At 38.5% G+C, this 142,664-nt stretch overlaps 10 protein-coding genes and 1 long non-coding RNA gene across 25 annotated transcripts; 1 reads left to right on the top strand and 10 right to left on the bottom strand.

Annotated features, from left to right (window-relative positions):
• Positions 1-3,147: 3,147 nt before the first annotated feature.
• On the bottom strand, positions 3,148-9,137 carry oprd1b (opioid receptor, delta 1b). Its single transcript, XM_027001589.3, has 3 exons — positions 8,759-9,137; positions 5,041-5,396; positions 3,148-4,749 (listed from the first exon to the last, which is right to left on the bottom strand). The coding sequence occupies exons 1-3, from the start codon at positions 8,980-8,982 to the stop codon at positions 4,220-4,222; spliced, it is 1,110 nt and encodes a 369-aa protein (XP_026857390.3). The 5' UTR covers positions 8,983-9,137; the 3' UTR covers positions 3,148-4,219.
• Positions 9,138-16,321: 7,184 nt separating this feature from the next.
• On the bottom strand, positions 16,322-28,258 carry tcea3 (transcription elongation factor A (SII), 3). 5 transcript variants are annotated; one of them, XM_081696549.1, is made up of 20 exons: positions 28,018-28,258; positions 27,297-27,359; positions 27,075-27,180; positions 26,845-26,953; positions 25,821-25,910; positions 25,487-25,591; positions 25,238-25,342; positions 22,782-22,889; positions 22,612-22,677; positions 22,270-22,326; positions 22,066-22,131; positions 21,871-21,933; positions 21,700-21,765; positions 21,376-21,453; positions 19,840-20,000; positions 19,661-19,728; positions 19,055-19,198; positions 18,409-18,555; positions 18,166-18,237; positions 16,322-17,812 (listed from the first exon to the last, which is right to left on the bottom strand). In XM_081696549.1, the coding sequence occupies exons 1-20, from the start codon at positions 28,084-28,086 to the stop codon at positions 17,804-17,806; spliced, it is 1,752 nt and encodes a 583-aa protein (XP_081552675.1). In that variant the 5' UTR covers positions 28,087-28,258; the 3' UTR covers positions 16,322-17,803. The 5 variants fall into 5 exon arrangements, with proteins under 5 accessions (XP_081552675.1, XP_035386710.1, XP_081552671.1 ...); XM_035530817.2 differs by lacking the exons at positions 16,322-17,812; positions 18,166-18,237; positions 18,409-18,555 and adding exons at positions 26,344-26,430; positions 26,517-26,660 and having other exon boundaries at positions 19,183-19,728; XM_081696545.1 differs by lacking the exons at positions 16,322-17,812; positions 18,166-18,237; positions 18,409-18,555; positions 22,270-22,326 and adding exons at positions 26,344-26,430; positions 26,517-26,660 and having other exon boundaries at positions 19,183-19,728.
• A 10,892-nt stretch (positions 28,259-39,150) lies between these two features.
• Positions 39,151-41,527, bottom strand: LOC145651208 (uncharacterized). The gene is made up of 3 exons (XR_014117011.1): positions 41,440-41,527; positions 40,855-40,943; positions 39,151-40,603 (listed from the first exon to the last, which is right to left on the bottom strand). It is a non-coding gene; the product is annotated as an uncharacterized LOC145651208 (long non-coding RNA).
• Positions 41,528-47,290: 5,763 nt separating this feature from the next.
• Positions 47,291-53,188, bottom strand: tent5ba (terminal nucleotidyltransferase 5ba). The gene is made up of 2 exons (XM_027001527.3): positions 52,780-53,188; positions 47,291-49,082 (listed from the first exon to the last, which is right to left on the bottom strand). The coding sequence occupies exons 1-2, from the start codon at positions 52,933-52,935 to the stop codon at positions 48,057-48,059; spliced, it is 1,182 nt and encodes a 393-aa protein (XP_026857328.1). The 5' UTR covers positions 52,936-53,188; the 3' UTR covers positions 47,291-48,056.
• Positions 53,189-66,449: 13,261 nt separating this feature from the next.
• Positions 66,450-74,403, bottom strand: zdhhc18a (zDHHC palmitoyltransferase 18a). Of its 3 annotated transcripts, none has more exons than XM_027001571.3 (10): positions 73,247-74,403; positions 72,814-72,974; positions 72,525-72,674; positions 72,180-72,317; positions 71,747-71,798; positions 70,979-71,081; positions 70,689-70,798; positions 70,291-70,393; positions 68,776-68,844; positions 67,825-67,963 (listed from the first exon to the last, which is right to left on the bottom strand). In XM_027001571.3, exons 1-9 carry the CDS (start codon positions 73,483-73,485, stop codon positions 68,803-68,805), a joined length of 1,098 nt encoding a protein of 365 aa, XP_026857372.2. In that variant the 5' UTR covers positions 73,486-74,403; the 3' UTR covers positions 67,825-67,963; positions 68,776-68,802. The 3 variants fall into 3 exon arrangements, with proteins under 3 accessions (XP_026857371.2, XP_026857372.2, XP_081552684.1); XM_081696558.1 differs by lacking the exon at positions 67,825-67,963 and adding an exon at positions 67,973-68,362; XM_027001570.3 differs by lacking the exon at positions 68,776-68,844 and having other exon boundaries at positions 66,450-67,963.
• Positions 74,404-75,715: 1,312 nt separating this feature from the next.
• Positions 75,716-79,005, bottom strand: pigv (phosphatidylinositol glycan anchor biosynthesis, class V). 4 transcript variants are annotated; one of them, XM_027001635.3, is made up of 4 exons: positions 78,672-79,005; positions 77,506-78,425; positions 77,259-77,378; positions 76,808-76,974 (listed from the first exon to the last, which is right to left on the bottom strand). In XM_027001635.3, exons 1-4 carry the CDS (start codon positions 78,759-78,761, stop codon positions 76,956-76,958), a joined length of 1,149 nt encoding a protein of 382 aa, XP_026857436.2. In that variant the 5' UTR covers positions 78,762-79,005; the 3' UTR covers positions 76,808-76,955. The 4 variants fall into 4 exon arrangements, with proteins under 4 accessions (XP_026857434.2, XP_026857435.2, XP_026857436.2 ...); XM_027001636.3 differs by having other exon boundaries at positions 77,325-77,378; XM_027001633.2 differs by having other exon boundaries at positions 75,716-76,974; positions 77,259-78,425.
• Positions 79,006-79,753: 748 nt separating this feature from the next.
• Positions 79,754-103,345, bottom strand: arid1aa (AT-rich interaction domain 1Aa). 3 transcript variants are annotated; one of them, XM_027001530.3, is made up of 20 exons: positions 102,135-103,345; positions 94,541-94,735; positions 93,513-94,091; positions 93,257-93,370; positions 91,901-92,141; positions 91,626-91,715; positions 91,358-91,528; positions 89,659-89,998; positions 88,868-89,010; positions 88,610-88,713; positions 86,984-87,193; positions 86,597-86,801; positions 86,351-86,483; positions 86,104-86,276; positions 85,562-85,709; positions 85,229-85,351; positions 84,983-85,079; positions 83,817-84,654; positions 83,113-83,243; positions 79,754-83,017 (listed from the first exon to the last, which is right to left on the bottom strand). In XM_027001530.3, exons 1-20 carry the CDS (start codon positions 103,038-103,040, stop codon positions 81,107-81,109), a joined length of 6,852 nt encoding a protein of 2,283 aa, XP_026857331.3. In that variant the 5' UTR covers positions 103,041-103,345; the 3' UTR covers positions 79,754-81,106. The 3 variants fall into 3 exon arrangements, with proteins under 3 accessions (XP_026857331.3, XP_026857333.3, XP_026857332.3); XM_027001532.3 differs by having other exon boundaries at positions 86,104-86,270; XM_027001531.3 differs by having other exon boundaries at positions 86,984-87,190.
• A 5,545-nt stretch (positions 103,346-108,890) lies between these two features.
• On the bottom strand, positions 108,891-111,096 carry gpn2 (GPN-loop GTPase 2). 3 transcript variants are annotated; one of them, XR_014116904.1, is made up of 5 exons: positions 110,374-111,095; positions 110,106-110,262; positions 109,477-109,637; positions 109,141-109,378; positions 108,891-109,037 (listed from the first exon to the last, which is right to left on the bottom strand). XR_014116904.1 is itself a non-coding variant. In XM_027001547.3 (5 exons), exons 1-5 carry the CDS (start codon positions 110,788-110,790, stop codon positions 108,965-108,967), a joined length of 939 nt encoding a protein of 312 aa, XP_026857348.1. In that variant the 5' UTR covers positions 110,791-111,094; the 3' UTR covers positions 108,891-108,964. The 3 variants fall into 3 exon arrangements, 2 of the variants coding, with proteins under 2 accessions (XP_026857348.1, XP_081552380.1); XM_027001547.3 differs by having other exon boundaries at positions 109,248-109,378; positions 110,374-111,094; XM_081696254.1 differs by lacking the exon at positions 108,891-109,037 and having other exon boundaries at positions 109,248-109,378; positions 109,473-109,637; positions 110,374-111,096.
• A 704-nt stretch (positions 111,097-111,800) lies between these two features.
• Positions 111,801-115,837, bottom strand: snip1 (Smad nuclear interacting protein). Its single transcript, XM_027001546.3, has 4 exons — positions 115,535-115,837; positions 115,164-115,293; positions 114,388-114,926; positions 111,801-112,771 (listed from the first exon to the last, which is right to left on the bottom strand). Exons 1-4 carry the CDS (start codon positions 115,690-115,692, stop codon positions 112,513-112,515), a joined length of 1,086 nt encoding a protein of 361 aa, XP_026857347.2. The 5' UTR covers positions 115,693-115,837; the 3' UTR covers positions 111,801-112,512.
• Positions 115,838-116,147: 310 nt separating this feature from the next.
• Positions 116,148-118,285, top strand: dnali1 (dynein, axonemal, light intermediate chain 1). Its single transcript, XM_027001549.3, has 6 exons — positions 116,148-116,554; positions 116,828-116,964; positions 117,051-117,220; positions 117,579-117,757; positions 117,890-118,054; positions 118,147-118,285. The coding sequence occupies exons 1-6, from the start codon at positions 116,474-116,476 to the stop codon at positions 118,180-118,182; spliced, it is 768 nt and encodes a 255-aa protein (XP_026857350.1). The 5' UTR covers positions 116,148-116,473; the 3' UTR covers positions 118,183-118,285.
• gnl2 (G protein nucleolar 2) lies at positions 118,255-128,950 on the bottom strand. Of its 2 annotated transcripts, XM_027001545.3 has the most exons (16): positions 128,794-128,950; positions 127,501-127,585; positions 127,228-127,322; positions 126,777-126,916; positions 124,121-124,305; positions 123,910-123,976; positions 123,614-123,772; positions 123,099-123,212; positions 122,149-122,277; positions 121,204-121,308; positions 120,948-121,106; positions 120,368-120,475; positions 119,688-120,160; positions 119,313-119,398; positions 118,865-118,944; positions 118,255-118,686 (listed from the first exon to the last, which is right to left on the bottom strand). In XM_027001545.3, the coding sequence occupies exons 1-16, from the start codon at positions 128,855-128,857 to the stop codon at positions 118,552-118,554; spliced, it is 2,184 nt and encodes a 727-aa protein (XP_026857346.2). In that variant the 5' UTR covers positions 128,858-128,950; the 3' UTR covers positions 118,255-118,551. The 2 variants fall into 2 exon arrangements, with proteins under 2 accessions (XP_026857346.2, XP_026857345.2); XM_027001544.3 differs by having other exon boundaries at positions 118,544-118,944.
• Between the last annotated feature and the right edge of the window lie 13,714 nt (positions 128,951-142,664).

Genomic DNA, 142,664 nt, shown 5'->3' with positions numbered 1-142,664 from the left:
GATCACTTTGTCATTTAATTCTTGACAAGGCAGTAATTTCTCACCAAAATGGACATGACTATATCCAAAGATATTTGACCACACAGAATACAAGTGCATGCTGTAATAGAATACAAGCTGACTTGCATCCATACTTTTCTCTCATTTTAATTCACATTAATTGCTTTGCAGACCTCATATAGTACATGGCCATATGAAAGGTCATAGAACAAAATTAATGAAGTGACCCATAAACAGGTCTTAATATGTAAAGTCATGTAAAAGTCCACCCTCTTTGAATTCCATGACTTGAGATATCGGGACATAAAACAATCCTTAACAAGTCTTAAAATTAGGCAAATACCACCTTGCATTAACACCACTACACAGCTTCCACTGTGTTATTTAACAAAAAACTAAGTGTGAGTGTGAAAAACTAAGGACATTCCATGAATCAATATATTGTAGATCTTTAGCAGCACTAACGTGAAGTAATCATTGTCTGTATGACTTTCTCAGTCTCTCACATTGTTCTGGAGGAATTTTGGCCCACCCATTAACACAGCTCTCTTAAGGTCCCACTACAGCATTTCAAATGGATCGAAGTCTGGATGTTGCATGGGCCACTGCAAAACCTTGATTCAGTTCTTTTTCAGCCATTCTGTTGTAGATTTGCTGGTGTGCTTGGGACCATTTTCCTGTTGCATGACCCAATATCAGACAGCTTTAGCTGTTGAAGAGATTGCCTCACATTTGACTCTAGAATACTTTGGTATACAGAGAAGTTCATGGTCAATTAAATGACTGCAATGTGCCCAAGTCCTGTAGCTACAAAACAAGTGCAAATCACCACTCTCCACCACTGTGCTTCACAGTTGGTATCTGAATCTGTGAATTATGGCCAAACAACTCCACTTTGGTTTCATCAGGACATTGTTACACTAGTCTTGTGGTTTTTTCAGATGCAACTTGGCAAACTTAAACCATACCACGTTTTAGAACAAAATAGGCTTTCTCCTGCCAAACCTCCAAACACGCGATACTTGTTCAGTCTTTTTCTAATTGTACTGTCATAAACTTGAACATTTATCATGCTAACTGAGGCCTGCAGAGTCCAAGATGTGGCTCTTGGATTTTTTGCAATTTCTCTGAGCATTGCATGGTCTGACCTTGGGATAAATTTGCTGGAACGTTAGCTCCTGGGAAGATTGGCAACTGTCTTGAATTTTTTTAATAGTGATAATCTTTATCACAGTAGAATGATGGACTACAAATTGTTTGCAAATGGCCTTATAACCCTTCCCAGATTGATGGGCAGTAACAATTGCTTCTCTAAAATCACTCTTGATGGCTTTCCTCCTTGGCATCATGTTAACACACACCTGAATGCTCCAGACCAACAAACCTCTGCTTTAATAGAGGTGATTACACTCGCTGATGATCAATTAATCGAGGATATTTGATTAGCAGCAGCTGGCTGCTAATTACCCTCTTAATCCCTATAGAAGTAGTAATGATGTACCTATTTTTTTATGCACTGCTTCTGCATTTTGGCCTAGTTTTGGTTAAATAAATAATGACATGGTGCAATCTGTTGTGTTGTTCATCTGAGGTTCTATTTACCTAATTTTAAGGTATATCTGCTAAGGACCAGATGATTTTTTTCTGTGATGTCCTAATATGTAAAACCTATGTAAAATTCAAAGAGGGTGTACTTTGGTTTTCACAAGCCTATAAGTTGAACTGTCAGTAGAGCTCAATATAGATATAGATATATGTTGTTTTGAATGGGTGCAGTCTATCAGTGCAGCAACTGCTTTTACAATGAAACCTGTTGCTGTACACTTCAGTCCTGAGTCTCAGTGTAATGAGTCTCAGTGTAATGAGTCTCAGTGTAATGAGTCTCAGTGTAATGCTGATGTAAGTATACAAGTATTCAGATGTCTTTCACGTCCTTGTACTCCTTGTTACTCTTCCTCTGGTAAGGCACTCACAGCATCACTGCCAGAATGAGCAACCTGCAAACTCTGGTGATCTAGCATACTAGCACATACATAACATTTAATGCCTTTATAAATACAGAGAATTGACTGTGTGATGAGAACACTATAAATAAAACATCTATAAAACATCTATTCTACCTTATTTAAAAAACAAATTTCAGCTTTCAAAAAATTAAACAGTGGGTCTAGGGAGCATCTCACTGCATGAACTAATGAAGCAATGAGAAAGTTAGTAATGCAATGCAAAATGGAAAAATTGAAAGCTAATTTTTTTTCTTATATTGTTATAATAATATGTCATAGTATATAGGTCTGTATATATATATTGTGTATATGTATACATTGTATGGCATATATATGTACTCAAAAAATTAAGGGAACATTAATCATCACTATATAACACAAAGTCAATTAATCTCCAGAAATATGAATCTGTCCAGTTAGCACCTGCTTTGGTGCAAATGAAAGGGACAACAGGTGCACAGGAGAGGCAACAACAAGACAGCCGCCAAAAAGGGAATGGTTTTACAGGTTGCCACAGACAATTACTCTCTTTTTATCGTTCCTAACTGGTTCTTCTCTACAGTACTATAGTTTTGTGTTTCGGTAGTGTCCTTGTCACTTCTGGTACCATGAGGTGCTACCTGCAGCCTATTCAGGTTACACAGGCAGTCTAGCTCCTCTTGTGCCTGCAGGAATGGGCTGCAGGATGGCACATCCGTGCATGCTGTTGCAATATGGTTTGCTGTGTCTCCCAGCACAGTCTCAAGAGCAAGATAGCAGGAGATACCAAGATATGGGCTATTACATGAAGAGAGCTAGAGAGGGCCATAGAAGCAGTAGGACCTGTCTCTGTTCCTTTATATGAGAAGGAACAGGGAGAGAATCGCCAGAGCCCTACAAAATGGCCTGCAGTATGCTTCTAGTGTACATTTTCTCAAATAAACTGTCAGATACTCCGTGAGGGTGGCATGAGGGTGCAACATCCTCTAGTGGGACCTGTGCACACAGCCCCTCCATTGGCATCTGTCAGAGAACAACAAAATTGGCAGGTCCACTATTGGTGCCCCATTCCCTTCACAGATGACAGCAGGTTCACACTGAGCACGTGTGACAGACATGAAGCAGTCTAAAGACACCATGGTGAATGTTATGCTGCCTGCAACATCAACCAGCATGACTAGTTTGGCGGTGGGTCAATGATGGTCTGTGGAGGGCATATTCTTGGAGGCTCACACAAACCTTCCCGTGATAGTCAACGGTACCCTGACTGCTGTTAGGTACTGGAATTAAATCCTCAGAGTCACTGTCAGACCTTACACTGGTACAGTGAGCCCTCGGTTCATCCTGGTACACTTCCTGGATGACAATGGCATTGGTGCCATTGACTGCCCCTCACATTCCCCAGACCTGAATCCAATTAAGAACCCCTGGGACATTATGTTTCATTGTTTTGACACCACCAAGCAGTGCCACAGACTGTTCAGGAGCTCTTTGATGCCCTAATCCCAGTCTGGAAGGAGGTCCCCCAGGATACCATTCACCGTCTCATCAGGAGCAGGCCCAGATGTCGTTAGGAGTACATACAGGCACATGGAGGCCATGCACACTACTGAGTCACATTATGAGTTGGCATGATGAAATGCATGTAATTTGGATCAGCCTGTGTTTTAAATTTTTTACATTGATTTTCCATGTGATTTTGAATTCAGCCCTCAGTGGGTTGATGCTTCTGGTTTCCACTAACCCTTGTCATGTAATTTTAGTCTCAATGAAGTACAAGATTTATATCAATAAATATTTTCATCTTGAATCTTTCGTTCACTGAGATCTGATGTGTGATTTGTGTTCTCAACTATTTTGAGCAGCATATATATTTTATGGCAGACCCATGTTTAAAGTCACTAAGCTCTTCAATACAACCCATTCTATTTTCTAATTTATGGAGTTTGTATGATTATGTGCTTGATTTGGTACACCTGTTAACAATGGCTGAAACATCTGAACCCAATAATAGTGAGAGGTGAGAGGTCAGAGAGTTGTCCACATACCTTTGGCCATGTAGTGTGTGTGTGTGTGTGTGTGTGTGTGTGTGTGTGTGTGTGAACTTTTTGTGTTCTAACACCCATAGGTCTGTATTTCTTCATGAGTAATCAGAACTCTATGGTGGAGATTTGTGTATCCTCAGACTGCAGGGTTCCCCTTGGTCCTCCTGGGGACACTCGGTCCATGTCTAGTCATGTGGGCTTCTTTACAGACTCTGTTGGGCCACACACTGAGGTGGGTCCTCGGGTGGCGTTACGGGCACGGGAAAAGTCTTTTTGTTCCACTTGAGAGCGGAAGTGCAGGCAGACTTCTCGGAAACACCTTTTGAAGTTCTCGTCAAGGAACGCATAGAGCACTGGGTTTAGGCTGCTGTTCATATACCCCAGAGCAATGCAGAAGTGCCAGCTGACAATCACAAGTGGTTTCTTCTGGTCTATATCCACCAAGGTCTTGATGATAATAAAAATATGGATGGGTGTCCAGCAGACTATAAAGGCTGCCGCCACCACCAGCACCATGCGGGTAATGCGCCGCAGGTTCTTGTCCTTCTGTTTGGAGCCTGAGAGCAGACGCACACTTTTCAGACGCACAATCATTAGCCCATAACAGATTGTGATGACCAGAACAGGAACCACAAAGGCAAAGATAAACACACAAATCTTTGTCACTGTGTCATAATACCAGTCTGGATCTGGAAATTTCAACATGCAGATGGTTTTACCTAAGGAAAAAGATGGAAATGTCACAACATTAAGCAGTAAAGTTGTCACAGCTCTAATAAGAAAATAAAGTGGCCTTTGCTGATAATTGGATTATTTTCAGGAGCAAGTGAACTGAATTCAAGTAAACCACATTTTCTAACACTGGAATCATATTGCAACATATTTTCTGGCCAAAGGTTTATGACAAATATTTTTTGCTGATTAATACTGCTAATACTGCAAATGTTTTTTGCCGATCAATACTGCTACTTGTAAATTGCTTTACCAGAATAAATTCTGAAATAACTTACCCTTGTCTGTTACAGTGGTTACTGCCATAACCGTGATAGGAATGCCAATGGCAGATGACATAATCCAGATGCAGACATTGATGATCTTTGCTTTGACAGGCGTTCGGAAATCAAGTGCCCTCACTGGATGGCACACGGCAACATAACGGTCTACACTCATCATTGTCAGAGTGAATATGCTGGTGAACATGTTGTAGTAATCAATAGCTATAACTATTTTACACAGTAGCTCTCCAAAAGGCCAGTTACTCATCAGATACTTGGCACTCTGGAATGGCAATGTGCTGGTAGCCAAAGCATCGGCCAAAGCCAAATTAAAGATGTAAATGTTGGTTGCAGTCTTCATCTTTGTATACCTGTTGAAGTACCATGAAATGTTTGCTGTGAGTAAAACTTATTGCTAACTATAGTTTAATAATATTATTATTTTGATGGCTGCAGAAACAATAAACATTAATATAAACATTACAATTAGATATTTATGAAGGGAAGACTGTGACTCAGTGCCTCTGAATCTGAAGGAACAATTCCAATAAAATGGTTCCTTGTTCCATTTCAGCTCTTAATTTACAAATCACTTCATTAGAAACACCTGCCTGTATCTACATTCACTGGTCCCTGTTTGAGGTACACCAATCTCAGTTTTATATATTTTAGTTATACGTTGACACTAGTAATTTGTAGCCATGTTCTACCACCAGTTTTTGATCAGTGAACCATTGCTGTCTGAATAATTCTGTGGCAAACCATTCTCAATACAATGCTAACACTGACAAAAGTCATTGGCAGGTTGAGCGTGATCTGCCATCTGAAAATGTCCAGTTAGCAGTAGTCCAGTGGTCAGAAACTCCATACTGATGAAAGGCTAGAAGATGGCAATGGCAACAGATAGGCTGTATAGGTGTCACATACATGGCTATGGCTCTTTCTAATAAAGTGGCTGGTGATGTTTTGTAATGTGGAACATTCATAGATTATTTCATTACTTTGTATGTAGTTTAATCTTGTTGTATAAGGAGTACAACTTTGAATGCATTTTACTCACACTGCTTGAGAAAGGCAGTTTAATTTCATATGGAATGCATTCTCATCATATTTAATTAAAGAACACATGTTAATGATAAGCTTGATACATTCTAATGGGCAGACATTTTTGCCATTTTAAAGTGACTGTACTTGCAGTACATCTAGGAGTATCAGGCTTGTGAACAACAGGGCAGTTAGGCAGCACTCCTAATGACAAGCTTTTATCTGATTACTTAAGCAGTCATTCTCTGCTCTGTCATTGTGTAATGAGCACTTCTTAATTAGCTGGCAGGAATCCTTGTGCCTTGACCTGGCAACTGGAGACAGCCATCACGGTGTGCCAGGCACCCAGCCTGAGGGACACGCCCACTGTCACACAGATACACACACACACACACACACACACGCACACCTGCCCTACTTCCAATCACCTGATTACTGACAACTTTCACCTATGCCTATTTTCCTCTTTTGTTTCTCTCTCTGATTTAAGCCCACTGGAACAATCACCAATGCTCCGTATTAATTCCTGCGCCGCCAAATGTGTGTAATACCTGCTGTACTGTCTACCTCTGTTAAATGTGCATGCCCCTCCATGCCGCCATCATAGTAATGTAAAAAAGGAAAGTGGCTTGAGGATATAAGAACTAGAACACTATCATGATCACTATATTAAAGAAAAGAAAACACATAAGCTAAACCTTTTATGAGATTTGTATTTTTCAGTTTGTCTCAATTATCTTATCATAGCACGAATTAAATAAATGTTTGTCTCCACCGAGACTCATCTGGAATGGTATGTAAACTAGTAATGTGTACTAGTGATGTTGGCATATGGTTGTGGATCAGGCAGTTTGAAACGTAGGATATTTATTACAAATTGCCAGCTTTTATTTGAAGAATATTTTTAGACATAGGCCTACATATTTTTTCAATAACCCTAGTTTAAATAACACTAGAATTTAGATTATATATGCTTGCTTTTTTTTTTTTTACATTGTTTTCATTTTGCTGAAAGCATGTCCCATTTGCACTATTTTACTTCTCCTTACCTATCTTGTTATGTAAATTTTTAGTGCCATCTAAATTCCACCTGTGAAATGCTAATGATTTCCCTTTGAAAGTTCTTTACATTTGAAAAAAGACAAAGCTTCAATGATTTTAGTGTCTATCTCTTTTGAGAATTAACTTGGAATTAGTACATTTTAGACTCTTTAGAATAGAATGTCAGTCAGATTAAAATTATACAGTACCATGATTCATAATGGTGACTGCAATGTGAATAGTTTTGAATACAGTGGAAGGAAGTAATTCTCTCTCTCTCTCTCTCTCTCTCTCTCTCTCTCTCTCTCTCTCTCTCTCTCTCTCTGTGTGTGTGTGTGTGTGTGTGTGTGTATGTGTGTATGTATGTATGTGTATGTGTGTGTGTGTGTGTGTGTGTGTGTGTGTGTGTGTGTGTGTATGTATGTGTGTGTGTGTGTGTGTGTGTGTGTGTGTGTGTGTGTGTCTGTCCTTCTCTTAATGTCTCTCTCATAACACTCCCGGTCTTTTTATCTGAACTCCTCAAAAATCTTGCCTATTTTTATAATTAGTTCCCTTACCAAGAACCATCTCCGAAAAGACATCAGGGAATGAGGCATATCCACTCATTTTTCTCTTTTGGAACACTTTGAAATAAATGTTTTGGGTGTCAAGTGCCCTTTCAGATGCAAATGTGGTCATCATGTCAGCAGAAGTAAAGTGGGTCAAGGTGATAATATAGCCTACATTATACATGACGACATGACAGTATAGCCCCCCACTACACATAAAGCTGTATTTAATAAACATTTACATTTTTTTCCAATATAAAAAAAAAAACAGACAATGGATATTGATAGATGGTTAGTATTATTCAGTATTTAATATTACACAATGAAAGGAAGTAAATAATTCTAATGATGGAAATCATTTTTGGTTCCTACATCACAGCATTATTGCATCCAGTGTTTTTTTATACTGGGCATGTTTTGCTTTTTTTCATCCAAAATTTATCACTTGTCTTTTAATGCTTTGATGATTCTCACACTGGTAGAGAATGAAGCCAAAGATTGCAATAAATCTCTCTCTCTCTCTCTCTCTCTCTCTCTCTCTCTCTCTCTCTCTCTCTCTCTCTCTCTCTCTCTCTCTCTCTCTCTCTCTCACTCACACACACACACATAGTTTCATTCCACCTATCACTCTCTCACCCTGTCATTCTTATGAGATCGCATTTCACATTTGTTTTTTTCCACTGTGAAGTCATCACTGAGTTAATCTGCTGTAGCCTAACATTAGAGAACGAATTAAAGCTTTAGTAAATTATTGTGTGTGTGTGTGTGTGTGTGTGTGAGAGAGAGAGAGAGAGAGAGAGAGAGAGAGAGAGAGAGAGAGAGAGAGAGAGAGAGAGAGAGAGAGAAGCGTTGATAATGAACGTTTCTGTATCAATCTTTAGCATCTTAGGACCTTGTTATAATTTAATATACACTAACGATTATATTCGTATAGCTCACACTCAACGTCTTTTGGTTAAACGCACTAGCACTGATATCACAGTTGGGCAAGTGATATATCGTTCTGAAACTTTTGAAACGCCAGTTTTACCGTGTAAAATAATTTATAAACGATTTTAATGAAGTATAGGTGCAGTGACATTCCTGTCCACTATTCTTACCTGACAACACCATACATAACAAGTACATTTCCAAGCAGTCCCACCACGCAGATCACGGAATAAAGCACGGTTATGGAGATGGCGATAACGACAGTACCCTGCTCGCTGTCTTGGCTCTTGTTGAGCTGAAGTCCGGGTGGCTCTTGCAAAAAGTTATTGTTATAGGGCATCACTGAATAGAGGTCATCAGAACCGTTTTCAGTCACCGTTGGCGAAAGATCCATTGCGTAACGTTACCGTGTTCTCCTTCAAGATTTTTAAACTTTTTTTTATTGAAACTTTATAGTTCCAGTGTTGTGATGAATGCTTTCGTTATACTGCCTCCGCTGAGAAGACAGACGACAAGGGCGTGGAGAAAATGATAGCAGGCAGTTGATTCATCCGCTGTCAGCAGATGCTTCTCTACATAAAAAAGCTCTGTAGACTATGGTGGGTGTGCAGTTTATATACGTTCGGTCCTTGGCCTGAGCGAGGAAACTCAACGCCTTCTCCGTTGTCTCCTCCTATTGCTGCTCAGTAAAAGGCTACGATGGTGGCCACCGTCAAAACCACCTTAGAGCAGTAACGTGTGACTATCTGAAAAAAATCTATCAACATGTTTCTGTTAAATGTTATGCATTAGATTCCACATATTATTGTATGAAAACAAATCGATATACGTAACATTATATTTCAACAAAAAAGCAACAGGCCAGCACCAACTCAAGTATAAGCCGGCCTCGACCCACAGTTTGTCTCACAGCGTTCTAGGCTTGTCACACCAGATATGACGATATGGCGTTTCACATCAAGCGTTCAATATGAGACCAGACGTTCTGTGCTTTTTCCCCCCACAGTTCCTCTCCCACGAAAAGTTCTGTCCTTGAAAATTAATAGCGGTTGGATGGCAAAGATTTGGGCTGAAATTCTCAAATGACCTTGACCAAGGTGCTGAATTGACTGCATAGGTGGTTCTCCATAATAACGTTCCTCATTAGGGGTCAAACAACACACACACAAGACATCACTGATAATTAATTTAAAGCAGAATTTCTCTGCAGTTCTCAGAAGAAAAAAACGTGTAATTTGAAGTACCCTCAAGCTTCTGCAAAATCTTAAAAGACAAAATCGGTTGAAGTAACTATTTAAGGTCAACCAGCTAAACCAATCATACGCCTTCAAATTTGTCATTACTTATGGAATATCTAATGCCACAACAGCACAACAAACACCTCATTAACCTATAGCATTTTATATTTTGAAAGGTGCATTCACTGTACCTGCTAAAGGGAAATATGTTTGGTTCATTTCAGTTTAATTCAGTTAATTTCAACTCATATTTTATTTGTACATTGTCTTAAATACTAGACCTTGTGTAAAAAGGTTTACTATAAAGTATTAATGTAAACTATATAATTGAGGCAACATATTTAGTGTTATCAAAGCTGATATTGACCCTGGATCCAGACATCTAGGGTTCGGTCTATGCATTTCCAATTACATATAGCAGCTAATCAGTTTTAAACTACAGGCTTGGAAAACATTGAAGTAATAAAACTGTCATCTTATAATATGAGAGTGTTTAAAATCACCCCCCACTGGTATCACAGTAATATAACTGTGTGGAAAAGCCTGGGGAAACTGAGCTCTAATGAATTATTAAATGAGAATATGTGTGGATAAGTGTTAAATCTTTAATCTTTTAAGCACTTGTTCTCCACCCAACACACTGCTGATACAGAGAATTTTTTTTTTCAAGGTAAAGAAAATATCCATCATTCATTCCTAGCAGCCATATTAATGCTTTCAGTTTACTCTCAATTGGTTAGATTTTATGGCTGCACATCCTCCTCTCTGTGTGACTAATGCTGTATTAATTGTTTCAAATGAATGGGTTTTCCCGCAGTGATATCTTTCTCAGCAGTCTTCTGTTACTTGCTCTTTAGTTTACCCTGTATGTCTGATCTTTGACAGTAATTGCAAATTATATGGAAATAAATGAGGAATTGTGGATGGGAAAGTGGTAGGCAATCTCTATTTGATGGCCTTAAGTAGAAATTTCACAATTGAGGATAACTGTTTAAAGTGCAGTTTTAAGTCAAACATTTTAAATTTAATTTATGTCTCTAAGGCCATAGGGCACCCAAATTCAATACCATTATGCTCAACACTCAGAGAGATGCACAGAGCAGTTTAGGCAAGTCTTGCTTCCTTTAGACTTCCATTATGCACTACCTGGAATTATATATTAATTACAAGCCTTACATTCAATTATCGGCCTTATAGGATTACATAACATTTCATTTTGCTAGTGATGTGTCAGACCTCAGAGGATTAAAAGTCCTATGTCACAGGCGCAAAGTAGGTTTGCAGGTGTTTAAAGGTAAAGTATGTGATAAAGATGCACTGGCTTGTCTGAAGACCCATGCATGATAAGACTTTATTATCATTAATGTAAGGAACACAACAGACCATTAGCATCTAATCATTTCCCTCTGCTCTTCTCAATAATAGAAGTAATGAATTCAGGCTTTTTTTTAGCTCTACAGAAGAGAGACACTCAAGTTCTTTATTTCCAAAGCCTTTTGAGTCATTGCATGGCATTTTGCTCTGATAGACACAATCTGCTATTATGTATATGAGGTTTATATGAGGACAGGAAAAGATTCAAAGGTCACACTGAATCCTCTTTCATTTTCAAAAATAAGCACTCTGCAAATAGCTGCAGCCCAATATTTTAAAAAAAAGTAATGACTAATAAATCAGTTCTAATGTACTGAGAGCAGTGTTGCAGTTGGCTACATTGTCCATTATAATATTTCCATGTTTCATAGAGATACAGTGAATAATGCATTATAGTACCCATCCTCTAAATCCTCTAAATGGGTTTCAGCCCCAAGTAAATACAATGGTGAAGGTCATCAGTTCTTGTCACCATGTTTATTTCAGCAAAACTGCAGATCCTAAAGCTAACTTTTCTGAGAAGGAAACATTATGGAGGTCAAACTGCCTCCTTAAGGTCAGAATTCACTCATCTTACTTATGCTTTCATGTTTTTATATACCGTATTTTATCTATATGTATTATTCACAGCTAAGTATGCCTAGTTTTTATTTTAATCTGTCCTGAATGTTTTTTTTTTCCATTAATTGGAATGTTTCCATTAATTGAATTCCCATGGAGAAATTCTTTCTGTACAGGCAGCTCTGATGTGTCTGCATGTGACTTCCCCCAGGGTTCAGCCGTGGTTGTATTATCCCAGGAGGGAACACAGCATTAGATCCAGAGATGAAGGAGACCTGCCTGTGGGTAGTGATTAGCTCCCTGTTCTTTTATTAGAACAGTGCTCTCAGCATCATGCAGCACACAGAGCACTCCAGTCACTTCCTGACACAAGCGTGTCCATGGTGACACTTCACTCTCATTGGTTTCTGTGGATGCAGCTGCATATGTGGACTCATTCTAACCAGAAATCTTAGGTTCTTTTCGAATTCTTGAAGTGAGAACAGAATTGAGGACATTTAATTTATATAGATTACTTATATTACAATCTCTAGTTGTTGCACCTGATATGTAAACAGATGTTGCTGTTAGAAGACTGGTAAAAGCTACAATGACAAAGACCTGACCAAGCCTAACAGAATATCAGAACAGGAAGGAAACATGATAATTTTCAGTGGTCAGACAGCAAAATCATTAAAGCTCAAGCAGCAGCCTATTCAAATTAATAGTACTCTCTCCACTCTGATAATGCACTCTGCGTGAGAGCTACAGGCAAAATGTGGGAGTCATCATGGGTTTTTATTAGGCTCTACTGTGTCCTTGTTTCACTTAGTACAAACTGCCTCTAATCTGCCTCTCATTCTGTTAGATTTCAAGAGTGGTATTTTTATTTCCACAAGTTATTATTTTTAATGGGATGGTGGTTGATTAGTTTAGGTTATCAGCAACGGTGCTGCATGGTTTCCATTTGTTATCACAAACAGTATACTGAAGCAAATGTCTTCGTAACAGGGGTGAAGAAAGGAGCATACTCACTTACATATGTCCTGACTGAATGGAATGGTTTGATGACAAAACGGCCCACATATAGTTTAATGGATACAAAGGCAATAAACCAAAGGCTTTCACATGATACCACAAACATACATAGTATTTCACATTCTCAGACAGCAGGCTACAACAACATGTTCATTTTACAAGTTTCATTTTATTAATATCACAGAAGTCAAGTTCATGGTACAGAAGCCTTAAAAAGGCTGGGAACATATGCCAGAGCAGCATGCGGCTCTGCAGTTGTCAAGCCACCGGGGGCAGCAGTAACAAAGCAGAGAAGGGACTCGCTCAGCATATGAGTAAAGAAATGCCCATCAGACTAATCACCATACATCTGATGCCGTATGTTTGTTTAATCTGGAATATTTTCTTGAGGTGGGTAGGGTTTTTCCTTTTTCCATTGTATTTATGAATTATGATTTTTAATTTTTGCATTGTACTGGCTGCAGTGGTATGCAAAGCATGGTATGTGTATCATAAAAAAAACATGGAGGCATACTGTTACTCCTATATCTGTACCATATCTGTAATTTCACAAGGTTTGTCCTTCTGGGGTGCCAGTGCTTCCAGAGAAACTGCTGTCTGAGAGAACACAACAACAAAGAAATACACTGCAATTTCACATCAACTTGTGCTTAGTCAAGCATGAGTGTGTTGTGCTGTCACAGCAGGTCACCCCAACTATCCCACTATTCTCTAATATTAAACATGGAACGACACAGAATATCCTCATCCAGCATCAAGTATGTAAAGCATTTTTCAACACAATGTTGTATGCATCCCTCTCATACTCAAACAATTACAGGCTTTGATCACTTTGCTTCACCCTCCACCCCCCACCCCAATTTCATCTCCTTCAAGTACTGTTAACTTACTTTATAATTGCTCTCGGCATTCATCCACTCTGAATGGTAATTGCTTCGTCTGAGACAACCTCAGTGAGGTCAGTGCAGTGTCGCTGAAAATGCATGTCAACACTGTTATAATGGATTTAGTGTCAGTGAGCTTTGGAGATAAGACAAAATCCACAGGGTGAGCAAAATGTGAACTTTCTGCAATGTTTACTTGTTTCACCTACTCACATCTACACAGGCTTTTTTAGTCCAGGCTTTGCCTCAATACAAATCATCTTGAACTCATCAAGGACATTTGGGAGCAGATTAGTATTACTGTGAAATTGAGAAAAGTGATCTTAATTGGGTTTCCACACTATGAATCCCATGTAAATACTTAAATAGCTGCAGTCAGTCTTGATTTGCCACACCTCTGCGGTTATTCAATTTCCAATGAAGGAAAAGAAACTCAGATACTGAAGAGATGTAAACCAAAATAAAGTCTATAAGGGATTTTCTTTGTGTACAACTTTAATTACAGTTTAATACAGTGGAGTAAAAGTATTGCAAACAGCATGGTTGTTCCCTTGGCACATACATCACATATTGAAAAAGTTACAGATTGGAAAAGCTCACATTCTGTGATTTGTTAAACATTTTATATATAATTATTTTATGTCATGCTGGTGTTCATGAAACTATTCATGCATGTATCCTATTGCAAAATGAGTAAATTATGAGGGACCCTGGCTGCACCTGGTCCTCTATAAAATGGTTCCATATTCATTATATGGTCATGCAGAACAGCCTTTGGATGTAATGACTCTCACCTTTACAAAAGCAGTACTGTAAATACAAAACCTCTAGGGTACATTAATGTCTGCCCAGCTAAATTTGACACTGCACACAAATATTCTTCATACATGTACAGATCATTTACTTTATCTTGCACTGCATTTCTACTTTTAAATAATTAGAGATGGGTGCAGATTTAGTCCCACAACTATGTGATATATTACAATATGGTTCTAGAGAATCTGTAATAGTAAAATCTTTTTTGATGGGTGAGATGACGCTTAGTTAGATCTTCCATTGGACAAATTGATAGAATACAGATGCTCAAACAGATTGTTTACAGTTTCAAATTGTTAGTTAGCTCATAAGAATATAAATCATACCACTTAAACTGAATCAGACGACCATGAATACACCAAATGCATGTGGCAGTTAATGTTTTTACTTACTGCATTACATGTGGGTGTTTTACCAAATAATATAACATTTTAAAAGTTAAAATTAGTATAGTACACTTTAAAGAAAATGAGTGTATGTCTTTCAGTAGATATCTAAGAAAAGCAATCCCAAAGGAGGCTGCAATACTTTCCTTTATTAGAAACTATCCCTGCTATTGCCCAAATGAACATATATTATTCTTCTATACTTAACAAGATGTCTTGGTAATGTACTCATTGGGCTCTGGCTGAAGACCACCCTTGCATTTATTGATGTGACTACTGCCGGATGACTACCATATATCAGGGCAGAACTGAGGTGAATTCTATCAGGTTCAGAAGCATCACTGATCAGGTCTATGATCCAGAACCCAATGGATGGTACTCAACTTTGCAGCAGGACAATGGCTGTAATCATAATGCTATGTTTGTAAACCCTTTGGAATTAAGACTTTTCTCCTCCTTTTCAAAGGTCCTTCGAAATAATTTTGAATGGACCATAATGCAGTGGAACAGAACCTCACACATCCATACTAGATCAACTAGCTGCAATTCCTTTCATTTTATGACACTGTTATCCTATAGGTTATCATACGTTTCTATCAATGACCATTTGTTCATTCCACTGTAAATAAGACAAGTGCTGTTTTTTATAGATGACTCTTCTTATTATTGTGAGCTAGACAAAGATCAGATCACATTATAAGAGCTATTAATGCAGATAATTTAAATGAATTACAAAACTTTTCTCCCAACTATTAGTTTTTAGCGATGATTTACAGACTGCAACTAGAATCTCTGAACCAATTCAGCAAAACCACAAATTCATTTTCAATCTTTCACTCATTTATAAACCACATTTTTTCAGAACACTACATAGTTCTTTATTTTATGTTCAACATTAAAAATAAAATCTCTTGCATTCATTTGGAAAGCAGACATTCAAAATACTACACTTACAGTATATATCAGTTGGCCACACCCAGTCCTCCTGAGTGAACACCAATAGTTTAATTGTTTGCTTGAAAATCAGCATTTGAGCCTAATGTGTTGGCCATAGACGGGCTCTACTATGAAGTAAATAAAATAAGATAATGAGGACCAGAGATAGCAAGAGGAGCTCTAATTCACTGTGAAACTCATGATCAACCATGATCTAAGCATGAAGGCAGCTGAGCAGGGTCACTTTACTGTTGCTTCAAGACACTGTAATGTAGAACAATCAAGTAATCTATTCTCTACATTGTGCTAACATACTTTCTCTCTCTCTCTCTCTCTCTCTCTCTCTCTCTCTCTCTCTCTCTCTCTATATATATATATATATATATATATATATAAAATACCATTTTAAGAAAACATAAGACACATGAGTATAGTATTCATTTTGTAAGAGATTTGACAGTTTGTAGCTTGTGTTTGTGTTTTGTGTTTAGAGTTTTGAGAAAATGATGACAGGATAACCGTTAAGATAACTGTTTTATACTTTTATTTCAAGTTCTTTTACTAAAGATTCTACACTTTAACCTCACGATCAGTTTTATTTCAGATCCAGTGAGTACATGGCCAAGAGTGAATGTCACTTAACTTTATGACCATTTGTAGAACACCAAATGACTGGAAGATAATAATGGTTGTCCATTTCAGTATGCATCTGAAGCTTCAGAAACATGTCATCACCAACATGTAAGGATTGATAAATTGCAAGCATTTTTACAAGGTACCTAGTGAAATATAACCTTAAAGAAATGTTGAAAGGTTTGTCCAGGGGAAAACTCCTGCTGAAGTACAGTAAATGCAGTATTTACAGTAAACACAGTATTTACTAGCTGTTCCTTTACCCCACAGAGTATAGAAATAACTTTTGAGCTGTGAGGATAACTGTACCTGTGACTAAATCTAGGCTGACACAGTCATCTAGCTATGTCATTAAGTGCTACAAGAGTATCCTCTTAAAAATGCAATAAAATGTAGAGGGAGGAAGGCCATCATTTAGCGATCCTCCATTTCATTTCACTATCTACTGGGTGTTATGGCAATGGTAAGATTAATAATAAAACGTAAGGCTTCAAAGCCTAAAGGGCATAATTTCACACTGAATCAATTGTTTTAAGGATTGCAAGAGGGCAAAGACTAGAGGATGAGCTAGAGAGCATGGTGCTTATTAAGGCTCAAATACAGAGGCAAGGGCATCATTAGCTCTGATCTGCATCATTAAGAAACCATGAGCGCAAATGGGAAAAGATCACATGTGCTACTGGCTTTAGTGAAAAAGGAATAGAAAGAAAATGGCACTACTGTCTTCTGTTTATTACTAAAATAATGCAAAATGGGTTTATCATAAGCATGGCATTAAAGGTAATAATAAGGTGTAATTATTACTATGAATGGAATTTCAGAGGTAGCAAAATTATTGTACAGTCTTTAGGGACAAATATTTAAAAATCTCTGAAATTTTTCATCACAATTTTTAATCACAAGTCAAACCTACATATTAACTGTAATGGCGCGCAACTAATCTGGTTCTTTGTTTTAATTAGTACCATAGAAATGCTATAGTATGAGAGTTTTTGGGTGTAATTAACATTCAAAGAAAAACATGAGTCTAATTTACATCTTACACATAGATTTCTTCCAAGCTAGTAATTGTAGTTTTCATTTTAGACCATGCAGTTTACTAGTGTTGTAGAAAACAAAACAAAAATCTAATTAAACAATTACAATGAAGACAAAATTAATTTAAATTATTATTTAAAATGATATAAAAATTGAATGTTTTGAACATATTTAATTATTTATCAAAGATTTTGAATTTCTGTATTCAGTGCAGAATTCAATAGAAAAAAAAAAGGCAAAATATTGGGGACAAATTGTGACATCACATGGGTCATGTGGATTTTCCATCATCCAGAATGAAAAGATGGGAGGGTGAGACTTCACACCGGAAATTAGCAAAACTGGAAAAATGAAAAACTGTGTAAATGATTATTACATATAAATAGTGGCAGCTAAGATACTATATAGATGCAATCCATGGGCAAATGGCAAATAGATCTCAGCATTTGTGTATCATTATATTAATCAGCCTATATCTGATCAAAGTGCACTGTTTAAAAACAAATTTTTGGAAAGGCATCACAGAAAACTGACACAGATAAACATAAAAAAACGAAAGCTTATTGTAAAGCAATTTTGTATTTAGGGAATTAAAAGGAGATAAAAAGTATGATACCTAATAATGCTTAAGAATGATGGTGTGTTTAAAAATATAAAATTAATTAGTAGAGTTTTGGAGAGAAGTGCTTGTTACCTTCCAGCGGTTTCCACACTCGTTGCACAGCACAAATGTGGTCATGGGCTCATCAGCACTGCGAGTTTGCACCTGCACAAGAACACAGCATGCATAAAAACAGCTTCTGATTTATAATGCCAGGAGCAATATCTGACAGATAAAACCAATACACCAACTATAATGACCTGTTATGTTATACATGTTTGATTTGTTTGTCTGTAAAAGTATTTGGGTTACAACTTTTGTCTTTGAGGAATGTACCTGGTTGTAAGTGCAGTTCTTCTTCTTGCACTTGCTACACTGCAGCAGGTCAGTAGTGGTGCCGCCAGTCTTTGCCATCTGGTGCTCACGGATGGCTTCTTGGGTCAGAACACTCCGCAGCTGTTTCAGCTCATCACTGGCCATTTCCTACATTGCAAACAATGTAGCTGCTGCTGGCACTAATTTTGATTACAGCTTTTCACTGTGCTAGGACCTGTCATTATGCTAGGACCTGGGAGTATGCTAAGACCACTTAGTGTTTGTATTTTGATGACTGAGACATAAAACCTAAGATGTAGACTACCAAGCTCGTAGCTGGAAACCCCAAGCCTATCTGCATTTTTGCTCCATTCCAGTTCCCGACACACTTGGTTGAGCTAATTAAGGGTTATAAAAACAAAACATTTGATTCAAGTGTGTGGAAGGGTGGAACAGAAAAAAATGGCTCATGTGAGATTTGTTGACTGTCTTAAAAATCTCTGGCCTAAGAAATAAATGATCACAACTTAAATTCATCTGTTTATGTCACTTGTGTTTGAATACATACACATTTAATGTGTTTATATCTAAAGCTAAATGACTTTTGGAAGTATTTTCCACTGTTTATATAAGGCCTTAATCTACACTGCTATGCTGTGCACTCTACCTCAGCAGTCATGGTGGCTATGCGGCTCAGCTCAATAGCTCCACCCAGGACGTTCTTGCGCAGGTTGGGATTCTTGGGGTCCTTCAGGTTGCTAATACGACTACGCACCCTGTTTTTATATTTCATATCTGTGGCTTTAATCTCCTGGTAAATATTTAAGCCAAAGAGTGCAGTTAAGGAGGTATACTAGGTAAATTTCCATATTACACAGTATACCACAGGCATGATGTAATACCCACACTTACTAGAACTTTAAAAAACTTATTATTGATTTGGATGAAAGATCTGCCAGTACCAAAGAGAAGTAACAAAACCGTTAAATTCACTAGATTATGGTCAAATGTGAGTCCTAATTAAGATTAAGAGATTTCTTAGGAATTTACATAGTAAAAATTAGCACTAATAAAATTAATAATCAACTCCTACAAACATGAGATTTTAATAAACGAATCTACTGTGCATATTTTTGACTGTATTTGAAAGCCAATAAAAGTCTTCACACACATACACATAAATGCACACTTACTTAAAATAGAATATGAAGGTTTATACGAATATTTACTTTTTTTTGTGCAAATGAAACCAATTCAAATCACCAGACAGGACATAAAGGATATGATCTTCAATTTCAGATGCCATAGCATCACAGTTTGCACCATAATCCTTATAATCATCTGGGAAGGAGTACAAGATTTTGTCATTTAAGTGCTGTTATTAGTGAAAATAATCTTCACAAAACAGGTTCATCACATCTGTGTGGATAACTGGTGTTTGTGCCCATTTACCATCTGTACGCAGTGCAGCAGACAGCATATCAATGCACTTGTCCCTAATGGAGTCCCCTGTGAGTAGTCGAGGGGATAGAGGCCCCCCACCACAGCTGAAGGTAGGAGACAAAGGGCTGCTGGGTGTGCTGGGCGTCTTTGGAGTCTCAGCTTTACTTTTCCTATTCAACAGACATAAAAAGGCAGGATGGTATGCCAACAGACAATGGCCTTAAGATACAGGTAACCTCATTTCTAGATGCCACAATGTGCATCTAATACAAAATGACTAAACCTTTGTGGAGATGTACATGATTGTTCTGAAAGATGGCTGACAGTACCAGTCAGGTGTAAGTTTCATTCCTGAACTGCTAATAATTCACCATTCATTAGAAGGAAATAAACCTCCATTAGATATAATCTCTTGCCTCTCTAAAATTCTACTGTGGTGGCAGACAAAATGCAGACTGGAAATTATGTTGATATTATCCAAAATAGTACAGTTTTGGGGTAATAGTCATTACATTAATTAATTTGATTTCCACTGTTTACATGTAAAGGAGTGAAAATCTTTTGTTGAAGGATCATAGCATCCTGCAGTTTTGAGTTTTCCCTGCTCAACTGGGAATATGTGTCAATTATGAGTGAAAAATCAGATATTACTTAACACCTACACACGGGGTCTTGGCTCCTATTTGACACAAAAATTGTTTAAAGGTATTAAAATGGAATTATTTTCTCCAACAGAGAATACAAGATGCAACTGAGCAAAAATCATTCCCAACAAATTGCACACTTACTCACACCCACTTTACTAGAAACATCTTTTAGGTGTACATTTAGAGTGTACAGCCCATATGTTGCCATGTGCAATTTTGGGGCTGCCAACAACTCTGAAACTACCAGTGAAATAAAAGTGAGGCCCAAGTAACATTACTATTTTTTATAAACTTTTGTCAGTTTAATACCTGGAATTATATCACCACTGTGTCAGTGAGAATGCTATGTTATGCAAAGTCCATCTCCAAAACGTCCAGTCAGCAATGGTCCTGTACTCAGAAACTGACCAGAAACAGTATTAAGGGTGGCTGACAAATTGTGTATGCTGACAAATGCACTCAAGTCTGTAACTGTAAAATACAAAATGTAAATCTAGAAAATATAGTAGCTGGTTAATGTATCCATACAAAGTGAGTCCAAATTCCAGTCCTGTCAATTCCAATTGCAATTATCTGCAATTATCATGTTTTTCCCAATATTACACAACTGATCCCAATCATCAGCTAATTACACACAATAATTTGTATTCAGTCAGTTAAAATGAGAATGGGGACTGGGAATAATTGGGGTTTTGAATTTCCACAAGCACTGTCCACCTCATATTTGCCTTAACAAGGTTTTTAAAAAATGCTTGAAACTGACTGGCTTTGGGCTGTAACCTCCAAGTATCTCCACCTACTGCAATAAAACTCCACTGGGAAGCTGTGAGAACTTAAAAGAGCCTGGCAGTGTGAAAGGAAGGAAGCCTGGAACAGACTGAATAGATAAGAACAGTACCATCCATCATTGCTGTCTGTGGACAGTTTTCTCGGCTGTGCTCCAGGGTGAGATGACTTTGAGCCATGAGACTCTCTCCTGAAAACACAAGTATAACAGAAACAAAGATCAGCAAAGACTGATCAATCATATTTTTATTCATTAGTGCATATTATTATACAGTTTTAGCCTTTTGCACTCCAAGGGCCTGCTGATGGGTCCAGACTCTCATTCCTCACCTTTCATATTGGTTATGCTCTAAATCTGTGAGGTCAGAAGTCTCTGTACTCAGAAACCTGTAAATTAGTGACTAAAAGCACTATAGAAGGGTGTGTAATGCCTTGCCTTTCACATGAGAGCTTCTTAGCTGGTGGTGGTGAGCTGCCAGACTTTGAGTTAACAGAATCTCTTCTAAAGCAAAAAAGAAATGTTTTGTATTAAAATGGGTGTCTGCTCTAAAAGGTACAATGAGATGACCAGTAGCCAAGAACCATTACTTAGAAACTAATATTATACCTCTGAGGCTTGCTGTCACTCGATTGTCGCCTCTGGCCAGACTTAGAATCAGTGGAGTCTTTCCTGGATTTAAACAGTAAAGCCAACAGTATAAAATGTCTGACCAATACTGTTTTAAATCTGTTGATGTTTCTCCTCTGATTACAAACTAATATGAGCCCCAAATCAAACTTTATTTCAGCTTTCTGAGCAGACCTTTCTTTTTTGCCATCCTGGCTCAGCTTTTTAGAAGGCTGTTGTCTGAGATCTGGGGAATCTTTTCTGGGAAAAAGAAAAATGAAGCAAACCATCTACACATTGTAAATCCAATCTAATACAATCTAACAACAAGCAAGAGCTGATCCATGCACTGATGCTGCCCTCTGCCTTTCACCCACAGTGACACACATCCATTCCAACCTTTCTCTCTTTGCTTCCACAGGTGATGTTTTGGGTGGTTTACTGCCCCCCACATCTCTGATGAGAGATGAGCATTATCTCAGTACTCAGAAGAAGAACCAGCCTTCATCTTTAGCACCACATGCTGATCAATATATTCTCTTTCTTGAAAAAGGGGAAACCACACCTTTTAATATCAGTTAGTTTATTTTAGTGGATATGTCTATTTCAACCCACTTGACCCATGCAGAAAGACAACTTTGTCTCTAAACAGCATTAAATACATTAAACACTGGACAACTATTGCTGGTCAGCAGTGCTCCAATTAATAGAAAAGACAAACTAATGAATCATGCAATGAACCTGTCTTTCTTGTGTTCAGATGTCCTTTGCTGAACAGCTTGTTTGGGGGTTGCTGATGTGTCTTTTCTGAAAGTATTATAAAGAGGAATAAATCTACAATCAGATACAACAACAAAAAAAGCATGAATATTTAAAAATCTATCAAATGCAACATCAACTCAGGTCCTGACCTTTCTTTCTCTTTGTCTTTCTTCATTTCTAAGGAGAGACGTTTTGTAGGAATGGGGGGATGAAGGTGGAGAGGAAGAGGAGCAGCATCAGGATGCACAGCTTCTTTTCTAAAGATTACCAAAAATGAACTATTCATAACAGTGCACTCAAATAAACCCACACATCCTGCATGCACTATGTTCTCAGATATGTAAATCGAGTGACTAGTGTGACATAAAAAATACATAACTATCACAGTGTACCACTCACTGAGTTTACAGTCCTATACCACTTATCAATTGTAGCAAAGCATCATTAGACATCACTGCAAGGAGCAAACTTGCAAGCCAAATTTAGTATTGCAGCATCAAAGGATTGTGAACCCTAGCTAAAATGGACAATGAGCATAATTACCTTATTGTGTTACCAGTTTTAGAGCTAATACATAACTGCATAATTACATAACTTGGGTGTTCTATGCCAATATCCAATTTTATTCAGTTGTACAATAATCCAGGCCTAACTGTGTTTACAACCTGCTTACCAATGATAAAGTATGGGATTTTTAAAGAATTTTACTGTGCTATTAATGTTACACAAATGTGAATGTGAATGTGAATATAGTAATTAGTGTCTGTGTTAGGAAATTGTTGGGGGGGGGGGGGTAAAACAGTACATTTGGGTGTTTAATGTAATATGACACACTAAACATAGCAATCTTTTTAGTATTTTGGTAGAAAAAAACAGGCAAACAATAACTGCCTCATGGGTGTGGTAAATAGTTTTGACTAAAGATGAATTGTAGGAAATTCATCAGCATTAACAATAACTGAGGAGGAAAGAAGAGAAAACAGACAGTATGGAAATGGCTACGTCAACAACTCACTGAGCATTTGCAATGTTTCTCAAGGGCACAAAAACAGAAACAGTTTGCTGTCGGTCAGAACCAAATCCTTGACCCCTTAGAGGATAGTCAAGTTCTCTAACCAGTGTGTGGAATTGGCTATTGAATAAGTGTTAACACTTCATCTTTTATTGGACATTGTGCTTTGAAAATGACCCCACTATCAAAACAATTAAGACAATGAAGATGTCTAATAAATATATAATATATTAACCACTACAAATACCTTATCCAGTACAGTCTCTCTAAAGTTCTGTCTGGTCAGAGACAGCGTAGCAAGGGGGTCGACCACAACTTTGATGGAGCTGTAAGCTTTTATGGCTGTTGTTGTGCAGCACCCCTAGCTTAAACTGGACAACAGCACCCCTAGCTTATACAGGAAAGTGGCTAGAATGTGGTTTTTAATCAAAAAAATTAAGTAAGAACTGGTGTATTTACAAAGTGCTTTGAAGCATGGCCATGGCCACATTATGCTAGGTTCCTCATTAGAAATAACCTAGATGGATACTGAACAGTATTTGCCAAAGCCATCCCTAGAGAATTACACTATATGCAATAATGATCCTTCCAGTACTACTACACCATAAAGATTTGGTAATATCTGAAATTAGTCATTTGAAATTTGGTGAGGTACATGATGACAAACTTGCTCCTGCAGAGGATAACACAACAAAAACTACACCGCAATAGGGAAAAATAGATTAAATATGGGTCAATAGAATCTTAACTGAAACTTAAAGTATTTTATCAACAATACTGCTGCACCCCCCCCCCCCCCCCCAAAAAAAAAGAAACAAAACTAATTACTGATTACACAGAAACTACTACAAAGCAGAGCTGGCAAACTAGTGGAAGCATATTGCTGTAATTGGTATAATGAACAACCTTGAACAAAGAAATATTACAGTTAATGCTGACAATGGGAATTTGCAGCAATTCCCATTGTAGTAATTGTAGCAAAGCAGCTTGAGCCTTAGGCATGCAGGCATGCATCAAAAGTCCACATGCTGTGGTTAGAATTACAGTATGGAGAGTGATACTGTGAGCGCAAATAAAGGAACTTAACAGTAGGTGATTGCCAGATGGTTACTGTGAATTCTACTAACATGTCTTTATAATATGCAATTTTGCATAATTGTGCAACGTTGGCTAAATAAGTGATAAGATGCTAACAAATAATGCAGCATTCCAGACAAGCCTTGACCTCTCTTTCTTTATGTCTAAAGCAGATGGTTTCTGAGAAGAAGGATGCAGGTGAAGAGGCAAAGGACGAACTGGGGAATTTGGATCTAGAGCCTTTTTCCTATGTGGGAAATAAACTGTATGATTCTCTTGACCAATAAGGGAAAAGTGCTGTAAGTGAATGGCAATGACAACAGACATCAACAGTCATTAGTTCTATTTCCTAAATCCGAATGAAGCATACTTGAGCTGTTGTTCAGCATCATTTGGTTTCTTAAGAACAACATGTTATTAAGATTCTCTTACAGAGCCCTCATCCCTGTCCAAAACATTTTTTTTCAAACAAAGATGGACATTCATTTCCAAGAACATGCAGAAGCCAATTCTGACCTCTCTTTAGGAACCTCTAGACATGGCCTTTTATGTGGAGGAGAGGAACGTGGGGCGTGAGAATGTTGAGAGGGGGTAGCAGTCAAGGTTTCTGCTGAATCTCTCCTGAAAATGAGTAAAATTTGAAACACGCCTCTGAAAAAAGCCCCATATCAACCTTCAGCTGTTCAAAAATAGGTTTCTTTAAATAATTCTGATCAGCTTTTAGAAAGGTACTTCATCAAATATGGACTTATCACCTATGCTGACCTGTCTTTTTTCACTTCAGGTTGACGTTTAGAAATACGAATATGAGGAGGAATAGGATGATGAAGGTGGAGAAGATAAGGATTTTGAAGATCAGAAGCCTCTCTCCTGTGTACATAATGTTAAAAAACACACTAATGGTAGCAAAATGAAGCAATTCTTGAAGCAATTTTTTATACCACTGTAATACAAACTCTCTTAAATTGCTAAGTTAGAAGAGACTCTTTATGTTACTTTTACTATCTTTATGCTACCAGCTGTACTTTTTAAGTGTTTATCTGACTTTGAGTCAGCTATGTTAACCCAGTCTTGCATAGGAATTTAGAAATTGTCTAACCTCTCTTTCTTTACTTCTGTGGATGGACGCCTTGGATGAGCTGGAGGGTGGAGTGGAGGAGCCGGGAAAAAATCAACGGGAGCATCCCTCCTAAACAAAAGTGTAACCACCCAGTTTAAATCCACTCACACGGCTATGGGAGTGTGTCATCATGTTACATGCTGGAAGGTCAATGACCAGTGAATCAGAGCTGTATATTACCCTAGTTTGTTCCACATATGAGAAGCCACATATGAGAAACTCCAAATGGCACAAACCTTGAAATTAGATATGAAAAGGGCTATGGCATATTTAAGATTACATTTTTATCAGGGCATAATTATTTACAAACAAACATTGCATACACTGAGCAAAACTCCACTGCCTTAAAACTGCTATATGTGATTGAAGGTCAGCTGCTCGACCAATATCAGACTATTTGAATGTGATTAAGAATCTCATTCAAATGAAAATGCTTTGTATTAGCAGAACTGGAGGAACTGAAACTTCATTTCATGCACATGCTCTTAACACCAGCCCTAACCTCTCTTTCTTCACTTCTGCAGGACACTTGAGAGAAGAAGGATGAGAAGGTAGAGGAGGAAAAACAGTGGAGTCCAAAGCATCAATCCTAAAGAGACCATAAGAGCGCTTAAGACTGTGACTGTGTTTCACTGTTCATGAACCAAAAACTACATAAACCAGTAGCCCTTTCACCTCCCCTTATCCTTTGTATGATTACTGAGATGTTTCTCCTTTCTGTGGTCACTTTCTTGTTTTTCTTTCTGTAGTTGCTCCCCTCTTTTCTCTTTTGTGTGTTTGTCAGTAAGCTTCTTATGAGGATCTAGAAAGGATTTTGGGCTGACACAAAAAACGGGTTAGATACTGCAGCATGCTCATCAAAGTCTTCCCTCCGTTTACTATTCATACAAGTTGGTCTAAAATATACATCCGTATTTTATCTACAGAGTGCTAAAGTTTTATTTTCACTTAAAATCTGCATGACAGTGATATGCACATGCTTTCTGTGCTGCTCTAGGTTTACCTTGACTCTCTGTCAGGAGAAAGCCCACTGGGTAATTCCATTTGCTTACTGGCTTCATTTTCATTCTTCAAATCATTTGGTCTTTCAGCTTTTTGAGAATGGGTAGATTCTGTCAGAGATATAATGTAGACATTTTACCAGCTACTTTATTTTACTTATATATCTTGATAAATCCTTTATGCAATATAGATTTTTTAACACAGTATAACTAGTAGGCTACTAAATCCCACCCAATAGCCTCTTCCAGTTTTTGATAAGTATCTTTGCAAGGGAGACGACATCCTCATCTGTGCAATGCTTTCTTACACCATTGACAGACATGCCAATTCTTGTTTCCTGGGATAAGTAAGAACATACAGAAATATAAAGCCAGTTACAAATCATAACTATCATAACTATTGACTATTTTCCACTTTTTTTTTTTTTGCCCAAGATAGCTTGACTAAACTTACCTGAAGTAACTTAAGAGTCATATTGAAGTTTTTCAATTCCCTCAACAAATCAAGAGCACCTTCCTGCGTATATAAAAAAAAATTACAAATGGAAAGTCAAAAGTATTCATTATCCTGAATATCTCAGTAAGTTTTATATATATATATATATATATATATATATATATATATATATATATATATATATATATATATATATATATATATAAAAAACATGCATTCTTTTCCCTTGTTTACTTTTTGACACTCAGTGGCGGGCATGACTGAGTAAATATTTCGGGACACCCAAAAAGCTCGTGAACATGTTGGCAGCCAGTCGACATGTTACCGCCTCCGCGACCTTGTGTGGCGTGTACCTTCAGGAATCATGCGCAAATCTTTCAGCAGACAATGCGCAACATGTACACAAACATTTCAGCTGCATTTCAAATGAAATCAGTCTAGTTATACAATACCGTTTGTTAGCGTGCACCCAACCCCCAAAAGGAAATAATAAAATCTCTAGTCTGGTCAGACACCTGTTCAGCATTTGCGTTTCCCAAATAGCGTCGAGGGCCCATGTAAGCATACTTCTTTTACAGCACGAACAGAGAAAATGTGTTCACCCATTTAGACTGACCAGTGTGCACGACGATCTCGCACCAAATAGTCAGTAGAACAATAAATTTGTGGAAACCCTCAAGGGAAAAAAGTGAAGCTATCGTCAAAATAAATTTCTTACCGTGTTATTTCTAGACACCATCTTGTCTAGCTTTTTAGCGATCCGTACTAGGTCTTCCTCTCGTGTCATTATTTACGCATGAGTTATGCTTAAATACAAGACTGAGTGAAATTTGAGGACTTATGGCATATAAAAAAATTACAAATACACGAAATGTAAGAAGTTTTGTTCCCAACTTGAACTTGTTTCTGCACTGTCCGTTCGACCAGGGGGCGGGACTTAGCGGCAAGAGCCAGAAAGACTGTCGGAGCCGTCAAACCATCTGGTCAAAATACTCCGGACTCATGACAACTGCTAAGAATAGACAGCAACAGGGTGGATGCGGATTTTAAACGAATACTGAAAGGAGAAAAGAGAAAATCATTGTTTGCGAAAACAGTTTATAGTATAAAACATCTTGCCCATCTAAGGTGTCTTTGATAAGTCACCACTGAAAGCTACACTGTGATATGTTTGACTTTCTCACTATCTTCAATGAGTGCAGGTGAAGATATTTTATTTATCGTCTTGGGGAAGAATTTGGTTTTCTTAAACATTGAACCATTTCCGGCCAGGCCAGTGAAACTATAATCCCGCCTTCAGTGACTGACCCACAAACATACAGTTTCCGCTTCTGGCAAACATTCGTATCAGGAAAGTCGTAGTATGTTATTTAAAGTTGGAGGACAGTTCCACCATAGTTCAACAGGTGTTCCGTAAAGTGGCCAGCAGACGGCGGCGTGGTGTCGAATATCAACGTAGTCTTCAAGGGTTTGAAGCCACAGTGCAGGCCCACTCGATCCACTATAACGATTCGCTAACAAGGTTTGAGTATTCGCGCATGTATCTTAAACAATTTTGAGGACTTGTAACTTTTATTCCAGAAATATATTCTGCTTTGACTATCCCACTAGATAGTACGACACTTTGTTCATTGTTAATCTTTACATTTGAGGGAACTATGAAAAATCCTGCCATGAATAATATTATTTAAATGTATTTACATATAAGAATCCAAGAATTAGATACTGTAGTTTGCGCTGAATATACCACTGATCTTTTGGACTACATATACCTTAATTTCAGTCATGACTGAAACATATTACATATTAATTAATTGTGTATGTGCATTTGTTATAGTGTGCAGTACAATACTCAGTAAACTCACCAATGCCTTTTGGAAATTCTAAATAAGGGTTGAAATATACATCAGAATTATTACATACTGTGTTCAGTACACATCTGAAAGGCTAACATAGGACTGCTGGGATGACTATACCGAGCCATGGTTGTATTTAACACCAAACATAATTGTGCATTTCTTATTTCTAAGTGAACCCAGTTAGCCAACATGTTAAAGCTCTTTTATACTATGGATGGGACAATCTTGGGACTATCTATGTTCATTTACTACAGCTTGTTTCTGTTCTGCAGATTATTATACCCTACTTTCCACTGCTTCCTTAACCATGATTATGCTCACTTCAAAAGTTCTTGGCTTGCATAACTCCTGTTATATAAATGCATCAGGACACATTGAAAAAGTGCTGAATTACAGCAAGATTTAGGTTTTGGGAAACAGATCTCTCATTACACACTAGGAGCAGCCCACATCAGTCAGCTGCTTCAATGAGCTCTTGACAGCAGCAGACAGTCAACAAGTAAAATTTGCCTTGAAGGTCTGGTTTTCTAAGCCACAGAATACAGAGAAAGCTTGGTTCTTGTTACCTCCCACTAGAGTTTTTATGGGAAGATAATGCATCTACCATTTGCAAGCACCAACCTACAACTTCTCAGGAGCCTGTGGTGTTTCTACAATTACAGATCAAAGCTGGCATGCTCAGGCAGTTATGAAAGCTTTGAGATGACATCAGACCAGAAAATGAATGATTTCACTGTAATGCTGTTTTTTTAAAGGCACTGTGCATCTCTCTAATAAAACACTGCAAAATGGCTGGGGTTAGATTGCCATGGAATGCACATTAACTATTGGTTTATGCAGTATTTACAGGATCTGTGGTAAGAATCATTTTAGTTAGTTTGTCATCGCACATGTTTGGATAACAAATGTCTGTAGGAAGTGATATTTGTTGAGGACATAGACCACCCATGGATCAAAACATACCTCCACATGGCACCTATTCTACCATTATGCTCAAAGAGCCTTCACTCAGAAACCAACTCCTAACAATAGCTATATCTGTACAGACATCTTGATACTGGATTCTCAAATAAATTTCTAGTTGGCAGAGGAAAGTAAAGCAAATGAAAAAAATAATGAATATCCTAACCCCACAGAGCTGAAAAAAAAAACTAGAGATTTGCATGTATATTGTATATATAGCGGATTCAGAAAGTATTCATGCTGTTTACTTACTTTACTTTTACATACTTTACAGTGTTGTGGATTTGACTTTCAATGGCCATTCATAATCTTTGCTTTGTTTCTGTCGGTGATTAAGTGATAAATTGAAAGGTAAACATCAGTCTACACTTAATCACACACAGTAACAAAGCAAAAACATATATATATATATATATATATATATATATATATATATATATATATATATATATATATATATATATATATATATATATATATACAGAGTTTAGAAAACAAAACAATAAATAAATACATTTCCATTTTAGTCCCCAAGAAATTAAATCCCATATTTTAAAACAGTATTCAGACCCTTTTTTCAGTAGTTCAGAGAAGTCCCTTTGCAGCAATTATAGTTGCAAATCTTCTTGGATACGGCTACTAGAAGGGTGGAACTATGCAATCACGGCTCAGTTCAAACCAAGCTTTGGACATCAAGGTTTGTTATGAGTTTGGTACAGTGGAAAAAAGCAACAAAAACTAAGTTCATAATGTTTATTTTTATTTATTTTTGAACAGACAGAATGTAAGTTGCAGTTTGTCCAACCTTGTGTGCAGTAAAATGTAAACAGTGAACATACACTCGCATATGTCATACTTACATGTAGGGCTGATAAAAAAAAAGAAAAGCAAAAGGCAATAGGTCACAGTCATGAAAAGCATCTCTTATTCTGTAAATGTTGTAATAAATAGAATAATAAAAATGTATATATTTTTTTCCAATTAACCTATATTTAAACATTTAAATCTTAAATGGGAATTCCAGCAATTTTGCAAAAGTTCAATGGTCAATGGTTTAGATTGAAACAAAGCCATTGATTGTTTTGGTGTGAAAAATTGGCATTAAAGTTAGGCATTACAATTGTACCTTGTGCAGAATGGCAGTGAACTGCAATGTACTAGGTCGCAAAAATAAATGTCGAAAAGTAAGGTACGTATAGTACAGTACGACATTTGGGAAATAGACTTTCTCAATGTTGTTCGCATAGTCTACCATCTTCCAAAATAGGTAAAGATAATAGGTTTTAAAAAACTAAACCAAAGTGGCTCGCGTTAGCTCGGTTGAAATGTTGTAGCTACAGGCTAGTGTCACGATCAGTCCCTCCCAGGTTCCGTGTTTTTAAGTTCCATTCCCTAGTTTCGTTTTCTCCGACCTTCGTTTAATTTTACACACCTGTCCGTCGTTTCTAGTCTTGTTCACGTATTTAAACCCTGTCTTGAGCCCAGTGTTTTGCTGTTCATTGGTGGTTGAATGTATTTATGTGGCTGTGCTTTTTTTCTTGACTCCGTGTATGTATATTTGAATCATTGTGTAAGTTTGTTCTCCTAGCCTTAGCCCCTGGTCTTTTATTATAGCCTGATTCCCCTGTTTGCTTTCGTGTACTCTTGTGTTTGTTTAGTCACGTATCCCCGTACTCTTCGTGTCGGCTCTATGACCCTGGACTGTTCTAACGACTCCTGATTCTGGATTTGCCCTGAATAAATCTCACATGCGTCCGCCTCCTTACCGCTCACCGTTACAGCTAGTAACAACAAAGGTTGCACACATCAGTTGAAAATGCAGTTTTGAGAAGAAACACGGAAGTAATCCGTGAGTAATAGCTTACAATAAAACTAAATTTTAAATCAAAACCTTATAACAAAACTATCATAAAACAATGTCTCGGGCATCAAGCAACATATAACCATTTTATGTAATGATAGAATGTATCTTTTAGAGCTTTAAATGCTTTTGTCTTTTAAATGCTGACATCTGGTTCTAAAATGCTGACACCTAGTAGTACAGTGTGAAGGAGTGGAGAGCGTGCTTGTGAAATATGAATTTCATTACGTTCATTAATATTCGCAAGAAGGATACGGCATATTTTCCTTATGACTGCAAACACCGAATTGTAATATCTGTACCCTGACGGTTCTGGACCAATACGCCTATCGTTATACCCCTAGGTTACAAGCTTTGCAATTTATTCTTCATGGCAGATCCACGCAAACCCCACCAGATTGGATGGTGAGCATCTGTGAACTGCCATCTTTAGATCTCTCCACAGATAATCAATGAGCTTTGGCTAGGCCTCTTAAGGACCTCCAAAGCCACTCCAATGTTGTTTTGATTGTATACTTTGGGTCAGCAGTATGAGTTTGCACATGCTCAGGAGGAGGTTTTCTTCAAAGATGAATCTATATGCATCCACCCTTTCCTGAATTGTTACCAGTCTCCTGTCCCAGATGAGAAGCACCCCCATAAGATGATGATGCCACCACCATGTTTCACTGTAGGGATAGTATTAGCCATGTGTTTTTCCATGCTTGGTATTCACCAGACATAGTGCTTGCTGTTCTGTCCAAAGAGTTTAATTTTCATCTCTTCAAGCCAGAGAATCTTTTTCCGTATATTGCCTTTACATGCCTTTTACACAACAGTGGATTCTGTCCTGTCACTTTGCTATAAAGGCCTGATTTATAGAGTGCTGCAAAGATGCACTATGTTCTGTCATCTCTGTCCATGACTTTTCCTGCTCTTTTAGAGTGAACATTGGGTTCTTTCTTACCACCATGACCAAGGCCCTTCTCGCCCAGATGCCCAATTTGGCTGGATGGCCAATTCTGGGAAGATTCAAGGTTGTGCCAAGCTTATTCCATTTGAGAATTATCGAGGCCACTATGGTCATGGGAACCTGTGGCGCTGGCAAGATTATATTTCATAGTATGAACAAGAACGACTCCCACTCCCCACCCCCACCCCATGATCAGCTGTTGTCATTTTTTTCAAAGATAAAATGTTAAAAGATTAACAAAACCATAAAGAAATATGAGCACTGTGCATACAGGATTATGGCTGCTTGAGCCAGTAATGGGAATACTCAAAACCTTAGAAATTGTTTTATATCCTTGCCCTGATCTATTTTTTGACACAATTTGATCAGGAAGAGCCACAAACAGTTCCTTGGACTTCATGGTTATTATACATGACACTTTTTCTACAATCAGTTTCAAATTGCTTACCTACATACAAACCCAGTTCTTCTCATTCCCTAATTAGACTGCAAGAAACAATATTAATTAAAACATTTAGGCTGACAATAAAAGAAACTACCAGATTCCCAAATAACATAATACATTTAGAGCCTTGTATAATCTCTAATCTCACATTATAGGTACTTCCAGAGTCATTGTTTGTAACCAGTAATCTTAATTTTTTAACTAAGTGTGTTGTGGTGCTGAACAATTTTGATATTCTTTGTATCAGTAAAGATACAAAGTATAAAACAAGAATGTCAATGAACTGGAACATCAGTCAACGAGCTGTCTGCCGTAGGAGCAGCTCTACAGACACACATTTCCCTCTAATCACAAAGTCATATCTCCACTCCAATGGGATAATCACACCACTGGATACCATCAACTCCATTCTTATCATACCATCAGGCATGTGTTGTGGACATGTGACTTTTCTCGTGAGAGCGTCTTCCCTTACTCATCCAAACCTGAGTATCTTCAAACAGACTTGTGACAATATTGTAATCAGATTGACACTATTGTATTTAGATTACCTAATCCCAACCGTCTCTCTTCCCAGTGTTTATGGTCCTATAAATAAACTCCTTTTTCAATAAAAGTCACAATCATACCATGTCCACAGAGCATTTTTATATTGTGAAGAGAATTCCTTTGTTTGTGTTGTGCAATATAGAGGCTTATAAGAGTTACATTTATCAACATGGTGATTGGAAAAGGCTTGACTTATGATAACTGAAACAAGTGTAGAAGTTTATATAGCTGTGGCAAGGTTTATGCTCAAAAATTCCAACTTTTGTCAGGCTGTAATGGCCATAATATACTTTACCCTGAAGACTCAGTTAACAGATGGAATAAAGTAAGTGCTCTAATCATTATTGCATAATTCAGTGAAATACAGGTATACTTGCATTTCTTTCCATTTGTGAGACCTTACTGAGAAAATGTGAAACAAGAAAATCTTACCTAACAAATGGAAAATAGAAGGTTCCAAGGTCATTGAAAGGTCAGGAGGAAATGGCCAGTAAAGTGAGGGTATAGAGCTGATGTCATCAGAGAGAGGCTCACAGAAGGTGATGTCATGAAAAGCAGTGAGCCTGTTGGCAGGATCATTAATAAACCTAGACGTGCTCAGCCCCCAAGAGGAGAGTCAGTCCATAGGGGCCTTGAAGTAATCCTGGGGTTTCCTCCATTCATGAAAGATCTTTTTGTCCACCCTGCCTCCTCTTTCTCAGAAGCCAAAAGGAGATGAGGTTTGGGAGAAGAGGACATGTGACTTGCATTCATGGTCAATTTGCTGAGGCTGTTTGCCAAATTAGACAAACTGCCCCTGGATGAAGCAACTAGCAAAGAGCACTATTCGTTTATGTTTGGAGATTTGTAATGCAATGATTTATTACTTTTTTGGATGGTATTAACATAGTGTACCTAATGGAATTGTTCACATTATAGGTTCATACTTTTTTTTAATAACATTATAGGTTTAAATAACCAAATAAGCAATAAACACAAATGGAAATACTTGGCTGACTTTAATGGCACTTGCTAGGAATTTAGACTAGTTTTTCTCCTTAGGTTATGTATAAAGAAAATAAAATCTTGCATAAAATACAGAGGATGCTATTTCCACCTTGATTCTTTTTAACTTAGTTACTTTAAAAATAAAATTGGTGGTTATATCTTTTTTCCCTCTCATTCAAGCCTTCTACATGAGGAATTTAGGGATGCACTGCAGTATTCCTCTTTTCATAAGATTGCACTCTTCTTGACTGAGACTGCTGTTGCCTTTGCTGGGATGTTTGTGCCACTCCTGCAGCTTAGAGGTCACAGAACCAAATGCCCCTATCACCATAGGAACAACCTGCTAAAAATTCAGCAATAAAGAATCAGTATACTGAATTGATGTTCATATTCTCAATGTTTATTTCTTTATGTTCAGATCAGTTTTTATCATAGACATGAGGGTGCTAGTCTAACATCATGCGGTCAGGCTAACACAGGAGTAAGATCAGACTTGAGGGAAGAAGAGGAGAGAAGGGAGGGACGAGGCCTTGAAAGCCTCAACTCAGAGTGTGTTAACACATCCTGACCTTAGTGTCTGCTCCCACAGAGGCACAAGGCACAGAAAATAGCCACAAAGACATTCAAAAAAATAATAAAAGTACTTAAACCTTAGGTGTATATTAGCTGTAAGTTTATCAAATGTAATATAAAGCAGAATCATAAAAAATCACAAAGAGAATGCCAAAACAACTTTCATACCGGAGTACCAGCCAGTCAAACTTGCCCTTCAACATTAACAACAACAACAAAAATTATAAACAGAAATGTAGATGATCAAACCTTCATTCAGTGTACTAGGGTGCTAGGATAGACTACAATCACGGCCAAAAGTTTTGAGACTGACATAAACTTTGGTTTTCACAAAGTTTACTGCCTCAGATCCATTTGTCAAATGTTTACATGTCATAGTGAAGTACAATTATAAGCATTTCATATGTTTTTAAACAATTTATTGACAAATACATCCAGTTAAAGCAAAGACTTCATATTTACAGTGTTGACCCTTCTTTTTTAAGACTTCTGCAATTCACCTTGGCATGCTGGATATCAGCTTCTAGGCAAAATCTTGACTGATGGCAATCCATTCTTGCCTAATCAGTGATGGAGTTGATCACAATTTTTATTGTTTTTGTTTGTCCATCCACTTTTTGAGGATTGACCACAGGTTCTCAGTGGGATGGAGTTCTGGGAGGTTTCCTGGTCATGGACTCAAAATTTCAATGTTTTGTTTACTGAGCCATTCAGTTATCACTTTTGCCTTGTGAAATGATGCTCCGTCATGCTCTAAGAAGCATTGTTCATCACCAAATTGCTTCTGGATCATTGGGAGAAGTTGCACTTGGAAGATGTTTTGATACCATTCCTTATTCATGGCAGTGTTCTTAAGCAAAATTTTGAGCAAACCCACTTCCTTGGATGGGAAGCAACCCTATGCATGAATGGTCTCTGGATGCCTCACTGTTGGTATGACACAGGACTCACGGTAGCGCTCACATTTTCTTCTTCAGACAATAATTTGTCCAGATGTTCCAAACAGACTGAAGGGAGCTTCATCAGAGAAAATAACTTCACCCCAGTCCTCTGCAGTCCATTCCCTATACTTCCTGCAAAATGTCAGTCTGTCCTTGATGTTTTTCTTGGAGAGAAGTGGCTTCTTTGCTGCCTTTCTTGACACCAAGCCATCCTCCAAAAGCCTTCGCCTCACTGTGCCTGCAGATGCACTCACACCTGCCATCTGCCATTCCTGAGCAATGGCATCCCGTAGCTGCATCCTCTTTAGGAGACAGTCCTGGTGCTTCCTTGACTCTCTTGGGTGCCTGAAGCCCTCTTCACTGCAATAGAACCTCCTTGAAGTTCTTGATGATTTGATAAGTGGTTTAATTAAATCAGATGCCTTGTCCTTTTTAACACTTTCCCCTGCTCTAACAAGAAGATCACTAAAATGATGTTAGCAGACCATTTTGTGGCAGGGCTGAAATGCAGTGGCTGGAATGCAGTCATTTTTGTGATTAAATTCATTTTCATGGCGAGGAATGACTTTGCAATTAATTGCAATTCATCTGATCTCTCTTCACAATCTAGAGTTAATACAAATTGCCACCATAAAAACTGAAGCAGCAAACTTTGTGAAAACCAAAATTTGTGCTAGTCTCAAAATTTTTAGCCATGACTATGCCTCAAAAAAAGATAATCTACCATATGTGAGTCAGTCTTTTACTCATACGAAGGTGAATCCTGAATGGTCCTTAAGGCCATTTCTAGAGATGACAACATTAGAGCAGCACTTAGAGCCTATTACTGAACTGGCTGGATAGTATATAGTATAAAGCCTGTCAGTTTTGTATAATTATTATACACATTGCAGAGAAACGAGTGCTATATAATTTATCGGTTAGTCTACCTATTTTTATACCCCAAATTTCCCTAGAATTACAGGAACAATGTTAGTGTTATCCTTTCACAGTCTCTCAATTTCCTTTTTCAGGCCCTAGTACTACTCCTATGTTTCATATTCCTTCCGCTTTTTCTACATCTGATCTGTTATCACTATGTCTACTATGTCTGGTGGATTCTCTGTTATTTGCTTGTCTGTGTTGATCTGAAAGTCCTATATAATCTTGGCTTTGATTTTTTCTCCATCATTCTTTGTGGTTCTACTATGTATACTTGTATATGCTTATATATGTTTTTGTGTTTATTGCCTGCCACTTGATCATCTTTCTCAGTGTATGCTTATGCTTTATAGGGAATAGAATGTGCTAGGCAGTTTTTCACTTAAACCTTTTGATAAATGTATTTATACTGGCAGGGTCAGAATCGGTAGGCAGAGTCCAGAGAGTGCTGAAGGGCTAGGGAGAAAGCAGATGTCAGTAGCCAGAAGAATCAGTAGTGGAAGAGATTGCTTGGTATGCATATTGGGATGGCAATACTTCACAAAGTGGTATGGGAGAATGGGAGTTTTAAAAGGGAACAGAGAGAGATACACAGGTGTAGCCCATTAGCTTTCAGGAGAAGGGGATCTAGGCCTGGGTGTGGTAAAACTAGTGGGCTGGGTCGAATTCGTCACATTTCATGAATCCTGAACTAAAATATTTCTGCTTTCTCTAACCCAGTCTGACAACGAACCTTTGACATGAACAACTGTAAAGTTTCTTTTGTGCAAAAATATGCAGTTTAAAGTATGCTTTACTTTCAGAGTAAATCCCTTCACGCCACCCTGCAAACACTGAATTACTTGATCACACCTAAAAATCCTGGTTTAGCAGTTCAGGTTGTAGAGATACTTTATCAGGACATTCTTACCTGTCTTGTTATCTTATGGTAGATCAGACATTGTGGCTTGAATCAGTTGTACAGAAATTTTTTGTTTGCTGTATTTCTTTCCTCTGCTCACAAAAGCAACAAATCTACAGAGCATTAATCCTGGTATTCCCATTCATTCTGGTATTCCCATTTGGTTCTGCTACATGCAGGACTTTAGATCAGGGCTCTGGAAAATCTAACCAATTGCCAGAGAAAATATCGCAGTAGTTTTCCAAATTCTCCTTTTTAGTACAAGTTAAGCCTGCATCTGATGAGGAAAATGTATCTGTAGAAAAGACATGTTTATTATGAATGATTATGAATTTATTATGAATTTGTTTATTATGAATTGATACAGACTGAGCTTTGCTGCAACAAATTGTTTTTGTCCTCTTGTACTACTACAGTTTATCTGTATTAAATAATGTGACATTTATAAAGGACATTGTTGTTTTGGCTAATGTAATAAAACGTGTGTGTGTGTGTGTGTGTGTGTGTGTGTGTGTGTGTGTGTGTGTGTGTGTGTGTGTGCTTGTCTGTGGGCATGGTGTGTGTGTTTGTGTTTGCACAACAGACAGCCATTTTTGACATTTTTGTTCTGTATGTTCCCATCATTTTCTACATGGTGTATTATATGAGTCTTTAAAATGTTCTAATTATCCATTAATACTATTCATGCTCTCCTCTTATTTCTATTAATGTTAAAAGTATGCATTGTTCTGGGCAGTTTAATGGATGATTCAGCATTGCACATTCTGAATTCCATATTCACTTTCAAATTAGCACCCATTTGTTTAGTTTGTTATAACTAAATGACACATTACTTAGTTAGAACAACTATGTGAGAACAAGTTAGCTAGAACAAATGAAACTTTATTTCCTTAGTTAAACTGTGGACCACCCCAAACAATATTATCTCACAAAGGGCCTTTTGTACCAAGATTAACTTCCCATCATTGGTGTAAAGTGATATCTTAAGCAGTTCTGTTTCTCTCATCAAGGACAGAGCAGGGCTGAACTGACCATCTTCATCTCTGCCTAAGGCAGCGCACCAAGATTGCTCTTGTTTTTAAAGGAGGTACATGCAGGGGAGGTCTGATTACAAACATTTGTTGTCTCAGTTTCCATCTTATTACCAAATGCACTGCAAAACTAATAGGACCTTTACTCCAGTATAACCTATCCATCACAGTTATCCAATAAATGATACAGCAGTCTCATATTAACCTAAGTGGTGTAATAATGCAGGATCTGTGAAATGCGAATAAACCCATATAAATAAATTGGCTCAAAGAGTCATTAAGTGAACAGTAACTGTGTAAGGACAGTTAGACTTTAAACACTTATGTCCTTACACTGCTATTACAAAATACTGCTATTACAAAAATATAAGTTCATGTCATTGTACTGAATTGGCACATTGAGTGTTTAGCGTAAAGCCCCAGCAGTTCCGTTCAATCTGTGATATCCACATCTTTATAGCTGTTTTGAGTGTAACAGTTAAATTTTATTAGAGCATGCCTAAGTGTAGTAATGACGTTTTCAGCACTAAACATTTTCTCATTTTCATAAAGTGATTAAAAAGAGGGTGAAGTAAATCTAGTCTATCAGTTTCAACCTACATTAGTGCTGCAAATTATATCCAATAACTTTACATTTAGTTATTTGCCATATTGTATGATCCTACAGTGCTGGATAACTAAGACAAAAGTGTCCACAGACATGCCCATCGTTTGAAAAGTAGAGGCATTGTTGTTGAGAATTTTGTTTTTGTTTTGGTATGAAATAAATATTGGAACATTTGATTTAACTGAACAAAACAAACCACAAACCCAGATCAAATAATATAAAAAAGACAAACAAATTGAGAGAAAATGACAAACAAATGAAGAGAAAACAAAGAGAGGAAGTAGAAGCATGATGAAGGCAGAGGCCATAAACCAACAGAAAAGCAAGTCAATTCAGCACACTAGTCAATAAACCACACCAGCAAACTATTGAAGAATAGTTTCAAAAAGATAAAAATGGGAAAGCCTACTTACATATGGTCAAACATCATTCATGTGTTTGATTTGAGACTTTTGATGTAGGACTGAAACATCCCATAAAAACTTAATTGCCAAATGATGTGGATGTTGTTGAATATTTGTGTGCTTTGAAACTATTTTATGTGGGTTACAGGGAGGTTATTTATAGAAGCCTAGCCTTGTGTGTGTGTGTGTGTGTGTTCCTGGGGTGTTGGGTTTATTTTGTTTGTCAGTGAAGAAAAAACTTTCGCCTCCAGAGGATCTATGAAGTCCTTGGCCTTGGAGACAGTGAGGAGTAGGTCCAGACAATGGCACGCTGTTTGAGCAGACAGAGAGAGACTCTGTGAGCCGGACCATGATCTCCACTCCCTTCACTTGGAAAAGCCTGTGTCTGAGATCATAGCCCCACAGATAACACTGCATCCCCCACACAGGCCTCTGTTCTTAAGTCAAGAAACAAGCTGCGATAACATCCTATGCTAATTCCCCCTGCAGACTTCCCACAATGACCACATGTGCAGGATGAGATGACAACCAGGAGAGCACCTCTCTGGCCAAAAGCCCCACCTGAACATCTGGCCATGGGCAGAACAGGCCACAGTTTTCATCTAACCTTGGGCAAGATGGGGGATGAGGAATGGGTGGATCCTCAGATACTGTAAATACAGAGTGAGAGAAAGTTCTGTTTCCTTTCTGCCTCATCGGCATACATGTATGCCACGTCCGCAGTAAAAGAGCATTTCTCACTATCGTGGGTTTATCAGAAATAAAGAATTATTCTTCATTTCTGTGTTTAGAGCAGGATGGACAGTGACATTTGGCACTACAGTTGGAACTCACTATGTTTGTCCAATACATACATAGAACTATCTTCCCCTAATAAAAAGTAGTTATTAAAACTGCAAAACTTTACTGACACTGGATACAAAAAATAGCATGCTATATATTCCAAACCTAATGAAATAGTCCAAAGACCTAATCTGAGATACATATTACAAAGAACACAATAAAAGGAAAAACAACTGCGCTTAATTAATATTCCATTGCAAACATAAATTAGGATATGGATATGCTTATAAGATTCCCATAATTTTCCTTAATTAAAAGGCAAATCATAATCATAAGAACTCACTAAGTGATCCATACTTTTACCTGTTGTCTCTTCACCGATGCACCTCACTCACTCTTCTCCACTAGAGGTTTGCCCTTGGCCCCTGGTGGCCCATCTGAAGCCAGTGTGTTTTCTTGGCAATCAGACCTACTAGACCACCTAACACAGGCATATGTTTGGTTTAGGAGTGCAGAAGCTCATTGGAGCATTGGGGCTTGACCGGACAGCCAGTGGCTCTGCCCTCCTCGCTGGGTAAACTGCACCCTGCAGCCCAGACACTGCACCCATTCAGCCAGTCCACGTGCAGGGGATAAAGTTGGGATTGTTTGTCAGCGTGCTGCAATGTGTGGAATGCAGAGGTCCAGTTCCCCTCTGGGAAGGGAGCATGAGAGGGGGAGACACTCAGTCTGTCCTTCCCTCTCACGCACTCTGTCATTGTGTCTCCTGTCACCATTCATTCTTACCTTCTACTATTTTTCCTTTCTTTTCATCAGATGGTCTATATTCTTCATAATGATCCATGTCCAGTGATACCTTCAATCTGAAGTTGAGACTAGAAACCAATAACAGATCAGATTTCTCCCTGTATTCAAGAGGCCCTTGTGTGGATTTCATATCCACCACTCAGTGAAAGACACTCCATCACACTCTGTGACATCAGCTTTCACACAAACACACACACACACACACACACACACACACACACACACCACATCACACCACACATATGAACACACACACACACACACACACCATGTATAGATCTTAAGGCACATAGCATTCCACCAGAAAACAACACCACCCAGCTCTATAGATTAAATAGATCAATCCCATAATATAGGGGAGAAGTAGCATGCGTTTCCCCTTATCTCCTGCTGAAATATGTCACCTCATAAAAATCATATGATCACCAAAACAAACTTTAATTAAAAACATCTACAATATTCATGCTCCATCTGTTTATCAGATCTAGAGTTCCCTTTCACATGGGTCTGGAAAACGAGCGCTGGGAGGTCAGGCGCTGCTCAGAACTGCTAACACATGTCTGCCAGGGTAAAAATATTAAACTGAGATTTACACCATTATTTAAGGTAGTTTTAGTACACTGCATGCTTTATGTTTATACTCACATTCTTTTTGAACTAGTATCCCAAACATTATGGGCCAAGTGCAATGCCTAACATAGCCTGAAAATTCTCTCTCTTATACATCCATTTTTGAACACTCAAACAGTGAAGTTGATATTAGTTGATATTCACCTGAACACCCAGTTTTCAATGTATCAGTTAAATCTGAAACTATTGTCAGTGCTGAACTATATTGCTTTACTGTTGGAGTTAGTTTCAGAGATTCCTTGAAACGTTTTTGTGTTTCTCCATAGTATCCTTGGTGCATAATTTCTGGTTTTCCTGCTGTGTGGCCTTTCCTTAATTGGATACAGTCCAGATGGTAGCACATAGTAACACTGAAATGTAAAGTAATGGAGAACATATACTGTATGACTAAAGTGCAAACTATAACACTATATTTTATATAGCACCTTTTAAAACAAGATTTTCAGTAAGAAACAGTATAAAGTAAATAAAGTAGGATTAAAGATAAAACAAAGAATAATATAGAACAGATGAAAATTAAAATGTAACAAGGACATAATTAATTCCAGATTAATTAAATAGAAAAGATCAGTTCTCTGAGGTATAGTGGAACAAACCCATTAAACATTTGAAGTATCTTAAAATAAATTCTAAAAGCCAGTGAAACAGTATGAGAACTAATGAAGTACACTTCCTCATTCTTGTGCACGTCAAAATTCTTGCTGGAGTAATTTGCACTCTCTGCTAGACACCAGAAAAAAGAGTGTTACACACAGTAGTCCACACGGGTTCACACAAAAGCATGTATAAAAGCATGTTACACACAGTATCCAGATGGTTTCACACAAAAGCATGTATTCATTTTCACTGTCAGCTGTTAAAAGGATGTCTCAGATCTAGAACATTTATCAGGTACTAGAGTGCCATTTTGCTCACATTACATATGGTTTCAAAGCTCACTGTCGAAAGTCATAGGTTCGTGACCCAGTTTTCAGGCAATACAGATAGGGACTCTAACTCTGCCTAACAACATAGTATTGTCCTTATTCAGCTGCAGGAATTCATGACACATGCAGGATAGAGACTATGTACTATGTGCTCTTAGCCCAATGAATTTAGGAAAAAGTGTTATGAAGGAATAAAGCAACATCCACCAATGAAGCAACATATGGCGCTGTAGTAATGCAGTGAGCTTCAATCACCATATTGAATGCTCTAGGTCCTAACACCTTATATTGCAACATTCCTCTGAGAAGATCCACTTATTTAGTTTCATTTTCTGTTGTTCTTATTGGCATTTATTATACTATAAAATTATTTTTTTGGTTGTTATTTTTTGTTTTAATTGTTCAAGCACAGTGTATTGAGTTATGAGCAGTTATAAGCAGTCTGGCACAGTTTTTTTTTTCAGTGAAATAAGCAGTAAGGCAATTACCCTGTTTCTGTAATGTATGTCTGAAATGTCATCAAAATAGCCTGGTTGTACTCACCATACGGAAAACAGTAGATGAACAGGTTTATAAGGCTCATTTTAAAAAGAATGTGCCTAAACTTGTTTTAAGTCAAAACATGACTTACTCAGCAGCTACCTGTTTGTTGATAAAAATTCTTTATCTCAAAATTGTTTTTTATTCTGGTTGTCTCATGCTGGCCTAGCTTATGCCTCTCAGTGGTACCACTAATCAACAGGAAACAGCACTGACTAATAGGAGTCCGGCAGGTTGTGGAAATTAGTGAACTGTTTGCCAGCTCTGTTAAAAATGTGCCTACCTATAAAATTCACCATTTCATATTTTTTATTTGAAAAAGCTTTCTTATACCTCACATATATAATCACCACTGATAATAACAGAAATCAATAAATAAAGTTGAGATTATGTACCCAAGACACTGGAAAATGCACCATTTTGTTTCTTCATGTCCAAACATGTCTTAGTGTCTGCCAGTGGCCCATTTTAGAAACCACTGGATGGTTTGCCGAAGCAAAATTATGCAGCAAACTTAGTGCAAATACCAAAAACATCAGACACAGCAACAGCTGTATTTTTCAAGCAACCTGTGGCCTTGAACAGTCTGCTAACTGTGTGAGTATATTTAGACTTTATCTAATAACAAGGTGTCTAGCACCAAGAATATGACGGCAAGTGAAGTCTAGCCTCTCCAGCACAGCTATATGAGAGCACCTGTTGCCCTCTCACTCTTCAGAAAGACATATCCACCATGTAATGTTATAACTGTAATAAATGTTATACTTTCCATGTATGACCTAAATGAAACTCCTGTAACTCCTTCACATGTAAAGGTATTCTTTATGATAAGTCAAGATCTATAAAGCTATTAACTGCTATTACCATTTCTGTGACTGTCAATATTTTTGATATGTAACTGTGACAATATATCTGTCAAAAATAAATTAATTCAAAATGAATTCAAATTAATTCAAAATAATTAAGTCCAGTGATATTTAACATGATTTCTGACTAATTAATATTTTGCCTCAGGATGCACCAAGTATGTTTAGTTTTTTTAATTGCCTCATTTTGAAAGTGATGTTTCTTCCTTGTAAGGACACAGAGTTTCTTTTAATTATATTGTCATTTCATAGCAATGCGGAACTCTAGAGAGAGGCATACAGCATACACTTCACTAAACACTGAAAGCATCTGAAACCAGTTGGCTGAGTTCAACATAAAATATAATAGCATTCATAGTGTCAATGCAGCCCATTTAAAGTGAAAACATACCAGCAAAACTTTGAGAGCATCCTTTTAAATTTGGCCCAGATTTCTAAATCTACTTTCATCATTTGGGCAATCATTTAAACCTGATTTTATATGGCCAAATAAAGGCACAGCATACAAAATTAACACTGTCAGTATTTGGCAGTTGATCTTATCTGGGTTGACTTACATAAAAGTTAGGATACACTACCAATTGCCAACATCTGTATTATGTTGTAACGTCTGTGGAAGAGAGATTTCACTTTTGTTCCCATTTTTCAGTTTAATAAAATATTACATAGCCTATGTAATTTCTAGGCATTATTCATGTCTTGAAAGATTTGATGCAAAAATGTAGTAGCATTTATTATGACCAATAGCCAAAGGGGTGATGATTCGGGCTGTTATTAATGCTCTTCTAAATTATTGCAGACACTTAACAAAATAAGAAACTCAAGCGAACAAAAGCCAGGGGTTTAAATGATGCATATGGCAGTTTTATGAAAACAGGAAAGTCACAAGTCTACACTCAAAAATTCATTTTACAATTAACACAAATCTGGAGTTCACTCAGCAGAAATGACGTGTAAATGGAGCATACTCATGGATGCCTGCTTGAGTAGCCATCTAGGTAGTTCCCATTAGTGTTACCATTAGTCTAAATTTGGCAACTAGTACTGGCCCTGCCCTTTATAGGAAATGAACTGTCCCAGAATGTACAGAGGTGTGACAAAAAAAAATCAAAGAGCATGCTTGATGCATGTACTAACCCATTTAGGTAGACTTGGGGACATGAATTCATCTCTGGAGTGAGAATTCATATACCTGGTACATTTGACATTCGCTGAGAGAAACCTTTTTCACCTAGTCATTTTTTTCACTCTCAGAAACAAGCAGAATTATATTTAGAATATAATAAACAATTGTTCCTTAATTGATACTAAACAGTTAAACTTTAGCTCTTACTCTCATAATGTATGAGAGCATTTCTGGGATTTTGAAAGTACTTTGTGTTAGGCTTGGCTTAACTCTTGCAAAACAAATGCCATCTTAGATCATTCTTCCCATATCTTGCATGCTGCTTTTAAGGGCTCACACCTTTGCTGCCTCTGATGTCCCTGAGAAAATGTAACTCCTGAACTATAGTACTTCATCAGCAGCCTCCACTATCATATACTGGCATATTCCTAGAGACTACTAGAATATTTTAACTTAGTTTAACTTCTTTCGGTAACAAGTTTGCCTGTTTTTTTCTTTTCTTTTACTTTTACTTTTCGACTGTAGTTCCCCCCTTATCCTCAAAATGCTATGTATTAGAATTGATGCACTGGTACTAAACTATTTATGAGTCTTATGCCTAACTTAAAAATGCTGTGCGGTGATAATTAAAGATTACTGAAATTAATATAATGAATTAAATATCAAAGGTATTTTCTTATTCAAATGAAATATGTACATCCCTAATCAGATTCCTGAGTCTTCCTCATTGAGGCTTCCTTGTAGGCAAATATTTTCATCAAAATACTTTTAATAAATTAGATAAAAAATAACTTATTTTACATGTTGTGCAATATTCAGTAATGAGTATAAATAACAGAGGAACATACTACGTGCCTGTAAAATGTATCTCCTTAACAGCTGAACACTTGTTCCTTTAAATCTTTATTCAAATATTTTCAGATTCTGTCCCTAAAACCACAAATGCTATGAATATGGTGTCATCTGTAACCAAACTTTGCAGACCAGAAATAGATTGGCTAAGCCAAAAGAATGTCATCTGCTACATAATCTTTCTTGAACCTGTCATCTTGTTGATATGATGCTAACAAAAGTGAGTATGGCATCAGTCTGAAGCAAAGTGGGTTCTGATTTCTTTGCCAACATGGGTGGTGAACAAAAAGGCCTTTGTCAGTGGCTTTAGTGTCACACCAGAAAGAGAAGCCATTGTCCATTAGAAAGGGTTCTTACGCTTCATTGCCTACAACAGTAATGGATCCAACGCCTCAGCTAAAGCATGACACACATTCAGACCATAACTGTGTCAGATTTTTGGTGAAAAGTTAAACATAGAGAAAGCATTTCCCCATTTGCACCGTTTAATATGTCTTGTGTATTGTTTACACTCAACATCTATGTTGAGATATGCTAATACATCTCAGAATGTTTAGAAGAATGAAACATATCTTTAAGATGGGTTTGGGGGGGGGGGGGGTTTATTCCATAAAAATACATGTATCCATCCCTGAAAAATAAAGATTTACATTTAATTTGGGAGACCAAGGATCTTGAGGACATGTGGTTCTTGCTTTTTTGTACATGGGTTTGGTTGCAGGCACTTGAAATTACAATAAACATTCCCTTCTTAACAAAAATAAAATGACTTTGGTCCCTTAAAGAACTGAGAGAGAAAAACAGTGTGATTAAAACCACAGTAGGGCAAGAGAAAAAACTATAACTTTTTAACTCATTACCTCAAAAATGCAGCCTTTTCTTCCAACACACATATCCCTAATCCTGGCAAATGGCAATGTAGACAAAAAATAGACAAAAAATGTAAATCCAAGCCATAACAGCTGCTACAATTGAAAGATCAACTGTCATATATCTGATCAGCAAAAAAATTAAAAGAGAATGCAACAGGATATGCATTAGAATTGGCTCATATCAGAGATACAGCAGTAAATGATCAGTCCAATTCATTTGTACCAAAATAAATGAACTAACCTCAGTTTGCCTTTGTTAATAATCTCATTTTACACTATAGAGACCAAAACAATCAGGTTATTCACTGTGCTTGCACATCACCCCACAGGAAAGTGGGTACAATGGCTAGAGTTTTGTGAATCAGTTACAGGGCAGCCATGTCTGATAGGTGTTACTGCATGTGTGGATCATTGGCTGCACATGAGCTACATAGTAGTTACTGAAGTTAACATCCCGTACATACGGTGCGGGCTGGTAGTAGCATGTAACATTGGTAACAGTGGGCAGGGCGTTCTGCTCAGCGAGCACCTGAAGTGCCAGCATGGCAATTAGGTTTAATGTCTGACGTCGCTCATGTCCCATCAAGCACACCGTACTCTCATTGACTACGTGGTGTAGTGTTGCTAGACAGTTATAACGCTTGTGCTCCATGCCGGCAAAATGGTTCTGCAAGTAGGCCTCCAGCTTCCTCTGCTGCTCACCAATGTCTGGGAAGTCAATGAAAAACCGTGAGCACATGTAGCGCTGAAGCGATTTCATCTCGGTCTCTGATCTGGGCTGGAAACCTCGCACTAAAAGGTGGCAGTACTTCAGGAGCCCGCCGCCCCGGATCTCTTCAGGGCTGCGTGTAGCGATGATTTTGTGGCACAAGTGACTGAGAGCCTCCTCAAAGTCCCCGTATACACTCTCGCCCATCACGGTGGGGTGGAAGTTCTCGGACATGGGCGTCCCTGAGCAGCGGTCGAAAAGCAGCAGTGAGTCCAAACTTATCTGAAAAGAGTCCACACTGAATTCAAACTGCCGTCTCAGAGAGTCCACGAACTTGAGCTCCACGTTCTTGCCTGTGTTGTTGGAGAGGGAGATGAGGCTCCAGCGGTCTGTGTCCTTACAGACCTTCACCAGCTTCTGCACGTATGCCTCCTTCAGCGTCAGTGCTGTGATGCGCTCCTTACTCACCCCCGCTGGGAGAAAGTCCAGCAGGCTGTCTAGAACCACATCTTTAATCAGATGGAAGGCTTGGTCATCTGACAACGAAACTCCAAAGATCAGGTCCAAGTCCTTGTAACCCAGCCCTGTGTCCTGGTGCAGAACGTGACTGGCAGCAGAGCCATTCAACCTTACGTCCCGTACAGCCACCCCCTGTTCCTCAAGCCGTGCTCGGACAACCTAAAAAGACAAACATTTTCAAAAAAATTAAAATAAGACAGCAAATATTTAAACACATACAGATATAGAAAGTCATTTTTGCTTTTAAAACAGGTCTTATATGTCGGATTACTATTTGGTGGTTCAAATGAATTTGGGGGAGCAGGTTGCTGGGGAGGGCAAAACTTTTTTCCTGGCCTCGATAGCCAAGCAAATCATGTGTTTTTTACACTCACAGGCTAACTATTCTGGGAATTTCATGATCAGGATCATGAGCATGATCTCTATAAAGAGTGGATCTGGATTAATTTTTACGGAACAGCTGACACCAAGAATTTTGCAAATTGCCCAGGTCAGCTGGCCAGTAGAAAACGACAGGGAGCCTGGTGGAAATTGTTATTTTCATTTTTACAATAAACATTTTTTAAATACTCAGGAACTATCTATTTTAAGTATGAGTGAGCTAAACGTGTAATATGCGGGAAATTTGCTTTCTATTTCATTCCCTCTCTTCTGGGGCGACATAAATACATCAGTCAGAGCACAATACGCTTGTAGCATAGCCAATCAGCGTCCATCTGATGATTAAAGGGCTCTTCATTTAGCGCCCCACGCGGATTCGGTAGAGTAGGGACGTCTGACGTAATTAACAATGATGAACATGATTACGTAAGACAGGGCCTTGCAGACATACCCCCAAATCCACTACGAATTTTTTCGTCTGCAAAATCCATTTGAGAGAACCGAAGTGGAGCAACTACCTGTTGCTGAGTAGCTAGCTAGTCAAGTTGTGTATTGTATATTTTACAGTCGTTTTTCATTTATAGTACCAACAAACTAATGAAACGTAGCTTAGGTTTGTGCTAGTCTTAGCTAACGTTAACGTAGTTCGCTAGCTAACAGATTGTTATGTATATAATTTAGTGATTGTTCTGGCAAATTCTGCCAGGTAGCGTTCGCTAACTGTTAGGTTAGCTAACCTAACTTGATTAGCTAAGATAGTAGCTTGCTAACGTAACTAACGCTAGCTGTGTGTTTTAGTGGCGGTTCTGGCGAACTGAATGAAGATGAGCTGGCTAACCAAAACTGCGAAGATTAGGCAGATTAGGCAGTAATGTGTAAGTGGGAGCTTTCCTTTTGATACCAAAATTTATATCTAGATGGCAAAACATTTAATATGCAAGCCTTAACTATATTTAACAGTTTTTCCTTTAGTTAACATTCAAGTGTTTTTCATTGTTAGCTAACGTTAATAAGAACTTCACATCTCAAAATAAAAAGATGTAAAAACTAGCGTTACAATTCTTAACTAACTTCCACATAGTTTTTTAAAGTTTCTCGAACAAACGTGTAAGTCACACACTACACATGCATAAAGTCGCATGACACAATGTGTTTTCTTTGTAGCATAAGACGTCATCCAGCAATATTTGGATCTCTGGAAATTGGTTATTTTTGTTTTGATAGTATATTTGCTAATATTACTGTATGTTACTGAACATGACTCAGTCTGTAATCTAATGCCTACTGTGCGTTCTATATGAGCACAACTAATGAGAGCTGCAGATAATAACTCATTTATTATTAGTCTGTTGATTTGTAAGGCCAATTAAATATTTGCTGGCTATTCCACTGACCACTGTTAATTTGTGTTAAGTTGTATTGGGATGGCTGCTGAATCAGACCATGTCAAAAACAGCCTTACCTAAAATATATTTCACCAGCCGCCACTGCAAATTGGCCTACAATCAGAGATTAGCCTGCATATGTGTGAGGTAAATTGTAAATAAATAGGCTCACATAGTGATCTTGCAGACATAACCACACACCAAGATATTTTAAACTAGGAGTTCCAGGTTTGCTTTTAGCAACCAATCAGACATTTCCTGGAATGCCTTCAGAAAGCAACCTCAGCTAATCAAAAGGTTTGCCTACTGTTTATTCTAATCAATACTAATATGATCAGATTAGTTAGACTAAATCAACAGCATCAAATTAAGTTATCCTACAAATACAACAAATGTAATTAACCACATAAAGTTTACTATTAACTCAAAATTGGAGTTGGATGGATGTAATTCTGCTACATACAAAAAGAGTATCAAGCCACATTCATGCTTATTGAAACATACACATGCTTTAACACACACACACACATACCCCTAAAACATTACTGTAGACCACAGGATATGTAACAGATAAATGCTTAATACAGTTAGACTTAATTTAGCTAATCATGTCATGTTTGTGGCTTGAGCAGGATGTTATCTTCCAAAATATTTAAGGATGTGACTGTGAAAAGTAAAAGGTTGAGGACACATCTCCGTGTCACACATACTTGAAGGGTACACATCTCAGTGTGACATTTGTTCTTATAGGCACTTTTTATACTCTTTCAAATTTACTTTCACACATCAAATTGTAGGTACAATTGTATTTTTGCTAATAAATTGTGTTTAGGTTTGACATTATCATTACATGATGGATTACATTAACCTGTGGGTAACTTACCATGTTGGATCATTTTTACACTAGAAATAGGGCAATATGAAGTTATCTCGTGTGTTTACATCATATATTGCACATATATATGATGGACGCATATTCTGTTATAGTAGCTTAACAGTACATCTTCATCCTGGTTAAACATGATTTTAAGACAAAAGCAGAACATTCTTTCTGAAGCAGGTCTAAACCCTCAGAGAGTTATATGCTATTTAAGGATGAGTTTGATTCTTAGGTGCTACCAAGTCATACTGTACAAAACTACAGTTGTAAAATAAAAACACTATATTGCTTCTTATCAAAACTTTCTGTGGTCTGTACTGCTGTATGTTCATGATTGCCACAAAATTAGTTTTTTCCTCATCTGCTTTTATTCAAGTCCTGGCCACAGGTCTGAAACCGAGACTGAGATCATAGGGGTGTTATGAAACAGTGACAGTCACACACAGCTGTTCCTTCCACAAGACAGAAGTCTTATGGATGAACACATAACCATTAAAGAGGGGGCAGGGGTTGTGGGAAATGATAATTCTGTGCTGATTAAGGATGATTATTTTTGGGAGTGTATTGCACATAACCATCACTGCACAGTACATCAAAATATAAGTATATGATAGTTTGTGCACCCTAAGGGAATATTTAGTTTGGAAGACAGGATGATTTACTTATAAGCATAAGGTGTTAATACAGGGGACTACACTGGATTTATCGGGACTTTTCTGGAAACATAAATCTTGTGAGGGCTCTTGTGATGCAGGCTGTCAGATTCAATGTCCCGGGCTGAAGAAAAGTGTAGGTTAGCATTTACAAGAATGTCTGCGTCATTAACATGGCAGTTCAATTAGCTAAGCATGGCACATTCTATGTCTACTGACTCAAGGGGCAAAGGCTAAAAATGTTTTACTTATCACAGACTATCTGCAAGAAACATGCAGGCAAGCAGCCTTTGCAGTGTTCTTCACAGCTGTGTGTACAATAAAGCTATACGGGAGAATATATAACATGAATAGCAGCTTTAGACAACTATAAAATAAGTGTTTGATGAGAAGACGACGGATTCAAATTAAACGTCACGCAAACGGTATCTTTTAATTTAAAGCATCAACAAATAATTGCAACCGGCGAAATAACGTCTCAGGCTGCAGATATTAAAAAGCGATTAATAAGCCCAAGAAAAACACCATGACTGTCGACTCTTAACCTCTCGTTTTACCTGTACAATTTGTCGGGGCTGAACTGAAAGCGTCGGAAAGTTTCCACGCCCGTGAATGGGAACCGTCTCGCCAAGAATAGAGTCCAAACGTTGCACCTGCTCCCAAGATAACACACAAAACCGCCGACTCTGTTCCGACCCATCACCGGATGTCATGACGATGTGAGAAAAAAATGGTCCGGAGAAAAAATGCTCTACTTTCTAAGATACGTCGCCGTCTCTGTGTATATTGTCTATAGCCGAAATAATTAAGCTACCGATCAAGGGTTTATGTCCAAGGTTTTTGTTGTTGTTGTTTTATTCTGGACCGGTTGCTTGTAGAATACAATCTGGTAGTTTTGACGTCTTCCTGACAACTTTCCGCTACAGAAATCTACTTTACCAATCCACACGAACCGTGTTCCGTCTCTCACATTTCTGAACCGCTTAGTTCCAGCCGGCTGAATGGTTTTATACTCCCTGTATTTACATATGTGCGCTGATTGGATAGTTGGCTCATGGATTATTTATAAACTACTAGTCCTAAAGGAAGCTCGTTTGGTTTGGTCCAGCTTCGCTGTTGTGAAAGTTATGGGGACGGACGTTCTGATTTCTCTTATTTTCAAATACAGTAGTTTAAATGAGGCGCATTCTGAACCCTAACTCAAACCATTTTAAAGAAAAGTAAAAAAAAGTGAAAAAGAGTGAAAAAAGAAAGAAAACCCTGCATGACTATGTAATAACCTGTTGTAGTACGTTACAATTTTTATATGTAGTGTTATATTAATTCTGAATGTACTTAACGTAGCTATTACTTAACCTAATATGTACTCTCAGTTAAAAGCTTATTCTAAAAATCTGAACGTCCACCTAGTTAAGTGACATTTAACTGCTGTTAAAGTTAAAATAATTGTTCTTTTCATATTAAAAAAAATCTGAATTACTTATAAATATCTTTTGGATGCACTCCTGTAGGCTACTTCTACAGCAATGCAGTCATATATCTCTCAAGTGGAACCAGAATATAGTGTTTGCAGGTGGAACAAATGATTATTTAAATCACTTTTATAAATCATAAAAGATTTCAGTAACATGGATGGGGTGGTTGGGGGGGGGGGTGGTCTTGAGTGTGCTTTAAGTTAATTTGATTAAGATTATTAGAGAGTGATAAGCCTTAAGTGGAAAGTCTTTAGTTGTTTTTTCCACCAAGATAAATGATCACATATGTTTCCATTAGAAATTTACGTACAGCCTTTATGTAGCAGTGAAACTGGCAAATCCACATTGCTACAAAATTCAAAAGCCATTTATGTAAGTGCATTTACTTATGGTTTTTGTCTGATTGTAAAGGGAATTTCTTTTAGCCTTAAGGAACTGACCTGGACTGTAAATCACTCTCAATTGACAGCATGTTAAATAAGCAGCCTCTGTAAATGGCTGTGTTATGTGGCTCTGTAACAGAAAGCACATCTTGGGTAGTGGCAAGACCAACCATATGCAGATTACAGCTAATGGGATGTCCCAAATGAATAACATAATCACAGAAAATGATTTGACGAGAGCCCTCTGTAAGTTTCCCACACTGAATTAGCTGAATCCAAGTGAACACATGTCAAGTGTAATACAAGCTGATGACTCCCACTGAGACAGCAGCTGCCCTGGATTTATACTGCAATATGTAGACATGGTCAATTATGGAATAATTAATCAAATTTTCAGTTTTTGTATTACACGGAAATCATCAATGGATGAAACATGCAGTGTTTACTACAGCTCTACAGACTGTAAATCTTGCTTGGACTCAAGTGGAATAATTAACTAAATCGAGTAACTGGAAAATAATGGCATTCAATCTGGCTGTTTAAAGAAAATAAATAATTGTCTTATCAATGGAGAGACTATTTTATAAATATTTTATCTGAAGAGGGGAGATTCTCCTCACTTACCATAGTGTAAATACAAAATTTGCAGAGAGCCAACTAGACAGAGTGGGTAATGAATACATTTGAGAGGTAACAAAAGACACACGTGAAATTCATAACCGTGTCATAGAATACAGCACTGCTAAGTAAGGAGGTCTCACTGACTGGAGGGACCTTATGTGACTAAGTGGTCAGTTCAATCTGTTTTGACTGAATGCAGAGCACATTGTTTGTGAACACTTTGGGAGTAGGAATCCACACCCAGTAAACAGTGCAACATACCTGAATCCAAAAATAAATGGAAGTTTAAAGGTATACATTACTATTATGTCTTTGTTAGTATTCTTTGTTTCAGCAGATTGTGGATCTTTGTGTAGCAGGTGAGCTGGTGCTGTAAGTATAGTGGGTGGGGTTGGATTTTCCACTGTTTGATCATACCTTACTTATTCTAAACCCACACAGCTCAAGTAGACAAAGAAGCTTTAATAACAGAGGAGTAGCAAGCACCGCAAGGATTCTATTAAGTTGCTAGTGATCTTATAGTGGAAGAGTGTTCTAAAATTGATTGAATATGGCAAACTCATCAGAGATTGTAGAATTCATCCAAATGTTGATAGTGTGATAAAAAAAAAACATAAATAAACTCTTTAAAAGAAACATAAAAGGTCAGTTTGCAACAAGGTATTATTTATATGTATTTATATTTCACTTATGATGCATTATATGAGTTATCGTTTAAGAGAAGGTGCAGTCCAATGGTAAGAATTCACAGCTGTTTCACTGGAGTGCAGGAAAATGTCACAAGATTGACATCATGGCATAAAATAAAGCTGGAAATAGCCATGACTAAACAGAGATGGATGTTATGATGCTGACTGCTCTGTTTCACAAAGCCACAAATGGTTTTCAATTAGAGTTGTTGGTTGTGTCATGCCTTGTGAAGAGACAAAGACCTCACTTTTCACAGTCTTCATTGCACAGCTCAGCTGAGAATAATTATATTATATATCGAATCTAAAGAAGAGCTATTGTATTTGTTTCTTCAATGAGTTCATCACATGTGCAATGGTCTTATGACTCATTGCCACAAGACTGCAAGCAAGAAAAACAGCAATGCATACTTAGATGCAGGCGAGCTGCATTAGTTAGCTGTTTCTCTTTGCCTTAACTGAAACTGCTTACAAAGGCTTTTTTAATAATTGTATCTTTACTGGGTATATTTACAATGGTCCTCATAGTTCATAAACATTAAATACCTTACATGGAGATCATGGTCATTCTTAACACTGTGGAATGTAACATTTACACAATAGTGTCACATATCATTTGGCTAGACCCACATTTAAAGTTTCAGAAAAAAATATAGTGTCCATAAATCATACAAGAAATAGGCTTAGATGTTTGGCAGCTATGGCAAAATTTTTGTTTATATGATGTTAGTAGGTCAGGATTTTCCTTACTGTAGGTCATAGAGTCTACTGTTCTAGTTAGTGTTTGATAAGATGCAGGAGTCCTTATTTGCAGTCCTCCAGCAGCAGTTCAACCTCTGGAGCAGAGTTATATAAGCTGAGCTATATCAGTTACATGGACTGCTCTTGAGTGATTGCTCTGTGACAAGCCTTTAGAGTTGTAAGTAAACAATGGAAACTGGACATTGATGACTTTTGATAACAATTGAGTTCAGTAACATTCAGTAACTTGGAATCTATCTAATTTTACATTGTCCAAACTACACAAAGATTGCAAAACTTGGTGAAAGGCCATTGTAAAACAACAGGACAACAGGAAATCTTTATGAGAGTACTATTTATAAGCATTTAAAAAAAAAGAGAAGTATCCCAAAGTTCTTTTGACATTACAGAAAAGATTTTTAAAAAAAGGAAGCATCTAATTTTTGTCTATTCATAGCATATACAATCTAAACCATATTCAAAACCACCCATTTCATCATTCCCAAGGTCCTAAGACTGTCTCTTTCAACTGCTTTTTTTGTTTTGTTTGTGTCCTGTGTCACTGGCAGCAAGGTGTGTCAAGCAGGGCAATATAATACTTGATTATGTGAGTTTCACCTATGAATTACTGGTAGTTAGCACATACAAACTAGCAGCACAGTTTCTTGTGAAAGCCTGAAGGATTAGGGTGTTATGCCACATTCAACAGGGTTTGGACAGCTACAAAAGGAGCCATGCAAACAAAAAGACACATGCCAACATAAAAATCTTTGAATAGTCAGCTGTTTCAAAGAGTGATAATGAAGCAATGATAAGTAAAATGGTATAAATATAAAACATTTGTTCTTAAAACGAACTTGTTTTTTCTTTTATATGAATTTATATCCTACCAATCTATGTGGTTTCATATAGTTACAAAACATTTTAAAACAATTACATTTTAAAACTTATTTCCATTTATGTAGAACATTGATGGAGATCTCATATTCTTTCTTAGATTTGCAAATGAGTGAATTTTCAAATCAATGCTACACCACATTGTTTATTTGAAACAGCTGTAAAGGTGGGTGGGGGGTTGTTCCCATCATAACTTCCAGCCCAGTCATGCATTCAAAGTAGCCAGTTCATCTGATACTCAAACAAAGTTTTTTTTACAGCACATCTGAAAAGCCAGAGAAAGAGCATGAGGCAAAATGAGGGCAACCCTTCAAATGGAGTGTCTCAAAGGAATAAAAACCATAAAAAGGTCCTTCAGAAATGTTTCTTAACACTGTCCAAACAAGTATTAAATATTCATCCCACATCTACCTACCTTATCTAGGTGGTCACAGAATAAGAACCCTTTCCCACCTCACAAAAAGCTCAGACAATTTTCATATTCACTATACATCACATGAGCATTTTCTTCTATTCAAAACTTATTTTAAGTTAAATATCAGTTTAAAGCTTTTAATGTATAAATCAGGGTTAAACAAATGCTTTAAATAAGGAATTAATTGAGAGACATTATTTGCACTGCAAGCACAACTAAATCATGAAGCTGAGTGTTCCTCTACCAAAATCAAGACTTGATCTTGATCACTACGAAGATATGAGTTTGCTTCCATACTTTTCTTGGGAATTATAGTAGTGATATCAGGTAATAAAATCCTCACCAGCCTACTGACATAGTTATTAAGTCATAAGTGTGACCCATTTTCAATGCACCAGAGCCTGAAGCTTATAGCTTTCTTGCATGCAAACCACAAGAGTGTAGCCAATTCCAGTTTTGGTGCCCAGAGGCTGTCTATGCTGCTGTTAGTAAATGAGGTGAATGAACCCAACAACCACTTCCACAGAAAAACTGGGGTCAGCAGCCCATATTTACATGGGGATGGGGAGAACTGCTTGGAATACTGTGGGTTGTCAAAGGCACACATTGGAAAGTCATTTCTCAGTTCCATTGGGAGCCATTTGAGTCCTGCAATGCAGGTAATACGTAAAATTTCCACTTGTTGTCACCACACCATATAGTTAGGCATGTATTATGTGGTGACAATTATAAATTAATTGTTTATAAAATCATTTTCATCCTTTGGTTCACTCAGAACCAACAGTAGTGAATGTGACCCAATATTAATGCCTTTGGCAGTTAACATCAGCTGCTCAGAATTTGTAGATGATGACATGAGAGTTTTGCTGTCAAGGCCAAATGTATGTATGTGAATGCTATACTTCTCAGAATGAAGGGTAGGGTGAGCCCCTACAACCTAGTGACTGTTCCACAGGAATGGTGTGAAACTGGTTCATGAAAAGCAAATCTGATCCTAGATCACTAATCTTAACTTGATACATATGACCCTAAGTCATATACTATTATTATTCTTATATTATTGCTAATAAGTGACTAGCAACCTGCCTTTGGGGCCATTTCATATTCAACCGCGTTAGTCATCTGTTGTTGTTGTTGTTGTTTATGAATAACTGAAAACTACACGATATTCTGTTTTCATCTCATCATCTGTAGTACAGCAACCAACATCAGGAAAAATGATCAACAAATTTTATGGGCAACGGCTTATCAGTGTTCTTTTTACTGTTATTGCTCCAGAAAGAAACCATAATCAAGTGATTTCTCAATGGTTGCTACTTTATTTATTATATAGCAGCTTGGCTGGATTTCACACTGTTTCGACTAAGTAAAAAGCTTTTGCTGGTTAACTGTCCTTGTAAATAAAAGTCACCTCAAAACAGTTATTGTCTATGAACACTATATAGATGGGTGAATCAAAGTAAAATTAAACAATGAGGCCATAATGTAGAAAGGTGAGCACAAACTTTGACATAAATCACAAAGGTGGAGTTTGACTTTACACGTAGCCATGGACAGTTACTTAGAGATTACATGACAGACACATAGGAACATAATAAATTTTGTAAACTTTTTTTACTAAGCTATTATGACTTCTCAGGTGAAAAGAGTTTCAAAATCCAGATATATCATTTAAGTTTTATCATTCATCATTATAAGGCATTTCCATCCAGTTCTAACAGTGCTCAAGAACTGCACAGATAATTTAACACTATACCAAGATAGCTAAGGAGAAAGAAAATAACACTTATTTACCCAAGAGAATTTTCAAGTTTGAGTCAAACATAAGAGTCAGTCTGTCAAGTCAAATTTATTTATCTAGCGCTTTTTACAACAGTTGTTGTCACAAAGCAGCTTTACAAATGTCCAAGTCCAAGCCCCCAGTAAGCAAGCCAAGGGTGACAGTAGCAAGGAAAAACTCCCTAGAGCATGAGGAAGGAACCAAGACTCAAAGGGGGGCCCCATCTGACCGACAACAGGCAATACAATAGTAACAATATAAACAATAAGTAGTAAAACAGAGAGAAAAATAAATAAATAATAATTTAAAAAGAAAAAATAAACAATCAATGTCTAGTCCAGTTTTCTAGAAGTCCTAGTTTGGTCATGAAAGTGTGCATGTGTCCGAACCCATTCCGCATGAAAATGTCCATCAAGGGCAATGGAGAATTAATTGTCTGGGGAGGTATGGAGGGGTACAGCAGGGGGCATCAGAGGGTGGTGGGAGGAGCCATGGCAGCTGAGATGGGTTGAAGCTCAGTAACATCATGACATCAGGGGTAGGTGTACTTTGGCAGAAAGAGAGAATAGATCGTTAGACATGTCCAGTTATGAGGGTGTATAAGTTGGGGAACTATAATGTGGAATGATGGACTATGGCAGATCTAGCTATGGCTGCACAGCTAAAAGGATAGAGCCAGAAGGAAACCCTGGAACACTTTGCCACTCTCAGTCAACAAACCTGAGTGCCAAAAGAGAGATGAAGTGACAGCATCATAACATCCCAGTTTACCATAACCTTCAATGCCCATGGACCCCCAGACCTATACCCCAGATATTTACCTAAGATGGGAAGTATTTAATAAAATGCCTGACTGTACAGATGGGTTTTCATCTTAGCATTAAATGTTGACATTGTGTCTGAATGTGAATGTTCTAGTTCTAGTAAGAACTGGCTGCTGCATTTTTAACTAGCTGGAGCTTGTTTAGGCACTGAGTGGTACAGCCAGAGAGTAAGGCACTACAGAAGTCCAATCTTAAAGTGATAAATGCATGGTCTAGCTTTTCTGCATCATTTCAGGAGAGTATGTTCCTAATCTTTGCAATGTTACTGAGGTGGAGAAAGGTGGTCCTAGAAATATTATTTACATGATCTTAGAAGGAGAGACTGGGATCTATAATCACTCCAAGACCTTTAACTGTTAAAGATAATGTGATTGGGCGACCATTGAGGTTCATTAAGTAATTAGAGAGTGGGGTCCTAGCTGTCTGTGGGCCTAATAGAAGCACTTCTGTTTTGTCAGGATTAAGTGAGAGAAAGTTTGTCAACATCTAGTGTCTGACATCCTTTATGCATTCCTCAATAATACTAAGCTGATATATGTCCTCTGGTTTGACTGAGACATATAACTGAGTATTATCAGTGTAGCAATGGAAACTAGCACAGTGTTTACATATAATGTCACCTAGAGGTAGCATATATAAAGAAAAAAGCAGAGGCCCTAGAACAGATCCTTGTTGTACACTGAAAAGTCTCCATTTTTGTTAACAAATTGGTAGTGACTGGCTAGATAAGATTTAAACCAGGAAAGGGCTATTCCCTTAATCCCAACATTTTCAGGTCTATCTAGTAAAATGTTGTGATCTACAGTGTCAAATGCTGCACTTTAAGTGATATAAGCAAAGAAACATAACCCTGGTCAGAAGCCAACAACAGGTCGTTAACTACTTTAATCAGTGCTGTCTCTGAACTATGATGAGGCCTAAACCCTGGCTGAAAGACTTCATGTATCTGATTCTGATTCATGTATGAGCTTAGCTGCTGAGCAACAGCTTTTTCAAGGACCTTGGAAATAAATGACAGCCTGTAGTTTGACAGCTGACATGGGTCAAGGTTAGATCTTTTGATAAGTCGTCTGATTACTGCTAATTTGAATGATTTAGTTACATAGCCAATGTTCAAGGAGGAGTTTTTTAAATTTAGTAAAGGTTCCATTACTTCAGGTAGAATTTTCTTAAGAAAGTGCATGGGTACCGAATATAGTAAGCAAATGGGGGATTTTGTGCACAAGATCAGATATGTAAGTGTAACGGCTCGAGTGCCGCAGTGCAAGGAGCAGGACGCACAGACTCCCTTGAAGTGGTGAAACATTTGACATTAAACACGAACGACAATGGTGGCACTCACAGAGTGACGACATTGAACATGAACACAAACAGTTGAACACTAACAACGGAGACTATATAACCATCAACTTGACATAAGCAAACGACATTGACATCAACAATGACCAACAATGAGGCATGCACTGACGGAGGTTTAAATAGACAAACACTCAAACCCCGTGCAGGTGCGTACCATCACGGACGGCGTGGCTACAAACGAAGGTGAACCCCCCCTGCAAGCGGCAGGTCGTACCACGTGACTCGTGTGGGGGGAGTGTCCCGTGACAGTAGGTTCATGCGCTTGGGCAGATAGGATTCTAGTGTATTTTTTGGCTTGGTTTTGCTTTGGCTTGGTCTTGCTTTGGCTTGGTCTCTAATGTGCTAAATTTTCTCATTGAAGAAATTCACGAATTCAATACTACTATGTGAAATTGTAATCTGAGCATTGGTGTCAGTTTTATTCCTACTTAGACGTGTGATTGTACTAAATAGAACTCTATGATTATTTTTGTTATTTTCCATTAGGGTCGAGAGATTAGCTATTGGAGAGGTAATAATTGCCTTTCTATACTTGAGAAGGCTCTCCTTCCATGCAATCTGGAAGACAACAAGTTTAATGTGATGCCATTTACATTCTATATTTCAAGTGTAAAAAGTGTTTCTATACAGTTCCCTCAAGAATTATTACCTCTGTTAAGGTTTAACAGAAAGACTCTGAACTATGGAGTGTAATTGTAGTGATGGAAACTTGGATTGCAACACCCTGGAATGCAATCGACTCCCGCAGCTGTCCAGCTGCAAACTCTGGAGAAAATGTTGCCTCTTGAACCATCCTCATGTTTCAGGCAGGTTAAGTTCTAATTGTTTAAAACTTAATTATTACCCTGATAGTGGAAATAAGCATGCTTATGTCTGAAACAATTTTTAATAGCCTTTGTCTCATTTATGAAGGTCAATGTTATCTATATGTATTCACTATCCATCATCTATACATTCACAGATTTTCACGTAAGTATAGTTGATAAACAAAGCATGTTTTCAATGTCTCTTCTGCATATCTTTATCAAAAGTGTCAATAATTTAGTAGGATACTGTAAAGCAGAATGACTGCAATAAGGTCTGACCCTATGGGGCCTGCACATTCTATTCTAAGTAGCCGCAATAACGGAATGAGGATTGACGTAAAAGGCTCTTTAAAAACATTTTATTCCTTGTAACAGAACTTCACATATTTATCCTAAAATGTCAATTCAGTGATTACAGAACATGAAATTCCAGATATAAAAATCAGAATGGATATGCAAGTTGGAGGACAAGGTTGGGTAAACTGGGATGTGAAGACAGTTGTGAACAAGATTTGCTCAGAAGGGCTTTAACTTCAAAAACTGCTGACAGCCGAGTTACATCCAAAGAGTAATTATTTGACTTAAAAAAAGACTGAAACTTTCACCTTTGGACGGTGTTTTGCAGAATGTGTGGGTGGTCTTTACTGATCAGAAGATAGGCCTAATTCAGAACCAGAATTACACATAAAGTATATACTGAATGTAGATTGAGAGCAAAAGAAACAACGATCAAATGGCAAATACATGACTGACAACTACATCATGTATATGCATAACAGTATTTCTCATCATTACATGGTGAAAAATGTTAAGCTGAGGTGTACAATGCTAACTAAAACCTTTGCTTGTGATGTTCCTGGGTCCTCAGTATGGAAAACCTGGATTTATAATGTATGTTATGTGCTCTAAACAGAAGAAGTCTTGGATTATGGGTCTTATACCTGCAATATATAAACTTGATCTATCTATTTTTGGATTTGTTGGTTATCATAACCCAATTGTTGACATATCTGAGCTGTACCATTACATGTATCACTCTTTTGTGAAGCACAGGGAGACTTATACAAGGAGTGAATGCAACTCAGAGGATAACTAATACTTTCCATTTGGTCTAATCCCATACATGCAAGGCTTCAGATCCAATTACAAGTGAACTGAGCGTTAGGGGAGGCAAATCTATTAGACACAAAGCCTGCTATGTGGCTTACCTTTGGCCCACATACGCCTTCATTCATTGGTTGTGGCCAGCGAAAGACTGTGGACCACCTCATATCAGACAATGTCAAATGTATTGCTTTGCCATATATTGTTTTGAAGTACCAAATTGTTTGCAGCAGAAGCAAATACATAAATATGACCAGCTTAAAGGGCTATACTTGTATGGCAGTTCCACAGAAAACCTTAGTGGCTGTCAGTGTAAAAGAATACTCCACTTACACCTCAACATATCAGTGTGCTGACAGGGGTTGAAATGTTGTGCATTTCATGGTGTTATGTGCAATAAAGTTAACTAATGTTGGCCAGTACCTTGCCTAAAATGTTTACCTTTCACTTTCTATGCCTCTGTGGATCCCACTGGATAGATTTCAATTGATTTTGCCACTGTTTCTTTTTTTTGTTGTTTTAAATTAAAATCAAAAAGAAGGAGGAAAGAAATGTGAAAGGATTCTTGCTGTCATGTCATGATATATGAAATATCAACAGTATGGCTGCAAATGCAATGTCTTGTCTGTTCTGCAAACTAATGGAGACGATGCTCCTGAGACCTGGAGAAACCAGCATATGAACAGATGGTGCACATAGGCAAAAGACAACCCTTCATAGATTTGTGATTTATACTACAAAAGGAAGGAGAAACAACAACTCTAGAGTAATGGGTTTTCAGCAAGGTCATATGTAACTCTGATTCAGAGAATACATGACTCATGGCAAAGTCTGAGAAACACATCCAAAGCTCTCATGGCTAAAGCACCCTGAACTTCTTTTTTATATTAGAGATGCTTCTTAAGATTTCCTGAAAATGTGTAGTACTTTTAGAAAGTCTACATTTCTTTTCAGGTTTAGAATCCTTGTAATAAACAGGATATCAAATAGACCTTTGTTTTATATTGTAACATAGAGGTTTCAAGTGTCTCTTTAAATGTCTTTATTCTGAGAAAGAAAACTAAGTATGAAAACAAATGTACACCACATGGATAATGTATGATACTTGGCTAATTCATACTGTGACTGAATTAATTGCTCTAGTACTTCTGAGATATCTGATAGCTGACTTGGACTCAACAATATTCCTCTTTTAAAGCTGTTTGGTTCAATGGGCATTAGAATAAAATGTGCCCGTCATGTCACTACCCTGAATTTTAGTTAGACTGGTCCAGTCAAAAATGATAAATGTTAAAAATGTCAGTATCATCGTATCTGAGGAACTATAAACAGCTCTTAAAAATTAGGTTATTTTGCTTACTTAAAGGTACTTTTCTCCATTATTAAGGTGTAGTGATATATAATTATAAGATGAGAGTACAAAAGTAGGTTATTTGTAAGATTTGTGATGAGTATAATTCAAAATATTAATCATGAGAGAAAAGTAAGATATAACAGCATTTCTTTTGTTAATTGCATCCCTATACAGATGAGGATGTGGTCTTATCAGTAGAGTATCACTTTTTGCCACTAATTAGAACAATTTAGATTATAACTGGTCTAAAACTTTACCTATGTAAAGAATGGCAGGAAATGACAGGACCTGAGTGAACTGCATAGAAGCTTAAATTAAATTTTCCTCAAAGAGGTGAAAAATAAATTAAAACAGGTAACGAGATACACCCAGCATAAATCAGGACTTGGCAGGGCTTGTGATTATTGTTCATTGTTTTCCTAATGGTGGATGTCATAACCTATTTGATGGAAAGCAAATGCAAATACACCATGGTCCAAACCAGGCCAAATCAGCATCAGTTAAGATTAAGGATAAGAGCTTGGTGCATATGAGCAAAAATATCAAGTACATATCAGATTATCTTTTCTGTCAGTCTTGGTTCTTGCATTGCATTTTGTTCCAAGATGCCCATGTCAATTCAAAGTCTTTACTAAAGACCTTACTAATGTGTGCAGGACAGGAGTGCTCCAGGCCTGAGAAAGGGCAAAACTACTCACTATACTTGATAACTTTATCTTGGTTAGAAGGACCTACATGCCACCTAGTGTTGAAGACCATATTAGCTCCACTTTCAAATTCAGATTAAATATTGGTGTACACACCACTTTCAAATTCAGATCTAATGATGGCACACAATGATTGATGTCCATCAGGAATGTATTCATAAAGTAACAATATGACAGATTGTTCCTTATTGTGTGGTGAATATGGTCACGTCTGGAGTCTCACTTTCAAAATGTGCTTTTATATTAACCAATTTGCACTACAAAAAAAGGAACAAATCTGGACCAATTGGAAATCTTGGCCCACTGTTTGATATGCTATTTGCTTTAAGAGTTCATAACTATCTGCATACATTTACATAGCTTAAACAAAGAGTCCGTATGACTAAATGTTCTATATGACTAAATGCCTATGCTTAGGAGTAGAGCACAAAGTTGTCATGTTTGCTTACACCTAGAAAACATGAACAACAGCCTTTTAGCAACATCTTTTTTTTTTAAAAAAGGACTTTTAGTAGGCTCAGTCATTTACTTAAGGTTGGCAGTAAACTGGATTTTAACATAGTAGATCACCATACAAAACATCACAGGGTCTGGGTTTACACTTAAAAAACAAATACATGCACAAACTTGACGTTCAATCATGGCTACCCTATGTAATAAATCACCTCACCCCCCCCTACCTGGGGGGGACAAAATAACAGAAACACCTCTATATAGGGAGTTCATCATATACACTCTTCAAACCAAAACTTACAAAGCAATGACATTAGATTATTCTTTACTCTAATGCTAATATTTGACAAAACAAAATGACATTAAAAAAAGACCACAATTAAATTTAAATCTCTCTGTCCCAATCCTAGCAAAACCGTGCAGTTACCTTCTCAAAAGTAATATTAATGATTAATTTACCAAACAGCCCCCATGTATGTACCTTAGAAATCATACAACACATCCACAGTTCAGAAAAAGCCAAAGGAAGCACTGAAAATTTGTTCCCACATTATGAAATTTGTCTTTCTGAAAAAATTCCTCAGTAGAATTTACAAAACAATGACACTGCTGACAATAGTCATCTTAAGACATTATTTAATTTGCACCCACCAACATCCATCTTCTGGAAAATATTTCAGGATTATTACTTTCCTAAATTTACCAGCCTAAACACTGGGCTCACCATTTCCTGCTCAATTACTCAAAAAGGGCCTAACATTAACCTCTAACCATACAAAAATAAATATATAAGAATCTTCTTAATTATTGTTCTAAACAGCAATTCTAAGACTCAGGTGAGGATGTTTAAGTACAAATACACAAATATTGAGAATTGAGTAAATCCCCAGCAAAACCCCACTAAACACTTGTACAGCCAGTATAAGTAATTTCCACAGGATGCAGATTTCTATTTCTAGGATGCAGGGTCACTGTACTTGTATACAGTAGCCATGCCTAATGTAGAAACCTGGTCGTTGTTTTTTTGGTACTAAGATTACTTAAATACCATGACCCACAAGGCTTTGCATCACCTATCCATCCTCCACACCCCACAAGCTTAGAAGGCTACATCTCAGCATGAGTTTAGTGACATTAAGACTTGGAGAGTTCATATTTGCATGTGGAATTTTTACTGCTGAGATTAGTTTTATAACCACTTCACATGGGATGTCCAGTGAGCACAAGTTTAAATAATCCTAATAAACAGACATCATGCCCCATGCTTGAACACCCCTTCTGTAATACTGATTATTAACCAATTACTTCCTTATTCCTTTTTGCATTTCATTCTCCCTCTCCTCTGGTGGTTGTGCGGTGGAGGCCCGTTTTTGTTTGTACATGTCAAGTGACACTTCCCTAAAACAAGTCGTTTTACAAATACGATTATTGCTATGACTAAGATTAAAATATGGCTCAGGCCAAACATCAAACATCACTTGCGATCACTGTAGATAAAATAAGAAACAAAACTAACTCAAGAAACATGCTTTGTGGTCATCAGTATCCAGTTTGAGAAAGATCACAAAAGAGTAGTTTAATCCTAAAACCAGTTTGCTATCCATAACAATGGACATTAAAAAGCTTAGGTCCAGTAGCTGTTACCTACTTCTCCAAGGTGGTATGGCTCCTGAGACAATCCTGAGTTTTTAAAAAAAATATATATACACATACTTTTACTGCTACTTTTAGAAGGATAAATGTAATCTCAGGTACCGTGCCATCTCTGACAGGGTTAGCAGAGGAGTAGCAGTGGGACAAAGCTCACGTCAGGAACCTTACTACATATGAGAGGGCTATGGCTAAGGGAGTAAGGTGGACTCAAGACACCTGATATTTATAGGCATCCAGCATGCCCTTTTGAGTTATTCCCTCTCTGACAGCAGGCCTTGTCCATGGGGTGCTCCGTCTGTTGTCCCGAGCGGCTGGCAGGGGAACTTGTGTTGTGTTAGATGGTGACAGCATGCTCGAAACACTATTGAAGGGAAATTCCTGGGTCACTAGGGCAGTCTTAGGTGTGGCTGAGGTACAGGTGCTGTGGACCAGTGATGAATGAGCAACTGTCTCCAAAAGCTTCTTAGGGGCCTGTGTGCACTGCACACAATAGGGGAAGGGAGAGAACAAAAATTAAAATAAGTGAAGACTGCAATGTATAGCTGCCATGCACATGGGTGCACTAAAATGGGCAAACCAAAACAAAGAAACAAAAACCCACATACAGAACAAATGAGTCAAAACATTAATCAATACAGTAGGGTTAGGTTCACTTCAAAATACACTGTAAAGAAATCCTTCCAAAGAACTTAGGGGCTTTTTATTGAGCAGTAGAGAAAGGAGGAGGCAGCATGTTTCATGGTGAATGGCTTCCCCAGCATCACTGGGGGTGAAGAGATGACCTATACATTATATTAGAAAAGAATTACAAGTGAATGAATACCACACAAGAGCGAGTTCAAAAATGCCTGCAGGTAGAACCCTCTGGAATGACAGAAACTGAGGAGAAAAAAAAAAAAGTATGTATTTACATGAAAAGGTTATGAAGCTGGGCAAGGCTGTAAGAGTATCAGAACAAGTAATATAATGTGTGGGACTATATATACAAATAATCAAACTGAAAACAGGCTTGTGTCACTGTTGCAGGAGTCTACTTAGAAATCCAATTAGGTCTAAACCATGAACATTTTATTCTTTTCCTGGAAAGTAGCTACTTTAGATGTATACATAGATACACACATTACATATTTAGGGTAGAGATTCAGACATTTAGTTGAAATCACAGTTAAGCATGTAGAAGAGAATTGGCAAATGAAAAGAAAATACAGAGTCTGAGCTAATGGAAATGGTAGTTATGCCATGAGTGGAGAAGAGGGTGATGAGGTAGCATGCAAACCATCCAACACTCTTACCAAAAATAATGAGACCTGCCAGAACCTTCAGGCAGTGCAGGAGAAAGCAAAGTCCTGACAGTTGTCCTCCTGTTAAAATCAGCTCATTACATCATATTGCAAACTGCACTGTTCAATTATCTAGCCAGGATTCCCTGAAGATGCATTTTATATTGCATTTAAAAATACAATTATCTTTTACTACTCTGATCAAAAATGTTTCCTGTTAATGATTCAAATTCATAGCAGTATGGCAGTTTCAGGAAAAACCAGATGACTGCAGCATTACTGAGCTCCCATCATATCATAATACATAGAAACACCTACACTGTAGGCTCAAATTTCCCATTCAGATACATTTTACTATTGTGTTCAACGTGCATTTACACCCTCTGCTACTATAACTGCCTTAAAAAAATTAATTAAAAAAAAAAAAATTTTTAATCCGGCCAACAGCATTTTTTTTTTTTTTTTTTTTTTGTGGTAAAAAAGACACGCACGCACACCAAAAAAAAAAAAAAAAAAAGGTCACACACCAATATTTCTTTGGACCGCCTTTAGTTTTGATTATGGCATGTGTTCGCTGTGGTATGGTTTCCACAAGCTTCTGCAATGACAACATTTATTTCTGTCCAGAGTTGCATTAATCCCCCCCCCCCCAAGATCTTGTATTGATGATGGGTGATTTGGACCACTGCGCAAAGTCTTCTCCAGCACATCCCAAAGATTCTCAGTGGGGTTCAGGTCTGGACTCTGGTGGCCAATCCAAGTGTGAAAATGATGTCTCATGCTCCCTGAACCACTCTTTCACAATTTGAGCCTGATGAATTATGAAATATACCCGTGCCATCAGGGAAGAAAAAAAAAAAAAAAAACCATTGATGCAATAACCTGGTCATTGAGTAAGTCAGCTGACCTCATTCTTTGGGCACAATGTTGCTGAACCTAGACTTGACCAACTGCAGCAACCCCAGATCATAGCACTGCCCCCATAGGCTTGTACGGTAGGTACTATGCATGATGGGCCCATCAGGGTAAGAAGAGAGGAGTCTGAAGTGATGTACCCATCACTCTGGAACAGGTAAATCTGGACTCAGACCACATGACCTTCTTCCATTGCTCCAGAGTCCAATCTTTATGCTCCCTAGCAAATTGAAGCCGTTTTTGCTAGTTATCCTCAATGACGAGGGGTTTTCTTAAGGCTACACAGCTGTTTAGTCCCAATCCCTTGAGTTTCCGTCGTATTGTGCATGTGGAAACGCTCTTACTTTCATTAGTAAAAAATGTTTCAGAAATGGGATTTTTTCTTGGCTATAGAGAATCAATTTTACAATAATCACCAGCAAGTGATTAATATATGCCAAAGGAACCTACACAAAGGATCAAGATAAGATGAACTACCCTGTTAAATAGCTTAATTATTAAATACTAATCAAATAACCAGTTTGACTTTGATAATCCTGATACACAGGTTTAAATGTTGATTTTGGGATATCTAGGGTGCAAGAATGAAGGAGCAGAGGCAAACACCCTTACCATGTTGGTGTCATTTTTGGCCATGAAAGGATGGAGCTCAGACCCAGAGGCGACCGTTCGAGGGATCACATCAGGAGGTAAAAAACCTCTTCTGTCAATTAAACTGAACGAAAAACATTTAGAATAACAGTGTGTAACTAATGTTTATTAGCGCTACAGAAAAAACACAACAAATCAACTGGTTCGTGTTTGCAGCATTCCATTTGTGTGGCTTTTCTACCCCATAAACCCTCAGAACTAAACTTCCGAGACATGATTAAGTCTAGTCCCAAAGTGGAATGCCAGATATAATTCAACATTGAAAGTCTCTTTCAGCCAAGGGTTAGTTACAAGCTGCGTCTGAGAACCTGGCCATGACATCCCCAAGATATTCTACCACCCTTCATACTAGTACTGACCTCGGGGGCATGGGTCCACACAGCACTGCACAACAGTTACGGAAGATGCCGTTGTAGCTGTAAGGGTTTCCTGATTCTTCTCCTCTTTTGGTTGACCAAGAGCCTTTTATCTGAAACGAATTATTAACAAAAGATGTCTGAGTTCTAATGACAAATATCGATTTTAAATGACAAGTTCGACATTACATGCTTCATAACTGTTTCACTTATCTAAATAAATCACAATTCCTACTTGAATGTATTGCACATCTTTTCACAAATATAGCATTTTATTATGTGGTAATGCTTACATCTTCATTAGTTGTGAGGTTGGAGGCCACCAAGTAAGTATGAAAGCCAGAAAGGCCCAGAGTAGACCAGATAGAGAAGAAACAAACAACCAGCTCCACAACATTACTGGAGGGGTTAAGGTTGAAATATGGTTACAAGTGAATGACTCTCGATATCAAACACTAGAGGGTAAGAATTAATCTGTGATATTCATCATGACACATTTAAGTCTAAACTTTAATGCAGTACCAACATAATTAAACATTTGTGAAAGCTGTGCTCAAGACTATCCATGTCCTCAAGCCAACAACTCAAGGGGCCTCTGCTAAAGTTAAGTCAAATGTATTGATATAGCTCTTTTTACATGTCACAAAGCTGCTTTACAAAATGTATGGGTCCAGATCTCTGATTAGCGAGCCAAAGGTGATGGTGGCAAGCAAAAACTCCCTGGGAGGATTTAAGGAAGAAACCTTGGGAGGACCAAAACTCAAACTCTGCTAAAACATACAGACCAATAGCATATTGTGCTATGGATAAGTTCAACCACTTAAACACCCACTCTACTGTGTGCCGTTTGGCATCCTGTCTCGAGCAGCAGCCGCCTATATGCCAGAGAAATGACTGAGATGAAATGAGTCTAAGAATGAATGGGATTAGAAGCAGCAGTGATCTGCAGTCCTGCAACCAGACATCCAAGCTTCTTCAGCATGGTCACAGGATGAATATGCAGGGCAGTAGTGAATGGTTTATGCCAGACGTGAGGTAGTAGACATGGACAGAAAGGATATCTTGCTGGGCTCTCCTGTAAGGCTTGTAAGAAACCTTTATCACCTTGTGATCCTGTAGATGGGTAGTAGAAATTATTATTCAATAATTCATCTATATACAGCAAAGCTGCAGATTTATGATCAGGAAAGTAACTGTTGACAGTTATATTATACCAGACATGTTTAAGAAGAGTTTAACCCTACAACCACCACTACTAAGGTGACTGTGCGATATAATTAGCTGTTCCAATGTGCACTGGATTTTGTCATTTGAACAACTTTCTTAGTTACTTGAGACCATGGTCAGTGACATGACTTTCCAGTATAGTAATTTAACATTAGAATTATCCAAAAGATACACAAAAATTGCTCCAACTCTAGCACAAACCTTTTTGGCGTTTGTGTTTGCATTCGTTTAGGCAGTGTACAGACATGGTATTTTAAGATGACTTACGTAAAGTAAGGTGTGTGATCACACAGCCCAGAATGAAGGAGGTGAGAAAGGACAATGAGACTATGAAGGTGTAGAAAAAGCGATAATTGCGCTTCCCAACACAATTCCCCACCCATGGGCAGTGGTGGTCAAAACGCTCTGTTTTTGAGAACACACATGCATAACTTATTGCATTACAATTTTTAATGCCATAAATACAGCAAGTTAAATTTTTTGATCGTTTTACTAAACAAAAAGTAAAAAGACATGGGTAAAAATTTTAATATTGTGCATGTCTGGGTAACCACTTTCAATGCAATTCCATGTTTAAAATTGGAACTCACAAATTGTTAAATATGGTCTTACCTACACAATTGTCACACAGACTACAGTGTGAAGTACGGGGGGGACGAAACATCTTGCAGGTAAAGCAATATTTGAGCTTGACTACCTCCCCATTTATAATGATTTCCTTAGTCCGAGGTGGGGGGCGGTATGTAACTGACCCAGAGTTATCTAAGAGTTTTTAAAAAGAATACATAGGGATGTAAACTTATTTACCTTATGCATTACCTTTAAAATTACATGCACCAAGTTAAACATTTTTAAAGAACAACAAAAATTTAAAACAGTTTAGACATCTCAAAAGTCTTACCGATTTGCCGTTCAGTGTTGGTGACCTCCTCGGGTAAAGCCCTTGGTAATATCCCTGGATCTGTAAAACTGGTCTGAAGAAGGGTAATGACCACAAACAAAAACAGCACTCCAGCAACCACTGGGATGCAGATAGTAAGGTGAGTCACCAAAAAGGGGCAACTGTTGGGGGGAGGGGGGATGGGGGGGGGAAAGATGTTAAATTATCAAAACTGTCACTGTTTATCAAAGTAGGTAACTGGACAATATCTCGACAAACCATTGGACTGTTAACATCCCAACACGACAAGGACGTTTTTAAATATTCGTTTAAGCTGATCAAATCTTGCACCATCTTAAAATCTCAGTAAACACAGACAATGTAACGTCATTGTTGCTGTACTGCTACTATGAACAGAAACACGCTCAATATTATCGAGGAGTCAAGTACTCACTCAAATATAAAGAATAACACACTCGTGACCACAATAAGGCCGAGTGTCAATGGCAGCACACCGCACTGCCGGGCAACGATGATACGTCCATCACAGTAGAAACGATTTCTCCCAGGAAATACTTCCCATTTTCTTCGTGGGCGATGTGATTTGTTTTTCGCACACTGAGTGGACGTTGGTGTTGAGGCTGGTGTTCCCAGTGCTAGGGGGTCGATTTGTTGATATTCACAGTTTTTCATTGTAAGCGACTGTGACCAACCGTAATGGAGGTAGACGTCTAGCTAGCAAGTTAACCTAGGTAACTTGTGAAATGCAACAATGCTGTCGTGATCTTACAAATACGAAAATCCCCCCCACTCGTTTAGGACCAAAATCATTAGCTTAGCTACCTGCTTCAGAATCGTATAGAAGCAAACTTACTCGTGTAGTTAACTAGGATTACCTGTTCACAGCTAGCACAATTAAACGCCAGGGGCGTTTTTGCGAGCTTTATCATTTACACTAGAAAGCAATGCGTTTTCTTCAAGCGTGATGCTCTTCATTAAAGGAACTGGGTCCCTTGTCCCGTTTAATTAATCTCTATAGACACTTGTACACAATTTAGCTACCTGGGTAGCTATCCTAGCCAGCTAAATTAGCTTGTCATAGTATTACACAAGCAAACTTAGCTAACAACAATAACATAAGATAGTAAGGGTGGCCCAAGGCATAACGCTAAATAAGACAGCGTCTTGTATTTAATTACTACAGCTAACCGGACAACCATAAGCCAACAGTCTACGGCGACAGTTAGCTAGCTAGTTATAGTCAAGACATGTTTTCATCATCATTACAAACCAGACCATATCCGGCTGGCTAGCTAGCTAACGTTAGCTAGATGGCCAAAAGTCACCTGCTATCCATCACAGACGGAATTATCTGACAGCCGATTCCATTCGGACTGCAGCTAAGCTACAGCTACCGGATCTGGCTTCTTTCTACCGACCTTTTGTTACCAGACGTCGTAAACCTCCTTTAATCATTCGTCGCTTAATTTACAACGAGAAAAGTAATGCTTTGTGTCGTATAGGTGATCTGAATGAGCTAGTTTGTCTATAAAATATTTATGTGGTTTAGACTGTCAACGGGTGTTACCTAGCCAACAAACTACTTGTTAATTAACACGTCTTACGACACTTCCTCAGGAGGCATCTGATAAGTCATTGGGCCCAATTACAAATTACGTTTCGGCATTCTTGGATTGTCGAAATCGCCGTGTAAATTTTAAACAGGTACTGCAACAAATTAACTGCGTCTAGGTTAGAATTTATATATTTTCACAAGAGCCAAACTCTTAATTTTCTAATTTTTACAAAATGGACTATTACTACTTTTTCATTTTTTAAACTTGGCCTATTTGCCATAGAAAACGGCAATTTCTAAAAATATTCCTAGCATGGTTTAAATGCCTAATAACTCATATTAGATGATTTATTTATTTAAGTATTAATATATACCACATAGTATTGTTTCTTTGTACTTTATTAGCATAGTTCTTACAAAGCTGAAACCATTGATAAATACAGTGGGTTAAATGCTTAACAGGTGGTTAATAAGGAGAGCTGTTTAGTCCACTCCAAACCTGCATGTACTAAAAATTATCCACACTTTTACATAATCTGGATACCATTATTTTATCTCATATATATCTGTAGCACAGGAGTGCGAGCATGGCACATGTTTCAGATAGCTGGCCTATCTTAGCATATTCTGCAATTAGTACAGTTTGAGTTAATTTATAGTAATCAGTGATTGTGATGGGCTACAATTTCATTTACAATTAAGTTCATCTCAAATTAGAACCAGAAATGATACAATTTATATCACGTTGTTCTTAGACTTTAACAATACCATACCCACTGGAATTCACCAAGTAAGACCAGATGGACTTCCTCATTCTGGCTGCCACCAAACCTGCAGAGGGTCTCCTTACATTGGTGTGTGTCTGCTTTGAACACAGGCTCAGACCATCCCTTGTCACTCATATGTAAAAGGCTGTATGTTTGGTTATAATTAAGTAGAAATCAGTATTAAAAAATCAGTAATTAGTTCATACTCTGATTAGCAACATACTTTGTCACAATTCTGATTGGAAAAAAATGCCCAAACCCAAAATTGCATGTTAAGATAGCAAATAATTAGAAATTTTAAAAAACATCTTGACATGTTAGTTTAATCTAAACATTTAAATATTTTCAGGATTTTTTCTATGTAAGTGAATTTTCCCTAAAAAATTAACACTGACACCATTATCCTTGATCCGGTATCTATGAACATCTTTCAGGTACAAGCAGCCCCTATTGTGTGTAATAAAGGCAGTTATATAGGAGCTCTGCTTTATATACATGGATCTGTTAACTCAAAGTCACATTTTTGCTGAACTGAGACAAAACATTACAAAATACTATGAAGAATGGAAGAGAATTTCAGTGGAGCTGGGTTATCATTTATTTTCTTAAATTATTAGAGTCTAACATTTTATGTAGTAATTTTAAACATTGGGAGCTCCTTGGATAACAATAAACACCAACTCGTTGTGTTGGGGGGAACCATACAGCCCCAAAGAACATCTTTCTCTCTTTCAGCAATAAGAGAAGTGATCTTACATCCATAACTGTAAAATATTAAACATGCTCTGTTTACACTGATGAACTTCCCTGTCCTCAAATGATAAGTCACATATTCAGTATCACGGGGAAATTAAATATGCACTTCTTTGTTTTCCTTTCCCCATTATAGTCAGGGCTTTAGCTTGATTGTATTCTTGAAGATATATTTTAATAGAGATTACAAAGAACTTCTGTAAAGACGCTCTGGACAAGCGCATCTGCTAAATGAAAATATAAACTACACGTATAAATTCTTTGTTACACAAGATGGCGCCAAAACAATACGTTACAATCGACAGACCTAGTCTCATAGGTAGTTTGCTTAACCTGGTTAATATAATTCATATGAAAGAAACTGAAAGTTATCTTAAGATGACAGCCTTAGTAACCGGCACAATACCCGACAGCTTTACAGCAGCATGACACAACTATACAGAATTTTGATTTGATTTGTTCCACCACAGGTTCTCAATCAAATTAATATTAATACTGTGAATCTGAGCATAAGGATGCCTATAGAGTGCTACCCAATGTTAAGCATATTTCTAACAAATATTTTGAATATTAAAGAATACTTTCAAGTAGCCAAAGAAATGGTCCCCTCGTGCTGACCAGTTTACATTTTGCAGTTCTTTAAAATATCTTTATTTGTAGGCCAACTCACTTCTATAAAATACACAAACCCCCATGAGCATCCAAAAAACAATTACAAATTGCAGACAAGATACTCCAGCTGCTGGAGTGTTTTGTGGAAGAATATTGAGTCCAATTAAAGAATTTACATTAAGTCCAAGGCAAGAAGTTGCAATGAAGAACCAGGCCCAGCAGCCAATATGAAACAAAATATCCGAGTATGCAACGTGTGCGAAAGGAGCATGTGTTCCAGTGCATAAGTAGTTGAGTGATAGGATTGTTAATGGATACCAAGTAAGAATGAATACAGCATTGTTTGAGGTTGTCCTGTGGCTTGCCATAAGCAAAGTGTTTTTCTTCTAGTAATGAGGGTTCATTGCATAGAAGAACGTGGCCACTGATCCAGTAGACCACAGGTGAAGAGGAGGCTAGAAAACGGGTAAGGACCTATGGAAACATTGACACAGGAGAGTTTAGTATTACCTGTCACACAGATGGCCTATATTCACTCAAAATTCATCTTCCTGTGCTATGAATAGTTCAAATTGTTCTTTAACTGTAGAACTCCTTAGCAGTAGCTGTCAATATCATCATACTTAAAAAACAATGTGTGTGTACTACAAAGGTTAATGTTGCAGAGCCAACTGACATGGAAATAATATTATGATGATATTATTTTTAGGCTAGATAATCTAAACTCTACATTCTCATATTGATTTAAGGAAACTTACCTGTACATGCATACAAAATATGCCAAATATAAGCAAGGAAAAGCAATGTACAATGTACACGAACACCTTTGAGCTGTAGAAGTTTGCTGGTGGTTTTCCTTCTTTCCCTTTCTTTGCACTCTTCCCCAAACCAAGATGCAAACAAAATAGCGGATTAGCCTTTATATACATGTATAATGCCATGACACTCAGTGTAGCGATAGGTAGTGCCAAAAGAAAGTTGGGTATCTGCTTTAATTTGAAATACCGGAGAAATCCCACATCCCAGTAAACGTCTTGGATGTAAGAGTACAGAATTGGGATGCGCATCAGGCACCAGCTTGGTGTGGGTGCAGCTTCGTCTGGGACTCGGTATCCTTTCTTGTCAGCAAGGTTAAGCAGCACATCAGGAACCTGCTCCTGAGTCACAGTTGGTCTGCAGAATGTGTAGTACCCATAGAGCTGGAAGAGTCCAAATGGCAGCACAACAACTGTGATGCAAAGGGCTGATGTGAGGGAATATCTAAGAGCTGCCACAATGTAGTAATGGCATCTACTGTGCCAAACAGACCCTTTGCTGAGGACACAGGCCTGGGCAAGACTCCTCTGCAGGGGAAGGTACAGCAGGAAACCGGCATTCACAAGTCCATTAGCACGTGCACCAGTAGCTAAACATAGAAAAAGACATGCTCTAAGTGTGAAGCCCTTCTCCAAAAACCACAAACCCCCAAAAGTGAGAGCTGCAAAGAGGGTTTCTGAATAGCCTGATAACATAAAAACATTGGCTGGTGTAAGGCAGTAGATAAGGCTTGAGAGAAGGGCAAGACTTCGGTCCTGTAGAACTGCACAACTCAGTCCAAACAGTGCCACTGCACTTAGCACAAATAACGTGGTATTAGCTATGGCCACTGCAAGAAGTAAACGTCCATGAAGTGTGAGAAAGGGACTCAGAGGCCACAACAAGGTAGATGCTACAGAATACAGGACCAGAGGAAACAGTGGGAAAAAAGCAAAATTGTGCTCATACACATAACCATGCTCTGCAATGAAGAGAAAATGTTCTGCATCCCAGCGTCCTAAGCCACCAAGTAGCACATCTGTTGTATAGTCCAAGAGGCGTGGCTTCACTGTGCGGGGAGGACTGAAGGCATCTGCTTCATGGTCAGGAATAATTGCATTTAGCGCTGCCTAGATGGGAAACAAAAAATAAATAAATACAAAGGTTCTTTGTCACTTGCATATTGTAACATACTCGTAACATTTATACACCTCATAAATGAAGTAATTAGTCTGAGTACAAGGAGGCATACCAGTACATGAACATTCATGCAGGTTATAGTTAGTTAGCTAAGATAGCTAGTTTAATATCTAATTAAGCCATCTTCAAAAGAGAAAACTACTTGTGCATTTTTTTCTATGTCCCAACGCTCATACCTGTAAAACAAGTGATAACGCTCGTGTAAAAATAGCAAATTGTACAACTATCCGTATGTCCACCCTTGTATGACTTCTTAAAGACAGCATAACTGACGTCCTCCGAACTGTGTTCCAGGTAACCTAACTACCTTACCCAGCTAGCTATGAGAGATTTGCTAGCCAACCTAGCTAGTTAGCTACCTTCACTTAAAGAAATAACATGTTACTTTTAGAAATTTATATATTTAGATTAAAATAATCGCACTAATATATAAATATGTACCACAGCACACGAGCATGAAACACTACATTAATTCAAAACGGTAAAAAAGACCATTTGAAAGCAAGTGGTCTGTACTTCCGGCGCGTCTATTACGACAACGTCAAAATAAAAGTCTCTTTCGTTTACAATCTGTAAATCAAGTTGAACTACCAAAGCAATTAATTTTAGAAACAAAATGTGGCATGTTGGTGGCTGTCAACCAAACCGAATAACACTGAAGACAGAAGGCAAAAACCTCCAAAACTAGTATAAACTGAAAATGGCTGCATTAAAGCCTTCACAGTATCACCATAGAAGCCAACATGTACCGAGGTTTATGGGTTGCAGACTTCCATTAACAACAGATGATTTGCAATAAAGTACCAACATGCCAATTTTATTTAAAATGGTTAATTTACTTTGTATCTTGAACTGTGGAACTATATAAAAAGGCTATAATTCTTATTTGACCCAATATAAGTGGCTATGAATTATAGGTGGTATCTGTAACTTCACAACCATTTTAAATTCAAATGAGAATACAGATCTTAAAAAATAAAAATAAAAATAAAATTCAGTTTGTTCATTTTCTTTTAGACTGCACTGCATTTGATTACCTGGACTCAGACATGACCACTGGTGACTACCACTGATTTGCTGGATTTAAGGCCAGTTTAAAAAGAATTCAACATAGAAAACCTAGTATAAATATTTTCATTATTGACTTTTTGCTTTCCTTTTATAATAAATGAAGCAGTATTGAAATTTCATAAGAACTCATACTTGTTCACCAGTGACCACCCATTAAAATGAATAAAACAATCACAAACATCTTACGAAGATTTAATGTACATTTATTCTTACCACATGGAACATATAGTATAAAGATTTCATACTGAATAAATGATATTCATTGAGCCAAAAGGGGGGAAAGGAGGAATTTACATTAAGTTTTAGCTACATAGTCTGAAATACAAATATGCAGAAATCATATCACTGGAGGAAAAAAAAAAACAAACAAAAAACAAAAAAAACAAAAAAACAAACTGAACTGTGTTTCTTCATCTAGAGTTTATTTTTGTTGTACCAGGAGATGAAATTAAAATATTTGTGTTTGCTGTACTATGGTAAAACTGTGGGGAGGCCAAAAGGTGGTTCCTTTTATATACCCAAGGATTTTATGCAATGAACCCAACTTGAGTGTTCACTTTCATTCTTCATAGATAAAAAGTGTGAAGCATAAGAGTGAAAGACAGAGGGCAAGAAAGAGACAGAGAAAAAAGAAGTGTAATGTACAACATCTTATATACATCACAGCCTGGGCTGTATCTTAAGTTGAAAATCAGTCCTAGGAAGTGATTTCATTAAGGGTCAAGTCATACAATCAAGGGGTTAGAGAGAGGAGGTAAGGATGTCCGAGGTTCTCGATACTTTGGGGAGAAAGCCTTTCTCTCTTTACCATCAAACTAAATTTTAAAAACTTTTTAAAAACTAGTGGAGCTGCTGAGCCAACATTTCTCCATGTGAAACAGTGCTGCAGTATGTTTACAGTCATAAGGAAAATGGAGCACAGAGCTGTACAGAAAATGTCTACAATCTACTGCACAGGCCCCCAACGTAAGAGTATCCTGCTCACGGCTGATAAAGTGGCTCCTGTGGGGCTGAATGTGCAGTATCACACATAGTTACCACCCCACAGAGACCTCACTTGTCTAATCGGACTCCAAATACGAACCAGATACGTGTGATCATAGTACCCTCCAGGGGAGAGCAAGGGCACAATTTACCCCAAACTCACTGTAAACGAGACAGCAACTTTGGTCAAGACATTTTATGCTATTTGTTTTATTCATTCATTTATTTAGCTATAAAAAGTAACCCACCCTCCCACCCCTTGGGCAGCACATAAAACTTGGGTCCCTGTCCATAACATTTAGTTGGCATCAGGGTTACAGTTTGTGTCGGCTTTTTGAGGCTCTGGTTCATGATCCACAGCTAATTTGTGATATCCTCCCCAAAGTGAGACACAGCAAAAAGGGGAACAAAAGGGTGGAATCCGAAGGGGCTTGCATAAATTAAAAAAGGGAAACAGTCATTTTTCTCTGCTTTTCATTCCCTGCACACCAAGGGAGAACGGCTGAGAGGAGAGAACGAAAATCAGAGAATGTGGAGCCACCGCTCCCCACAGCTGTCATGACTGGCCAATCAGAAAGAGTACATCACAGATGACATGGGACACTAAAGAGTTCATAAGAGGAGAGACAGAGAGGTCCAGTAGCCGTGACTCGTAGAGCGTAAATTCAGAGTGGTTCTCCTCCACCTTAGCGAGGGCGTGCAAGGCCCGAGCAGCCCGACGCATCATGTCCACACTAGTAGGTTCAAAGTGCGCACCCTGCATGTGCAGCAGGGACCCCTGGCTTTGTTGAAACTGTGTGGCTGCTAAACTGTCCTCAAGAAAGCCTAAAAGGTTCCCTATACTGCCCTTTTGTACCGCAATGGCTCGGGCTGCCATGTTGTCACCCTGGGCGAGGTTGGCCAGCAGCACTACGGCCATCTCTCGGCATACGGGTACCTTTCGTTCCCCAACCAGGCGTACAAGGTTCCCAAAAAGCTTCTCTAGTCGACTGAAGGGAGGCGTTGCTAGAATAAGGTCCACATTATTGTCCTGGATGCTGAGTTTACTGAGGGTCTCTAGGACCAGTCTCTGTGGAGACAAAGCCCCATTGAGCCCAAGAGTAGGGAAGGGGTCCTGGGCCTCGGCCGACGGGCAGACCGCCCAGTGGAGCAGGCCGTCGAGCAGCGGCAGGCAGATGCTCTCCGGGTAGATGGAGAAGTCCAGCTGGCCTGAGATGTTCGCCAGCGTGACCAAGCAGTTCTCTCTTAGAAGCTCCAGGCAGTCCCACCACCACTCCTCCTTGAAGCGGCCCACGTCCTCGTCGGCTTCCTCCTCTTTCTCATAGGTCAGTGGCGCCTGCTTGCGCTCGGGGTGCCAGTGGTGAAGCAGAACAAGACGGCCCAGGAGCAGCAGCAGTCCCGGATGCTTGGACATCTCCAAGTCGTTGCCCGGAACAAAGGAGAGACTGCGAACGATGTTGGAGACACAGACGCAGCGGCGGGTGAGTGAGTCCTGCCAACTGGAGAGCATGATCAGCGGCGCCTCATCCTTGCTGTGGGGCTCATCCTCCAAAATGGTGACCAAGTACTGATTTGGTGAGGGAGAGCTGGAGTGGGGGAGAGACAGCTTGCTGATTTCCCGGATTGTTCTCTCTGGTCCCTCTTTCTCTTTATCCTTCAGCAATAGTGCCTCCAGGGCAGTCTCAGGACCATTAGACGGCTTCTCTTCCCTTGCATCTGAAATGCCATCTGTCAGCTTCCCTGAGGAAGACTGCTGAGAGGACCTCTGCTCTTCTTCTTTCCTTCGCTCTGCACTAACAGAGGGCACTCCAAGCACCTCACTCTCCCTATTTTCAGACACCCTCCTTCCAGATGTTTTGGTGGGCAGCAGCTGCATGTGTGGCTGCGACAAATCTGTCTTTCTCTCAAAATGGGTCTGAATGTGCTCTGTAGTGTCACCCCCACCAATACTCCAATGCACTAGGCCACTATCAAACTCCTGAAGCCGGCCCAGCTTGTTAGAGCAGTCCACCACAAATGGATCTTTCTTTTTCACCACCTTTAGTGGAAGCTTGTCAAACTTGCTGGCCTGTTTTGGCTTCTCTTGTGCTACAGCTGGATCCAGGGAGGGTGGCTCTAATGTTTTCAACTCTGTAGGCAAGACCTTGACAGTCATTTTACCATCCTCATTTTTCTTTGACTCATCCATCCTCTGCTCTAGTTGTACTTGAGGCTGTGGTACTGACAAACGTTCTTCTGGCTGTGGTGATGAGTCGTCTTCATCTTCCTCTTCTGTTTCACCATTGTCTTCCATAGCCTCCATCACTTGCTCCTCTTCATCCTCACCATTCACTTCTTTTTGGAGCGCACTGGGGTCCAACAGAGTTCTCTGTCCTGGGTCACCAACTTCATATTCCCCCAGAATGCCAAAGATCTCAATTAGGCAACGCCTGAAATACTCCACTATCAATTCCAAGAAGCCAGGGAGCTGTGAAAGAGACAGATGTGTGATTAGGATAACATGTCTATAGATGTCTTTGTGATAATACTGATATTGTATATAAATTTCAGAAAAATAATCACCTGAATAAGGTTAAAATTGGAGATACTGTTGTCATCATACAGAAGGATGTTAATAGTGTCAAGAGCCCATGTGCTCTCAGCCAGCAGACCAGATTTTAGTGACATCATAACTCTCCATGCCTCTGGTGTACCTAGAAAAATATAAAAAAGTATCTCAGCAAGGCAAAGATTAAAATAGCCTTAAGCAAATCAGTACAGGAAAATCACCAACACAAGACAGAAATTACACTGAGCACCTTGCTTTCCATGGCTATGAATTATTAAGTGGTGGGTAAGCTATAGTTTTAAAGAATAAAAAAGATGTAATGATATTAGCAATAATAATTTTACAATCTATTTTCACAAAACAAACTTCATAAAGGTTGTGAAAATGATTATGCACAGACATGAAGCTCTCTCTCCATTTTTTTTTCAGGAAAGATACTAAGAGAATCTTAATGTAGAACGAATATAAAACATGGAGACATAAGGCTGTACTGTATTTATCACTAGACATCAGTTTCAAGAAATGTACGTTACTTGTGTGAACATAGCAAATGCTGGAATACTTAAAACAAATGGAGCTAAAATCTTGTAATCTACCATTAGACAAGAACACACAACTCAACAGCCTGTAGTAGACTTATTCTGATACTGTTCTTATTTCACAATGTTTTAAACTCCCCTCGACATGTTTCTACACTCTGAAATGGAAAAATACTTACCAATATCCTTCATGGTAAGCCGCCTGCGTGGCTTGAGAACAGGCTGTGTAGCCTCCACAGAGCCTTGTGGGAATGGAGGGTCTCTTCTCATTAGCGGGGGCTGGACAGGGGAGGGGATGATGTGGGAGGCAGGGACTGGGGGACCTGCCTTCTGCATCTTAATGTTGCTGTGCATGTAAGGGGATTTACTGGGGGAAGTCCTGCTCTCCATTGGCCGGGGCATTGGTGTTGGGCTGGACACCTGCGGAATGTGGTTCTGCATGGGTTGGGGAGGTTGATAGTTGGACTGCAAGGGACGACTCATGGGCGGGCCTGCCCCGGCTGGGCCGTAGGGAGGCTGCCGCGGCCCTGCCCACTGCCCCTCGTGATTAACACGCTGTTCAGATGACAATATCTCTTCAGAACGATTCATGCCATGGTAGCCAGGGCCTTGTGTGGGGCCACCTGGGGGACCCTGTCGGTTAGGATAGTTGGGGAATGCCATCTCGCCTCGGCCTTGCCACATCCCAGCCTGGGGGCCGTCGGGGCCAGGCTGCATGGAGCTGCCAATCATCTGAGGGGGCATGGTGCCCTGGGAGTTAGGGACTGATGCAGCTTGCATACGATCCCTCCCAAAGGGAAAGGGGAACTGGTTCTGTGGTCCAGTAGGGCGGCGTTCTGATCCGGGGTATGATCCGCTATACTGGTTGAACATCTCCTGCTGAGCTGATGAGGGACCGGTAGGAGGAACCTGAGGTTGCTGCTGTTGCTGCTGGCCACTGAACGGCCCACTGTACATCTCACTGTCGTGATGTCGCTTGGCAGCAGGGTAGGCTCCCTCCCCTGGTCGCTTGTAGTTCTGATTGGAAACAAATTGTTAAAATAATTAAGTGTTTATCATAACAAAATGGAAAATGAATCATACTGAGTAAAATGGGTCCATTTTGAGTGGTTTACTGTGCAATAGGATGGCTATTATTTCCAAGTCTCTAACACTATCTTAGTTTGCTCTAGTTTTCTGTCCAGTTATTTAAGAAAACTGTTCCAAGACAGATATGCAAATGCATACATGCACACTTATGCATACAGACAAATACATTACATGCTAACAATAAGTAAATATATTAATAAACAAACTCACTGGACATTTACCAAATTATAGAGTTATTATGATCATCATCATTTACCGGTTGCTGCTGTGGAAACATTCCCGGTTGCTGATTTGGGTATGAACCACCAGGAGGCGCACTCTGACCGGGATACTGATTACCATAGGAATCAATCCTGCAAATGACACCATGCATCAAACTGAACATTCACGAACATTAAGCAGAGTCTTGATTAAAAATAAATAATTAATATAAACATACAACTGTTACAAAAAAAAAGGGCAGGGGGGGGAGAGAATCAACACCACATCCAACTAAACTGACCGCTGTTGCTGTCCAGGGTAGCGATTTGGTGAATACATCCCAGTGTCAGTGTTGGAAGGTATCATGTTTGGCTGTGTTACTGCAGACCCCATATTGCCTTCTGGGCCCATTCCTGACTCTGGCCTATAACCCCACAGAAAGAACAAGTAACATATCCCATACAAAATCACCTGGAAATAAATCTACTGCATTCGCTTCACAAACCCAACACGCATATATGCAAGCACACACACACACACACACACACACACACACACACACACACACACACACACACACACACACACACACACCGTGTGTGTGTGACGAGGTGAAGATCTTCTGTGGTTTTACCTTCTGTCAAAACCTGGCCCATATGGATATTGTGGTCTCTGGCCCATGGGCATATTCCCAATGGCACCACCCGGTCCACGGTTAAACTGCTCTCCAAGGTTGTTGTTGCTGTTGGGACCCTGTCCACCAGATATGAACGGCTCCCCAACTACAAGTACAAATACACACCTTAACCTTTACCAAGTGTTACAGGCATGTTAGGAAATGTACAAAATCTCAAGTCTGGAGTGTTTACCAAAGGACCAGCACTAGAAAAACAAAATGAGAAGCAATAAACCTTAGTAGTCAAAATTAGTTTTCTATAACTGTTTTATTTTATTTGGTTTTGCTTTATTCTAATATATAATTTACACCAATGTGGTTTGATTACTAATTCCACAATTTAACAATTAAACTGACTTTTCCAACAATCTGTGCACATCATTACCATAAGGGATTTTATTCTCTTTGACAAGGACATTGCAGTATCCCAAAATACCCAAAAGAAATCAAATCTGGCAATTTTCAAGAACAATTCATACAGCGCCATATAAAGTCTTTACCTTTGCGCATGCCACTGAATGGGTCCTTGTTGGGCTCATAAGGGCCCATGCGACCAGGCATCTCAGGAGTGCTCATGCCAGACTGGTAGCCAGAGTTGGGGGTCATAGTGTTTCTCCTAGAGAAGGCTGGATCATTGCTCTCTGCAAATGGATCCTGAAGGTTCACACTGCTCCTATGAAACAGGCTAGATAAGGAGTTGTTCATAGTCAAATGACACACGACCACTGCAGAATGAGCCAAACTCACCTGCCGCTTGGCATCGCGGGCATCTGGTTGTGTGGTGTTGAAGCAGGCGTAGGGGGCTTCAGGTCTCCACTCTCAGCCATGGAGCTGCTTGTAGACTGAGGCGTCTGAGGTCCCTGCAGGGAACCAGATCCGGCTGGACCACAGAGAGAGAAGGGGGAAAGCCAGTTAGAAAGAAAGTAAGGATGAAGAAGGGTAATAATAGACCAAGTTAAATAGCATGACTAGCTAAGGAGGCCAAGTCTTTACCTGGGGAGGGTGGCTGAACTTTTGCCTGGTTCTTTTTGCTCTCTGTAGACAAGATGTCAGGCGGTGGATCTTCACCGCGCTCAATCTTGCATTCAAAAGCGTACAGACACTGAATGTACTGCTTCTTTAGCGAGCTGGCTGCACTGCTGGAAGTACCAACATTCAGGCTTGTAGCAAGCTCCCTCCACTTTTTATTCTTGTTCACCTGCAAGCAGGAAATATCAGAGAAAACTATTACTTGACTGATGATTGGTACTCATCAGGTTAAAGTCCTATATCACATGTAAATGAACAGCTATTTTGATGTGGCGAACCGCTACCATACTTTACAATCTATGCTGGTGTATATGTAAACATGTGTACAACCTCCCCATCTAGGACACTAACCTGTGTGAGGCCTCCAATCTCCTTGACAGACACATAGAGGCGGAAGAGATCCAGGGGCCTGCGGCCCACGGCAGGCAGGTTGTTCATGCCCATGGCCTTCTCCTCGATGAATGCTAGATAACGGTCCACCCACATCTTTCGCTCTGGCTCAGAGCCCAGCTCATACAGACGTGTGATCTTCTCATTGGTTGTTGTGGATGAACTTGACTTCTAGGCACAAGCACATTTTTTGAAAGGAATTACACAAGTAGCTCAAAGCAAAAATGATTGATGTACTTGTTTACTGCACCTTATTATTTTTAGAGAACATTATATATAGGATCCATTTTGAGGAGCACTGGAGGCTTAAACACTTTCAGAGCTGGGGAGGTTGCAATAATCCAGCCTCTCTAACAGAGACATTTAATATGCTCTGTGTCACTTATGTGCTGAAGGCTGAAAATAATTTAAATGGGAGATCACATTATCTATTTATTATTTTACTCTCACTGTATATGCTTTCACTTTATTTAAAGTTTTGGGACAGCCTACAATGCTCATGGAAAAGCAGCAAGTTCCACAAGAGCTCTCTGTCAGCTATTTAGGCCATTCCTGGCCTGGTGTTCATTGGCTACTTTGTTAATAAGTCAATAAGATACAATGTTACGTTCTCCTTGTTCCCCTGTTTCCACTGCACTTCTGCTTGGCCAAACATTTTCTTCTCCAGTCCTCTCAGCCGATCAAAACACAAAACTCAACACCCAACCATACCTAAAGCTATGGTCTTAACAAGAATCAAATGTGTGTAATTTTTTCCCACTGTTCTAATGAACTCTTGGCCTTTTTATTTCACATTGCATTATTACATTAATCCTTACCCGGAAGAAAAAAAAACAAACATGCAATTGCTATGCAATCAATAATAAAAATTTACAAGCTCTTTGTATTGCTCACCGTTAAGTCCCATTCCAATGCCAACACACCCACAAAACCAATGGCAGGCTGGCTACTCTTGAAAAATAGCAAACTACTTCAAAATTTGCTGAACTAAATGTGTACTAAATGATGGTTTTCACCTTTAAATTGTACAGTAACTCATCATTCTCCTTAAACAGCTGCTGGTTGCCTTACATTTGCAGGTAGCAAGCTGGCTAAAGCAGGTAAAAGATTGATTAATATTGCTGGAAGATTTACTTTCCCTCTTTTCAGTGCTGTGTTGATACCATATTAGGATATGAAGCCATCAGACAAGTATACTGCCCCACGTTGTCACTGTAATCCCCCCCCCTTTTGTCTGCAATACTGACTCCCACTGTTTCAGAGGGACACGTCCTAAACGCACCTCCACTGATGTGCATGAAACCTGCATTCAGCCAAATACTAAACTAACTTGCAACCCTGGGAGATGCCCGATACCACACGGTACAGGTGGCACTCACCAAAATGCCAGTAAACCTCAGCAGAACTGGCACTACACTGTGCAGGGGAACAAAATTACAGTATTCTGGCATCAACATTGATCTGGGTTGCCATTAATACTGAGCCCATGCCTGGCTGCACTACAATTATTCAAAAACATTGTTCTTTCTTAACAGGAATCACCAAGATCATCCTTAGGCTCAATTGCATAGAAAACAGGTTGCAAACCTTGGATTTCGAATCTGCCTTAGGTGTCCCCTCGACTTTGTTATTCATTTTCTGTGCCTGGTTCAGTTTCCCATCCATACCAAATTCTGGACCAGGGGACATGCCTATAAACAAATAAAAGAACCCAAAACAACTAATTCAATAAGCAGGACAAATAAATGTAATTTTTTATTTATTCATAAATCAACAGGATGTTAGTGCTAGCACAGGAATACTGCTTTATCATCCATGGAAGAGATAAACACACTTGGTGCTCACCACTATTATTATTGGGCATGTTTCCACCCATGGGGTAGGGCGTTCCCTGGGTGTTCATCATTCCTGCCATATTGTTCATGGAGGGCCCATATGGAGGCCCTGACCCCATCATGCTAGGAGACATGTTGGGGTAACCAGGCAGTCTGCAATGCAAAACATAACAGTCTGTAAACACTATTTATTGGGCAAGAATTACATTGAGAAACTGGTATGCCTTTATCAACACAAGATTAAGGCCTGGCCCTTCTTGAACACTTTCTACACTAGTTAAACTATCAAGTAACCGCATTAGATAGCTGGGGTTATTAACTGTTGAACTGCTAGCTGCAGAGTTTAGTGCTAGTGAAAAGTACCTGTATCCGTTTCTTTCCAACAGCATTGAGAAGCGTGTCTAGAATGTCCAATGGTACACAGTGCAGAGCGCTCTGTCCCTCAGCTGTCTGTCTCTACCTCTGAGCTGACCTGCTATGCCTGAGAGCTGCAGCTCTGCCTCTGCTCATCTGCTCTAACTATAGGCCACTGTCACAAAACCAACACACAATACAACCCGAGAGAACACTATGTAACAATCCGTGCATTCTGTGATGGGAAGTAATACTATCAATTAATAATTTGCAGAGATTCACAGAACCTCAGCTTCTACTTGCATGGCCAGTGTATGGTCATCTAGTTATGGTTAAGAACAAATACATATGCCCACAGATCTGCTGATGAGGCCTCGCGTTTAGCACTACTGTTACTTGGATATGATTATTTCTCTATGTGCGTTGGGCTATTTTTGATCAACATACCTGTTGTGTATAGAATTAGTAGCTCCATGCTGCATGGCAACAGCTGCTTCCTGGGGCTTCCTGTTGAGGCCTGGTGGTGGGCACATCCCAGAACCCACCTGTGGGGGCATATTGCCCATGTTGGGACCCATGTTGGGACCCATGTTGGGACCCATGTTGGGACCCATGTTGGGACCATAGGGACGGGCACCCATCTGTCCAGGGGGCATCCTACCAGGTGGCATGCCACTAAACGTTGCCCCTCCTCCTTGTCCAGGAACAGGATTCATTGAGCCACCCATGCCAGGGCCTGGATAGTTGGCATTGGGCATGCCACTGTATCCTTGCTGCCTGGAGTAACCTGTAGAGACAGCAGAGAAAGGCATCTTAATACGCTATGGTAGGCTGTACTTAGTATATCGTATGCATTGTATTTGTATTTTCATGTAGATATTACACATTCAGTATATTTTATACAGACAAGTTGTTCCTCACATTTGTATACTGCTATGTTTAAAATGCCAGCAGCAAACACAAATGAATGCACAGATAATACCAAAGCTGTTTCAGATAAACTCAGACTACAAATAATACTTCCTTAAACTAATCAGGTTGTAGTATCAGTAGTGAAGACAACCTAACTACACTTCTACATGGATGTGTAATGTTAATTTTATTTATAAATACACACACACACACACACACACACACACACACACACACACACACACACACACACACACACACACACACACACACACACACACACACACACACACACACACACAGACCTGACTCCATTTGATTTCTTAATCCCACTACATCTTCTTTCTACCATACCCTTGACACATTTTATAGTATATTTATATTCCTAATACACATTTCATTAAGACATTAAGCATCCCACTGTAAATGCTTCCTCACTAGCAGTCCTGTGCAAAGGCTCAGAGTCCCCAGAGCACACTAGCAGGCAGGAGCGCTGCAGGCAGGAGCGCTGCAGCACAGTCATAGCGGCAGCTCAACTGACGTGGGCTGTGCTACGTCAGCTGCCTCTTTTCACCCAGGCTAAAAATAGCTGCACTGTGATCCACTGGGCTCTCAAAGAGCGAGACTGAGGGAGTGAGAAAGCAAACTAAAGCCCAATCCAAATGAGATGAGCTCTAGGTGTTGAACTTCGTGGCACTGACTAGCTTAAACCTTTTATTCATCACAAAGAAGTGAAGCAAATATTGACCAAACAGATTGTTATAAACAAACTTAACAACAGTTATTGAAGCAGATTTGAAACTAAACCACAAAACAAATTTTGCTTTATATCTACCAGCTACTCCCATATACAATTTGAAACAATGAAATGTCAGACAGAAACCAAAATGAGTGTTCAAGCTTCAGGGTAGGGAGTGGCACGTGTGAGAAATCTGTATCATAGTCAAACAAGTTATTTGCTCTTAAAATAAAAGGCAGAATTGGGTGACCTATATAATCCCTTCTTTGCTTTAATATTTTTCTGTTAGCTGTGAGATTTTAATTTTAATACATGGAAACACATCCAATTGAAGGATTACAATAATTTTATTTTGTATGCCATTATGAATTTACATTGTCAGGTTTCACAGAGAATGTTTCTTCTTCTATCTATGCCAGACAATCTCTTCTTTTTTCAGTATAATGTGTTGAAAACAGGAACACACACAGAAAGCCTTAGTTTTGACCTGCTCACCTTGTGGACCATACTGGGCACCCTGAGGCCCATAGCTACCCATTGAGCTATTCTGCTGATAAGGCCCCATCCCAGCATGCATCTGAGTCGCAGGCGACTGGCGGGGGGACAGGGCAGAGCCAGACTGGGGAGAGCTGTAAGGTGCCATCTGAGGGTTCCTTTGCATAAATCCTGGTAGAAACAAAAAAATAAACAAAACAAAAGCATCAGCTAAGAGTGAGGAAATTGGAAAATGTCATTACCGCACTTTTTTTCTGGTTGGTTTTACCTCTCTCCTGGCCCATGCCAGGCTGATTCATAGAAGGGTGCAAGATGCCATCAGACTGACCACTAGGGGGGCGAGGAGGCATCTGGTTTCCTATTTAGGGGGTGGGGGGAACAAACAAAAAAAGCACATCGAGTTAATTTTATATCTGCCACAGAGCAAATGGAAAAAATAGCAGTTTATCTGTAACAAGGTAAAGCTCACTTCAAACAAAATGGAAATATAAAAAGAAAACTTTTCATCGTTTTTCCCAGGTCACTGTTGTTCCATGACCTTACCTGGCATGGTGGCTGGAGAGAGGGGGCCGGAGCGAGAGGCTGTGGCACTAGCGGGTGAGCCGACGGGAGAGGGCGAAGGGCCTCGGATGCCAGGCAGGTGAGGGGAGGTGTGGGGGGAGAAGGGTGACTGGGCTGGATTGCTCTGCTCGCCCTGACTGCTCGACACTCCAGACGTGCTGACACCAGGACTAAGAGCTCCCTCTGTACCTGTGGGCAGGTCATCGATAGACCCCGACAGGTCCTACGGAAAGAAGATAGCCAGGTATACAGACATGAGGACTAAAGACATCTTGCCATATTCACCACATATATACACATGGAAAAATAACAGGTGCAGAGACAGCGCTTCCTCATATCAAGTCAATTTTAAAAGTTTACTTCCCACTGTTCGCACACAAACACCAGAGAAAGATGTTGTGCGGATTTTGCAACTTCCAAAAATACTGATATAGTTGAGTTTATTCAAATGTATCATGCCAAGCCATCCAGCTAAATTACCTAAAGAAGTAAAAAAAAAAAAAAAAAATCTATCTACTGTATATCTAGCATGAACAAGCCATACGTTTGAAAATGAACAGACTAAGGAAAATAATTTTTATTATAGTTAAAAAGCCACTACTGGTTTTTAAACCAAAAATTCCTAAATAATAATTTTATATTGAAAGGCACTGAGATTCTGTGATGGTGAATTAACCTGGAATGTCTATTCAACCCATACAAAAAGACTTGTCAATATTAGAAAAAGTGAATATTCAACTGTACTTTATTTCCAAATCAACATCTCTACCACAGGCACACAATTCTAGCACTGGGTGTTGAGCCACAGACATTCCCCACTCCACTGGCCTTTATTCATCTCATCCGGGACGGGGGAGTGTGGATCACAAAGCGTCGCACAAGTCAACCACTGTAGCCATAGTGACTGCACGTGTGCTAATTCAGCACACACAAGTTTCTCCATCTGCTTTAGAGGCTTGGAGGTCAATGCATTCACTGCGTCAGCAGCTCAAAGCATTCAAAATTCAGACCCATGTCATGTGCCTAGTAAAGATGCCATGAGAAAGAGGTCCAGGACAGGTCCCTTTCTCAGGTTTGCTTCTGAAGAGTCAGTAAAACACTCACCTGACGTACTCATTTTTCAGTCATTAGGAATCCCCTCAGTTGACACTGTAGTTAATGAGGGGGCTCTTTAATGATATCTCTCACTTTTTAAGTAATTATACAGAAATAGAAATTATCCAATTAATTGTACCAATTTGCAGCTCAATTCATATTAAGTCAAACATGTGACTCCCCTTGGTGAGTAACAGATCTTTGGGATTGCCATGAAAAAATAAGAAAAGACAGAGGACTCACAGGTAGACTGGAAGGCCTGCCCTGCATGTCGTCAGAGCCACTCTTGGTGGAGGCCACAGGTTGGCTAGAGGGAGGAGCACTGGACTGAGAGCTGAAGGACTCCTGGGAAATCTCCTACAGTACACAGAAGGGCAGGATGAGTCTACTCATCACTTGCAAGTGCAAGTATATACACCTCACTCAGCTACATGTATTGTGTCTGAACACCAGTAATATTTCAGCCCCATCAAGTACTCTATAGAAGCTCCCAAGTCACCTGAGGAGGAGGAGGAAAGCGCTGGTAAGCAGACTGTTGCTGCTGCGAAGCACTCTGGGGGTATGACGTGGGCTGGCCATGCCCGGGGGGCTGCTGTGAAGCAGGAGCAGGGGCTTGCGGAGGCTGCTGTGAAGATGGCTGTTGGGGACCTTGTCCGGGTGGGTAGCTGGGTTGGCCCTGTGAAACCGGTGGCACCTGGGAGGCACCCTGTGGTGTAGGCTGAGACGAGGGTGCCTGCTGTTGGGGGTAAGGAGACTGGCTGGGCGGTGCTGAAGGGGGCTGAGAGTATGGGGGCTGCGACTGGGTTTGGCCCTGTGGTGGGCCTGACATTGGCCCCTGGGACTGCTGTGGCATGTGAGGCTGTTGGTAGGTAGGGCCACCCTGTCCGTGAGGGGCAGATGGCTGGGGTGGGTGAGGCTGCTGGGAGTAGGGGGCTGTGCTGACTGGTTGGCTAGGGGGAGGCTGAGGGTACGGTGTCTGCTGCTGGGCAGAGTGAGGACCCTGGGCCTGCTGACCGTAATAGGGCTGCTGTCCCTGTTGTCCATAGCCCCCTGGTGCCTGTTGTCCATATGGTGCCATCTGCACAGAAAAACAGAGGAACACTCATTAGCTATAAAGCCAAGCTGTTTGATTTACAGAAACTATAGAAAGTTCCAATACATTTATAGTCAAAATGTACTATTACATTAAAATAACTTTTAAAATCACTGATTATGCCAAGTTAAATCACAATGAGTTTGAGGAGACAGCAACAGAAGCTTTTTGTTTTACACCAGAACTCTCAATTTTTTTGCAATTGTCTAATGTTCTCTTTTCTTCACCATGCCATGGTAGGATTGCTTTGCAGCAAAGAGTAACATCAGAAAACTGAAATCAAACCCATGTGCTCTGCTGTGACCAATCTACATGATCAGCGAAAGTGTAACTAAATTCTGCAAACCTGAATCTGGAATTTCTCCCGTACACAACATATGTGCCCATTTACATTGAAGAAGCATGGTTTAATACGGGCAGGAGCCAGCACTGACCTGCTGTCCATACTGCATGCGCCCCTGCATGCCCATGGGGTATCTCTGAGGGCCAGGTTGCCCATAGCTCTGGCCTTGATAACCAGGTCCCTGCTGACCACCTGGAGGGCCTTGGTGAGGCTGCTGGGAGTAAGGGTTTCCTGCTCCATATAGCGGACCGCGCATTTTTCCAATCTGATCCATAGAGCCTGGCGCCTGTGTAACCAGAGAGAAAAATAAGTTCTGAGTATGCATTCAACATATTTTGTTATGGTCATGGGCATTTGTAGGTAGGGTGTTGCGCATCAACACAACCAGGCATAGCAAGTCCTGTGACATAAAATATTTGACTATTTTAATTTGACCATTTTACTGAATACTTTGTAATGTGATTGGATACTGTTAACATAGTCCTGACATTAAACTAAAAGCAGACAGCAGGGCTACACAATGAAGACCATGTTAAATACTGCATCATACCCTGACCTCAATACCACACAATTGATGCACACATCTTTTCAGAATGAACTGTTAAAGATAAGTCAGCATTTATTATGCACAATGTATACCGCTACCAAGTATTAGTGCACTCAAAAATACTACACTGTGATCATACTGCTATATATTGTAACTGTGAACTACTTTACAATACATTAAAAACTCCCAGAGAACCCTTGATACAGCATTATTAAAGACTGATCTGCACCATTTCAACCAAAACCAGAATTTCTTTGAGAACCATGGATCTGAACCAAGCAATAGTTTTATTTCAATGATTTAAGAAAGTAACAGAGTGAGAGACATAGTCTAGACAGGTTGGATTTCAAATGTAATTTGTATTGACACAGGTTAATTGGGCTCCAGAAAATGTTCCATATTGTATTTAAAAAAACAAACAAACAAACAAAACAAACAAACAGCAAAGCCAAGGCATGTATGAGAAGAGGAGAAACATGACCACAGCCAAAAAAAAAAAAAAAAAAAAAAAAAAAAAGTGTGGGGGGAGGGGTTGGACAGTCAGTAGAAAACACCCTCGTTTCCCACAGTTATTAACCTGCATTGTACCCTTTTCTGCCTTAGTTAAGGACATCGAGCATGTTAGCTATATATAACTTATTTCAAATGGAGGGCAGTCTGCCGAATATTTAACACATCCCAGCTGTACTTGTAATTGAGACTGAGCCAAGGCAGCTAATCCTTTTTAAAAAAGGGAAAAAAGAAACAAAGTTTGGCACTGAATGAATGAACAAACCATAGCAGTATTAGCAGACAAGTGCAGAAAGCGCCTTGTGCACAACTGATGGTATAATGATTAAACACTTTCCTTCAATATTCTATGATAAGGAAAAACTCACAGTGTCAACTAAACAGGTAATTTCTGTGCTTACAAGCATGTTACAGATGCTGAACAGTGCAAATGGAAGTTCTGGTCTTCATTCTGCGAGTCTTGAAAGTAACAGCAGAGCAAAAATCGACAACTACCAATATACTTGAGATAAATTCACTCTGAATAAGGACATCCATATAGATAATATAAAACCTGACCTAGCAACTTTCAAACTGAGAAAGAATTAGAAAATGAAAAATTTAACACCCCTGATCAGAACAAACAAAGCATTACGGCAGAACAAACTTAAAAGGACACTAGCCCTGCTCTCCATTTAAATTGTGCCATTACAAAATATTTAAAAGTCCATACACCATAACAGTGGGGGTAATAAATAAAAAAATAAACAAAACAAATAAAATAACCTATACACAACCTCACAATTTTCATACAAAATTAGATAGAAATGGCTTTGAGCCGATACCATGTATTGGAATAGGGTCAATATCAGCAAAAAATGCTTGGTCGGATATTGAGAGAATAGGAAAACAATGCCTGAAAATACAACAGCAGTGCTCTGCAGGTCATGTGGCAACAGTGGGTCATGTGATAACAGCTAGGTTAGTTTGAGCACAGTTTATACACTACAGCGGTGGAGTTTTCTTTAGAGTAACGATTAAAACTATGTTCAAATGTAAATACCCATGAATTTGCACGTATGTGATGACTTACATTGCAACTAAGAAGCTAGTTTTGATAACCCAGTGTATGGGTCATCCATTTTCTACTGAGAGCATTTAATTAAACAAGACAAAGTAGTGTTTCAGCACTGTTCACCACCATGGATCGGTGATGAACAGGAATTTATTTATTAAGCCGTTATTTTTAAAACAACAACAACAACAACAAAACAACAACAACAACACATTGTTTCCAATTTGGGTCAGGGAAAGGAGACAAAAAGGCATAAAACTGACAGAGCCACACAGAGGAGAAAGAATATCTCAGCAAGCACATTCCTTCTCTAAACTCATGAAGTTAATCATTTTATGGCATTAGTATATTCACAGTACATGAAAAATCAGAAAGCTGAAGACAGACTCATACTTTTGGTAGCCTCTTTCTGTCTGCTCATTTAGTGCCTGGTGTGTGTGTGGGCATGTGGAGCGGGTAGAACAGCAATTTACTGCTGAAATTCCCAAGAAGAATAATTATATATGGTCAACATTAAGGTGGTGATGTGGAATTGCAGTAGCATTCAATATCAAGGAAAAATGCAGACAAACTATAGCGTAATAGACATTTCAGGAGTCAGTGAGTGAGGCAGCACTGTGTGAGTGTGTGTGTGTGTGTGTGTGTGTGTGTGTGTATACACACGCACATACTGGTGCTGGCGGTGAGTACAGTACAGCTGAGAACCAAATGGGTATGTCCAAGGCATTAAATTGCATCTCACTAACAAGTGCTGTATAGCAATGTAAGGGAAAAAAATTGAATGCCTTAGTTGCATTGTAAACTAATGCTTGTAAACAAAGTATTTAAACATCATAAACAATTGTAAACAAAGTATGTTTTTATATAATTTCATATTTTGGTATTTGTGTCATATCCATGTGCAATATCTGTAAAAATATAGCATATAACAACACAACAAATTCCAACAATCTTAAATTTCACACAGTTTCACAGCTCCACAGTGGTTTTTAATGAAAAAATAAAAAGATCTGCATCAACACTGTGCAATATTCAAATGCAATGTTTCTGTTTCGGGACAGAACAATTGGTATTGTGCCACCTTTAACATTTGACATCCAAGATGACTTTCCAGCATCATTTTACAATCACAACAGATCTGGCCAAAGAACCACCCCCACTGGAAGTCAAAACCTATTTACCGTGATTTACAAAACATAGGCGAGTACTAAACAAACAAACAACAAGATTCTACAAATATCTGAATCTGTTTATCCATACAAGTTCTGATTTAAATACCAACTTGTTGGGGGGAGGGGGTCCCCTTTGGTAAACAAGCTCTAGTTAAAAGTGGGTGATCCAAAGCAGTGCTTGACATTTTCCTGTGTCCAAATGAAAAAATAAAATAAGTCAAAGCAGCACATGGCTAATCTGCATAAGATAAAGCAAATGCTCCCCTGGCAGGAGCCGCCACTGGACTAGCTCTTTGATTGGCTGTGGGGGATGGGGTGGAAATTCCAGCAGATAAACTGAATGCAGGGATGAAACCATTCAGCTCTACACCAAAAGCTCTATTCAACATAATCCACACCACAACTTCAAAAACAGGTACATGACAATGCTTAAGTAAGTATAGCAATATTCCTCTTACTGGTAATTATAACAGGCAAATAACTTTGTAAAGACACTGAGCATTGGAATGAATGAAAAAAAATGTAATACACAATTAGACCAACTATCGACCTTGATCAGTCCAGCAAACAGGACTTGACTGTTACTGAAGGACATTTAGAATGAATAAATCAGATCTTTTTAAAGAGGAACCATGATAATGTGTTGTCAAGACTGGGCTGAACACTTCCACAAAATAAACAAATATATAAATAACAATTGCACTGATTATGTTGCCATCTACTGCGGCTGCCACTAAATCACAATAGTGAACTCAGTGTGATATCATGAAAAGCTCACCAGCATTTCTGGACAAAAAAAAGCTTAAAATATATTTGCTGGATCATGTGAATGTTGTTCCTTAAAACAACTAATAATTCATCTGCAAAATCTGATATGCTAATATTCATCAGGATGCTCATCTCTCAACCAAAAAAAAAAAAAGATTTGTTGTATGCTCATTTCAATATTCCAAGAACACGGCAATAACGATTAGCAAATCGTGCATTTCATGATATCCTTACAAGCCATTGCAAAGATTTCAAAATCTAGCAACAATAGGATAACAGTAACTTAACTGCCTCCAGTAATCCTCATTAGGCAGAAAATGTAAAGCCTTTTCAAAATATGTCAGACACGTGGAGTCTTCCTACAGCTCATTATATGAATTAAGATGGCTCATTTGATTAAATCTACAAAGAGAAAACATTTATAGTCTGCAGTAGTACACTCAATCAGTCAATGACAATCAGTCAATAGTACTTTATGCCATAGAGCCTGGAACTGGCCCGATGAAACTGCTTTTCTGTATCCCATAAATGAAGCTGGACCTAGTGGACATGGGTGTGCTGAGTATGCAAGTCATAGTGAAACAAATACAACTAGCAACAACAGGCAGCAACCTGCAGCCCACTGCATCTGTACTGGACTCTAGGCCAAAGCACTGGCTGAATACAGAGATGAGGATTTGAATTCCAAGCTACACTGCAGCAGGTGAGTAACTCCCTTGTTCACTCATGTAGCAAATGTAGGGATGCAAAAAAAGAAATTATACTTGAAATGAAACTTTGCTCACTTTAAAACATGTACACACTGTCTGCTGTAAAACAGCAGTCCAACCACCCCGTTACCCACTACCTTCTGTTCCTTCTACTGTTATGCCCATCCTGTCCCTTGTGAGTTTTTAATAGTGTTGGTACAGTTTATAGCACGTATTTAATGTCTAATTGTACCATTTTCTGTATTTGCACTGTTTGCCGCTGTTATATGCCCAATATCTGTGCCCTTGAGAAATTAGCCTATTTTTTTGTTCCTCATAAACATATCTGTGGTAAGAAGGAATGACAAACTCATTAAATGGCATGGACAACACACCAGATAGTAAACAAACATACACTAGTGCAATTAACTTTTTGACATGTAATTAACATGATTAAAATTCTAAAAACCTGAATGATCAGTTTTTAAATAGAACAAAAGAAAAAAGAAAAAAAAAAAAACTAATGCAAAAGAATTTAGATTTAACCAATGGTCACAGAGCCATAAGAAAACAATATAAAACACTTAATATGTTTAAGGTAGCCTATATCATTTTAGTGCTATAAGGGATTCAGATAATGTTCTCCAAATATATTCTTAACCATGCGACAGTATATAGGAAGCAAGTATCATTTTAAATATTTTGTTTTTCACAGACATGCATCACTTCCCTTAGGCATTACGGCCATGGTGCCATTGCCTTATGCTGTCATTTGTTATTATTCTTGGTTTTAAAACTATGCTAGTACAATAATTAAACTGATATTAGATTAAAATTGTCATTTTGTCCACTAGTGGGGTCCAGTTAGTATGGCTGTTCACTGGTCTGTACCAGTGTTATTGATATGAAATTATACAGTCATCCTTTGAAATATTGTGATTTAGTGTAATCAATGTAAAAAAAACAAAAAAAACAAACAAACTGTGGGGTGTGTGTGTGTATATATATATATATATATATATATATATATATATATATATATATATATATATATATATAAATACCATCACTGTACTTTTACCATAAAAGAGAAAGAATTGCCTACTTTTGCCTAAGAGTTCACAAAAATATTAGCAATCATCCGCACAACTGACTGCAAAGGCCTAAACCAAATCACCATTTACCAGTCATTATAGCACTGTGGGCTTTATCAGAGGCATTTGCAGAAGGCCACAATGTTCACAGGAGAGCTCAACACACAAACAACCAATGCAAGCTGTATGAAAACAATGTCAGATGTACCTCAAGATAAAAATAAAATGTAAAAAAAGTTAGCATTTTTTTGCAGTCTGAAAACAGACCCAAAAATTATCACGCAACTGTCAATTGCCATAAAAATGTATTAAATTATGGTGTTGGCCAAACGCCGTAAAAATGTTTCATCATACTGCAAGTCACAGACCAATTATAACAAGACATTCTGCCCATGTTTTAACTTTATTTTCATATAGAAGAATACTCCACATTTGTTGCATTTAGCTCATGTTAAGTATACAAGCAGCAATCTGGACTGAGGATAATGGTGGATTTAATGGATGGCTTCATAGAACCACTGTTTAGTGTTTAACAGCACACTGCTTTACCAATGAACCATTATGGGTATTAAAGTTAATATTTATCTCTTTTCTTCAGGAAAAGGTCTGTATATAAACTCCTAATTTGTATGTTGGAATGCAATATAGAGCTGCAGCCTAACAAAATAAGTATGCATAATAGCAATTAGTCAAATAGTATTCTAATGTCCATTTTCACTACAAGATAAGGCCGACTGTTTGAAAATGAATTATGCCAAATTATTTCACCATACAACCGAAAATTTAATGATTCAAAATATTGCAATCACACATCCAAAATGCACATATATAGGCAGGTGTCAGTTTTATTTACCACTCTCAGAAATTGCACGTTCCACTTAAAGCATGGGAGGGCAAGCAACATTAACTAATTAGGCATTGTTTCTGCGTTACATCATATGCAATTATAAATGGCCAAGAGCACAGGATGAAGAGCCAATCAGATCTCGGCGAGCATGTCAACCCAAGACCAACTGTCTCCTGGCTTTGACAGAAGGATTTTACCTCCACAATTCAAATCCCAAAGCAAAGCAATCCACACTTACGCAAACCACTTGGCTTGCGTTTACATGCAGAGACTAATCATCCAGTCAGGCCTGTGTTTCAATCTCCATTTTTTCCGAGCATGTCAGAGAATTCTGAGGGCATTTCCCCCAGAATAAAAGAAACCTCTTCAATGTGTATAATAACTATCTAGGTTATCCTATTTGTGTGTTCTGGACTTACGCTTGCTAGCTAACTATTAACGTTATGAAACGAATAGCTAGCTAGCTAAGTCCTTAAAACAACGTAGGCGTGAAACATCCGTTTAGCCTCCAAAATAAACTAGCAAAATCTGGTCAACTGACACTTGAATATGGTTATCTGATATCCACACCACACCGCTTTCCTTGGACCGCCAATAGTTTATTCAACGTCGCAAAAGCATCAAACCGAACAGACAGCTAGCTAGCCAGCCTTAGTTAGCTAGCTAGCTAACATTCGGCTAATTACGTTTTAGCCCCCTGGTCCTGGAAAAGCAAGTGGCTACAAATACACATTTTCGCGCTTTTCCACAAGTCTTGCACTACTGTAACTCTGCGGTGGACCGTACGTCCCCTTAAAAATATACAAACATCTATTAAAGTCGCAAATACGTACTATTCCACATAAATATAAGATGTTAAATGAGGTGGTGTATGAAGAACTAAGGAGGCAGCCATTTTAGAGTATGTCTTGGTTAGACAATAGCTAGCCTGGCGTGTTCGGCTCACGTTTGACAGAAATAAGGCAAATGGAAATTCACTTTTAAAAACATAATTGTCAATTTACCTGGTTTCTACCAAGGGGCTGCACTGTACTTCCCGGGCTCATGGGCGGCGGGTGATGGGTTCTTTGTTGCCAACCCGGATGGCCCCCACCATACTGGCCACTACTGCCAATATCTGCTGGTCCCTTGTTAGCACCTTCCTGGTTGTTGTAGTCGTTCGGTGGGTAGTTAGCGTATCCCCTGGTCGAGCTTGTGGAAGTTAGAAGCTGGTTTAGAGTTGGTGTGGATGTTGGCTGTGGATTTCCCATATTATACCTCTGATTATTATACGATGCAGCCATAGCTGTAGATCCTCCCGCTGGCTGTTGCTTGGCTGACTGCCCCCCTACCGCCTGAGCTTGAGTATTACGCGGGGAGTTCATGGCGTATCCTTGGCCTGGGTATGGTGCTCGGTTGGAGAATGGGTTGTAGCTGTTGAACTGATGGTTAGTGAAGCCGTGTTCGTGGGAGTTTGGCTGATACGGGTCCATCATGTTGCTCGACAGCGCGGCTGGCCCCGCTGCAGCTGCCATGCCAGGGCTTTGTTGTCCGCCATGTTGATGAAAAGGGGCCCGTCCATAGTGCTGACTGTAACCGTAGGAAGGTGGTGGAAAAGCAGACGCGTGATGATGTACCATCCCGGGGTGGTTATTCCCCTCGGATCCCGTGGTATCATTTTGATTATTATTTACCCTAGGATTCCCGTTCCCGTTCTTCATCTCCGATTCCCCTCCTCCCCCAGCATTTCCAACATCGGCCCGGTCGTGCAGTTCTCCACGGCCCGGAGATCCGCTCTCCAGTCCCGGCTCCTTATTTTCCTGCTGCTTCTCCCCCGGTACCGACTCCTCCTTTGGGTCTCGATCCGGTTTTTTTAGCTCGGAAGGCGGGCTGGTGTTGAGAGAGGTAGCGCTGGCGACCTGAGCGGCCATGATACCCCTCTCTCCCTCTCGGCAAGTCACTCACAATCAAACGCTCAACATTGAATGTAAATACAATAGTTTTACACCAATTTACCCGTGACCCGAGTCATCCCCACCCCTTACGCCGGACCGAATCCGGACTGCACCGTCAGCACAGTTTTTACAATAACTATTAATTTAAATTCAGTTCCTCTTAATGAATTTAACCAACACAGAATTTGTGGGGGTTCTATTACAGAACTAGACTACAGCGGAGGAACGGATCACACCAGCACGAGGCTCATACAGCCATTTTACCGAGATACACTGGAACATGAGAAACACGGATTGGATTCTCACCAAAGTACGGAATGGATTTGGCTGGCAGTGTGTGTGTGTGTGTGTGTGTGCGCGCGCGGGGGGGTGGTTCTTGACGTTGCATAACAGCAAGTAAAGCAGTTTTTGTAATAAAATATACTGACATGAAGCATGAGTGCAGTGGATTTATATTAAGGTTTACTAATTTGTTGACTGCCTCCATCACTCCAGTGGGGTTTGTAATGGCTAAGTGTTGTCCTGCCATCTAATAAAGTGTTGCCATTGAAAGACATTAAGTGTATTGCACTTGCTATTAAGGTATGCATGCACGCACACGCACGCACACACACACACACACACACACACACACACTTTTATTTGTATTATTATAAAATGTCAGCTGAGAATACCACATAAGAGTCTGAAATGCTGATTTAAAAAAAAAAAGACTGGGTGCCACAGAGAGAATAATAAAACTAGAGAGAGCCAGAGCTTTGCTCGTTGAGTGAAACATAGGAAACATAGGGTTAGTGGTGGGCTGGGCTAGTCTGCAAGCAGGAAGTGAAAATTGAAAAAAAAAAAAGAGAGGGAGGTAGAGGTAGACGGGTGAGAAGAAAATCAGATAACCCACGGCAAGCAGTTGAAAGGGAGAATACATTATCATCACAAAATAACCTCTGTGTTTTACACTGTGGTGCAGTTTGGACCCTGAAAGAAACAGAGCAGGGATCTCACAGAAGAAAATATTCCTCTTAAGAATAACATGGTCTCATGTCCTCACATCTCCCCACCCCCCTCGTCTCTCCCCTCTCTGCCTGCCTCTCTAGCTGAAGCCTTGCTGGCTGAAAAAGAAGCACAACTCTGGTAGTGAGCATGGGGGATGGGCAGCATAGAACAGCCTTAATGCAGTGCAGTGCTGCTAGCAGCCTAGTGCTGGCCTACTCTAGCTGTGCTCTATGAAATAGGGAGATCTTACACAGCTATTTTAAAGCTACATTTGAGGATAGGCTTTAGGAATTGAATTTGTACTTTTATATATCTGAATACTTTTCACAGCTATATAACAATACAGTAAAATATTTCTTGGTCCTATTTAAACACATAATTGCAATCATTTCTAAAAACCTATTTTCCTGTAAATTTGTTCAACCATAGATAATTAACTTTAGTTGCAGAAGACCTGTAACTGCAGAAGGGAGCTAGGTTTAATTTGAAATGTGAGCAAATATTATTCTATACCATAAAAAAAAGCTTGCTACAGATAATTCTACTCTTGCATCCTGACACTTTAATTGAATAACAAATTATTTTTAGATACAACAAATAAATTTTTTTTTTCTTTTAATCCAAGTTCTGGTCACAATCCAATGTTAATAAATACAATTTTTGGTGTAGTGTAAAAGCAACTATGCAATTCAATACACAAACTTCGTTTTATTTCTATTTTTTCAAAAAAACCAACATTTTTCTTATTTATACAATGTTAATGCAATTAAAGAATGCATTATTTTAAGTATTAAACCAACATATCTCTTCTGGATTGTTGTAGTAACACTGGTGCTGATTTAACAGTGAAATTTAATCTTCCAAATTCTAAATACAATACAGTAATAATATGCCATATATGACAAATGAAATTAAAAGCATATTAAAGGATTTGTTTAGGTCAAAATCAGAAACAGTCCTGTTTTCTGTTATACTTCATGAGTTAGAAAACCTTGAATGCTGATTCCTAATAATTTATGAGAGATATATGTAAAGGTAATAAAACAAAAACTTTGAAAAAAGTAACCACTAGTTAAAGAACTCTCAGAATATATGGTATAACATGTAAACTTCATACGCCAAACTCTCCCATGATCCTAAATATGCCAATAGGCAACACACAAACTAGACCCAAGGCAGAGGGAAGAGACTGCTCTGTGGAGCGCACCATTCAATCAGTGGTTCATTCAATCGCTTGCTTTCAGGCACACCCCCACATGGGAATCCACAAAGTAACCAGAGCAGACGCAGGGAAGTTGGGCCTTGGCCAGCAGGTTGCTGGGCAGCAGTCACACACACAGACTCATTCGCTGAAGTGTGCTAAGCAAAGAAGGAGCGCTCTGGGGAGCCATAGTTGCGAAGGATAAATGTGCATGCGTGAACACACCCCTTTCCCAACCACCCCCTAACACACACAACAAACCTGTAAAAAAAAAAACATGAGAACACTATCATTTTACAGGCCTAAATAGTTCTCTAAAATAATATATATTTCTAGCTAATATATAATCATTTAAAACAATAATATCTGGATATGTTTGGATGTTATTTTCACACTACATTATCAGCCTAATGCTTATTTTATGAGCACAAATATTCTCTTAATTTACAATATATTATTACAGCATAATATATTTAAAAGAGAAAAGAGAAAATAAATCTTGGAGATATATATATATATATATATATATATATATATATATATATATATATATATATATATATATATGTGTGTGTGTGTGTGTGTGTGTGTGTGTGTGTGTGTGTGTGTGTATAGAAAGCACAGTAAAATTCAATCAAAAATAAAAACGACAACAGCACTATTTGTTAAACTAGTGCCTTCCTAAGCCTATAATAGCAGAAACAAATTTCACATTGCTAACTCCTTCTGCCTGTCTGGCCTCTGTTTTTACTGTGTAGATCTTGCTAAAATGTGAACTGGATTCTGGATTGAGACAATAGCTGGTATGCATAGCCACAGCAATTTAGTATTTTTTAGTCATGTCCTACCTGCTTTAGTCACATCTAAACTTGACACTCGTTGCAGAACTTGCTTTTACAATAATCATCATCAGTGATATCTTAGAGCTGTGGCTAAGATTAGGGACCAAACACATTGTAACCAGAAAAACATGTAAGGCCCAAACTAAGTCTAAGATGTGGTTTTACAGGGCGCATATATATATATATATATATATATATATATATATATATATATATATATATATATATATAGATGTTGTTGTCCACAGTTAGCTATGTTGTTGTCCATGCATGGGTACCCATCTGTACCCTACTGTATTTAATCCTCTCGGAAATATGTTAAGTGACTAAATTAATCTATTAAGAAAATGTAGAATTTGTAGAAAAGCTGTACAAGGTTAAACTATTTATTGTACATAACTGACTTCTACATATCTAAGTTCGACTTTTAAATGCATGCAGATATCTATTTTAGCTCTTTTTACATATGTATAGAGAATGACACAAACAAACCATTGTAATTATTTTTGCTATTACAAAACCTATCCATTTGTAAAATGTCTAGATAGCTGATTGTCCTAAATTATATTTAACAAAATTATTTAGGTTTGTTGTATCACGTGAATGCTGTGATTCATCAACACCTACTTATGTGGAACATCTGAGATTAGTCACACACAAAAAAAGTGATTTCTTAGAGGACATGTTTGTATAATGCAGTGATATTATTGCCAACAATGTGATAACTATGACTAAACAACAGTCTATGGTGTATAGGACTAATACATATGGAGTAGTCACAGCAAGAAGTTCAAATTGTAAATATGCATATGTATAGTTGTCAAATATGAGCTGTTTCATTCAACCACTCCTAAAATGCAATGGTATAAGCAATGTTCTAAATAATAAATAATATATTACATCTTTAGAAGAAGGATAAACACCTTTTCTCTCAGAGAATTTTGTGCAATCCTGATAGAAATAATGTTGTTGTTTTGCCATTTCTTTAAACTAGGCCTATAAAGTCGGTTAATACATCTTTGTACATATCCGTGTTAATACACAAAAGTCGTCTGGCATTTCATTAAGGTACTATAATGTTTAAGCAATGTAACTACTGTTTGGATTCCATTACCACTCTGCTCCACTACGTGTTTTACCAAGACTCAGATGCACAGAGTGCGCTAAGAAGCGAAGCACAACTCTTTAGTCCCACAAATACTTCCGCGAATCACACAAGTATGCGTTAAGGTGATTATTTGCGCAAAAGCTTTAATAATGTACAGCGTGACAGAGGTTTACAGAGTACCCCGACTCGATAAGAACAGCTTAAAAAGCACGAACCTTTAAACATAAAAAACGAAAAGGCAAGTTCTAAAACCAAAAGGCACTATGTAACATAGTTGTCATCTCTCCCTCGCGTGTACAATGCATTCCTGTGTTATTCCGCTTGTGATAGGGCCTTTCCAAGGTCCAGGCTACATATGATAGGGAAGGTGTCCCAGTTGCAGTGCTCAGTCTGCGAGAAATTGGAATGAACACCGTATTCCAAGTATGCAAGGCCACGTACTAACTTGAGGAACTGTCATAGGTTCAGACAGTAGGTATATGTATACATTTTGCACACACACACACACACAAACAGGAAAGCTACAGCCTAGCAACGCATACAACATTTGACCACTGACTGATGTTTCAGACGCTCAGAAACACGATCCATTGAGCCTTTAATTCAGAGCACACTATAAATCATATATCCTAGAATTTCTATGGATCTACCTAAAATAACTATACATCTCTACATCCTGTCGACCCAGTCTTTGCACAAACGTATTTGGTCTGACAGCGCCCTCTGGTAGCTAAACTTTATAAGGGCTTACATTACGCCCACCACAAAACAGACCTTTATAGAAAGTATTCTTTACAACTGTGGTCACCAGCCTCTTTAAGAATAAGATGTCCTTTAGAAATCAGTCCATAATAAAGAGCTACCAACCCAAATGTTAAGCAACATTCATTTATGCTTGTTAAAATCGACTTTTCGGAGGATATGTCATTGAACGTCGTATGCATGGTTGAGTGATAGTGCCCCATGTGACCTGTCTGTCAAACTACTAGGCTATAACACAAAGTTTTGTCCTTAACCGCGGTAAAACCTCACTTCCACAATGGGTGAACATCGTGCGTCTTTGCCATTTTTTCCCCTCTCCGTTGGCCCATTTCATTTTTTACGGACTCAAATATGAGGCGAGAGAGAGCCTGTAGTTGAGATAAAAGCCTCACTTAACTAGCTCACTGATGACTGCTGATGCAAAGGGACACAGCTATTGAAAATGTGTTAACTGCAGCAATCATATTACTCATACGGCTGTTAAAATGAAACTGTCCGTAGCAAGAATTCCTTGTGACTATAAATGCCTGCAAGTGTTCTTAAAAGAATTGATGAATGGCTTTTAAAAATCTGTTATAAAGAGTACCATAGGGTTGGGCAGCAGAATTTGTTTTTTTGTTGAAATAATAAACATTTTTTTTGTGGAGAATTTTTATCATTTGGCTAACCTAGTTGGCAACCCACCTTAGAATTTCACAATGCTTAAAGGCTATAGCTATCTTGTTTATATATTTATAATTTTACCATATATACCTTTTAATCTCACCCCTTCCATAAGTGTTTGAAAATGAGCCATAAAACATGAAAATAAACAAAAAAAGCATTTTATTATGTTATATAAGCCTTGTGGCTAGCATCCTGAGTGACCTATGAATGCATTTTAAACAGCAAATAAAAGTGTAAATATTTACAAACAGCTAAAGTGTTATCAGAACGGGTCCTTTATTGGGCATCTTTCTGGTACCAAGACAAGTTTTTGTTCTCCATACAGACACAATTACAATTCCATGACCTCTTCTTCCAAAGTCTTTTTGTTGGATTCCACATATCTCTCTTGTACCCCAAGGGTTCTGGAATAAATCATTAAGAAAACTATAAAGATGTTTTGGCTATAAAAGTGTATTAACAACTCTACGGAAATGTGTTTTGACTTAAAAAAAATAAAGTGCATACCATCCCCGACCCCAAATGAACTGCAGGAAATGTAATCAGTTAAGCAAAGGAGGGGAAAAAAAACACCATACAAAATGTCAAAACAATAGCTTATCTAATAAGGATACGAGTTGAACTGAAAATCTGCACCGACAGCAGCAGACATCATGGCCTGCAGATTCCTTTCCTCCAAGTCACCAAAACAGTAGCCGTTTGCCTTGTCCACTGTGCGCAGGACTTGCATCATGCTTCCCTTGTCCTGTTGTGAAAAAGTCAAGGGTTATAATTTAACCTTTTGTCTGCCAGTCCTCATGCTACTGAATCAGTGGAAGAGAGAAAGAGAAGGAGAGCACCTGCCTGCACATTGAGAGGCACGAAGGACACCAGACTGTAGTCCTGAATCACCTCAGCCAGCTTTTTGTTTAGATGGTGGAACTTCTTAAAAAATGGGTCAAATGCTAGATGTTCCACTAAGTATGACAGGTCCATAACTTCCGTGTAGAAATCAAGGTTGAAGGCTTTGAAGTTTAATAAAGCAGGAAACAGACATTTGATTAAGCTGGCTCACAAAATCCTCCTTTAGGAAGTACATGCTGTTCAAAGGTAACAAGATTATGATATTCCTGCTAAAAGTATAGTAAACATTACTATGAGAACTGTGAGTAATGTGACCTAGTCCAATTGCTTTGATATAGGCTAAGGCTGAAGATAGCAGGTGGAGTTATATCGATCATGTCACATTCGTAGATGTATGGCTATAGATTGGCGGCAACCAGAAGAATCATGTCTATAATTTTTTAATTACCATATAATCAACATTCAACACGTGCAGATCCACACAATCCCTCAAATGTTGAGGGCCTAGCTTCTATCTCTATAAATAGATTTACCAAATCAGACTGTTTTAAATCATGCTGCCATTAACTATTCCCATGTTGGCACACAAAATGCAATTCCATATTTCATTAGATCAGACGTTTACTCACCAAGCTTTCCATACTGCTCAATAAGATCCATCTTGGAGAGAACATTGACATGAGGCAGTTCTACATGAAGCATAGTGGACAGGGATGTGCAGAGCACAGATATGAACTTTGCTGGATCAGCACAGTAATGAGAGTCCACCAGATGCACTGCAGTCAACTAGAGACATGAATGAGAGCCAGTGAACTATCTATCAATGATTTTGTTACATATTTTAACACACTGATTAGGAGATTTACCTGAGCAGCATAAATGTCACTAGATACTCACCCTGAAATTCCATTTTGTTAGCTGGGCAAATATACTTCTGATTGAGCTATGGTGAGTATAAAGCTCCACCTGACCAGGACAGTCGAAAAGGAAATAGCAGTCACGATGTTCATTCAGTTTACTCTCTAACCAGTCCAAATTGGTCGTTAAGTATTCCATACAATAAATAAGGCCACCATTAGGACCTAGTTTCAGACCCTCCATCACATCATCAAGGGTAACAAGCTCCGATATGTCCACTGCACACTGGTATGGAAGTTTTTCGTTTGCAGGGTCGAGGTTTATCACTACAACTTTACGTCCAAGATGGTTCAAGAACTCTTGCACGCCACGGCAGTAGGTTGTTTTACCTGAGCCGGGTGGCCCAATAACAACTTGACCAAAGCACAGAGATGACTGTGGCCGTCGAGAGCACATGCTAAACCGTAGATTCACAATCACACAGAAGAAATCTAAAAACTAATTCACACATTTATAGAGTTCACGGAAAAAAACGTGTCATTAGAAACATTAAGGCGCTTTACAAACAACGAACACGAATCTATTCAGCATTTGTGAAACATTACAATATCAAATATCGGCCGCGAAGAATAGCAAGCTCACTTCACAATGAAGTTAACTAAAAAGAAAAAAGAAACATATAACGACGATAAACCAAGATACCAGCTAGCTGGCTATCACTTTCAACAGTTACAACATGAGTAAACGCAACAAAGATTACATCCGGGTCATTACTCGGCATTAAATTAAAAGTCCCCTTAAAAGGGCCGATATATTGGACATGAATTCTGACTTAAATTAAAGTTAAATGATAGGAAGTGTATATAAGAACTGTACGTAAGTAGGTAATGCAGAGGTATTAAACAACGTTGGTCATACATGTTAAAGTTCACCTCTGGAAATAGGCTAGCTTTATTTTAGCCTGAGTCATGAACAATGAAAATGAACAGCACCTAAATCACAGAATAATCTTAAACTGCAGTTGTACTCAAGATTTAAACCTGTGTGGCCATTTAGAATGGAGACATTAACATAACATAGCAAAATTACAAGTTTCATTTTATCTCAATGTTCAAAATTACTTGGCAGTCTACCTCACAGGTAAAAACATACAATGGGTTTTGCCTGAAACATTTGATCCCCCATAAGAGTGAAAATTTAATGATGAGGGGATAAATATACCAAATGTTTTATGAAGTTCAGTTTATATTTTGACTGAACAGCTTATAAGTGGTGATGTATTAGCAAATATTGACAACAGACCATGTATAGCAGTGGTCAAAAATGTTTAAATATGTTTGTGGAATAATAAACTGTCAGCATTCTGACCAGAATATTTTGTACTTGCATTTGAGCTGTAGAATTACCAGTGATTGCTTTTCACATAATAAACAATTATTTTCTATAATTCAAACACATTCCCAATGTTAAAGTAAAATACTCATATGTCTATTTTTATTTAACAGTACAAAACATCTAAAATGTATACAGATTATGCAACTCTGCAACCCAATTTTCCAAGCAATAATGTCAATAGTGGACTAGAATACTTGCTAATTTTTACAGTGAAGACAATTAACTGCTATGTGGCATTTAGTAAAATAAATTTCTAAAAACTAAAAACACCAAACTTCAATCAACAAAAACTGCAAACTAAAACATAAGTAGTCCAACACTCACTGACTATATCCAGCATATTTACAGTAACAGAACTGCCAGGTTATGCTAAATATACACATTTTTAATTTTATATATATATATATATATATATATATATATATATATATATATATATATATATATATATATAAATATATAAAAAGTAAATTGTTCTGGCATTGAGCACTTGGTTCTTGGTTTGAAGGGACAACATGGGGCAGTACCAGACAATACATAGCCGATACCATGCTTATGCTGTCCACCTGAGAATGTTATGCACAGAAACTTGTCAGGCTGAAGCTTATCAGTATATTTTTTGACAAACCTCATCCACAACACAAAGGTCCTCTCAAAACAAACAAAAATACCCTCCATCAGCAAACATCTGGTCAAATCACTGATCTTAACTAAACAGACATAGCTCTCTTTAAGAGTCCAATACTTTAAGAGTCCAGTACTTTGCTGCCCTTTCAATGGTGACTACTCATCAAGGCCTTCATCCTCATCCTCTTCTTCTCTCTTAGCATCAACCTCAGCTGTGTCAGAAAATTCATGCAGGAGCACATACTCGCGACTGCTGAAGCCAAACTTCAGCACATCCTTCTCTTTCAGCTCGTAGTACCGCTGTGGATCTATGCGCTGATTATTTAGGTACGTGCCATTGCCTGAGCCCAAGTCAATAATGTAGGGCTTCACTCTCCGGCCTGTGGTGCCATCTGCTCGGGTGAACTCTGCAAGCCTGAAAAATAATACCAAAAACATTACATTACAAAGTGCTGAAGAGTAAACAAGAAAATGTCTCAGTAAGTAACTAAAGCAGAAAGCTTTAAACTAAAGCACTTGTGTAAGTCACTCTGCATAAAAGCGCTTGCTAAATGACATAAATGTAAATATAAACTGTCTATTTTTCTATTTGCCGGAGTAATCACGCTGATTAAATTCTTTAAATTTATCTGCAAACAGTCAGTATTGGCATCGTTTTTCCTGATTGCATACGAGGTGGTATTATCCTGTGTATTGTGCCGTCAACTGTCTCAAACAAAATTTTTACAAACATAGGCATTTTCAGTAGTTCTAATGATTGAAGAAAATGACAATCACATTAAAGCATGTTTTATTAAAATAAAAAATTTAATTCCCCATTTGAATTAAATACAATGTGTTCATTCACACAGTTAAACAGCAAAATTGTTTAAATTCAAATAACATTAGCTATTTTGTTTGTTTATAGGTCACAGGGGCCATCTTGCACTGTAGTGCAGTGCCCCTCAAATTCGCATTCCCTTTAAATCCACATACTCTCACATTCAATGAAAAACAAAATCTGATCTTTTTACTTTTTACTTCCAAAACTAAAACAGTTTAACATAACAGTAAAATTTATGTTGAATTCAAATCTGTTTTTAGAATTTTTCTATTGTGCATGGTTTTAAGTGACAGGGCACCTAAGCTTTACATTAAGTATATATTACTTATTCATAAATAAGACTTATTATACTTATGTACAATGTATGACAGCTGCCTATACTTGGCCTCAGGAGTATCCCTCTTTGATGTCCAATAACAGATGGCCAACAGAGGGTCTACATTTTTCTTGGTACCGCTTTTCCATACTATACATAATAACAAGCAAGTATACCGTATGCAGATAAACAATGAGTGACTGGAGAAACTATGGGAGAATTTCTGAAAACATTTGGATTTAGCATGCAAAAACACACACACACACCAAAAAAAAAAAAAAAAAGTTGTTTTCTTCGCAAGAAGCGTTATTGACCAGTGAAATCAGTGCTGGTACCAAGATTGTTGGTTTAAAATTGTACAATTGTTATTTGTTTATTTTGATCATAAAATTGTTTCGTTTTATGACACAAATGTCAGTTACAGCGCATTTATTATCCTGGCATTGGGTTACAAAATATAACTACAAATATTTTCCGATTCTGCCATTCGGAACATATGTTTAGTTTTATTGACTAAAACAAGTATATTACTATGCAATTTATTATTGAATAAACAAAGCAAAGCCAGCTTGTAGAAATTTTTTTTTTTTTTTAAACTGATTTAAGTTTAGCCAATACCTCCATTTGCCTACCACAGTACGCTGTCTTTGTGTATATGTAAAGCAATTTAAGGCCGTGTGAAGAAGTGTGATGCTTTTTAGAAAATAGTGTTTTCCATCAAGACACCCAACAGATTTGTCGAGAGCTGGAAGCAACATGAAAGTTGATGGAGGCTAGTAATTCTCTAAGCAGGAAACAATCCAATACTGGAACTATAAGCCTTAATGCTCTCAGACATTAAAATTAACCACACATGTACAGTAATATATGGATCACTAAATTATTCTCTCACCTGTACTGAAAGACAGCATGCTGTTTGGAACAAGAAGGGTGGTCAATAGGTATATCAGCTATCTTCCTTTGTCTTCCAAGCAAGTAGGCACTCTGCCGGTGGATGTACATCACTGGCAGTGGCTCATCATTTTTGAAGGGGTACAATCGCCACCTCCTCTTAGGGATTCGAGCCTCAGGTGGCTCATTGTACTTAATAACCACTCCTCGGAATGTGTTGGTGTCCTCCACCAGGGCACCTGAGAGTTCAAAGTTGGGTTTTTCTTTCTCAGCAGCAGGAGCAGACTCTTCGCTCTGTTCACCACCAAAGGCATGCGACTCATTTCCACTGTTTTCCTCCTGCCTAAGACGGTTTTCTCTGCGACGCTCATTGTGCTGTTCCCTTTCAGCTTCCTGCTGGAGTTGTGATTGCCGCTCACGTGACCTCTCTCTATGCCGCTGCTGCACTCCTTCACGTTGTCTCTGATGAGGCGAGTCTCCTTCTCTTTTGGCCCGCCGCTCATTGGGCTTATTCCGTCGTTCACGCTGGTCATCTTTTTCCTGAAAGAGAAACATCAGATTATGATTAGCATTCATAATGATTATTCATACTTAACGTGTTGCAAAACGTGTAACAAATTGTGTAACAAACTACGTAAATAGTTAGATTCAAATACGTTTTAACAAAAAAATAAATGATTAAAAACATTTAAAATGTATAATATAGTTTATCCATTATTCGCTATAAATTAGAATTAGTTATTTGGAAATAGAGCTATCATTTGTGGTTCACGTCACCCGCTTTATCCGAACATCAGTGCTGTGATTAGGACTCGGACTTCTCCGGCCTCGCGGGGACCTGTCCCGTTGTCGTCCTGACGACCGAGCCTTTCTTTCTAGCGATCTGTCTTTTCCTCTGACGGGCGATCTATAATTACAAAAAGAACACCCCAGAGAAAGTTTAACACAATACCGCTGCGACGTTTTAACAGGTGAACAGCACGAAAACTTCTGCTAGAGAAGTTCTGGTGCTGCACCCGCTTCAGATACGGAGACATCGACGATCGAGTTCCTGAAAACAACAGGTAACATGCACACATACAAAGGGAAAGAAAAAGTACGCCCATTATCTCCAATCTTGAAACATTATGTAATTCTTTAATACAAACCGAGATCCCCGTCTCTTCGGCGGAGGGCTGGTACTGCTATGGTTTGAGCCGGAACTCGAACGGCGTGATCTGTGAGGCCTAACGGGGCTAAGTTTTTCTTCCTTTATTTTGATCTTATCACGAACAGGAGACTTTTTGTCTCGTTTTCTGTTATCCATCGCGAACACCAATTGATTGTCAACTACCAGTGCTAAAGATTATCTCATATCAACAAACGCCAAAAAACTCACGTTGAAAATGCCAGCTAGCGACATACAAAAATAACGTCCATGCATACTGGCCACTGTGCCCTGTACGCCTGCGAAATCGTTCCTCTTACAAAGGAAAGCACTTTAGTTCCGCTTTGTCGACACTTAGTGCCATCTGGTGGCCCTGTATGTTAACATGCATTTACTCTGGCCTGAGTTTACCCAAAGCGATCCACAATAATGCTTAGTTGCCTGCATGGAAGAAATTCTTACGATACATTTAAGATAGAACATTGTCACAGGGAATACACACAAAGGAAATGCACACAATTCATTTTTAAAAAATAATACAGAGTAGCATCTCTGGCAATACATGGCTGAATTATCTAATTATATTGTTTTATTTATTTTATATATGTGGTCATGGTGGTACATGGACAGAGAATCAAATGCATTGTCCAGGATCATGCCACGTTACAGCTCAAAACACCACATATGGACTTGAAAAGGATGGCTACTGAAAACCTTGCTAAACAAACCTGATGGTCACTGTTAAAATTTGAGGGTCTTCTTTTTAGAACACATTTAATTAAGTGTCGAAAGTAGGCGATGAGGGAAAAACGGTCGTCATAGTAACTATAAACAAAGTTCGCGAGCTTTTCTAGGTTGATTACAGCTAGCTTAAACAATTTCTTGTCGATATCGCATCCCTTGAGATTTTTGAAAAATTTATCAGTTTCACAGTGTGAACATGATTCCTCCTGGCGAGTCTTTGCTGAAGTATGACAATCCGGTGCTGGTAAGCAGGAACACGGAGAAGAAACCACTAAAGGTAACGAATTTAGCTACAAGGTAGCGATGTATCTACGTACGCTTAGTTTACGTTTACATTTATGGCACTTAGCAGACGCTCTGGATAAGAGCGACTTAACCTACAAATGTTAGCCAAAGTTAACTTATTCGATGACATCAAACCCATATTCGGGAATTTGATTTAAATGCATTTGATTGAAATGCAATTTATACCCGAGTTAAGCCAACTAGCTAGCGTTAGCTAACCTAGCTATCCAACTTGTTACTGTCTCGCACACTGCAATAAATTCAGGCTCGGCCTTTGAAAGTCAGTCCACAAGATCCAGCCATCACTGGCCCAGTCCCACCTCCACCAAAGCCCAAGTCGCCCTCAGCCGATGCAATCATACAACAAACCGGGGAGATACTTAATTCCATCCTACCACCAAGGTACCGGTTTACTGCTCTTCATTCCTGCTCATTCATGTCCGTTTAAGCACGTTTGTATATCAACTTTGCAAGCGGCACTGTTTCAGGGAATGGATGGAGAACAACCAGCTGTGGGTGCAGCAGGTGTCCAGTACCCCCTGCACGCGAATGGACTTGGTTCATTTGCAGGAGCAGCTGGATCTTAAACTGCAGCAGAGGCAGGCCAGAGAAACTGGCATTTGCCCTGTCCGCAGAGAACTTTATTCACAGTGCTTTGGTTAGTAAAAAAAAAAAATAATAATAATAAAAAAAAAAAAGTTATTGCAAATATTATCCATAGCAAAAATGATGTAAAATGTACCGAAAGCCACGACCAACAAAGGGCATAAATGCTTTGTTAGTTTTGTTGTCCAGGTTGTGTTGTTAAAATTAAAAACACAATAAAACAAATTGGACAACAGCTTAATATTGACAATGTTAATACATTTGAAATAGGTCTGTATTGTCAAGAAAGGAACAATTTATAGTATTGTGATTTATAGTATAGGATCACTGAAAGGCCAAAGGTTCACAACCCCAGCAATACTCTCTCTCTCTCTCTCACACACACACACACTTTTTTTTTTGTCCCATAGATGAGTTAATCAGGCAAGTTACTATCAACTGTGCTGAGAGGGGGCTACTGCTTTTACGAGTAAGGGATGAGATTCGCATGACTATTGCTGCCTACCAGACCCTATACGAGAGCAGTATGGCCTTTGGCATGAGGAAAGCCCTGCAGGCTGAGCAAGATAAGCCAGATATGGCCAAGAGGGTAGGCACTGCTGCATAACACATCTGACAAAACTATCTGCTCCATCCCTTCTCCTTAGTCTAATTTTTAATGGGTTAAAGTTTCAATTTTTACCTTGGCTGTAAAATTTAGCATCCTGATATAACTGGGCAGATTTCAGACTTGGAGAATGAGAAGAGGGACCTGGAAAGGCAGGTGAACGAGCAGAAGGCTAAATGTGAGGCGATTGAGAGACGAGAAACTGAACGACGACAGGTTGAGGAGAAGAAGCACACTGAAGAGACCCAGTTCCTCAAACGCACCAACCAGCAACTCAAGGTATTGCAATTAAAAAGCCACAAACTACTATCAAAAAAATGCCTTAGTGCGACACAAACAGGAATATAAAAATACATTTTCTATTTTTTTAGGCCCAGCTGGAAGGAATAATTGCCCCAAAGAAATAATGCATTCATTCTCCAGACTTATAAATGATGGTCAATGATTTTCTAGCTCTCAAAATACTACCAATCTACATGTTCACTCCTGTCTACTTTATTGAGGTTTTCTCCTATTCTTCAGAACACTCAGTTGTAGTATTGCTTAACAAAAATATTCTTTAGAGGTAAGTTTAAGTAACTTACTAGGGTTTTACGGCTAAAAATTGTACTGACCCATAACCATTTTTTATGCTGAAAGATGGTGCACTGAATAAAGGTCATTTAGAGATTCAGTCACATATGACTCAAACACACATACATACCCACACCCCCCAAATGTCCCAAACTAGATGGGTCCATGGAAACTTATACAGCCCACAGACTAAGCAAATGTTCTTAGCACTTGGCTTTTTTCCCTTTATGCCCTTCAGTAGCTGTTTTCTTGTTTTTATTTTTGTTTTTCACGTTGTGTGTATCATAATAGCGCATGCCAATCTTCTTCACTTTCTGGGCACGCTCCCTTCTTCTTTTCTGGGGAGGGAAGAAAAACAAAAATGAGCTAGAGAAGAATAATGTAGGTTATTTGAGCTGAGGAACACCAGAAGCATTCTCTGTACTCTAGTACACTAGTAAGAGCACAGATCAATCTGAAGTGTCTGCTTAGATAAATGAGTGTGCCTGCCTGGATGGGAGCTAGAACAGCATGTACCTCTTTAGATGTGAGCTTGGTCGGGCGCACTGGCTCCTCATCTTCCAGAGTTTTTCTCTTTCTCCCGACATTCCTCACAGCTGAAAAACAAAAGGGAGATGAAAACCTTTCCTCTCATCACTGATAACATCAACCTATGTCTGCACTGCTCCGGTACTGCTCTATTAAAGGATTCATACAAAATGTGGTGGCATCTTCTGGTCTCTTTTCCTGTTAGAGTTGGCTACTTGGTTCTGGAAATTATTTTAATAGTTTTTAAACAAAAAACACTCAAAACACTGGGCAACACACTCAGAATTTTGAAAATGCAGAATTTGTCCAAAACAGATTTTAAAAGTTACATGATTTGTAAAAAATACAATTTTAACTTGTATTATTATATATTATATACCAATATACAGTGCATATAAAACATTTAGTGTCCTGGAGATAGGAACTGAATGTTTACCTTTTTGTTGTGAATTCTTCACGACCGCCTGTTCCATTTTTGTTTCCTTTGAAACAAAAGCCATTTCAGAAAGGCTCTTGGGAATTCTGTTGAACATAACATTAAAACAGTGTGTGCTTATTACTTACAGGACACCTAACGTATTAAGGTTTTAGAGGTGCAGCAAAATCTGATTCAGACTTGTGCACTGAAAGTCAAAAAACAGCAATAATGCAGTGATGCAGAGTGTACTGGAAAACAGGGCACAAATCAATGGCCAAAGCCAGTGATCTGCTGAACGCAAAGATGGCAGACATGGATCGCTGTCAGAACACTCAGACAGAATTAAAATTGTAGAAAGGAATGCACAAATGAAAAATAGAGGGGCACACAGACCGGATGGCAGAGAAGCGCTTAGACTTGGCGCGATCCAGGAAATGCTTTAATTTGGTTATCTTCTCGTCCAACTCTTTGTTCACCTCGTGTGCACTTTTGGCCTCTTTGTCAGATTGACCATCTGCAGACAATTCATTTCTACTTTCTCCTTCTTGCTTTCCACTCTCCTCCTCCTCCTCCTCCTCCTCACTTCCCCTCTCTTCATCCTCTATGGACTCAGGGAAGTCGAGATCAGGCATTTCCACTGGCACAAGATCCTCCTCGCTGAACGTGGGGGCAACGTTGATTTTGCCAAAGTTTTGCCGAACGGCATAAAGGATCCTTTGCACCGGTTCTTGTTTCTGCTTCTGCAGTAGTGTAGAATCCTGGTCAGTGGACTCTGCTGCATGAATGCTCTGCTGCTCGGGCCCGTCTTCACTGGCTAGCTCCTCTGTTTCCATTCCAGACACTTCCACTGGCACCTGTGTCTTACCCTGAGAAGAAGGACAAAAAAAAAAATACTGCCCCATATACATCAAGCTAAAATTTTTAACCAGTCTGATATAAAATGTTTCAGACATAAGAGACTGGATTGCTCACAAATTTATAATTGCATTTGATAAGTTTGTTCTTGAAGGAAATCACAGTGCAAAGCTTTGCTGCAAAGACTGCATATAATTTATAAATGTTTCTCCATTTACCTCTTCATCCGTCTGAAATCCAGGTGGCTTCACAAAAAAGGGAATGCGCCCCCTCTGCCAGTCATTTAGGACCATTTTAGAGACTGTGGACAAATCAGGTTCTCCTCCCTACACACCAAACAGAGATTTTGTATTCATGATTCACAGAACACCGTCACTGCAGTCATTATATTTTATGAGAACTTGGAATTATATTTACCATGTGCGATATCAAGCCAAATACATTTTTTTTAAGCAACAAGGGTCATTTGTTACAAATACCAATACCTGCTACAATTGCCTACACTGGTTACAAAGACCTGCATGAGCTACGAAAGTTGTAACTCAGATTTTAATTAACACATGCCTTGCTCATTTAACTGGAAAACATTCACGTAGTGAAAAGCAGGTTTTCATAATCAGCAGTAAAAATCCACATCTTGATGCTCAAACTGATTCCAGCCCTGTTCTGTGTTCTACTTCTTGCCCTGGCATGCTCTAGCATATGTGGACTTGTTTACTGAGAGGTCAGAATAAACAACCACTGAGCTGTAACACCACTTCGGCATGCTGTGCGCTCCTCGACAATCAGAAGCCAGACCTTGAGTAGTTTTCCCGTGCGGAAGGCCAGCTTTTCCAGAAAGTCCTCGGCAGAGTTCCAGGATGGGACATGATACGTTTTCTGTATGTATTCAGCCTTAGCTCTCTCTAGCACAGCTCCGATGTGATCCTCTGGGTTACGAATCTTCTCCACCTGAACCTGGGACACAGGTGTGACAGATGAAGCACAAAGTCAGAGGGAGCTGCATGGAACAGTGCAGAAGCAGAAAGCAGGACCAGAATGACAAAGGTCTTACCACTCCCTTCAATACTATATCAGTTTCACTGTCCTCAGAGGGGTAGACAACACCAGGGCAGTCAATTAGAAAAATACGTCTCATCAATGTGATGTACTGCCACACCTAAAAGGAAAAAACAATAAATGACTTAACAGCATTACACAATCCACTTTTGGATATTTTCCATTTGTATCAATATACTAGGTTAAAGGACAAGATATGAATTTAGGGTTATATGGTAACACTCTTATACAATTACATGGCTGTATGGTCACACGCTTACTGAGAGAATGAAGAGAATTTTTCCCCCATTGATACATTTAAAATGAGGTTACTAAAGAAAAGTTTGATTGGCTGGATCAGACCTTTATCCTTGCAAATTTTAATAGCAGTGCCATGCCATCCATACAGTACTTGTGATTAAAAACTTAATGCTAATCATGAGAATACACTTACTCATCTGGTTTTATAGCAGAAAACAGAACAAAAAAAGGGTGGATCAAGGTGGTCTCATGATATCCAGAACAATGTAATTTGGACAAACTATGAGGAACTCTGAGAAGGATGCCTGTTTTCAGTCTGAACTTGGAAATAATCTCTTTCCTAATGCTCTAAACCATTACTCAGTTCCCTGTTTGCACAGTGGAAGCAAAAGTATGACAAACCGAGGAAGTGTAAACAAGTCATTGTCACACCATGCAGAAATACGTGCATGCCACAGCCAAAATCTGACTGCTAGACAGATAAGATAGCCACAATGTTAACACGTGTGAGGAGTTTGTGCTGAGTTTTGCTCGCATGTAACCTTTTGATCAGTAGTGTACTCTGCAATAAACAAAGTCAAAGTTGTTTAATGTTATATGTAAGAAAAGTTAATTATTCGTTCAATGTCCACGATCTAGCTAATGATGTCTAATTAGGCATAAGGAGGAAAAACATGCAAGCATGCAATGAAGTTCCTACCTTGGTTTCACCAGCAAGAGGTGCCACCCTGCAGACTTTTTTGGCGCGCAGGGTGTTGATGACGGAGCTCTTTCCAACATTGGGGTAGCCGATGAAGCCCACGCTGATCTGCTTCTTGTCCGTGTGGAGCTGCAGATAAACAAGTCAAGTTAATAAGGAGAGAACTATGCCTCTGACGCATTACACTCAAGTTAATTGAACTGGTTTAAGTGGTGTTCAGGTTTGTAAATGAGACCGCACACGCACACGCGCGCACACGCGCACACACACACACACACACACACACACACACACACACCCACCCACAACGGAGCATGTTCTTTTCTACTAGGGAAGGAAGTATGTAATGGTTTGCTTGGTGAGCACAGTCCAAAACCACACCTTAAGTAATGAACCAAAAGGTCAATCAAAACAGCAACATTTGAATACTTTCCCCATTATTCATGGAACCATTTATACAGGACATACCAAAGCAAACAAACAAACAAACAAACAAACAAACAACAAAAACCTCTTAAAAGCCATTAGATTGTTTGGTTTATAAGCCCCTCAGGATATGTTTGCACTGTTTCCCTGAGCAGAAACAAGTACTCATGTTGTGTAACTTTTAAATTAATTTATATTTTTCAAACCCCAAATTTTCAAATCTCATTTTGTGTGTTTCCAAGGCTTTGTTTATGGCTAAGGTAACAAAAATAGTCCTGAAGCAGATTTGAAGACAGAAGCAGAACTCAGTGTCTGTGCAGAGTGATGATGAGGCTTGGGTGGTCGGGTGACTGGGGTTTGTTACTATTCTGTGGCTATGTAACAGATAGCATCTTAAAAAAAATAAAACAAAAACCAGTCTGATGAGACTGCAGCATGCAGTCTTTCCCCATTACCCTTTGCTCCCTTGGAATGAGAATGGATATATGAAACCCTCTTCTACTTGGAGACAACCAAGCTCTCACCTTTCCAAACTGCCGAAGGAGCTGTATGAGAGAGCCCTTCCCAAAGGAGTTGGTGAGACTGGCATGAAAGGCCAGTGCAGGGTATTCCTGAGAGAGCACAGCAACCCAGCGTTTCTGAAGAAAACGCCCGTGCCCGTGCGCGCACACACACACACACACACACTTGGATTTAAAAGCATGTCACTTGCAAACAAACATATCTGTTAAGCATTACTTGGTTCTTTAATGACCCATGAATACTCCTGCTTTTATAGTCAAAACCTGGTCAGGGAAAATACTTATTTTAACACCAGATCCTAAATTCAACATCTTAAAGCTATAACACAATGATTAAGCCTGATAAAAACACTCAATGACCCTAGCTCACAAAAAGAATAATATAATATAAGCCCTTGGGGACCCACTAACAAGCAAGCTATCTGATGTACTTATGCTGGGAGTTGCAAAGACAGGTTGGGAGAATTCCTGATTTAAAGACTGCAAACACAAGCACAGAAGGCCTGTGAAGGGCTTACCGTCACCCAGGTAGGAACAAGGTCACACTTGTTGAGCACAAAGATAAGATGCTTCCAGGGCTTCTCCTTCTTTAAATAGGTCTCAATGTTCTGGGCCCTGGTGCCCAAGGGATCCCGAGCATCCAGCACCTGGATGATAACATCTGAGGAGTCGATCACCTAAAGAGAAAAGCCTTTAGTGAGGTTGTGTAGCCCACCAGAAAACAAATGAGGCTATAAAGATCTTCTAGGCCACTGTATCCATGAGCCATGAGCCTTGAGCCCCCTAAATACCTCAATATTAGTCAAAAAAATACCTTATAGAGTTCTCCCCATATTCTCTTTGACTGTCCTTTCTTGAAGATCTCCTCACGGGTTTCTTCCCTACAGCAACATGTTTGAATCACAGGTTTAATTTAGCCACACATACAGATTTAAATACATTTCCATTCCTATATCATGAAGGCTATCTGAATTACTGTTTGCTAGAAACAAGGGGTACACAAGTGACATTTATAGTCTCCTCACCTCACCCCACTATCTTCAGTCACCAAATCACGGTCGTTCTCCGCATTGTAGTTCTGTGCTGAATCCTCAGCCTGCTCGGCTAGCTCTTTCAGCTCACCCACACTCAGGTTAGGTCTCTTCCTTTGAGCTTTAGGCCCAAATGTGGTCTCAAATGCCTCTGTGTCCAGAATATGGACTTTGGAGTTCTGAGAAACATGAAAATGTGAATGGTATTGTGACTTTTTTGCTAGCATCCATCTAGCTTCCCTACCATTGGAACCACATAAAAGATTTAGGAGAAAGGGTGACATATGAAAACATAGCAAATGGTTATGTGTGGTGAGTTGTAATACATCACTCTGGGACAACTGAAGTACGCCATAGTTACGTTACATTATCTGTAGTTTTGTACATGCTGTCTGTCTACGTTAGACATTAGAAATGGGACAGTGACAACTTTTGTTGTTCTGGCTTAAAATCTAGCGCACCGGACTTGATGAAGAATAGAGTACAGATTTCCAGTTTTAATTTGGGGTCCATACATCCACGTCATGTAAAAAGTGTAGAAATTACAATCCATTTTATACACATTCCTCTTATTTTAGGGGACCGAAAGTAGATGGACACTGGGCTTCTCTGTCATTTCTTGGCTAGTTATATGCTGTTACATCATTTGGGCATGCATGATGGACTTAAGAAAACAATCTGTTGCTATTGTTGCTATTGTCTCTCAGCATGAGAACCAAAAGACATGCCATTTCCAATATAGCAGACCATCACAGAACTGAAAAGAATCAATCAAACATAGACAGAACACTGGGTATGAACAAAACAAATGCATGCTGATGGAGGCAAGTAAGTAAGCTCGGCTGCAGAGAGTTTATAAGATGCAAGCCACCAGTAAGGCTCAAAAACAGAAAAGCCACATGGCAGTTTGTGAAAAAGTACATAAAAAATGCCTACAATGTAGCCTGAGAAAGTCTCACTGATAAATGAGATAAATATTATCCTGTACTAAAGGGCTGGAATGAACAAAGTGTGGAGAAAGGGATGTGACTATAACCCAAAGCAGCCCACTTCAATTGTGAAGTATAGGCATCAGAGCATGCCACTTCATTTGTGAAGTGTGGGCATGAATATCTATGACCCACCAAGGGAAAACTGGTGCACATGCCTTTATTGATGACGTGACAACTGACAGCAGCAGTAAGTGTACAGAAGCACATTAACTGTTCAGATACAATTAAATGACTCAAAATATGGCACCTGTAGCAGGACAAAGACTGGAAACATAAAACGACTACGAAGTTTTTCTAGTCAAAAGGCAAAAAGCCCCTAAAACAAACAATGACTCCATTAAAGGCCTGCCAAAACATCACCAGGAAAGACAGTCAGCATCTGGTGATCTGTTTATGATTTCTATATTGTAATTTCTTTATGAGCAGCCAAAAATTTGCATCTGGTGTGCTGTAAAATGCATTTCTAAAGCCTTAACAAGGTGGTCACCGGGACTAAGTCGTAAGTGGTTGTTTCTAATAAACTTGGTCATGAGTTTAGACACAAAGATCAAATGTTCATTGACATTATAGCCTTTATCTATCCTACTAATCAAACATGAATGATGTAGTAGTCTCATACATAGAAGTATAAGAACATTTGTTCAGATTCACTGATCTTTAAGTTATTATTACTTCTCAGAAAACCATTGTGTTAATGGTCCATGTAGATCATACAGCATCTGTAGGCATCTGGCAAGGTAAACAAAAGCAGAGTAAGTTGTTCCACAGTTGAAAGAAAAAAAAAAAAACCTGAAAGAACACCTGTTTATTAGAGGGCAGAATTAACATTACAGGTGGTTTTAAAAAATACCACATGGCCAGCATGCCAGCCTTAATGTTGAGGCCTGAAAGAGAAGGTAAAAATATACTTCACCAAATCCAGATATGAATTATAAACACACACACACTTTTTAATTTTAAATATGTATATAAAACATATAATATATGTAAATAACCCAATAAAAACAAAGCTATAAACAGCCCGATTTGTGCTAAATCTACCAAATCATGCATACACATCTCCAAGCAGGAAGTTACAAACCGCCCCCTCTGCCCCAAATCATCATATTCCAAGAATGCCAAACCCACCGGACACACCTTTGACACCTAGCCAACACAATGGAAACACTCTGGATCAGAGCAGGTTAAGACAGCTGGTGAGAGCTTAAACATATTCATCACCAACAAACATGAGCATTAGAAACTACAAAAGGAGGAACATGAGGTTTTTTTTTCTGCTAGCAACATCCCAAGGTGTACCAAAAGAAAAAGAGTGTCTTGGGTGTAGCAGCAGACACTGAGCTCTTGAACAGTCTTACCAACACATGGAAGTGTTTAAGCTGGCAGAAAATCTCACTGAAAGTCAACAACCTTTGTAGAGGCAACACAAGGAATCAACCACAACGTAATGTGTTATTTCAAGCACATTTTACTCTCCGTTTTTAGAACTGGCAGAGACACAATCTGAGATGCCAAAGCACAAGGTTTCCTCTGGGCTCTTATCCAGTGGAGAATAGGTGCGACACCTCTCCGCAAAGAACTTCTGGTTTCAACCAACAATGTGCTACTTGCAGTGACATTCTGAAGCCTTTCACAAAGGTGTTTGGGTGCATACATACGTGTGTTTGAATTCGGTCGTGCAGGAGGGACATGGGCAGCTTGCTCTGTCGCATTACCACTCTGTATGGATCTGTCTTCACAGCACCCATCTCCTCCTGGAACTTCTGCAGGGATGACTGCTTGATAACCCGAGTGTTGGCTGCACAGGGACCAGGGGAGACAAAATAGTATCATGGCAAGTCTGAATGTATGAGAACTATAGCATGGCTTTTGGCATCACACATTTACATTTGTTTTTTTTTTACATTTACATTTATGGCATTTAGCTGACACTTTTATCCAAAGCGACTTAAATTCAAGTACCTTAACCACTGAGCTACCATTGCCCTTTCTCCTCTAATTTAGCCTGAGCCAGCATGCACTTTATTGGGGTTCTCTCCCAACCCTGAAAAGGATAACTGTATACAGATACTTGGGCATATTTTTCCAAAAACACGAGTAGTTACCTACCAAACCACTTAATGTTTGGCTCAACTCTGGCCACAGTCCCAGGGGCAACAGTGGACTGGTACTGTAATGGCTTGATGACCTTTCCCCGACTGTTACTGCAGAAACATCAGGTTATGTTATATTTGTGTTCACTATTAAATGTTACAAATACAGTATATTTTACATTTTCAGTTGCAATATTTTATCATGTTCTTTTAACAATAACATGTGATAACTGTGATTAAATTTACAGGCTAGCTTAAAATCATACAGGTATAAGCACCATCTTATTACCATCTCTGTTTCTGTCGGTACATATTCAAACGCTTGATAGTGGCCCGGTCCCTCATGTTGTTCCCTCCGGCGCCCCTTACTCGATCTTTGAAAAACAAGAAAAGGCACTCAGTAGCTGCTAAGTTCAGTGCAGGCTAACTGGTTGCAAGTACTTACTTATTAAATAGGCATAACAGTTTTACCACCATGGAAGTAGTATCCAACAGTCGCAAGTTATGACTGAACCAAAAAATGTATTTATATGTTTATATATATATATATATATATATATATATATATATAAACATATAAATATATATATATACACACATACACATATACATATTATATACACATATACACACACACACACACACACACACACACACACACACACACACACAGCATCGTACTTTGGTCCTTGTAGCTGCACACACAAGCCAGAAGGCATACAATTAAAGTCTTGCCCATCTCTCTTTTTCTGTTAGTCTTGCCCTGTTACTCTTTTTCTGTTAGTGTTTGCACGCAAACCACAAACAGTAATCGATCAATATCCTAGGCAAGAACTTTCCATATGTGTTTTCCCTGATAAATTCTCGGATAATGAGCAATGGTTATGTTAGTCAGATCAAGCACTTTTATATACCCTTTTGCTCATTAAGAGAACCCTCTTCCTAGCTCACAGCTAACATTTCATTGGCACAGGTGCTGTTGAGATAACGCAAGAAATAACGTGGCACTTTCAAACGTTTCTGTAAACACTGATCGAAACAATGTAATTAATTTTATGACATTTACGTTATTTATTTATTTACCGACAGCATCTATGGGGCGTCTTTGTACAGTTATTCTCGTATCTTGAATCTATATAGGAAAGCTTAAGAACTATGTGCCCGTGCATCATTAAACGACTTGTCCTAGCTGCGGGAGTGACGAGTGTTTGTCTGAACGCGGAGGAAAAATTAACAATAGAAACAAGCCGTGATCTTTGGTTTCCCAATGGAATGAGACAACACTGATTTGTTTCGTGAATGGTCAGATTCTTCACTCGAGGACATTTATTGGGTCGGTAATTGCCTACATACTGAAATGCGACTGCATAAGTTTAAAAGAAAAATATTTACTTATAAGCTCCTTCATTGTATAATGTAAATACACATTTCAAAAATGAGTAAACTCTATTGTATTTAGCTATACAAACAACTTCAATTAGGCATTGATATTTGCGTGTTCTTGCCATGACTTGATAGCGGTTTGCTAGTTAACGTGATATAACATTGGATGTTTACATTCAGACTGAAGGCAAAAACTTACCAGGATTGCTGCTGGAATTTGACGGATTTATAGAACTTTTCCCCTTGAATTTTGGTTTCGTCATTTTCGTATTCAACTAAGGATAGTCCTTGTTTTATGAAAATAAAGAACAGATTGAGATTTTCTTCTCCCCGTTAAAATCCACGTGTTACCAACTTCCGCGTACAACACGGAAGTACGTCATCAGACTGGTGACTATTATAGAAAAAAAAAAACTTGCCTTTTTTGTTGCTATAAATTCGTGTTTTTGCAATTTCAAACGAAATATTAGAGTTTAGATTGACTGAACGAGCTAAGAGAAGACGTAGACAAAACATAATCGGTTAGGTGTTCTGTTTCTTTTTTCTTTATGCCATATGTTATCACTTAATCGGTGCACTGTAGGCTATTGCTAATTTAATAGGCCTACATTTACACGTAAACAGTTTGGCATATTTCAAGGACCAAGGAGTTAGCGTAGGCCTAGGTGCTTATGCACGTTAGTAATCCCTTTGGGCAAATGAGCGCAATTATAAGATTGGTAATTACGCATTCTTTAGGTCTTTCCCCTTGATTTTTGGTTTAGAAAAGACCATGTTCTTTCATCCAGACATGTATTTGTAGAATCCTAAGACTACTTAGTAAAGCAAATTACATACTGATAATATAACTGAAATCAACTTAAGTGTCAAAATGTCAGTGTAGTTTTTTTCAAATGACAATTTAAAAATAAACAGACCTTAAAGGATAGTGCACAGTGTATGCTATATAAGTTTTCTAAGTCTTAAAAGGTTATGTGGTCAAAGCAAAGCTTCATCTGGCCCTACATCTATAGGGTACAATTATGCAGTTTGATTCACCTCAGCCATAGCCCACACTTCTTTTCTCTATAAAGACTAATTTTCTTAACATAAACAGGAAACTCAACCTATTGATGATTTACTGGCTGTTAGTATTTGTAAAATGCTTTATGGAGATTCCACAATGAGATTCTTACACAGAACTTCAGTGTATCCAGAAGAGGGCACACATGCATAGGTCTAGTAATTACTCACTTTTATCCTCTCAAACGTATGGCCTGCTACAGAGGCTACTTCTCTGTTCTACAAAGTGTTTAGCTCCAATCCTAAGCCATCACACATGATCTACTAAATTATTCTTGTTCAGTTCATTAAGATGGGTGACGTGTGTTAAATTTAGTTTGGATGTGAAACATGCTGTATGGAGACTCCCAAAAGAAGTGAGTCAGTGACCACAGGCCTGCTGTGTCACAGCAAAGTTGAACCACAAATGACGGTGATTGTTGGTGCCTTTGGGAGGAATTTTTGTTTTGTTGATTTTCAGAGATAGCATGATGTTTGACATAGTCATCCCAACACACTTGTGAGGATACTTCCCCACATGGTTGTGATTAAGAAATGTTGTTTTCTCATTGTGCACTTTTTACAATGGCAGTAGATTTCCTTAGTTTATGCACAGCATCAAAACAACATTTGGGGGAATTAACTAATGGTACAGTGCAAACAGTTTTCAACTTAGAGACAGCTTCAGTTTCCTACAGTAGATTAGTCCAGACCATGGAATGTTCTCTGTTCAGTTTCATATTGGACAAGATTGAAAGTGACAGCATCAGAAATGCACTGCGAATGCACCCCAAATCTCAGACATGACAACTGTACTTTTTTGCCAAGTAAATGCCATATTCTTATTCAAGCAAGAAAGCCCGCTTCGATTATTTTTTTTTCTCTTTCTAAGATAATATTTCTTAAACATCCATTTAGTAAACAAGAAATTGCATACACAAAAATATAGAGAAAAACTAAAACTAGATTAAAGCAAAACTAAAATCCATCTGCTTTTCCTGGGAGTCCATAGATATTGCCTAAACGAAATTTGTATTTGAGTAACTTATCATATACAATTTTACCTTTTTTAACACGTATATAGCAACTGCAGGCCTTCTGTTTATCAGTCACTGAGTAAATGCAAAGCAGTGCCTCAAAAATCCAGAGGGATCAAATCAATGGTTTGTTTTGGTTTGACTGATAGTCCACAGATCTACATACAGACTTGCCAGATCTACGTGGCAGAAGCCTATACCACATGGTCATATTATTTGATGGACAATTAATATATTTTACGTAAAGACTTTGTGAAAAGGGTTTTAATTTCACTTTATAGAGAATGAAAAATTCTGCTTAAGCATACTGAAGAAATTGTAATTTGCAGTACTTGAATTTACAGCATATGATTACTAATAAAGCATCTGCTGTATGATTTATTGAGTTTAAATATATTGTGTAATTTTTTCCGGTGTTTTTCTTGCTTACAGTGAATGAATGATCACATTATTCTGAAGAACATATATTGAGCCAGCTTCATACATTGACATGTTTTCAACTCTCTCTCAGAAGGGAATGAGCAACATTCATTTCTAACAATGATAAAACAATTGTTGGCAACAAATGTCTATTTAAAATATTTTTTACAGTTAGGTTGCTTCATAGAATTGTTACTTCACTGAGAGGGGGAAATCATTTGTAGGATGGGCAGAGGCTGTGCAAAGTGGTGCATGGGAGAAGTCTTACACTTGACATTGAAGTCTTTGAAGAAGACAGTTTAAAAAAGCTGAACTTACACAGCACAGCAGTACCACTATGCTGTATTACAGCCTGTGGAAAAAAGCTAGTAGACAGAACAGCATATTCATCAATGCTGTTAGTTCTCTAAACCACTGAAAATCATCAGCAAACACATGGGAGCCCCAAGCTCTCTTACTTTGTAATACATGAATTAGCCTAAAGAGAATCAATTTTATATTCTTAAACCAGTGTATATCAACAAGTCACAGTTTACAAGTACAAACATTTCTGGTTCCAACTCCTACATAGAACTTTTGTATTTGTATACATGATGTGTGTGTGTGTATGTATGTATGTGTGTGTGTATATATATATATATATAATAGTAAATAATGTAGTAAATCATGTAAATTCTTTGAGAGCTTTATGGAGGAAGACAATACACAAATTATTAATTGATCAAAGCTGAAAGTAAGAATTAATTGATTGTAGTAGCCAACTGCAGCTCTAAATCAGTGCATATTTAGTGTGATTCTGAAATAAAACATTTAGCATTATATTTTATATGACTAGACAACAGTTGCAGACAATAAAGGCTTGTGAGCTCTTGAATTATATACAAGAAGCTGGTATACCATCTAGGACCCTACTGCCTTACAGTGCTGGAAACATAGCTTTTTTTAAATTTATTTTATTTTTGGATTGGCAATGTGCAGGGTCATGGCATTCCTCTTGGTGCACAGTAAATAGATTTTCTGAGCTGCCAGCTAATCTAGCAGCCATTCAGGAGAAAGCAAAAATACATTGAGATAGCAACAATCTCTACGTTTTGTGTATCTCTGACCTTTAGGAGGATTTATGTAGACTACCTTGTACCCCATCAATCAGTATCACTGGACTGGGCAACAGGTTATGGGTCCCATGGATAGCCATCATCAGTCTTACACTGACAGGTTGACAGAAAATCATTATTCAGTTTATTCACTCCATACCCAAACTGACATATTTTATTGCAGAGCAGAGATTTTCATACTACAGTTTCAGGAAGGCACACATTTGTCTTTCTTGTGCTTCCAGTGCCCTAAGCAGAATGTTCTGTGAAATCTGGTTAGGCCTGCATGTTTATCTACTAAACTATTATAGCTATTTACACAATGGTCAGAGTGTTTATTTTCACTTGGGATAAAGATGTCACTGTAGATTCTAAGAGTGAAACTGTTCACTATGTTTAAACTTGAAGCAATCATTCCTGTACCACCTTCATATTGGGAATGGCAAAGACAGAAAAGTTAAAGATTTCAGAATATGGTTCTGAATTTCATCCTGTTGTTGTCTAACACACTAAGTATATTTCATTGAGTGCTGCCAAGCCAAACCTTGACAGCCTCTATTTCAGTGCTCACTGCTCAGATTTCCATTCTTCTTTCATTATAAGCTTGGATGCAAGTGCTGTTGGAACGATTGCTGTCTTTCTGCAACAAATTGATGCCATTTGTACAGGCTTGATTCTGGTGGCAAGAAGAATTGTGGAGATGAAGGTAATATTTAATTTAGAGCAAAACAATTGGCAAATCAATTCAGCAACTGCCAAATCAGGAACAGATAGCACATGAGACCTACTCCAACACAAATTAATGAAAGTATTTAGTTCTTTTTAGTGTTGACAAATACCTGGCCAAAATTGAAATTGCTAGTTAAACCACAGTACTCAAAATGCTTGTTAATTCATCAGAAACAATGCAATTAGACCATTACTCCTTCACTGTTCTTCAGGGTCTAATATGCTATGGCAAGACATAAACATTTTCTTTTTGTTGAAAACATGTAAGCTGCCCCTTCATTTCTAGACAAATGCCAGATGCAGAGGATGCTACATACTAAAAAGGTACGTGTCTCTTTCACATCAACAGCTCAGCGTGGACTAATCAAAACAGGCCCGGTGTCAGATATTCCATTGCAGTGCACAGCTACGTCAAATAGAAGTGCCTTGCTTAATAATTGTATGCGTGGGTTTGTGGATAATATTTCAGCTCTGCTCATTAGTTGAGGCTCTGTTTTGAGTCAGACATGGATAGCCAACGTGGTGAAAGAGTGCAGGCTTCAGCTGGTATGACAAAACAAAAGGAGACAAATTGCTGATGGCTAGAGCTCTTTTTCTGATAAAGCAGCTAAAGAAAGCCAATGTAGTTGACTCGATAAAACAAAGAGCCCATGTCAAAGCTCAGCTCTAATGCCACTGGATTGGTGATTGGGCCTCTTTGATAGTTTGATATACTATATAAAGAAGGGTGGTGGTTATGCCTACTAGAAATGTCATCCACCAGTGCTGGATGTCTGTGTCTTTTGATAAGTTTACTTGGTCACGTAATACTGTATTTGAAAAGACGTTTGTATATATACAATGTTTGTAATTAAGCCCTATTAGTATTAAATATCCCAGATCCTCAGTTGACTGCAAGACTTTGTCAACCCTTTTCTATCTTTCTCCATACTGTAGACATGCCAAGGAAACCACCCACTCATCCTCTTGTGCTTCATACACCTCATTCACATAATGACAGATAACTGCCAGTTTATACAGCAGGCAAACAAGCTGCAAGTCACAGACAGGGAAAACTGAAGATGGGAAGAAATGATAAGAAGAAAACTTTTCAAAAGCAGTGTTAGGAACTTGTTCTGCTAATACTTTTTATCCTGTTTATTTTGCTCCACCTCCTCAAATCCTTCACTTGTTTAGTTCTCTACTCTCTGCTGCCGCTGTTCTCACACCACATACATCACTGTATGATCACTGTATTATCTTTTGGCAGAGACTAAGGCAAGGAGTACAACAATCTTGCTCGTCAAATGAACAGTGTTTACGAGAGACTATATACCACATGTAATCCACTGTTTAGAGGAGCATAGACATAATAAGTTTAATATTTGTGTGTACAAAAATAAGACTGAGAAAAGTGGATCCAACTAAGACAAATTTATTTTTGTTTTCGCATTCATTCATATCAGCTGTCCTTCTGTTCAGAGAACACTGCAGCACCATCTCTCAGATTAAGCAGGGCAATCATATATCTGCTCTTACAATTCACTAAAAAACGATTATTGTATATTTATTTCCTTCAATATTAATTGAATACCATTAATACAATATGTGCTTACTCTAAACAGGGTTCGCATTTCAGCACTTTGTTTTATCTGCTGAACTGCTAAATGTTTAAGAAAAAGGTGGGTGCTATTACCAGAAAATACATACAGAAAATCTAAATACATTTACTCTGAGTGCTCTTTTGGCAAAATTGAAAACAAAACCTGTGATACCGTTTGCATAACTAACTGAGAAAGACAAGTATAAAGGTCAGTATAGTTACAGGGAATTAGCTCAAATGTTTCCCGGAGGTGTTCTGAACTCCAGGATTAAAGAATTCTTTGCTGTCTTTCTTTAAAAATGCATGTCAAATGAAACAAATAGAAGGCAAGTTTGCAAACTATTCTGTTGTGTTTAGAATAATAATAAAATAATTACCTTCTGATAAGAAAAATATGTGTGGTAAGGGTTTCTCGGAAATCCACTACTAATCTAAAGTGAAACACCAAAATGATTCCTTGCCTGCGATCTTGATTTCCTGAGCTTTTATAAAGCTGCCAGGGCACTTGCTTGGAGATGCTGGCAGCTGTAAGTCTGTCTATACTTTGGCCAAAACAAACTATTTTTTTCCTCTTAAAAGGCAGACAATGGCCTGTCATGAAGATCTGACCTTTCTGTGTCTGTGTGTTTGAGGTTGTTTGTAAGAGAGGTACTCTGAATAGGTGGCAGGCCATTCAAAAGTGAATGTAGTTACATGCTTTTAAAATGATAAAAATAACAGGCAATGCATTATAAACTCTTGTCTTTTATTAACCTTTCTGGGAAAAAAACCCTAATTAGAGAAAAGCATATATATTAAGAACTTAAATCAGATTCAGTAGAATATAAAACGATGTGTTTAGTTTTTCTTTGTCAAATGAGCCTGACTTTAAAGCACTTTTAAACTTTTAAAAAGTTAAAACTTTTAATACAGTGTATGTAGGAGCCAAAAAGAGTCTGAAGAATTTGAATGAGTAGAGTGCTCTGACTCCAGGTTTATCAGCTGCCCTTTTACTTAGATAGGGACAACAGAGCTGCCCATTTTTGTTTTTGGTAATGTTGCTATTGACACAGGCTCCTGTTCTCCATGTTCTATCTAGAGCGCAGGTCTTGATGTGAGCTCATCACTCCAGAGGGCTTGACTCAGTCAAGATCAAAAGAGGCCGCACACTACTTTTTTTTTTTCCAGAGATAGCGTCAGTAGAGAAGTATACTCCATTCTGAGCCCTCTTTTTAGAAAGCAGATGGATGGAATACTGGGAATACATTTTATTTCTTGATGTAGCCAATGAGAATGACTTTTTGAGAGAATTCACTACTACTTCTAATAGAATAAATGTCCTTTTTTGACTTCAAAAGTTTCAGCATACATTACATTGCAATGCTCCTTTACTCATTTATTTAACTCATTAATTTAATTCAGCTAAGTGTTAGATATGATGATGATGAATCAATACTTAATATTTTGTTATTTAGCAATATTAAGTGTTAGTGGTATTTTTTTTCAGTATTACTGCAGGATTACGTAGGTAGGTAAGTAAGTAGGTATGACACAGTTGAGCAGTATGAAAAGGGTCTCCTACGGGCAGGAGAAGTATTGTGCTACTTGATTTTTTCTTTAAATTGTACAAAATTCCTAGGCCATCTAAAATTTGTTAAGGCTGTTTCCAGGGCAGTAAGTATTTGTTTGCTGAGGTGTAGATCTCAATTATGTTTTAGTGTGTTTGAACTTATCATGCTGAAAGATGTTTTTGGGAGTTACAATGGAGGACAGCTTTGGGAATCAAGTCTGTTTTTCTAAACACCGCAGGAACCTTTTGGTCAACCACAATTGTTTTTTTTTTGTTACTTTCTTTTATATTAATGTTTTTGCATGATTTTTAAAATAGTCTAGGTTTGTGATTTCTCACTACCATGAGTTATGTTTCTGAACAGTACTTTACAACATGGTATAAAAATATATATTAAAAAACCCCAAACAACCAAACTAAATCTTCTGCTCTGTGGTCAGTTTTGAAACTTTTAACAGCATGTTATAAAAATGTTCTTGACATATGAATTGAAAGGCTGATCTGTAAGATAAGATATTTTTGTTGTACAAAAATTGTGTTTTGGGTTTGGTTTCCACTTTTGCTCTAAAATATCAGTGTGCATCCAGCACTGTGCTGATGCCCATATCTCTGCTTAATTATATTAACTATGATGGAAATAAAGTAGAGTCCTTCATTACTATGTTTCAATGGAAAATAGTCCATGTCTACACTACTGTCGCCTTCTAAGGATAATCACCAGCTGTCTGCTGCTCTGTGTATCTATCCACCCTCACCAGAACCAAGTCTTTATATCTGACCTGAACTAACCTCAGTCAAAATAGAGGCCAGCAAAGTCAGTTTAAATGGCTGTCCTGCACAATGACTGGGGAAGTGTTTACTTGGTGTTGTCACAGTCCCTTGACTCAAGATGCTGCTGGTCTAGTGTCATTTTAATGACTTCAGTCAGGGTGGTCATAAAACGAGGAAGCCTTCGTCTTGTCTGCTGTTTGCTCTTTTCCTTCAGCACTCTCTCTCCCCTGCTCCCTTCTCCCAGGGTCTCTGATCACAGCTGATCAAACAAGAGCATTATGGATGGTGTTATTTCTCACCCCCCCACCCCATAAAAGGAACTGGATATTTTAGCATGGCTTTGCAACGTCTATTCCCTTCTTGCCATCTCTCATCTAGATTTGTGAGATTTAAAGTTAAGGGCACATGGAAGAGGTATCAGTTCAATTTTCTTAGTAGTATTTTTAATAGTATAAAGATTTGTTCAAACAGAAAAATGTAGAGCCCTTTAGAAATTTACATATACACTAAAGGGGGAAATGCTATTTAAAAACATTTAAATCTTGCTACAGTGGAATTATTGTTTGTAAGTTTGGAGAAAGCTTTTTGGTGCCCATTGCATTGAGGTCATAGTTCAATTTTTAACACTACTAGTTAGAGCTGGCAGGAGATCTGATTTTTAATGTCAAACATCATAAACAACCTCCTGGATGGTTTCTGCTATGCCAATTGTGTGTGCAAATATGCAAAATCAATCATTTATATGGCAGAAGCCTACACATCCAAATTTTGCTGGCAGAAAGATAGAGGACGGGACATACCGAAATGGTCAGAACAATTTGATCATGGCACCAGCTTTAGAGGCAAAAATAAACAGTGCTGTAATAAACATAATCAGAAATTACTGAGAAAAGCAATGCAGGACGGATACCATTTAAAAATAATGCAAATATGCAACTTCTTTTTCTACCATGCTCTGTGAAGTGACCCAAAAATAATAGAACAGAACAAAGGGTAGAGGCATGAATTAACATAGACCTGCTAATGATAGATAGGATAAATGGAGACTAATTGATCTCAAGTGAATCTGTCATAATGTCATTATGTCAGTGTTTTTATTTGGTTATGCATGTGCTGAGACTGCTCATTGTAATTGCACTGGTTATTTAGTTTAATGGTCATTGTTTAATTGTATTGGTTTGTATTTTCAGTTTAGAATCATTGTATTTTTAGGAGAGCCTTACTTTAATAAGTGCTAAAAAAATAAAAATATGAAATATGGCAAACAAAAAGACAATGTATATTGAAAGACAGTCTAGATGGTACTAGATGAGCTGATTTTCTGATTCCTTTGTGAAAATCTGGCAAGGAATGACTTGGCCTGGGAACTAAAGTATATACTGTTATCTTACTTTCTTTGATTATCACTTTATTACAACTTCTAACATGTTCCTTAGAACATGTCCAAAGCGATTAATGTTCAACACAGAGGCTGCAATGACATTCTCAGCCAACCACAATATTCCCGCAGATGCAAGCCCCAAGATCTGTAAATTAGAGTGAGATCCCCCCATGCTTCCATGTGATGAATAACCCATGCTGAATGATAGTGTTTTCTAACCGGGCATGCATCTGCACACGCATCAGCACAGCCAAGCCTGTCTTGCTGCACTTCCCTCCATAAATTCAGCCCCTCTTTTAGTGTAATGGAGGTCATTCAGCCTTGCTCTGTTCAAGCACTTTCACTGCAAAACCCCTAACACATCTATGTCTCAGCAAAAGAAGTATACTAAAAGCCTTAAAAGAGAGTAGCATTGCAGAGTTACCTTTTTGCTTTGAGGACCTTATGATTTTTTAAAAATTAAAATATATATAAATCTTTTAGCATCTTTGGTCACATAGATTTTTCCATGCCTTGACTTAGATGTTTAACAGTTCATGTTCCTGTGTGTGCTTTAGAGAACATGGGTCTCATCTCATACAGCAGCCTCAGAAAACCTCTTGGAGCAGAGAACATTCTAACTCTGGTATGCATTTGGCTTGTCTAAAACTCACCACATCTAGTCTTGATATGGAACATTTGTTCAACTAGAAATTGCTCCAATGTTTGTAGTTAAAAAAACCCTTTCCCCCCCCCTGATTTTTATGCTTTCAGTTTATCTACCAATCATGTCAAATTACAAGAGAGCACTCTGACACCAACAATATAATTGATCCACAATTAAAGAACACATCAATTACACTGTGAAAAACTGGCCATAAACCAGCATTGAAAACCAATCAAGCCCCCCAAAAGGCTTTACACAATAACTATTAACAGGGATGTCCAACTATGGTACTGGAATAACACCCTTCTTTACTTTGATCAAATTAGCCATACATGGCTCTGTAAGACAGGAGTTGCAAATCGTTGCTTTAGGTGCCCTTGGTGACTGTCCTTCAGACTGTTATCTAGGGTTCTTCAATGCCACAGCACTGCGTATATTAGCATTATCCCTGTAAGCAATTCAATATATCATCAAGCTGGTTAAGTATTTCATTGGCTATATACATTTTATTATTCAAAGAAAACAATAAACTGTTCAGTTCACTGACTCTTCTGGAGAGACTTGTTTGCCAAATCAACACTACTTGATGAAAAAATGAATACACACATCTGACACAGCAAAAATTACAAAATTGTTTAAGAGCAGAATTAACTGAGAATATCGATAGGGTATAAATACAACCTTTTACTCTAAGGCTTAAAACAAGAGTATGGATTCAGTACTGTTCAGGTGACCAGTGACAATCACATCTGGGGAAATCTGTTTTTAACTGTGTTAACTGATGTCCTAGGGTTGGTATTAATAATATTGCTTGTGTTTTATTCTTTCTAACTACCTATCTTAAGGTAATTAGAAATTCCAGGTTTTGCTCTGTAGCAATGTATGTTTTGCTAGATTAAATATCTGCTAAAATCTGTGTAGATAAGAGCATGGCTTCAGTTCAAACTCACTCAGTCCCACGAGGCACTTGTTTACACTAGATGATATGCTATTGCATAAAGTGCTGCCATCAGAAAATTGTGTGCTGACTTTGTTGAAAAATGAATCATACAAAATCCATGTGTTGAGTGTTGATATACCCTATAGTCTGAGAATGATAAAACCCATATCTACCTCATCTGTCTGGGCCACATGTACTATGTTCTGCATTACTTTGTGTACCCTGAGTGGTAAATGATGTCTCTGAGTGTAATAGACTGCAGTAAAAGAGTCTGTATGCCCCATTTAGCCTCAGTACCAGCTGTTTTTTTGAGCTTGAATCTTACTAAACATGAGCCAAGTATGGACTTTTTAAAGGAACAACACTGACCTATGTATTTTGATGTGCACTTAAGGCATATCACAACTATATAGATTCTTCTAAAATCTTTAGCACTATACTTAAATACTACAGTTTAATAGGAAAGAAACACTTACCGATTTGTGTAATAAAGATTTTTTGGCCATGTTGTTTGGCTGGTACCATTGCCATTCACTTTAGCTACAAATTCAGACTTAACAAATCTTATTGTATTAATGGCTTACTCAGAGTGTCAATTATTAATGGTGATTTTTTTTTGGGGGGGGGGGGGGGGGGGCGGGGTTAGGTCTCAGTGTGGCTCACTACCAAGTCACACTTCAAAACAATGTTCTGGTACAGCAAAGTTCATCCTGGGACATCAGATAAAGGGTTAAGGGAGCCCTTATGGCTTGTTTTGGACTAAAGTAAGTTACATGAGGGTTATTTTCTAATAAAAGGAAGTATGATTAAGCCTACCTATGAAATGTGATCTGTTTAATGAATACATAAAGGATAATGGGGTATTTCTTTATCAGGTTGCCATATTATTGTGATTTCTTCATTTTCCTATAATTACCTATATTAAATACATTAGAAATCTGAACCGTCCAGTTTAAAACCATCACAAATGAGATACTACTGTTTTTGGTCTAATCTTCCAGACCAAGGACATCATTACCATGTTTGGATACTTTTTTGGCCAAGTAATAAAATATTTAGTGCTAGCAGAGTCCTTCTGGAACAATTGTGGATGAACTCAGTGTTTGGTCTGGGAGCTACTTGCCAAATGATGAACTCACACTTAAACTCCCATTGGTAACTGAGGTTCTTCTAGGTGTGTGTGTTTGAATCTCATAGGTTTAGAATACCTGATTGTTAATTTGCTTACCCTTTTTCTTTTACAATGTAAGAGTGTTCAAGTAACAACTGAAGTCGAAATTGGCAAAATTCAAACTTCTTAGTCCATTTATGGAGTGATCAGACCTGGTCTAGTATTATGCTGATGAAAACATCAGACAGAAAGTAACAGATATAGAAAGATTTTCAGAAAACATCGATATGAGGGACATGTCTAGTTCATCTTCAGCATATTCAGAGAACTGTTCCTTCTACTGCTTCTAGTTCTACTCCTTCTGTCAGGAGATGTGACAGCAGTGAAATGTATGGAACTGTAAAGTTGACATGAGAAAATAAAGGCCAGAAGTTTGATGGAGTAAATTGGGTTCTTATGAAGTCTAAATTTTCCAATAGATCACATTTATTTCATTTTCTGAATACATTGATAGAAAATTTAATAAAATCTAGAATTTTATCTTTTTTTTTTTTTTGCTGCTTTTCATAGCCCAACACACACTTACTGTGCTGAAAGGTATATTTTTTGGAGCAAGACAGAGAGTTGCTTCACATGGTTTCAATTCATTAGCCAGATTTTGCATCTCTTCTTGGTTCAGACAGATCAGAAAGATTATTCCACAAAAAATGTTTATTATGTATTACCATTTTGACAGTGTCTGCAATCCTAATAGGTTAGAATATGTGTTCATTAATTAGGCATTGTACTGTCTGTAACATACCATTGCATTTTATGTAGTGTAACACTAAGTCTAGGTTACCCATCTTACTCTGAATTCACAAAGATACAAAATAAGATCAGCATTCAGAATAAGCTTTGTCTTTTTTAACAGTAGTGATATTTTTATTTTACTACTATACAGTGCAGAAGCCACAGTCTCCCAGGCACATAGTGTGTCCTGACCCACATAACACTGTGAAATGAGAAAACAAGGGTCACACTCATCTGGCTCTGGCTATGTTACAGTACAAAATATGCAGCGAAAAATAGGTATTTTATTTATTTTTCTATCTCTGTAGGGTTAAAACTGTCAGTACTCTCAGTTTCTTGTTTTCCAAGAAAACTGCAGTGCTGGCTTCTAGCCATAGTAATTGTATCATGCCTTTTTAAATTAGGCATGGCTCCATTCTTTCCTCACCCTATAAGTACAAACTGAAAGTATTTTTTCAAGTTCCAGTTTGACACCAGTGACAATCTTACCTAAATATCCCATTTTCTTAAAGGGCCCCTGTCATGGAAAACTGAATTTACCTTTCTTTATTGAAATAAAGCATTTTGAAGTAATATGTAAACACTGTTAAAGTTTCAAAACAGACCATTACTCCTTCAGTCCATACAGTCCATATATGGAATCTAAGGCTACATTCAAATTACAAGACAGATTATTCAATTCAGATTTGTTTGCTCAGACCGGATTTGCCTATGCATGCACATATTGATGTTTTTACTTAGTCACCTGCATCAACACAACAGAAAATGTTTATTTTTCATATTTGTGAGAGGACCCAAGGTATTAAAACTGACAAAATGGATGCACTAGTACTTCATGTATGCATCACATTTTGCTCTGGAGGATGGCAAACACTTTACTGTTTCCACTGTTGTTGATTTAGGACCACATATGAAAGTAACTCAAATCTGATTTAGAAAGATTGGATTTGTATGTCCATACAGCCTTGAAAAAAAAT

Source organism: Electrophorus electricus, chromosome 14, assembly GCF_041902795.1.
Source record: "Electrophorus electricus isolate QZ-2024a chromosome 14, ASM4190279v1, whole genome shotgun sequence".
NCBI classification, from domain to species: domain Eukaryota; kingdom Metazoa; phylum Chordata; class Actinopteri; order Gymnotiformes; family Gymnotidae; genus Electrophorus; species Electrophorus electricus.
Note: the sequence above shows the minus strand (reverse complement) of the source record. Positions and strands in the feature narration are given on the sequence as shown.

Bases quoted from the DNA above. Each gene is read 5' to 3' on its own strand.
- oprd1b (XM_027001589.3), bottom strand. From the start codon at position 8,982: ATGGATCTTTCGCCAACGGTGACTGAAAACGGTTCTGATGACCTCTAT. The intron at 5,397-8,758 runs GTAAGAATAGTG...GTACTTCAACAG, and splicing joins GTTATGTATGGTGTTGTCAG to GTATACAAAGATGAAGACTG. The intron at 4,750-5,040 runs GTAAGTTATTTC...CTTTTTCCTTAG, and splicing joins AACCACTGTAACAGACAAGG to GTAAAACCATCTGCATGTTG.
- tcea3 (XM_081696549.1), bottom strand. From the start codon at position 28,086: ATGACACGAGAGGAAGACCTAGTACGGATCGCTAAAAAGCTAGACAAG. The intron at 27,181-27,296 runs GTAAGTTTAGTC...TACTTATCCCAG, and splicing joins TGACTCTTAAGTTACTTCAG to GAAACAAGAATTGGCATGTC. The intron at 22,327-22,611 runs GTTCATTGCATG...ATCTCTCATCAG, and splicing joins TCTGAACACAAGAAAGACAG to AGATGTGGGGGGCAGTAAAC.
- tent5ba (XM_027001527.3), bottom strand. From the start codon at position 52,935: ATGACATCCGGTGATGGGTCGGAACAGAGTCGGCGGTTTTGTGTGTTA. The intron at 49,083-52,779 runs GTAAAACGAGAG...TTGTCTTTTTAG, and splicing joins AGCCCCGACAAATTGTACAG to GTTGTCCGAGCACGGCTTGA.
- zdhhc18a (XM_027001570.3), bottom strand. From the start codon at position 73,485: ATGAAAAACTGTGAATATCAACAAATCGACCCCCTAGCACTGGGAACA. The intron at 70,799-70,978 runs GTAAGCATTACC...AATTCGTTTCAG, and splicing joins ACCTCACAACTAATGAAGAT to ATAAAAGGCTCTTGGTCAAC. The intron at 67,964-70,290 runs GTAAGGGTGTTT...TATTGTGTGCAG, and splicing joins CCAAAAATGACACCAACATG to TGCACACAGGCCCCTAAGAA.
- pigv (XM_027001633.2), bottom strand. From the start codon at position 78,761: ATGCTGTCTTTAAGAAGTCATACAAGGGTGGACATACGGATAGTTGTA. The intron at 78,426-78,671 runs GTATGAGCGTTG...TTTCCCATCTAG, and splicing joins CGTTATCACTTGTTTTACAG to GCAGCGCTAAATGCAATTAT. The intron at 76,975-77,258 runs GTAAGTTTCCTT...ATGTTTCCATAG, and splicing joins TATTTTGTATGCATGTACAG to GTCCTTACCCGTTTTCTAGC.
- arid1aa (XM_027001530.3), bottom strand. From the start codon at position 103,040: ATGGCCGCTCAGGTCGCCAGCGCTACCTCTCTCAACACCAGCCCGCCT. The intron at 94,736-102,134 runs GTAAATTGACAA...CTGGTTACACAG, and splicing joins AGCCCCTTGGTAGAAACCAG to GCGCCAGGCTCTATGGATCA. The intron at 85,352-85,561 runs GTAAAACCACAG...GTGGGGTTATAG, and splicing joins GGGCCAGGTTTTGACAGAAG to GCCAGAGTCAGGAATGGGCC.
- gpn2 (XM_027001547.3), bottom strand. From the start codon at position 110,790: ATGTGCTCTCGACGGCCACAGTCATCTCTGTGCTTTGGTCAAGTTGTT. The intron at 110,263-110,373 runs GTGAGTATCTAG...TCATGTCTCTAG, and splicing joins TAACAAAATGGAATTTCAGG to TTGACTGCAGTGCATCTGGT. The intron at 109,379-109,476 runs GCAGGTGCTCTC...TTTTCACAACAG, and splicing joins TCGTGCCTCTCAATGTGCAG to GACAAGGGAAGCATGATGCA.
- snip1 (XM_027001546.3), bottom strand. From the start codon at position 115,692: ATGGATAACAGAAAACGAGACAAAAAGTCTCCTGTTCGTGATAAGATC. The intron at 115,294-115,534 runs GTTTGTATTAAA...TTGTAATTATAG, and splicing joins CCGAAGAGACGGGGATCTCG to ATCGCCCGTCAGAGGAAAAG. The intron at 114,927-115,163 runs GTGACGTGAACC...TTTCTCTTTCAG, and splicing joins CTGATGTTCGGATAAAGCGG to GAAAAAGATGACCAGCGTGA.
- dnali1 (XM_027001549.3), top strand. From the start codon at position 116,474: ATGATTCCTCCTGGCGAGTCTTTGCTGAAGTATGACAATCCGGTGCTG. The intron at 116,965-117,050 runs GTACCGGTTTAC...GCACTGTTTCAG, and splicing joins AATTCCATCCTACCACCAAG to GGAATGGATGGAGAACAACC. The intron at 117,221-117,578 runs GTTAGTAAAAAA...TTTGTCCCATAG, and splicing joins ACTTTATTCACAGTGCTTTG to ATGAGTTAATCAGGCAAGTT.
- gnl2 (XM_027001544.3), bottom strand. From the start codon at position 128,857: ATGACGAAACCAAAATTCAAGGGGAAAAGTTCTATAAATCCGTCAAAT. The intron at 123,977-124,120 runs GTGAGGAGACTA...ATGTTGCTGTAG, and splicing joins ACTGAAGATAGTGGGGTGAG to GGAAGAAACCCGTGAGGAGA. The intron at 121,107-121,203 runs GTAAGACCTTTG...CCTGTGTCCCAG, and splicing joins ATATAGTATTGAAGGGAGTG to GTTCAGGTGGAGAAGATTCG.